We start from the raw sequence: 144,179 nt of genomic DNA on the forward strand, positions 1-144,179 counted from the left end.
CCAAAAGGTACAGTTTCTAGGCGCGTTGTTTTATGTGTTGGTATCCCCTGCAGACCTAATTATCAATTGTATATCTGAGAAACGTATTTTACTTTTATTCGAGAGCATATTTACCTTTTTACTTTTACTTCTTGTTTTCTTCGATGGTGTGTTTACTTGTCAAGTCATCATGGTATCACTGTATATTTTTATTTCTTCTGCTACTATCTGCGTACACCACTCTTGAATATAATAATAATTACTGAATTATGTATGCATTTACCATGTCTACTACTATATAGTTAGTATTCATTCTCTCTTTCACGCCCTACAAAAAAAAAGTTCCATAAATAACTCAATAGTACTAATTGAAATACTGTTATTCTATTTATAGATGGCAAAATCATTAAATCATTTAGAGTTAGGTTAGATTGTTTAAAAATAGCTTATATTGAAAACGCGAATATTCATATATAAATTACAAAATTGGAAAGAATTTTAAAAACAAAAACTATTAATTTACTTAAATAATGTTTTATTAAAAGGAACGAAAAAAGATGAAACTTGTTGAACGATTATACAAAACGGCACTGGGGGAAAAACAGATAAACTCATCTTGATGTCCATTATTAGATATCTCACTAGTTACAGTATTCTTAACAGATGGCTTCTCAGATCACGCTATATATCCAGTGGTATGATATAACACCTTCCTCATAAAGGAACGACCACAGTGATGGATGTAGTTGATGTCCTGATTGGACAGCTTATAGTTACATACAAAATTATGTCTCAGTATTGCCTGAACCGTGGTCCGCCCGATTCGCCTTTGGTGACCGTTCTTCCCTGAACTGCAAATTTCTGTTTAAATTCCAGTAGATTATGTTAATTTATACCAACCTCAGTCCACCTTTGTTGGCCTTATACCTTGTACTGTAATACTGTGTGCCTTATAAAATAATTAAACAAAAATACTGTTATCAAATATAGTTTTCTTTACTGTTTTAGTACATATAATGCATATATTATCGAAGGACTTAAATATGCAGTTATAATTGTTTGTAAGTTAGGGTTGTTTTTTAATATATTTACATTGAACTCTTATATATAACCTATTAGTTATCTAACCTATCTAATGCACTTAATTAATAGTTGTATATCTAAGTAATATATTTCGTGTTCCTTAGAGACCATATTTATTTCTTTACGTTTAGTTCTTTTTTCCTTAAGTACAGTGTTTTATTATAAAGTCATTTTGATGTCATTGTATATCTCTTTAGTTTGTTTTATTACTAACGGTATACTCTTCCATATAACCTATTAGTTATCTAACCTAATCCACTTAATTAATAGTTGTATATCTAAGTAATATATTTCGTGTTCCTTAGAGACAATATTTATTTCTTTACGTTTAGTTCTTTTTTCCTTAAGTACAGTGTTTCATTATAAAGTCATTTTGATATCACTGTATTTCTCTTTAGTTTGTTTTATTACTAACGGTATACTCTTCCATATAAACTATTAGTTATCTAACCTAATCCACTTAATTAATAGTTGTATATCTAAGTAGTATATTTCGTGTTCCTTAGAGACCATATTTATTTCTTTACGTTTAGTTCTTTTTTCCTTAAGTACAGTGTTTTATTATAAAGTCATTTTGATATCACTGTATATCTCTTTAGTTTGTTTTATTACTAACGGTATACTCTTCCATATAACCTATTAGTTATCTAACCTAATCCACTTAATTAATAGTTGTATATCTAAGTAGTATATTTCGTGTTCCTTAGAGACAATATTTATTTCTTTACGTTTAGTTCTTTTTTCCTTAAGTACAGTGTTTCATTATAAAGTCATTTTGATATCACTGTATTTCTCTTTAGTTTGTTTTATTACTAACGGTATACTCTTCCATATAAACTATTAGTTATCTAACCTAATCCACTTAATTAATAGTTGTATATATAAGTAGTATATTCGTGTTCCTTAGAGACCATATTTATTTCTTTACGTTTAGTTCTTTTTTCCTTAAGTACAGTGTTTCATTATAAAGTCATTTTGATATCACTGTATTTCTCTTTAGTTTGTTTTATTACTAACGGTATACTCTTCCATATAACCTATTAGTTATCTAACCTAATCCACTTAATTAATAGTTGTATATCTAAGTAGTATATTTCGTGTTCCTTAGAGACCATATTTATTTCTTTACGTTTAGTTCTTTTTTCCTTAAGTACAGTGTTTCATTATAAAGTCATTTTGATATCACTGTATTTCTCTTTAGTTTGTTTTATTACTAACGGTATACTCTTCCATATAAACTATTAGTTATCTAACCTAATCCACTTAATTAATAGTTGTATATCTAAGTAGTATATTTCGTGTTCCTTAGAGACCATATTTATTTCTTTACGTTTAGTTCTTTTTTCCTTAAGTACAGTGTTTCATTATAAAGTCATTTTGATATCACTGTATTTCTCTTTAGTTTGTTTTATTACTAACGGTATACTCTTCCATATAAACTATTAGTTATCTAACCTAATCCACTTAATTAATAGTTGTATATCTAAGTAGTATATTTCGTGTTCCTTAGAGACCATATTTATTTCTTTACGTTTAGTTCTTTTTTCCTTAAGTACAGTGTTTCATTATAAAGTCATTTTGATATCACTGTATTTCTCTTTAGTTTGTTTTATTACTAACGGTATACTCTTCCATATAACCTATTAGTTATCTAACCTAATCCACTTAATTAATAGTTGTATATCTAAGTAGTATATTTCGTGTTCCTTAGAGACAATATTTATTTCTTTACGTTTAGTTCTTTTTTCCTTAAGTACAGTGTTTCATTATAAAGTCATTTTGATATCACTGTATTTCTCTTTAGTTTGTTTTATTACTAACGGTATACTCTTCCATATAACCTATTAGTTATCTAACCTAATCCACTTAATTAATAGTTGTATATCTAAGTAGTATATTTCGTGTTCCTTAGAGACCATATTTATTTCTTTACGTTTAGTTCTTTTTTCCTTAAGTACAGTGTTTTATTATAAAGTTATTTTGATATCACTGTATTTCTCTTTAGTTTGTTTTATTACTAACGGTATACTCTTCCATATAACCTATTAGTTATCTAACCTAATCCACTTAATTAATAGTTGTATATCTAAGTAGTATATTTCGTGTTCCTTAGAGACCATATATATTTCTTTACGTTTAGTTCTTTTTTCCTTAAGTACAGTGTTTCATTATAAAGTCATTTGGATATCACTGTATTTCTCTTTAGTTTGTTTTATTACTAACGGTATACTCTTCCATATAACCTATTAGTTATCTAACCTAATCCACTTAATTAATAGTTGTATATCTAAGTAGTATATTTCGTGTTCCTTAGAGACCATATTTATTTCTTTACGTTTAGTTCTTTTTTCCTTAAGTACAGTGTTTTATTATAAAGTTATTTTGATATCACTGTATTTCTCTTTAGTTTGTTTTATTACTAACGGTATACTCTTCCATATAACCTATTAGTTATCTAACCTAATCCACTTAATTAATAGTTGTATATCTAAGTAGTATATTTCGTGTTCCTTAGAGACCATATTTATTTCTTTACGTTTAGTTCTTTTTTCCTTAAGTACAGTGTTTCATTATAAAGTCATTTTGATATCACTGTATTTCTCTTTAGTTTGTTTTATTACTAACGGTATACTCTTCCATATAACCTATTAGTTATCTAACCTAATCCACTTAATTAATAGTTGTATATCTAAGTAGTATATTTCGTGTTCCTTAGAGACCATATTTATTTCTTTACGTTTAGTTCTTTTTTCCTTAAGTACAGTGTTTCATTATAAAGTCATTTTGATATCACTGTATTTCTCTTTAGTTTGTTTTATTACTAACGGTATACTCTTCCATATAAACTATTAATTATCTAACCTAATCCACTTAATTAATAGTTGTATATCTAAGTAGTATATTTCGTGTTCCTTAGAGACCATATTTATTTCTTTACGTTTAGTTCTTTTTTCCTTAAGTACAGTGTTTCATTATAAAGTCATTTTGATATCACTGTATTTCTCTTTAGTTTGTTTTATTACTAACGGTATACTCTTCCATATAAACTATTAGTTATCTAACCTAATCCACTTAATTAATAGTTGTATATCTAAGTAGTATATTTCGTGTTCCTTAGAGACCATATTTATTTCTTTACGTTTAGTTCTTTTCTCCTTAAGTACAGTGTTTCACTATAAAGTCATTTTGATATCACTGTATTTCTCTTTAGTTTGTTTTATTACTAACGGTATACTCTTCCATATAACCTATTAGTTATCTAACCTAATCCACTTAATTAATAGTTGTATATCTAAGTAGTATATTTCGTGTTCCTTAGAGACCATATTTATTTCTTTACGTTTAGTTCTTTTTTCCTTAAGTACAGTGTTTTATTATAAAGTTATTTTGATATCACTGTATTTCTCTTTAGTTTGTTTTATTACTAACGGTATACTCTTCCATATAACCTATTAGTTATCTAACCTAATCCACTTAATTAATAGTTGTATATCTAAGTAGTATATTTCGTGTTCCTTAGAGACCATATTTATTTCTTTACGTTTAGTTCTTTTTTCCTTAAGTACAGTGTTTCATTATAAAGTCATTTTGATATCACTGTATTTCTCTTTAGTTTGTTTTATTACTAACGGTATACTCTTCCATATAACCTATTAGTTATCTAACCTAATCCACTTAATTAATAGTTGTATATCTAAGTAGTATATTTCGTGTTCCTTAGAGACCATATTTATTTCTTTACGTTTAGTTCTTTTTTCCTTAAGTACAGTGTTTCATTATAAAGTCATTTTGATATCACTGTATTTCTCTTTAGTTTGTTTTATTACTAACGGTATACTCTTCCATATAACCTATTAGTTATCTAACCTAATCCACTTAATTAATAGTTGTATATCTAAGTAGTATATTTCGTGTTCCTTAGAGACCATATTTATTTCTTTACGTTTAGTTCTTTTTTCCTTAAGTACAGTGTTTCATTATAAAGTCATTTTGATATCACTGTATTTCTCTTTAGTTTGTTTTATTACTAACGGTATACTCTTCCATATAACCTATTAGTTATCTAACCTAATCCACTTAATTAATAGTTGTATATCTAAGTAGTATATTTCGTGTTCCTTAGAGACCATATTTATTTCTTTACGTTTAGTTCTTTTTTCCTTAAGTACAGTGTTTCATTATAAAGTCATTTTGATATCACTGTATTTCTCTTTAGTTTGTTTTATTACTAACGGTATACTCTTCCATATAACCTATTAGTTATCTAACCTAATCCACTTAATTAATAGTTGTATATCTAAGTAGTATATTTCGTGTTCCTTAGAGACCATATTTATTTCTTTACGTTTAGTTCTTTTTTCCTTAAGTACAGTGTTTTATTATAAAGTTATTTTGATATCACTGTATTTCTCTTTAGTTTGTTTTATTACTAACGTTATACTCTTCCATATAACCTATTAGTTATCTAACCTAATCCACTTAATTAATAGTTGTATATCTAAGTAGTATATTTCGTGTTCCTTAGAGACCATATTTATTTCTTTACGTTTAGTTCTTTTTTCCTTAAGTACAGTGTTTTATTATAAAGTTATTTTGATATCACTGTATTTCTCTTTAGTTTGTTTTATTACTAACGGTATACTCTTCCATATAACCTATTAGTTATCTAACCTAATCCACTTAATTAATAGTTGTATATCTAAGTAGTATATTTCGTGTTCCTTAGAGACCATATTTATTTCTTTACGTTTAGTTCTTTTTTCCTTAAGTACAGTGTTTCATTATAAAGTCATTTTGATATCACTGTATTTCTCTTTAGTTTGTTTTATTACTAACGGTATACTCTTCCATATAACCTATTAGTTATCTAACCTAATCCACTTAATTAATAGTTGTATATCTAAGTAGTATATTTCGTGTTCCTTAGAGACCATATTTATTTCTTTACGTTTAGTTCTTTTTTCCTTAAGTACAGTGTTTTATTATAAAGTTATTTTGATATCACTGTATTTCTCTTTAGTTTGTTTTATTACTAACGGTATACTCTTCCATATAACCTATTAGTTATCTAACCTATTCCACTTAATTAATAGTTGTATATCTAAGTAGTATATTTCGTGTTCCTTAGAGACCATATTTATTTCTTTACGTTTAGTTCTTTTTTCCTTAAGTACAGTGTTTCATTATAAAGTCATTTTGATATCACTGTATTTCTCTTTAGTTTGTTTTATTACTAACGGTATACTCTTCCATATAACCTATTAGTTATCTAACCTAATCCACTTAATTAATAGTTGTATATCTAAGTAGTATATTTCGTGTTCCTTAGAGACCATATTTATTTCTTTACGTTTAGTTCTTTTTTCCTTAAGTACAGTGTTTTATTATAAAGTTATTTTGATATCACTGTATTTCTCTTTAGTTTGTTTTATTACTAACGGTATACTCTTCCATATAACCTATTAGTTATCTAACCTAATCCACTTAATTAATAGTTGTATATCTAAGTAGTATATTTCGTGTTCCTTAGAGACCATATTTATTTCTTTACGTTTAGTTCTTTTTTCCTTAAGTACAGTGTTTCATTATAAAGTCATTTTGATATCACTGTATTTCTCTTTAGTTTGTTTTATTACTAACGGTATACTCTTCCATATAACCTATTAGTTATCTAACCTAATCCACTTAATTAATAGTTGTATATCTAAGTGGTATATTTCGTGTTCCTTAGAGACCATATTTATTTCTTTACGTTTAGTTCTTTTTTCCTTAAGTACAGTGTTTTATTATAAAGTTATTTTGATATCACTGTATTTCTCTTTAGTTTGTTTTATTACTAACGGTATACTCTTCCATATAACCTATTAGTTATCTAACCTAATCCACTTAATTAATAGTTGTATATCTAAGTAGTATATTTCGTGTTCCTTAGAGACCATATTTATTTCTTTACGTTTAGTTCTTTTTTCCTTAAGTACAGTGTTTTATTATAAAGTTATTTTGATATCACTGTATTTCTCTTTAGTTTGTTTTATTACTAACGGTATACTCTTCCATATAACCTATTAGTTATCTAACCTAATCCACTTAATTAATAGTTGTATATCTAAGTAGTATATTTCGTGTTCCTTAGAGACCATATTTATTTCTTTACGTTTAGTTCTTTTTTCCTTAAGTACAGTGTTTTATTATAAAGTTATTTTGATATCACTGTATTTCTCTTTAGTTTGTTTTATTACTAACGGTATACTCTTCCATATAACCTATTAGTTATCTAACCTAATCCACTTAATTAATAGTTGTATATCTAAGTAGTATATTTCGTGTTCCTTAGAGACCATATTTATTTCTTTACGTTTAGTTCTTTTTTCCTTAAGTACAGTGTTTTATTATAAAGTTATTTTGATATCACTGTATTTCTCTTTAGTTTGTTTTATTACTAACGGTATACTCTTCCATATAACCTATTAGTTATCTAACCTAATCCACTTAATTAATAGTTGTATATCTAAGTAGTATATTTCGTGTTCCTTAGAGACCATATTTATTTCTTTACGTTTAGTTCTTTTTTCCTTAAGTACAGTGTTTTATTATAAAGTTATTTTGATATCACTGTATTTCTCTTTAGTTTGTTTTATTACTAACGGTATACTCTTCCATATAACCTATTAGTTATCTAACCTAATCCACTTAATTAATAGTTGTATATCTAAGTAGTATATTTCGTGTTCCTTAGAGACCATATTTATTTCTTTACGTTTAGTTCTTTTTTCCTTAAGTACAGTGTTTTATTATAAAGTTATTTTGATATCACTGTATTTCTCTTTAGTTTGTTTTATTACTAACGGTATACTCTTCCATATAACCTATTAGTTATCTAACCTAATCCACTTAATTAATAGTTGTATATCTAAGTAGTATATTTCGTGTTCCTTAGAGACCATATTTATTTCTTTACGTTTAGTTCTTTTTTCCTTAAGTACAGTGTTTTATTATAAAGTTATTTTGATATCACTGTATTTCTCTTTAGTTTGTTTTATTACTAACGGTATACTCTTCCATATAACCTATTAGTTATCTAACCTAATCCACTTAATTAATAGTTGTATATCTAAGTAGTATATTTCGTGTTCCTTAGAGACCATATTTATTTCTTTACGTTTAGTTCTTTTTTCCTTAATTACAGTGTTTCATTATAAAGTCATTTTGATATCACTGTATTTCTCTTTAGTTTGTTTTATTACTAACGGTATACTCTTCCATATAAACTATTAGTTATCTAACCTAATCCACTTAATTAATAGTTGTATATCTAAGTAGTATATTTCGTGTTCCTTAGAGACCATATTTATTTCTTTACGTTTAGTTCTTTTTTCCTTAAGTACAGTGTTTCATTATAAAGTCATTTTGATATCACTGTATTTCTCTTTAGTTTGTTTTATTACTAACGGTATACTCTTCCATATAAACTATTAGTTATCTAACCTAATCCACTTAATTAATAGTTGTATATCTAAGTAGTATATTTCGTGTTCCTTAGAGACCATATTTATTTCTTTACGTTTAGTTCTTTTTTCCTTAAGTACAGTGTTTCATTATAAAGTCATTTTGATATCACTGTATTTCTCTTTAGTTTGTTTTATTACTAACGGTATACTCTTCCATATAACCTATTAGTTATCTAACCTAATCCACTTAATTAATAGTTGTATATCTAAGTAGTATATTTCGTGTTCCTTAGAGACCATATTTATTTCTTTACGTTTAGTTCTTTTTTCCTTAAGTACAGTGTTTTATTATAAAGTTATTTTGATATCACTGTATTTCTCTTTAGATTGTTTTATTACTAACGGTATACTCTTCCATATAACCTATTAGTTATCTAACCTAATCCACTTAATTAATAGTTGTATATCTAAGTAGTATATTTCGTGTTCCTTAGAGACCATATTTATTTCTTTACGTTTAGTTCTTTTTTCCATAAGTACAGTGTTTCATTATAAAGTCATTTTGATATCACTGTATTTCTCTTTAGTTTGTTTTATTACTAATGGTATACTCTTCCATATAACCTATTAGTTATCTAACCTAATCCACTTAATTAATAGTTGTATATCTAAGTAGTATATTTCGTGTTCCTTAGAGACCATATTTATTTCTTTACGTTTAGTTCTTTTTTCCTTAAGTACAGTGTTTCATTATAAAGTCATTTTGATATCACTGTATTTCTCTTTAGTTTGTTTTATTACTAACGGTATACTCTTCCATATAACCTATTAGTTATCTAACCTAATCCACTTAATTAATAGTTGTATATCTAAGTAGTATATTTTGTGTTCCTTAGAGACCATATTTATTTCTTTACGTTTAGTTCTTTTTTCCTTAAGTACAGTGTTTCATTATAAAGTCATTTTGATATCACTGTATTTCTCTTTAGTTTGTTTTATTACTAACGGTATACTCTTCCATATAACCTATTAGTTATCTAACCTAATCCACTTAATTAATAGTTGTATATCTAAGTAGTATATTTCGTGTTCCTTAGAGACCATATTTATTTCTTTACGTTTAGTTCTTTTTTCCTTAAGTACAGTGTTTCATTATAAAGTCATTTTGATATCACTGTATTTCTCTTTAGTTTGTTTTATTACTAACGGTATACTCTTCCATATAACCTATTAGTTATCTAACCTAATCCACTTAATTAATAGTTGTATATCTAAGTAATATATTTCGTTTTCCTTAGAGACCATATTTATTTCTTTACGTTTAGTTCTTTTTTCCTTAAGTACAGTGTTTTATTATAAAGTCATTTTATATCACTGTATTTCTCTTTAGTTTGTTTTATTGCTAACGGTATACTCTTCCATATAACCTATTAGTTATTTAACCTAATCCACTTAATTAATAGTTGTATATCTAAGTAATATATTTCGTTTTCCTTAGAGACCATATTTATTTCTTTACGTTTAGTTCTTTTTTCCTTAAGTACAGTGTTTTATTATAAAGTCATTTTATATCACTGTATTTCTCTTTAGTTTGTTTTATTGCTAACGGTATACTCTTCCATATAACCTATTAGTTATCTAACCTAATCCACTTAATTAATAGTTGTATATCTAAGTAATATATTTCGTTTTCCTTAGAGACCATATTTATTTCTTTACGTTTAGTTCTTTTTTCCTTAAGTACAGTGTTTTATTATAAAGTCATTTTGATGTCATTGTATTTCTCTTTAGTTTGTTTTATTACTAACGGTATACTCTTCCATATAACCTATTAGTTATCTAACCTAATCCACTTAATTAATAGTTGTATATCTAAGTAATATATTTCGTTTTCCTTAGAGACCATATTTATTTCTTTACGTTTAGTTCTTTTTTCCTTAAGTACAGTGTTTTATTATAAAGTCATTTTATATCACTGTATTTCTCTTTAGTTTGTTTTATTGCTAACAGTATACTCTTCCATATAACCTATTAGTTATCTAACCTAATCCACTTAATTAATAGTTGTATATCTAAGTAATATATTTCGTTTTCCTTAGAGACCATATTTATTTCTTTACGTTTAGTTCTTTTTTCCTTAAGTACAGTGTTTCATTATAAAGTCATTTTGATATCACTGTATTTCTCTTTAGTTTATTCTATTACTAACGGTATACATCTTTCTTGAAAAAACTAGATTTAATAAATGTATTCTCCCTAATACATTTTTCATATCTGCAAAGGAGTAAATGGAAAAAATGTCTTGGAAGTTGTCGGTATTGAATCATAATCTAGTATTCAGAAAGTTTCATTCTTGTAAATAACTTAGCTGGTAATGTCCAATCTATGTATTGTTCACGATTGTTATTCCAACGTGCTTCCCATTTACGATAAGCTTTTGTTACTTTAACACTATATATATTATCATCTTGCCCTCAGTGATCATTGGGTATATTAGTCCGATTCTGAAATATCCATGTCTGACCTAACTACACAATTTGAAATAATAAGTCTTCCTCCATTTTATTAAGTGGTTCTAAAAATTGTATTAATTTAAAAGCAAAGCCTCAACGTTACATTAGACCATATCTAAACTATCCAGCAATGGATTTAATAATTTTATTGCACTATTAATTCATTAAGTTATTGTTGCAAAATTTACAACAACTTTTTCTAGAGTTACCCAGCTGAGCCTTTTTCGTGGTTCATTACGTCCATTCTTCCTCGCCGTCATCTTCACCGACTCTCGCGCTCTCTATCGTCCTCTCCGAGCCCTCGCAAATCTGCAATTCATTTGCAGCTCCTCTCAGACATACAGGGGGGCAATTTTTTACCGGATTCTCCGTCACGAATTTAAATAATTTAAACAGCAGTAAATTCGAGCCAATTTATCTGCGTAAAGCGCTCGTTTGCGCGCTAAATGATATACGGCATTGTTGAAGGTAATAATCCGAAAATTATTCCGTTTTGAATCAGCGATGTGTCACCCGGACTTTATATGAATTTCGAAATGGATGCAGAACAGGTTTTTCCAGAAATAATCGTCTAATTGGAGACCCGCAGGATATTTTGCCACCATTGGCATAAAACGGATGTTCAAAATGTAATATAGGACATAATAAAGAGAAGATATCTTTATTAATCCATAATTAATGATAACTTGTAACAAATATATCGATTCAAATGTTAGAAACTATAATTTTCAAGAGATTTTATTTAATACATTTTTACTAGTCTTTGACCACTAACAAACTCTCTTTATATTAACTTAAATATAGGTATTTATCTAGGAATCATCGGCCCTTTCTTAGTCTTTGGTGTAATAATATTTATTTTCTTTTAAGTGCACCTCACTACATTACACTCTACAAGATGAAATGGTTTGATTCCTTTAAATCACTGTCCTTTTATAGTACTTCGATTTAGACATGATGGAGTGTCACTTCGTGTCTCCTTGTGACACTCTTGATTTCTTTTTTGATTGACAATTGGCATCTGAAGATCTAGGTGTAACCTACAATATTTCTCAGAACTTTATTTTGGAAAACTTGTATTGTATTGTTTCCGTATGTCTGAATAGTTTTCAACGCCTACTTATATATTAGCAATTTATTATATAAAAGTAATTGTGATCTTCTCCAATTAAGCTCTACATTTTCCTATATATGTTCGTTCCTGCGAAGTTTTGCATCAAGTCTCATTCTGAAATAGTTCTTACAAATTTAGATAGAGCTTTGTTATATAGAATAATGGTATTATTTTTGTTATTGGTTCTTGTACGAACTAATTATGCATGAACTACGCATTCGTATAGTTACTTTTGTTAATTTTTATTTTCCACATTTGTGTCCATTTTCCTCATTTGAATTGAATCTATAGTAGCAAATTTAGCTATTGCGATGTTTTCCTTTTGTGTTATATCACATGAATAGAGTTGTTAGAGAATTTGCTCCGATAAAATTATTTGTGCTACCCCTGCTTTGGCTTCTTTTATTTTAGAGTAGGCTTCCTATTTTGGAATTTGGTTTTGGTAATAATAATATAATAATATTTTCTGGAACTTATGAAAAACGCCAGTATGGTATGGTATATTGGAGTCTATAATAAAAGAATATAATATATACTTTTACAAAGTATTTTTATTAGAGTGTGTATATTAAAAAATATTTCCTTATAGGTATATTGGCTTGGTTGGCGCAGTGGTAAAGGCGACAGGACCGTCCTCACACTGTTGCGATAGTCGCTTTTTCGGATCCTGCTGGGGCATGGTCGCAAAAGCTATGCTTGTAATTGCTTAAGTTTTGTGAATGTCCTTAGGCAAGAGTGCAAAATCCGACAAGAAAAATTATTCCAGTCACACCAGTATCCAGGCTGGGTAAGACCGGATGTCTCCTGTGATGATTTCTAAGGTGGTCTCTCGCCGGTCGGTAGGTTTAATGCCGAGGACCGTAGTTCGGAGCCCGCGATAAACAGTAGGTCCAATCCAGATAAGCCCTCATTGGTAAAAAGAAGCTTTAAAATATACAAAAAAATACAAGCAGGGTATAAGATATCATCATTTCTATAATTATATATAAGATTCTTGTATAAGTAAAAGTTTTAAGTAAAAAGTTACCTACATTATGATTATCATGACGGTATGTTGACTTTTTCAGAACGCGTAAGGGCAGATGATATCCAAACCGTTATGTTTTCCTTGAAAACTTCTTCCTGAATAATCTTCTTCAATATCTGTTTAATGGTGGTCAAGATTAAAAGGACTTGCCTATAAGTAAATATTCTTATATTGTCTTTGTGCATTCATAATATATCTTAGTAGGTCCATGTAGGTTTAAGTGTTTGCTTGTACAGTAGCAATTTATGTAAGGAACCTTTTCACAGGAGTTTTCAAATATCTTAGAAGTTGCATCGGAAAGAGTCGATAATATTTTTCATAGATAAACATCCGAGACATATTTAAGAAAAACATGACAAAGTAATGTTGTCACATGAGTTTAAAAGATTAAAAATTAACTTTAAGCCCTAATATAGGACATCCTAGCCCACCTTCGTATTCTAAGGATATTGCTCCTTCGGTATATCATTTAATTCCTTCCAATGCCCAGCGTGGTTGAAGAGCAGTTTTATTCTTTTGAGGGTATAAATTCGTTCGATTCTTGGATTGGCTTCAAAGAAGACAATGGACAATATCTCCTTGAATAAATTTTAGGGCTGTTTTTAATTATAGCTTTCGTAAAAATACTACATACCACCCACACAATAATAAAAACAGCTCATAAAATAACGTTTTTTTGAGAAACCTTAGTAATTATAACAACTATGTATTTGTACTCTATCATATAATACACACTAAACAGAAACAAAGTAATATTGTTGTAATATTTTTCAGCGTTTTTACCGCATTCATAGCACGTTTATTCGTTAGCATTCTCTGCAATGGTTGTATTAATATGCATATACATACTCTTTTTAAATTTTCTGGCGTAGCGTGTTTCGGTGGTAATGGAAACAATTCCCATCAAAGGGCTCCCCGAATATTTTCTAGCAGCCCTTTTACAGCCCTGGACAAATGTCGAACAATATTTTATATAATTTTTTTTAAAAACATGATGTCATTTTTATCATGTCATATATATTAATTGCAAATATTTGCAAATTATTGCTTTTTAATGTGTGTGGATGTGAGTTGCTAATACTGTTGCTTGTTTTAATTGTACTTCTATATAATAATATATAAAATATTTATCACAATTATTTTATTACCTAAGAAGTCGTCTCATTATTTACAGTCAACAAAATTGTTAGTATCCCCCATATTAAGGGGGAAAATCTATCATTTTGAGGTTTGTCTTTTTTTATATATTCCAAGCTTGGCCTTACGGGTGTTTATCTCTTGCTTCCTATGCATACATATGACATTATGGATCGAATATCTTAAAGCAAGTTCAGTTATATTCAACTATTTTGACATACATAACTAAATCAGAAAAAGGGCAAAACAAAAGAATAATCTATAGAGGCGCACGAGATCTATATGTAACTTTTTCTTTTAATGTGTCTTATTCCCAAGCAACTAAACTTTTACAGATAATTCATATTACATAAATACAAGTAAAGCAGGATCATATTTATACCCCTATTTTGAAGAATTATAAACAGAAAAGGATGAAACAAAAATAGCTGATTAATCTATTATGAATAGAGATTAGTCTGCACTTAATTTTAAAACTGAAAAAAGTTGGGAATACTCATCATTAAAAGAGTAGAGATGGAACTTTTTAAAAGCTTAGTTTCGCACAACATCCTTTCGAATATAGTTTATTAATTATTGGCCCCAGACAGTTTTAATAGCCATTTAATAAATAGCTAATAGCTCAGACTGATTAGTGTTTTTCTGAATGAATTTTTTAATGGCGCTCTCCGTTATCAATCTTGTTTTTTATTTAATGGAATAAAATATGGCTTTTTTATAACTTATCTTCAACTGGTAAATATAGCAACAAAAATATACTTCAAATAGTAAAATACTAAGGGTTTTATAATCTTTATTTTAAACTCTCTCTGAAAAATATTCCAAACAAAACTTTTCTCTCTCAGTGTTGTTTTTTTGTGTTCACAATGACATATGTGATTTTAAATCAGGTAAGTGAAGAGTATGCTTTCTCATTGTGATTATATCATTAGTTAATTCTTGATGAGTAGTCCTCTTAAATGGAAGATACTACAAATAAGTTTAAAAAATGAGATAGTTAACGTAGTAGGCAAGAAAATTATTCGGCGTCTTCTCATATAAATTAATTGCAGATAGAAGATTTTTAATCATATTATAGGTCAATTGAAAAGTCTCCAGCCCGACATATAGATGGTGCTATTAGAATTAAATCCATATGTTTTTTAGTTAGCTCTAACACTCAAAAGGCGCGTGCATAAATTTTACGGCGGTTGGATCATTAGTTTGCGAATTATGGTATTTTTAGTGTAGCAATTTTTGTTATTGTGAAAAAATGGATAAAAAGGAACCTTGCGTGTTAATAAAATATTGCTTTTTGAAGGGAAAAATACAGTTGAAGCAAAAACTTGGCTTGATGCCGAGTTTCCGCGCAATTCTCCAGTAAAATCAGCCATCAAGGATTGGTATCTTATGTTTAGATGTGGTGAAATGAGCACCGAAGACGGTGAACGCAGTGGACGTCCAAAAGAGGTTGTTACCGACGAAAATATTTAAAAATCGACAAAATGATTTTGAACGACTGTAAATTGAAATTGAATGAAATAGCAGACACTCTAAAGATATCAACTGAACGTGTACATCATATCATTCACGAATATTTGGGTATGAGAAAACTCTGTGCAAAGTGGGTGCCGCACGAGCTCACTTTTGACCAAAAACAACGACTGGTTGATGATTGGGAGCAGTGTTTGAAGATGGTGAAGCGTAATAAACCCGAGTTTTTGCGTCGATATGTGACAATGGATGAAACGTAGCTCCATCATTTCAGTCGGAAGCCCATTCAAGAGTCATCCCAGTGGACTGCACCCAATCAAGCCAAAGCCCGGAAAAGGAAACAGTCAACTGGCAAGCCAGCCGCCAGCGATTATCTCCTGTTCTAAGATATCAAAAGAATGCTCGCTGGGAAGAAATTTTCGTTGAATGAAGAGGTGAAAGGAGAAATCGTACTACAAAAATGGTATCGAAAAGTTGGAGTGTTGCTCTAATCCGTAATCCATGAAATGTTTAAATAAAATATTTTATTTTACTTATTAAAGAAGGTACGACTTTGACGTTGAACGGCAAGCACAAAATGACACTGGGGATCTAAAACTACTTTAATATAAACCAAACACCAAGTCTGGATGTTTTACTTATTGCACTATTAAGTGAAATATAAACACACACACTATTCATTGCCAGAGCCATAACAATCACCCGATATAACATACATAAGAATAAATATAAATAAGAAAAATATTTCGTCTACAATCCATTAAATAAAAATTTTAAACATAAATTTATTTTCTATGACACTACTTTTTTTTAATATATTTTAAAGTCTCCTTTTACCAACTATGGGTTTATCTGGACTGGGCCTAAACTTTAACGTGGTCCCCGAACCACGGTTCTCAGCATTAAGCCCACCGACTGGCGAGTGACCAACTTTAGAAATCATCCCAGAAGACATCCGGTCTGGTTGCTAGCGTGAAGCGTGAAGTCCAAAATTGATGTTCTTCTGAGGGTGTTAAAATATCTGATATTGTTTCACTTAATCTAAATTAAAATTAATTACTAAGAGGATCGTAAACCATATTAAACTCCAGACGCAGTAATTGTAGAAAATAAGATGAAGCAGTATTGTTCGTAATATTCCAAATATCCGTAAAGAGCCAGCCCAGCCCGTATGCCGTTGAAACGTTTTCGTCAACGAACTAATAGTAATAATTCTTTCGCCAACGTACCATCATTATTCGTTAACGTCTACTATATCACTAATTAGTTTTTAATCCGACAGAGCGTTGGGGCTTTATATCGCGCAACAAAACGCCGAATAAAGTTAATTTAGAAAATGAAATTACGTCTGTTGTTACGGGTTTTGGACGGGTAGAACTATTTAAAGACCAGTATCTCTGCTCTCGGTGTGATTTTACCGCTTCACTCGAATTATGTCACTTCATTTACAGGAGATTAACTGGGTGGAGATGGAATTATTTCGTTTTGACTGATGGTATCACAGAGTCGACGTTGATTCTCACACATCGTTCGTGAGTACGATTTTTTTATGGACTATTTGCTAATTTCATGAATTATTTTCTGTAAATTTCTGTAAAAAATATCTTTAACAACATGACGACACCGTGTCGAAATAACGATGGTAGTTTGGTAGCTATTCTACCATCGCATTGCATATCATACCATTTATAACCATACAATTCTTTTGTAAATCTTTTAATTTCTTGTTTTCGTAAAGCGTAAATTAAAGCAAATTTTTAACAACTTCCAACAAACAATTTGGTAACGCATATTAAGCAAACAGCTATTAATTACCGAGATTCCTAACTAATACGGTGAATAAAAGGGGGTTTATGAGTAGATCTGGGAAGCTCGGCTTATTGAGATGAATCTAATAGAAGCCCCTGAGAAGATAAACTTGAGGATTTGCGTGTAAATATGTTAAACATTACGGCGATGGCGACTACAAATAAACTTTTGGCCCCGAATGGGATACGGTGAAAAAAAAAATGAAAATACCTCTGTTGTTACGGGTTTTGGACGGGTAGAACTATTTAAAGACCACTATCTCTGCTCTCGGTGTGATTTTACCGTTTCACTCGAATTATGTCACTTCATTTACTGGAGATTAACTGGGTGGAGATGGAATTATTTCGTTTTGACTGATGGTATCACAGAGTCGACGTTGATTCTCAGACATCGTTCGTGAGTACGATTTTTTTATGAACTATTTGCTAATTTCATGAATTATTTTCTGTAAATTTCTGTAAAAAATATCTTTAACTACATGACGATACCGTATCGAAATAACGATGGTAGTTTGGTAGCTATTCTACCATCGCATTGCATATCATACCATTTATAACCATACAATTCTTTTGTAAATCTTTTAATTTCTTGTTTTCGTAAAGCGTAAATTAAAGCAAATTTTTAACAACTTCCAACAAACAATTTGGTAACGCATATTAAGCAAACAGCTATTAATTACCGAGATTCCTAACTAATACGGTGAATAAAAGGGGGCTTATGAGTAGATCTGGGAAGCACGGTTTATTGAGATGAATCTAATAGAAGCTCCTGAGAAGATAAACCTGAGGATTTGCGTGTAAATACGTTAAACATTACGGCGATGGCGACTACAAATAAACTTTTGGCCCCGAATGGGATACGGTGAAAAAAAAAATGAAATTACCTCTGTTGTTACGGGTTTTGGACGGGTAGAACTATTTAAAGACTACTATCTCTGCTCTTGGTGTGATTGTACCGCTTCACTCGAATTATGTCACTTCATTTACTGGAGATTAACTGGATGGAGATGGAATTATTTCGTTTTGACTGATGGTATCACAGAGTCGACGTTGATTCTCACACATCGTTCGTGACTACGATTTTTTCATGGACTATTTGCTAATTTAATGAATTATTTTCTGTAAATTTCTGTAAAAAATATCTTTAACAACATGACGACACCGTGTCGAAATAACGATGGTAGTTTGGTAGCTATTCTACCATTGCATAGCATATCAAACCATTTATAACCATACAATTCTTTTGTAAATCTTTTAATTTCTTGTTTTAGTAAAGGGTAAATTAAAGCAAATTTTTAACAACTTGCAACAAACAATTTGGTAACGCAATTAAGCAAACAGCTATTAATTACCGAGATTCCTAACTAATACGGTGAATAAAAGGGGGCTTATGAGTAGATCTGGGAAGCTCGGCTTATTGAGATGAATCTAATAGAAGCCCCTGAGAAGATAAACCTGAGGATTTGCGTGTAAATATGTTAAACATTACGGCGATGGCGACTACAAATAAACTTTTGGCCCCGAATGGGATACGGTGAAAAAAAAATGAAATTACCTCTGTTGTTACGGGTTTTGGACGGGTAGAACTATTTAAAGACCACTATCTCTGCTCTCGGTGTGATTGTACCGCTTCACTCGAATTATGTCACTTCATTTACTGAAGATTAACTGGATGGAGATGGAATTATTTCGTTTTGACTGATGGTATCACAGAGTCGATGTTGATTCTCACACATCGTTCGTGAGTACGATTTTTTCATGGACTATTTGCTAATTTAATGAATTATTTTCTGTAAATTTCTGTAAAAAATATCTTTAACTACATGACGATACCGTGTCGAAATAACGATGGTAGTTTGGTAGCTATTCTACCATCGCATTGCATATCATACCATTTATAACCATACAATTCTGTTGTAAATCTTTTAATTTCTTGTTTTCGTAAAGCGTAAATTAAAGCAAATTTTTAACAACTTGCAACAAACAATTTGGTAACGCATATTAAGCAAACAGCTATTAATTACCGAGATTCCTAACTAATACGGTGAATAAAAGGGGGTTTATGAGTAGATCTGGGAAGCTCGGCTTATTGAGATGAATCTAATAGAAGCCCCTGAGAAGATAAACCTGAGGATTTGCGTGTAAATATGTTAAACATTACGGCGATGGCGACTACAAATAAACTTTTGGCCCCGAATGGGATACGGTGCCTGAATAATTAACTAAGTTAATCTAAATGTGCAGAGCAGCAAATGTACAAATTATTTTGTCAAATATTTATTAATTTCGGTCTACTGAGGCCGCACCACATTATTCTGTTCCGGGGATGGTGATGAATTATATTGAATTATTAATATGTCAAATTATTTCTTGCCCCTGATTATATTTTGGTTCATTTAGTTTCGTTAATTATAACGTTTTAACATTTCAATTAAACATTCCATAAATATATAATAGACAACATTATTTCCGCTATTTTTTATATATTAGTGTTGTCTCTGTAGACGAAATTCGATTACATTGTTTTAAGTTAAACTTATTTTCACAATATATCTAATATCAGATCAAAAATGTATCTTATATATAACATTAATTAAAATAATATATGTCTGTATATTAAAGCATATTAGAATAACTGTCTCAGGGCCAACACTCATTAAGTTTCTTTTAAATGGCATTTACATATATATAATTTATATTAAGTTTCAATTGTCATCAACGTATTGATACAGACTGGGTAAGACTGGGATGATTTCCAGCTGGGGCCGTGGTTCGGAACCCACGTTGTGCTGTAGGTCTAGTCAAGATAAATCCTAGTTGATATAAAGGGGACTCTCGAATACAACAAAAGCTATAACAGAAAAGGAAGTGTAACTAATTAAAATAGCTATATGTAAAAATTATGAGAAGCATGGTTTATAGAAGGAAAGAAAGTGATGATATACGGATGCTTTCACGCTGTTGTATTGCCGTTTTCGCTGTTATTATTTTATTAAAGGTCAGTAATATTAGCTGAGCTTTAATTCAAAACATTAAGGGGAACCCCCGTAATAATATACGAATGCAATACAGAAAACACAATATTAACATTAAATGTACATAATTGTGAGAAAAAGTTACAGAATCTCGTTCGTAAGGAGACCTAGTGAATCCTCCGGAGCGAGAAACTTTTGCTTGTGTTGTTATCTTCGAATATATATGAAGTGACTTTTGTTCCGAGATATATATGAACCGTTTCGGAATAAATGTTGGTAAAACGTTTAAAAAAAACGCCGGGTCCTCGGAATGAGTGTCATTCCGACCGAAACAGAAAACTAACATTAAACAAACCGTAACCGTATATAGACTGCGGACCGTACTCCTTCCATAACTTTCGTTAAAGCCGTCCGAATTTCTCCTTTATAAATTAAAGTGGGACGTCTCGAAGATAAGAAACTGAGTTAACTAAAGCCGCATCCGCAAACTTCTGGCCGCGGAATCTCCGCTTAGCGACTGGGGGGCACGAAGTCGGGCCGCTCTCGCCGGCATCGCTGCTGTCAACCATCTCCCCCACCTCCCCCCCGAATGCATTTTGCACAAATTCGTTCTCGTCGTTCCGGGGCGTCGCGCATTGTCTTTTCGTCGTCTTAAACGCCTTGTTGCGAATTGTTTGCAGGGTTCCTTTTTGTTGTTCGTCTCACTTTTTTTGTTACGTAGGCTAAATAATGGATTGGGATGGAATTTTCTCGTTTAAAATAACTGCTAGTGCAGCGTTGGTGGCGCAAACTATATGTGATTCGGTAGCATAATTTGGTGGCAGTTTGATGAGTCAGTAATTTTGAATGAACGATATTTTATTCGATAAAAGATAAAAGGTTTAGTTTTTTTAGTAATTAGTCGTGGATATTTGTGACGTCCGAACATTACAATGTTGCCGTACCAAGTCTGAGTTTTAATTAATAAAAAATTATAATCTAAATAAAATAATTGAACAAAAGCGTTATCAAATATAATTTATTTTAACATTGTACTATATCTATGTATTATACAGCCACAATAATTTATAGGTAAGTTTTTTTTCTGGCCTAAAAGCCAGGCGGTGGAATGAATGACGCATACCTGGTCGCGGAGACTTGCCCTGGAGTGACAAGTTGGACCGGGTTATGTGGGACTGCCTCTGGGCTTACCAATATACAAAACCGAAACCGCCTCACAGTTGACCCCTGTGGATCACTACTGCTACTGCATTAAATTTGGGGATATGGCACCCGCTGATCGGGCAGCCGTTATTGGACACGAGAGCCCGGCGATTCTATTGATTCGCGAACCTGAGTTAACACACAACTGGGTACTGTTGTATGGGGGCAAAAGTTATGACTGTAGCGACGGATGAGGTCGTTTCAGCCTGGAAAAGGGGAGGAGCTTGGCGGTGACGCGGTGCTAAGCTCCCAGCATGTCGACTAGCTCGCGAACAAGCGCGTTTTCAGAAGAACTTGAGCTGAGTTGTTGTTTGTGAAATGATTGTGATATGAAGTGCTTGATTTCTGGAGTGTCAGTTTCCCTATGAATTTGATTATTTCTGACAAACCATGGAGCGTTTAATATTCTCCTGAGGGGCTTATTTTGGAAAACTTGAAGCCGTTTGACCTGGTTGGGTGTAACAAACTTGAAGTAGACATTAGATCCGTAGAGAAGAACGGACCGAATTAACATCTTGTAAAATAAGCATTTGATGGAGATGGGAAGTGCTAGAAGGGCAGATCAGAGAAGATAGCAGGTTTGCTATCCCCGAACTTTTTGGATTGCTTTCTGGATTTGGGAATGCCAACCGAACCGCCGGTCGAAGTGAAGACCTAGGTACGTGACGTTATCCAGCCATGGAATTATTGCGGTTGTCGGTTCGGTTGTCAGATGTACGACAAATTAATCAAAATATTAGTTATAATTATTACAAGCTATAAATCGGAAAAGATTATTTTAGCCCTTTATTTTGATACATTTTAACTCGCTCCATAATATTCTTTCTTCATATTATCATATTACTTTGTTTGAAAATGCTGAAAACAATAGATATTCAATATCATAAATTGATTATCGCGTTAATAGGTTAAAGGAACGAGATAACGGAGGCACTCTTGCAGGCGAATTCCGTTAGAGAGATAATTATTGATGATATTAAATAAGTCCCTACAATTTTATTGAAAATGTTTTTAGAGGGTTGCTGCCGTGATAAATATTATTGTGGGTACTGTAAATAACATCGCTTACAAAATGAAGAATAATACGTCCGATTCACCAAAAAAACCCATTTACATATAAAGTGGGTGACGAATATTGACCATCTTGATGTTGGCTCTATTCGAGACCAAATAGACGAAATGTATAAGAACAGTAAGTACACAACTATTTTATCGATATAAACATAATTTAATAAATTTATTTTAGAGAAAATTGTCTCTCCGGAAAGTATACATAAAATAATTAGGGACATGCAGCTTTTTTAGGGACGTAAGACATCCTTTCATACACTCTTACAGGGCATAGGATTTAAATGGTGTAAAGATAACCATCGGACAGGTTTAATGGGACTTCCAGACATTACCTTAAAAATATTTCAATTAAAGGCATAAAATAATATAAGAAACTTGAATATTTCAAAATGGTTCATTGTGGCGCTCTTGGCAAGACAGTAACAAAAAAAGTGTAAAGATAATAAAAATTGATGGAAAAAGGTGAAAGTTACAATAGCATTCAATTGGGTTTTGTTGGTCATTATATTTATTAATAGTTAATTGCAGATATATTGCTGGTTGAGAAGGATATTCTATCAAAAACTCTTTGGATGTGTGAAACGAAGCATTGTCAACCATAACACCTTCGGTTTGGGTGATCTCGATAAGACACACAGATGAAGTAATTGACAAATGGTGGACAATTATTTTATTTAGATTTCAATTTTCGTGTATGTGAAACCCAAACTGGACTAAAACTCAGAGTTGATGCGGCAACATTATAATATTTCGACGTCACAAACATCCACGACGCATTGCTAAAAAAACTTTGAATAGACTATATATCCCATTTTATCAAAGAAAGTCCTCGTAGAAATAAAAAGTTTGAAGATGCGAATCTTTAAGAGTTATTGGATGAGGACCCAAACCAAATTCAAAAACAAATGGCAAAAGCATTAAATGTGGCCCAACAAACGATTGACGAGCGATTAAAGGTAGTAGGATATATCTAAGAGATGGGAATATCTGTGCCACATCATTTGAATGACAGGCAAAGGTATTATCGGAAGTTATTTCTCCATCGAATAGTGACGTCTTATAAAACATAGCCAGTCAAGGAAGCGTTGAAAGCACTTGGATGGGACATATAATCGCAAACGCCGTACACTCCAGACCTTGCTCCATCAGACTATCAACTTTACGCATCAATTGGACACGCTATTACAGAGCAGTACTCCATCAATAAAGCCAAATTTATTAGGTGTAATTTGTTTTCTTTTAGCAAATATTCTTATTAAGAAAAACCCGGATTTTGAGAACAAGAAAGTGTTAAAAAACCAACGTAAAGTAATTTAAACCACATTTATCTAAATAGCTAAGATAGTTTCACTAGAACTGATTGAGAAAATGTTAGAAAATAATAAAATGAGTTAAAGCAATATTCGTTTAAAACCAACGTTGGTGATAATAACAACAGTATGTTACAAACTATGTTTCAGTTCTTTGACAGATGATTTTGTTAGCACTGTGTATGCTATATAAAACTTGTTTATATTCTTGTACTGTTAATATTTAGCGTATTAAAAATATGCATAAAAAGTAAACCAGACCAACCCTTAACCTTTTTTCGATGCGCTAACTAACATTAACAATATACGGATTATATAAGATATTCTACAATAAAGCGTCAAATTCAACTAATATTTAGACCTGCTACTTTATTCTTATCTATCTAAATCCTATTAAAATAGAGGAAGATGAAAATAACTGGGCTAGAAGCAATATAGAAAAGACCGACATCTTATCAAAGTATTTAAAAAATGCCTTTGAACCCTTCCTGCACCAAAATCTAGAAGGCGAAAATAAAATTACTAGTTTCCTAAATTCGGCATTTAAAATAGAGTTACGACATAAAAAATTACTATCAAAGAAGCTCAGCAAATAATAATCAGAGAAATTAATTGTAACATAGCACCTAGATATGATCTAATAACCGGAAAAATAATTTAGGAACTATCAGAGAAGGGGATCAAATTATTATTAATAATTACTTAATTACTAAGGTAATGTAATCTTTAAACTCTCCTTTTACCAACTGTGGGTTCATCTGGACTGGACTTACAGTTTAACGTGGGCTCCGAACCACGATCCTCGGCATTAAGCCTACCGCATAGCGAGTGACCAACTTAGAAATCAACCCAGAAGACATCCGGTCTTACCCAGCCTGGTTACTGGCGTAACTGCGATCATTTTTCTTGTCGAATTTTGCACTCTTTTCTGGAAAGTAGCTCAAGTGAGAGCACCAGAAGATGTGACCACCTACCGGCTTATAAATTTATTACCGATATCAGATCACTTTTAAAGAAACTGTATATAAAGAGGCTCAATTGTATAATAGAAAAAATAAAGATCATTCCAGAATACCAATTTAGGTTTCGCAATAAGCATGGAACAATGGAACAAGTGCATAGACTTGTTAATAGAATAAATATGGACTTAAATGCCGAAAGATATTGTTCAGCTACATTCCTAGAAATATCAAACGCCTTTGATAAAGTATGGCATACGGGATTGCAGGTTAAATAGAAACTTCCCTCTCATCAGAACTATGAGCTACTAAAATCTAACATTACAGATCATCATTTTACTGTAAAACAAAGCCATGAGCAACCAATTACATGCAATATATTTAGGAGTTTCGCAAGGTAGTGTACTGGGTCTAGTACTATATCTTCTGTTCACAACCGATCTACCTACAAGATATACTACCCACAACATATGCAGACGACACGGCAGCCCTAGTCTCTCATGAAGATCCAGCCATTGCCTCAATTAAACTACAAACCAGCATCGTAAATGAAATAATAATGCGGCTGACAAAGATGGCGCGTAAAAGCCAACAAAACAAAATCCAGTTATATAACTTTTACGGTCCTAAGAAGAATATGTCCACCGGTTTATATCAATAATTGTCAGCTCCCGCAAGCAGAGGATGCTGAATATCTTGGTATGCACTTGGATCGACGCCTAACTTGGAAGAAGCACATACTTGCCAAACGGAAACAATGTGGACTTAGTTAATCCAAATCCGCAAATCCATGTTGTCATTAGACAACAAGATATTATTGCATAAATCTATACTTAAGCCTATTTGGTCATATGAAATCCAACTATTGGGTACCACTATTACGTCTAATATATCCACCATAAAATGGTTCCAAATCAAAGTGTTGCGTGCCATTATGGATGCTATGTTTTAAAGGAAGTGTTCAATGCGATATTCCTCTAGAACCAATAATAGAACCAATAGTTCAACGTGTTTGTGAGAAGTAGTTCAAAAATGTGTCAGTTCATCTTAATGTACTCGCCAATCAGCTAAATATACGAAGCGACTGTGAAGTGCATACATTCAAGCGTATAACACCATCCGACCTGATTACTGGATATATAAACTCTAAAACAAGTTTTAAAATAAGACTAACTAATTAAAAAATATATCTAAATAATCGGGATAATGTATCAGGAAATGCTTGAGAACATTTTAAATACGTAAATAGAATTACCGATCTTAAATTAACGTTTGTGATTTTGAAGAAAAGGAGTTTTCGTACAAAAAATTAGTGTTGGGAACTATCGACTGATTAGTAATTAAGTACTTTTTACTACCGACTGTTTCTGTCGCTATGTTCTTGGTCGACTGATTTTGCTACTTCTTTCCAGTGACTGTTTTCAGTCGTTAGTTTCGGTCCGACTAATTTTGTTACTATTTATTATCGATTGTTTCAGTCGTACTTTCAGTTTCTATTTTTGGTTCTACTTGTTTCACAATCGACTAATTTTTAATGTTCTGGCTCTGTCGTCCTAGCCGCGATTTTGACAAAAGTGTACCCAATTTATGCTTACATAGATATATGTAATATATGTAGTTTGATGATTTTTGGTATGTTGCTTGTAAATTAATATTATAGCATTTTGGTACGATATTTTGCCAGATTATTAATGTAATAGGGTAAAAAGATTAAAATTGATAATGATAAGATCACATCATTTTTAATTATGTCATGGATCAGTTTATTTTCTATGATTGGGTATATGTATAATTTTTATCTAGTAGTGATTTAAGGTTATTGTACATCTTTATTTCTTAGATTTTGATTAAGTTCTATTGTATTGCCTCCTCCTGTATTATAGTATATTATTTAAAAATAGTATTTAAGACATTAAAATGCAATAAAACATTTGTGGGGTATTATTCCATAACATAAAAAAATCTATTCATTTTAACAAATCCACAGAACATTCAAATATAAAAGTAATTCTACTTCGTTTAAAATTAAGTTATAAATTGTATGTTATGTATTACTGTTATAATAGTAAACAGTAATAATTTTTTTCCTTTTCTTTTTTAAAGTTAGTTCGTGAAGGAATTTATACAACTCCCTCTCGCTTATACTATCTTTGGAAAATATAACCACATATCAAATTAACTGCCCCAAGCAATTATGTCTGTTCTTTCTTCCCTCACAATTTATACAAGAAAGGATTCGTACATCTTCGTTTGACATCACGAATTCAAAAAAAGCAGTCCCATCGTGCATTTGATTGAAAATAGTAATTACTATTTTCAGTCAAATAGTGTTTTCAGTCGATAACTGAAAAGGCCGAAAAAAAATCCTTCAATGAACGACTATTCCTAGAATAACCGAAAATTGTTGATCAGGGACAATAAAGTCCCGGTCGAACACCCGATCCCCCGAAGTGTTTTCTTCTAATCAAATGAGTTTTCTTTTTGTCCATTGTGCATCAGCAAAAACTTATCGATAACCCGATTCGGCAGCCGAGAGAAAAACGGATTCGTTTTAGATCTCGGCTCCATCGGAATGACGTATATAAATTAGGTTTTATCAGTCCGCAGGAACACATTGTAACTGGTCCGGAATATATTCGGCTCGGGGAACATCGCACAAGATCCCGAAGCCAGATTGCACGACGATTGTACTCGAATGTTTGCATTAACGAAATAATATTTGAACGGCAAAGTCGTACGTTTTGTTTGCTCCGCAATGAATGTGTGCTTTGTGTTATGTTTTGGGACGTAACGATTAATCGCGCAGCGTATAGAAATCATCCCTTTAATTACAAAGGTCTATAAATATAACTCGCTATGATATATTGTTTTCGTTCAATGTTTTATCTGGGTGGCCTGATTGTCGCTCGTGATTCCTCGTATTCTTACTTGAGCTTTTCGTTTAATTTGTGAAGTTTTTTTTTTATATTCAACTATAGTCCGTTCAATAAAATTCTCATCATGTAAATTGATTACCTCAAAACATCCCAATGTTGTCGTATGAATTCCGAGCTTTAGCTTATTTTGGCTGTGACTGACAAAATTCTAATCCAAATAAAATAATGATACAAATATATTATTAAATATTATTTTTTTAGGGCGAATGTGAGTGTGAGTGTTTTTCTGGCTCGGAGAATGGAGGTGAGAAGAAATGAAACAGTGGTGTTTACATTATGTGACCGTTTATTGAAGTTTATTGAAGTTGAAAATATGTGAAACTACAAGTAAATAAAAGGAATGAGGAATGGCAGAGGTATTGCCTCAAAAGAAGGTTAGGGCCGTCGATGGTGGCATGTCTGAACTGAAATGTGGCGAGTGACTGAATGAGTAAAAGTACCCTTCAATAATCTCCCAGATAACGTCTCGGGATTGCCAGATAAATTCGTGTATTAGTTGCTGCCGACTAACTCATAATTTGCCTTTACATTAAGTTAAATCTAGGTATATATTTAGGAGGACTCATCGCCCTCTCTTGGTCTCTAACGTAATGATGTTAATGTATTAACATCGCTGTTTTTCTATTGAATGCGTCTCTGTCTCTCTCTGTCCTGTTCTAGTGTTATACAAGAGTTGTAGTACTGACGATATTAACATCAGAATGGAGTATCTCCACATGTCTCCTTGGTATTCTCTTGTTTTCCTGAGCGACAGTGGGTATCTCGAGGTCTCTGTGTAAGTAATGAGTTCTGTAGTAACTGGGTACTACAGAACCTACCTATATCGATCATCCTACGATATATCTCAGGACTTTGGAAGACTTATATTGTTTTTATATTACTTTTCGCGGGACATCAACAGAATTAATTCTGCATCTACATATAGCAATTTATTACTGATAATTTTGATATTCTTTCAATTAGTTAATACAATTTTCTATACTTGAGCTATATTTTTTCCCTGTCTTTATTGACATATTCCTTCCAGCCAAGTTTTGCCTCAGGATTCATTGCTAGATATTTTGCGTTGTTGCTATATGGGATGATAATATTATTTGTTGTTGTTGGTGCATGTTCTTTTTTATATGTGTTCCGAAATGGCCGCAAATTAAAATTGAGTAAAATAGCAGACGCTCTACAGATCATTTTTGACCAAAAACAACGATGAGTTTATGATTTGGAGCAATATTTGAAGATAATCAAGAGTAATAAACTGGAGTTTTTGTCGATATGTAACAATGGATGAAACATGGCCCCATCATTTCATTCCGAAGTCCAAGCGACAGTCATCCGAGTGGACTGCAAACGATGAACCCTCTCCAAAACGTGGGAAACGCAATAGTCGGCTGGCAAGGTTATGGCGTCTGTATTATGGGGTGAGCATGGAAAACTTTTCATTGACTACCTTGACAAAGGAAGGACCATCAACATGTGTTTTACTATGGTAGGGGACTTTTCAATTGTCCTGTTACTAATATGAATAAAGTAATAACAATAAATAAAGTGATCACAAAAATAACGTTATAAAATATAAATTATTTAGCATTATTATAGATCAACTGCATATATTTTGGAAGGTCTTAAACTACAGTTGATTAAATAGGCCAAATAATTTATAGATTAGAGTTGTTTTATTATATTTATATTGAACTCTTTTCCACGTCACCTATGTAGTAGAGTTCTGTGTGATTGACCTTTGTATATTCAAGTAATGTATTTTACTTTAATTATAGAGCATACTTACATTTTTGTGTTTAGTTTTTGTTTATTTCGTTCCTGCCTTTCCTTGTTAACTCATTCTAATATCTCTGAATTTCCCACGGGTGTCTTCTATTACTGCAGCCATTTCGCAAGTTCGGAAGCAGTAAATATTTGCAGGCGGCTAAATCTTGAAAATATACTGGATAGGGTAATCTGTAACCTACCTATCCTCATCCGGTCAGCATCAAAGTTATTAATGTAAATGTTGATGTGATGAATAATTGAATTTGAGCAGTGCCTCAAAAGTATTTATCAGACATTTCCTTGGTTTTGGTGATGTTTTTATTTAACGAAAAAATGCCAAAAATAGGCGTACATAACTTTACCAAACTTTTTTTAAATACAAGAAACTGTTTGCTGTTAAGCACAAACTAAATGGTGTACATCTCAGTAGTGGTAGTATACCAGGTGTATCGGAAAGTCATTACCGGTTTTTCAACAGATGCACTGGGCTTAAATATACAATATCAATATTTGACACATTTTATTCTTCTGACATCAAGCTTAAAGTTCTACATGGTTTTGCGAATGTGACTTCGTCATAGACTTATAAATCTTCGAAAATGTCAAGTCTCATGCCTGAAAACGTGCATTTGCGGCACACATTACTTTTCTAATTTAATCAAAAGAAAAAAGCCACTGAAAATCAAAGTTTGTTGGTAGAAACTAACGGTGGCCATATACTAATCTTTAAAACATGAAATGCGTGGTTTAAAACGTTCAAAAATGGTTATTTCGATGTACAAATCAAAGGACGCTCGTAGAAGAAAAATTAGCAGAAGCACTAAAATTGGCTCTAGCAATGATTGTCATATTATTGTGGGACAGACATCCCATTTGGATGGGACATATTATCGCATACACTGTATTCTACAGATCTTGCCCAATCCGACTGTCTCCAACACTTTGTCAATCTCGAAGATGTCATAAAACGGCTCGATAAATGATTTTTCTCAAAGAATAAGCAGTTTTTTTTGGAATGGTATCCATAAATTGTTTGAAAAGTGGGCAAGATGTAAAAAGGCCAATATTTTGAATAAATACATTTGCATTTTAGTGAAAATTATGTAGTTTTTTTTGCATAAAACCTGGTAATAACTCTCCGGTACACCCCGTATTTAAAGGTATTATAAATAGTAAATAAAACAAACTGCCAAATCTCCCAAGGATTTGGTACAAGGTCCGGTATTCAGGCTTCCGTGTTGTAGGTTTTTTCTTCGAGCTTTATTTTTTGCTAACTCAAAGGTAAACAACTAACACCGAAAGAAAAATAACAACTAAACTTTCAATATTTCAGTTGAAAGTTGTGAATTTGAGAATAAAATCGTTGAAATTAATTCACACCGTTTATATTTATAAGAATTTGTATTCCACGGACGAAGAACGTCTCCTAATAATAAGCCATTGTATCGAAATTATTTTATTTTTCATTTACTTCCCAATAACCCTCATATATCCCCGGATGGTTACGATGATGTTGTTTCCTTCCATCCTTCCGTTTTTCTTCCTTTTCTTCTTGTTCAAAAATGGTTATTTCGATGTACGAATCAAAGGACGGTTGCAGAAGAAAAATTGGCAGAAGCACTAAAATTGACTCTAGCAATGATTGACATATTATTGTGGGACAGATATTTGGATGGGACATATTATCGCACACGCTGTATTCTACAGATCTTGCCCACTCCGACTATCTCCAACACTTCGTCAATCTCGAAGATGTCATAAAATGGCTCGATGAAGGTCCGGTATTCAGGCTTCCGAGTTGTAGGTTTTTTCTTCGAGCTTTATTTTTTGCTAACTCAAAGGTAAACAACTAACACCGAAAGAAAAATAACAACTAAACTTTCAATATTTCAGTTGAAAGTTGTGAATTTGAGAATAAAATCGTTGAAATTAATTCACACCGTTTATATTTAAAAGAATTTGTATTCCACGGACGAAGAACGTCTCCTAATAATAAGCCATTGCATCGAAATTATTTTATTTTTCATTTACTTCCCAATAACCCTCATATATCCCCGGATGGTTACGATGATGTTGTTTCCTTCCATCCTTCCGTTTTTCTTCCTTTTCTTCTTGTTCAAAAATGGTTATTTCGATGTACGAATCAAAGGACGGTTGCAGAAGAAAAATTGGCAGAAGCACTAAAATTGGCTCTAGCAATGATTGACATATTATTGTGGGACAGATATTTGGATGGGACATATTATCGCACACGCTGTATTCTACAGATCTTGCCCACTCCGACTATCTCCAACACTTCGTCAATCTCGAAGATGTCATAAAATGGCTCGATGAAGGTCCGGTATTCAGGCTTCCGAGTTGTAGGTTTTTTCTTCGAGCTTTATTTTTTGCTGACTCAAAGGTAAACAACTAACACCGAAAGAAAAATAACAACTAAACTTTCAATATTTCAGTTGAAAGTTGTGAATTTGAGAATAAAATCGTTGAAATTAATTCACACCGTTTATATTTAAAAGAATTTGTATTCCACGGACGAAGAACGTCTCCTAATAATAAGCCATTGCATCGAAATTATTTTATTTTTCATTTACTTCCCAATAACCCTCATATATCCCCGGATGGTTACGATGATGTTGTTTCCTTCCATCCTTCCGTTTTTCTTCCTTTTCTTCTTGTTCAAAAATGGTTATTTCGATGTACGAATCAAAGGACGGTTGCAGAAGAAAAATTGGCAGAAGCACTAAAATTGGCTCTAGCAATGATTGACATATTATTGTGGGACAGATATTTGGATGGGACATATTATCGCACACGCTGTATTCTACAGATCTTGCCCACTCCGACTATCTCCAACACTTCGTCAATCTCGAAGATGTCATAAAATGGCTCGATGAAGGTCCGGTATTCAGGCTTCCGAGTTGTAGGTTTTTTCTTCGAGCTTTATTTTTTGCTGACTCAAAGGTAAACAACTAACACCGAAAGAAAAATAACAACTAAACTTTCAATATTTCAGTTGAAAGTTGTGAATTTGAGAATAAAATCGTTGAAATTAATTCACACCGTTTATATTTAAAAGAATTTGTATTCCACGGACGAAGAACGTCTCCTAATAATAAGCCATTGCATCGAAATTATTTTATTTTTCATTTACTTCCCAATAACCCTCATATATCCCCGGATGGTTACGATGATGTTGTTTCCTTCCATCCTTCCGTTTTTCTTCCTTTTCTTCTTGTTCAAAAATGGTTATTTCGATGTACGAATCAAAGGACGGTTGCAGAAGAAAAATTGGCAGAAGCACTAAAATTGGCTCTAGCAATGATTGACATATTATTGTGGGACAGATATTTGGATGGGACATATTATCGCACACGCTGTATTCTACAGATCTTGCCCACTTCGACTATCTCCAACACTTCGTCAATCTCGAAGATGTCATAAAATGGCTCGATGAAGGTCCGGTATTCAGGCTTCCGAGTTGTAGGTTTTTTCTTCGAGCTTTATTTTTTGCTGACTCAAAGGTAAACAACTAACACCGAAAGAAAAATAACAACTAAACTTTCAATATTTCAGTTGAAAGTTGTGAATTTGAGAATAAAATCGTTGAAATTAATTCACACCGTTTATATTTAAAAGAATTTGTATTCCACGGACGAAGAACGTCTCCTAATAATAAGCCATTGCATCGAAATTATTTTATTTTTCATTTACTTCCCAATAACCCTCATATATCCCCGGATGGTTACGATGATGTTGTTTCCTTCCATCCTTCCGTTTTTCTTCCTTTTCTTCTTGTTCAAAAATGGTTATTTCGATGTACGAATCAAAGGACGGTTGCAGAAGAAAAATTGGCAGAAGCACTAAAATTGGCTCTAGCAATGATTGACATATTATAGTGGGACAGATATTTGGATGGGACATATTATCGCACACGCTGTATTCTACAGATCTTGCCCACTCCGACTATCTCCAACACTTCGTCAATCTCGAAGATGTCATAAAATGGCTCGATGAAGGTCCGGTATTCAGGCTTCCGAGTTGTAGGTTTTTTCTTCGAGCTTTATTTTTTGCTGACTCAAAGGTAAACAACTAACACCGAAAGAAAAATAACAACTAAACTTTCAATATTTCAGTTGAAAGTTGTGAATTTGAGAATAAAATCGTTGAAATTAATTCACACCGTTTATATTTAAAAGAATTTGTATTCCACGGACGAAGAACGTCTCCTAATAATAAGCCATTGCATCGAAATTATTTTATTTTTCATTTACTTCCCAATAACCCTCATATATCCCCGGATGGTTACGATGATGTTGTTTCCTTCCATCCTTCCGTTTTTCTTCCTTTTCTTCTTGTTCAAAAATGGTTATTTCGATGTACGAATCAAAGGACGGTTGCAGAAGAAAAATTGGCAGAAGCACTAAAATTGGCTCTAGCAATGATTGACATATTATTGTGGGACAGATATTTGGATGGGACATATTATCGCACACGCTGTATTCTACAGATCTTGCCCACTCCGACTATCTCCAACACTTCGTCAATCTCGAAGATGTCATAAAATGGCTCGATGAAGGTCCGGTATTCAGGCTTCCGAGTTGTAGGTTTTTTCTTCGAGCTTTATTTTTTGCTGACTCAAAGGTAAACAACTAACACCGAAAGAAAAATAACAACTAAACTTTCAATATTTCAGTTGAAAGTTGTGAATTTGAGAATAAAATCGTTGAAATTAATTCACACCGTTTATATTTAAAAGAATTTGTATTCCACGGACGAAGAACGTCTCCTAATAATAAGCCATTGCATCGAAATTATTTTATTTTTCATTTACTTCCCAATAACCCTCATATATCCCCGGATGGTTACGATGATGTTGTTTCCTTCCATCCTTCCGTTTTTCTTCCTTTTCTTCTTGTTCAAAAATGGTTATTTCGATGTACGAATCAAAGGACGGTTGCAGAAGAAAAATTGGCAGAAGCACTAAAATTGGCTCTAGCAATGATTGACATATTATTGTGGGACAGATATTTGGATGGGACATATTATCGCACACGCTGTATTCTACAGATCTTGCCCACTCCGACTATCTCCAACACTTCGTCAATCTCGAAGATGTCATAAAATGGCTCGATGAAGGTCCGGTATTCAGGCTTCCGAGTTGTAGGTTTTTTCTTCGAGCTTTATTTTTTGCTAACTCAAAGGTAAACAACTAACACCGAAAGAAAAATAACAACTAAACTTTCAATATTTCAGTTGAAAGTTGTGAATTTGAGAATAAAATCGTTGAAATTAATTCACACCGTTTATATTTAAAAGAATTTGTATTCCACGGACGAAGAACGTCTCCTAATAATAAGCCATTGCATCGAAATTATTTTATTTTTCACTAGCTGACCCGACAGACTTCGTCCTGTCAAAAAGATTTGTAATGTGGCAGTTTTTGTGCCTACGTATTTTAAAAAATTCTCCTGAACAGAACCATCACCCTGGTGATAGGGCGTTGTGAATAAAAAATAATTAAATAAAACATATATAAGGATTGAAAAGTAAGTAATCGCTTTATTGTTAATCATGTGAATCATAATTATTATTATTATTATCATTATATTGCTTTGTGGTATACGATGTTTTTTGTTTGATTACCTGGCGCATAGATAAACAAATCTGATGGTTTTCCAACACGGGAACAGGCAACATACAATTGACCATGTGAGAAACATGGGTTTTCTAGATTAATACCACAAACACTTAATGATTGCCCCTGGGACTTGTTTATAGTCATAGCAAAAGCAAGCCGTCAACATGTCTATAGGAAATTTGCCATTACCAATGTCAATGAGTTGTTTAGAGAATATGTTTCCAGATTGGTCATTTTGCAACTCGACACGCATATTCTTGCTTAAATGAAGTACTTTAACATGTTTCCACAAATTGGAGGACTTTAGACATGCATTGAGTTCATCAGCTGGCGTTGATCGTGGAATCACTGGCAATGTTTGACGAAAATCTCCTGCTAATAAAATCATTGCACCACCAAATCGGTTATTATTGCTACGTAGATCTTTTAAGGTTCTGTCTAAAGCCTCCAAAGATTTTTTATGTGCCATCGTGCATTCATCCCAAACAATCAATTTACATTGCTGCAAAACCTTTGCCATTGCAGAGTTCTTCGAAACGTTGCAGGTTGGAGTTTCATTGCTTTGCATATTTAATGGCAATTTTAGTGCTGAATGGGCTGTTCGACCACCTTCAAGCAAAGTTGCTGCGATTCCCGACGAAGCGAGTGCAAGTGCAATTTTATTTTGTGAGCGAATTGTTGCTAATATTAATGAAATAAAAAAAGTTTTTCCTGTACCACCAGGTGCATCTAAGAAATAAATCCCTCCAGTTTCATCATTTGTTACTTTCATAAGAGTTTCAAATACATACTTCTGTTGTTCATTTAACAGTGGAAGATTTGTTTGAATTTATTCTTTCAAAGCGTTGAGATCATACAGTCTTTCTCGATGCAACTCTTGGTTAAAAGCGTCATGCATTGGACGATTGGGCGCGGTCAGGCCTAATTGAATTAATAGTTTGTTTGACATTATCAAGCACATGTCCTCAATTGAAATCAATGCTTCATTGTAAATTTCTTCACTGATTTGTATATTTGGATTTCCCATTCTATTCCGTATTTGATACAAAATATCATCACACATATAATCTTTGTACTTGATCCACAAATCAATTGGGTTTGATGGGAAGCATGTAGATATGATTATAGAAAACAATGTTCGTATTTGATGAGTGTGTGATGATATTACAGCATCATTGAGAGTTTGATCCCAATGAGCGTCATTTTCAAGCAATTGCAAACGTTGACAGGCTTCTCTGTAGGATCCACACAATTCACCATCAACAGTTCGTAACTATTAGAATGATGTTGGGCCACGTACATTGACTAATAGCAGTCGTAAATAAAAACATTCATCATTGCTTGGATGTACTGAATAAATCCGGCCAATCGCATCGGTGGAATATACATCTGTATATCCTGGAACTGGTTTTCCTTGTTTCCGTCGTATAAATCTCCTTGAGGATTGATTCCAGGTATAATATTTTGGCATTTCAGAATATAGCAATGTTTGTGCGAAATCATCGTTTTGGCATGTCTCAAAAAAACTGGTTAATGTAGTAGATGGTGGCTGAGCAGCTCTTTGTACTGCGTTCTGTGCTGTAAAATACACTCTTTGTCCATTTTCTAAATGCACAGCTAAGTGAACAACAGAAGGGTGTCTCTCATGAATAGGAAAAGAAAATATTCGCCAAACTGCTTCATTACTACTGACATAGCGACCCATTTGGTATTGGGTAACTTCATCATTAGAATTCTCTGCACCAATTCCAATCACAGCCATATCACTCCCTTTGCTTACATATTTGCAAATGTATTTAATCGATTTCACTGAATGGCAAGATTCAACGTTGATGTGTGCTTTGAATGTCTTTGATAAAATGGGTGAATATGGAACAATCCAACGATTATCTATTTCAATATCTTGTTGATTTAATTTGACAATTGTTGATTTTCCATTGTCTGCTGTCGATCTGCGACGATACAATGGATAACCGTCATTACCAGTAATTGTTTCCGATATTAATGTCCGTGGATATCGTTTTGAGCATTTACCATCCATCATACACGGTGAATTTTGATTAAGAGTTCCACAGGGACCATGTATCATGTTTTTGATAACTACCTCATGCAATCCAGGATCTACTTGTACATTAGGGATTTCAGCTGATATCACTGCATCAACTTCATTTGGCCTTATCTTTTCAACCAACCAAATCAAAATGTGTGCATGTGGCAATCCTCGTTTCTGCCACTCCACAGAATACATCCAGCAGCGTGTCTCACCAAACACATTATGTTTTACGATGAAATTCATTAAAGATTTCAACTTTTGTCTAAAGACTCTGGCTGTAATATCATGACGATCAATGGATGATTTCCCAGGTAATAACTCCTGCTTAATTTCTATCCATTGCGGATTGCATGTAGATGTGATGAACAAATCTGCTGTACCATAATGACGAACATACGACATGGCATCTTGAGCATATTCGTGCATATGCCGAGGGCTTCCGATGTATGTTGCTGGAAGAATAGTCATCCGACCGACATTCTGTGCATTTCCATCAGTATTAATCGCATCTCGAAGGTGAATATACTCTTCAGATCGGAGTTTGGTTTGATTCAACCTGATGAATGTTAATCTCTCCGTTTCAATTTTAACATACATGTCATCAACATATTTGTGATATAATCGCCGACATTTCAATATGCGATTATCTGCATTTTCCCGAATCATTAGGCGGTATGAATAATAGTTCATTGAACTGACTTTTTTGTTGGTTTCAGAACCTGTAAACAGATTTTGTTTTAATAACATTCAAATATAAAATTAAAATACATAATATAGTGACTGAGATATTATCGCCATAGCTAAACTAATATTTTAGTTACCTGTAATGGGATTTATCATTTTTATTGATAAATCGTAGCCATCTTCACCTTGCCAAAATATAATGGGATATTGCAGTGCATCATATGAGCGGTGTGTTTCCTTTATAGGTTGTAATTGAAAATTCCGACGATGTAAAACAATATCACGGGATTCCAAGTTTTCTCCAACTACAACGATAGCAACTTCATCAATAGTTGGTGCATTAAAACGTCTTGTTTGTTGACCTGCAGGTGTTTTATCAGCTCTGATTACAATTTTGTGATTATCGGATGGCATCAGATCCAGGGCAGTTTTAAACAATATAATCAATTGATTGTGTTGATGAAATAAAGTTTGTAATTGTTCTACAATAGACCTTTTTACTAAATTGTTATGTGCACAACGCAGATCAATTTCTTGTGGTGAATTGCCCATAAAATAAATTTGCAGGAATTTGTTGTCGCTATCTGACACTGGTAACAGTGAACCTGCTCTGTGATATATTTGCCCTTGTATCTGTAAATAAAAAAAATATTATGGTGTGGTATAAATTAATGGATTGTCAATGATCAAACTTAAATAATATTTGATCTTAAAAAGTATATATTTAGTTTTAACTAATATCTATCAAATATAAAATATAATAAAAGTGTCACTGAAACTGAATCACCATATAATATGATGACTAAGTGATATATTTCGTAATGATTAAGAAATTGAAGATTAGTAACACATCTTAACTTTGGTGACAGAAAATTTTGTTCGCTAAAATAATTATGAGTAACTGCTATAATACATACCTTGAAAGTTGGCATAAAATTTTCCCGAACTGCATTTGTTGCCCCAAATGAAGTCATTTGAAAGCAATTGTTATATTGTTGAATATGTGTCAAAAAGTGTATAGAATCTGTTCCTATTCCTGAAACCAATGAGTACAATGGTTCTGGTGGTGGATCCAATTGTATCAATTTCACTTTACCATTTGCGCAACACAATCCATTGGCTTCGTTTTTGTATTTTAATGCCTTAGAGTGTGAGCAAACCAAGTTCATAGAACCAATAACAACACATTGGTAGTTACTGTAGTCAATTGACACATCGTAACTGAAAGCAGCTGGATTCAAACTTGCGCGATTATTAGTTGAATGTCGCGCTCGCGCTTCACGCGAATCAAATATAAATTATTTTTTCACTAATCACGAACTAAACAAACACTAACTAACTAAACACTCTGCACAAAACACGATATACGAATTTGTTTCGTGTATCACTTGACAATTCATCTGTCATCTGTCAAAAGTCATCTGTAACAGACAACTTTTTTTTTTAAATTTGATATGACTTGAACTCAAATCCTTTTAAGCCGTACAAATTGTTTTATTTATTTAAAATTTGAATTAAATTTTAAACAAATAAAAAATTTTAAATAAATAAAACAATTCGTACGGATTAAAAGGATTTGAGTTCAAGTCATATCAAATTTAAAAAAAAAAAGTTGTCTGTTACAGATGACTTTTGACAGATGACAGATGAATTGTCAACTGATACACGAAACAAATTCAAACAAAAAGGGCTATTTTTAGGGTTTTTCCAGCAATAATTCTTTTTCTCGCCGTAAAAACCATCCCTGAACTTCAACGAACATTTTAAAAAAAGATTTGGCCAAATTGGTCCAGGCGTTGTTGAGTTATGCGCTTAGGAACATATTTTGCGATTCATTTTTATATATAAGATTTACTTCCCAATAACCCTCATATATCCCCGGATGGTTACGATGATGTTGTTTCCTTCCATCCTTCCGTTTTTCTTCCTTTTCTTCTTGTTCAAAAATGGTTATTTCGATGTACGAATCAAAGGACGGTTGCAGAAGAAAAATTGGCAGAAGCACTAAAATTGGCTCTAGCAATGATTGACATATTATTGTGGGACAGATATTTGGATGGGACATATTATCGCACACGCTGTATTCTACAGATCTTGCCCACTCCGACTATCTCCAACACTTCGTCAATCTCGAAGATGTCATAAAATGGCTCGATGAAGGTCCGGTATTCAGGCTTCCGAGTTGTAGGTTTTTTCTTCGAGCTTTATTTTTTGCTGACTCAAAGGTAAACAACTAACACCGAAAGAAAAATAACAACTAAACTTTCAATATTTCAGTTGAAAGTTGTGAATTTGAGAATAAAATCGTTGAAATTAATTCACACCGTTTATATTTAAAAGAATTTGTATTCCACGGACGAAGAACGTCTCCTAATAATAAGCCATTGCATCGAAATTATTTTATTTTTCATTTACTTCCCAATAACCCTCATATATCCCCGGATGGTTACGATGATGTTGTTTCCTTCCATCCTTCCGTTTTTCTTCCTTTTCTTCTTGTTCAAAAATGGTTATTTCGATGTACGAATCAAAGGACGGTTGCAGAAGAAAAATTGGCAGAAGCACTAAAATTGGCTCTAGCAATGATTGACATATTATTGTGGGACAGATATTTGGATGGGACATATTATCGCACACGCTGTATTCTACAGATCTTGCCCACTCCGACTATCTCCAACACTTCGTCAATCTCGAAGATGTCATAAAATGGCTCGATGAAGGTCCGATATTCAGGCTTCCAAGTTGTAGGTTTTTTCTTCGAGCTTTATTTTTTGCTAATTCAAAGGTAAACAACTAACACCGAAAGAAAAATAACAACTAAACTTTCAATATTTCAGTTGAAAGTTGTGAATTTGGGAATAAAATCGTTGAAATTAATTCACACCGTTTATATTTAAAAGAATTTGTATTCCACGGACGAAGAACGTCTCCTAATAATAAGCCATTGCATCGAAATTATTTTATTTTTCATTTACTTCCCAATAACCCTCATATATCCCCGGATGGTTACGATGATGTTGTTTCCTTCCATCCTTCCGTTTTTCTTCCTTTTCTTCTTCTTCAAAAATGGTTATTTCGATGTACGAATCAAAGGACGGTTGCAGAAGAAAAATTAGCAGAAGCACTAAAATTGGCGCTAGCAATGATTGACATATTATTGTGGGACAGACATCCCATTTGGATGGGATATATTATCGCACACGCTGTATTCTACAGATCTTGCCCAATCCGACTATCTCCAACACTTAGTCAATCTCGAAGATGTCATAAAATGGCTCGATGAATGGTTTTTCTCAAAGAATAAGCAGTTTTTTTTGGAATGGTATCCATAAATTTCTTGAAAAGTGGGCAAGATATATGGAGTCAAAAGGTCAATATTTTGTAATAACTCTCCGGTATATCTCGAATTTAAAGATATTATAAGTAGTAAATAAAACAAACTGCCAAATCTCCCAAGGATTTAGTATAAGGTCCGGTAGTCAGGTTTCCGTGTTGTAGGTTTTTCCTTCTAGCTTTATTTTTTGCTGACTCAAAGGTAAAAAACTAACACCGAAAGAAAAATAACAACTAAACTTTCAATATTTCAGTTGAAAGTTGTGAATTTGGGAATAAAATCGTTGAAATTAATTCACACCGTTTATATTTATAAGAATTTGTATTCCACGGACGAAGAACGTCTCCTAATAATAAGCCATTGCATCGAAATTATTTTATTTTTCATTTACTTCCCAATAACCCTCATATATCCCCGGATGGTTACGATGATGTTGTTTCCTTCCATCCTTCCGTTTTTCTTCCTTTTCTTCTTGTTCAAAAATGGTTATTTCGATGTACGAATCAAAGGACGGTTGCAGAAGAAAAATTAGCAGAAGCACTAAAATTGGCGCTAGCAATGATTGACATATTATTGTGGGACAGACATCCCATTTGGATGGGATATATTATCGCACACGCTGTATTCTACAGATCTTGCCCAATCCGACTGTCTCCAACACTTCGTCAATCTCGAAGATGTCATAAAATGGCTCGATGAGTGGTTTTTCTCAAAGAATAAGCATTTTTTTTGGAATGGTATCCATAAATTGTTTGAAAAGCGGGCAAGATGTATGGAGTCAAAAGGTCAATACTTTGTAATAACTCTCCGGTATACCTCGAATTTAAAGATATTATAAGTAGTAAATAAAACAAACTGCCAAATCTCCAAAGGATTTAGTATAAGGTCCGGTAGTCAGGTTTCCGTGTTGTAGGTTTTTCCTTGTAGCTTTATTTTTTTGCTGACTCAAAGGTAAACAACTAACACCGAAAGAAAAATAACAACTAAACTTTCAATATTTCAGTTGAAAGTTGTGAATTTGAGAATAAAATCGTTGAAATTAATTCACACCGTTTATATTTAAAAGAATTTGTATTTCACGGATGAAGAACGTCTCCTAATAATAAGCCATTGCATCGAAATTATTTTATTTTTCATTTACTTCCCAATAACCCTCATATATCCCCGGATGGTTACGATGATGTTGTTTCCTTCCATCCTTCCGTTTTTCTTCCTTTTCTTCTTGTTCAAAAATGGTTATTTCGATGTACGAATCAAAGGACGGTTGCAGAAGAAAAATTAGCAGAAGCACTAAAATTGGCGCTAGCAATGATTGACATATTATTGTGGGACAGACATCCCATTTGGATGGGATATATTATCGCACACGCTGTATTCTACAGATCTTGTCCAATCCGACTGTCTCCAACACTTCGTCAATCTCGAAGATGTCATAAAATGGCTCGATGAGTGGTTTTTCTCAAAGAATAAGCATTTTTTTTGGAATGGTATCCATAAATTGTTTGAAAAGCGGGCAAGATATATGGAGTCAAAAGGTCAATATTTTGTAATAACTCTCCGGTATATCTCGAATTTAAAGATATTATAAGTAGTAAATAAAACAAACTGCCAAATCTCCAAAGGATTTAGTATAAGGTCCGGTAGTCAGGTTTCCGTGTTGTAGGTTTTTCCTTGTAGCTTTATTTTTTTGCTGACTCAAAGGTAAACAACTAACACAGAAAGAAAAAATAACGACTAAAGATTTAATATTTCAATTGAAATTGGCGAATTTGAGAATAAAATAGTTGAAATTAATTCACACCGTTTATATTTATAAGAATTTGTATTCCACGGACGAAGAACGTCTCCTAATAATAAGCCATTGTATCGAAATTATTTTATTTTTCATTTGCTCCCCAATAACCCTCATATATCCCCGGATGGTTCCGCCATATGTTGTTTCCTTCTATCTTTTCGTTTTTCTTCCTCTTCTTCTCCTTTTTTTTCATCAAAACGACAAAGCCGATCGTATAATTCCTACGCAACGGAAACGAAGTAAAAGTTTGATATAATTTAGGTCAGCGCGATGGTCAGTGACTCTGCTTTTTACTGGCGCCATCTGCAGCCCCGGTCCGCTCATCGGATTAACTTTATAGAAAGCGATAAAAGTAGAAAAAGTATCGTTTCGGATTTTATTAAAAGTTTTTCGGCGGCGAATCCGACGGCGTAAATTTTTGCACGAGCACGTGCTGACGCCGACGACTCTGCGCGGTGTTGTTGAATTAATGGAGAGTTTCGTCGTTTTTATGTCGGCACTAGAATTTCCGTTCGACTTTTGTCGCCGCCATAGTTTAAACCTCGTTCGGATTGAGACGAGGTAATCCCGGCGATTCTAGTTAAATAACCGGGACAGATCTTTCTCAAAATTTACAATTGGAACTTCTTGAAATATCTTTATTTTGATCAAATGTATCCACATAAATTTAATAAATTGGATGGAAGAGGCGTAAATTGAGAAACACCTTCGTCCGCCAAATTGTCTTTGAACATTTTCAAAATGACGCCCTTACTATCCAAGTTTCCATGATATCCCTCTATGACGTGGTTATTCAAGTATTGATGACTCCAGATTCCAATAGTCTATTGCTGAGAAAGTGGTCTGCTATAATACGAATTTGGTAGCCGTTAACTATGACCTGTAAGCTTGCGTCCTAATTCTTGCCGACTATGTTAGTTCACAGCAACTTCATTCCGCCTTTGCTGACATTATAATCTAACACTGTGAAATGTCGCTTAAATAGAATATTTTATAGCTAAGGGTCGTTGAGAAAATTCAATCCACCATCTGTGATCATAGAGCTTCAGCTGCAATAGTTTTGCCCAAACTCCACTAAATTACACCAAAACATACTTCGTGTAACTGCAGACCTATGGCCAAACCAACGTCAACCTGTTTTATTTCCTTGGTAATTAATTTGGTTCCGGATAATTATATTATTTCAAAAAAGGATAGCCCTATAATCTCGTCCGAATCATACGGATTGCGTCAGTTATAAAAAGAGAAAGGGTTCTAAATACATAAACTATTAGGTGTCGTCATAGACGTTTGTTGCAGTCATAATTTCAACCTCGTTCGAATTGAGAAGAAGTAATACCAGCGATTCTAGCTAAATAACCGGAACAGATCTTTCTCAAAATTTACAATTGGAACTTCTTGAAATATCTTTATTTTGATCAAAAGTATCCACATAAATTTAGTAAATTTGATGGAAGAGGCGTAAATTGAGAAACACCTTCGTCCGCCAGTTTGTCTTTGAACATCTTCAAAATGACGCCCTTACTATCCCAGTTTCCATGATATCCCTCTATGACTTGGTTGTTCAAGTATTCATGACTCCAGATTCCAATATTCTATGGCTGAGAAACGGAGCTGTTATAATTCGAATTTGGTAGCCGTTAACTATGACCTGCGAGCTTGCGTTCTAATTCTTGCCGACCATGTTAGTTCACAGCAACTTCATTCCGCCTCTGGTGACATTATAATCTGGCACTGTGAAATGTCGCTTAAATAGAATATTTTATGGCTAAGGGTCATTGACAAAATTCAATCCACCATCTGTGATCTTAGAGCTTCAGCTGCGATAGTTTTGCCCAAACTCCACTAAATTACACCAAAACATACTTCGTGTAACTGCAGACCTATGGCCAAACCAACGTCAACCTGTTTTATTTCCTTGGTAATTAATTTGGTTCCAGATAATTATATTATTTCAAAAAAGGACAGTCCTATAGTCTCGTCCGAATCATACGAATTGCGTCAGTTATAAAAAGAGAAAGGGTTCTAAATACATAAACTATTAGGTGTCGTCATAGACGTTTGTTGCAGTCATAATTTCAACCTCGTTCGAATTGAGAAGAAGTAATACCAGCGATTCTAGCTAAATAACCGGAACAGATCTTTCTCAAAATTTACAATTAGAACTTCTTGAAATATCTTTATTTTGATCAAAAGTATTCACATAAATTTAGTAAATTTGATGGAAGAGGCGTAAATTGAGAAACACCTTCGTCCGCCAGTTTGTGTTTGGACATCTTCAAAATGACGCTCTTACTATCCAAGTTTCCATGATTTCCCTCTATAACATGGTTATTCAAGTATTGATGACTCCAGATTCCAATAGTCTATGGCTGAGAAAGTGGTCTGCCATAATTCGAATTTGGTAGCCGTTAACTATGACCTGTAAGCTTGCGTTCTAATTCTTGCCGACCATGTTAGTTCACAGCAACTTCATTCCTCCGGTGACATTATAATCTGACACTGTGAAATGTCCCTTAAATAGAATATTTTATGGCTAAGGGTCATTGAGAACATTCAATCCACCTTCTGTGATCTTAGAGCTTCAGCTGCGATAGTTTTGCCCAAACTCCACTAATTTACACCAAAACATACTTCGTGTAACTGCAGACCTATGGCCAAACCAACGTTAACCTGTTTTATTTCCTTGGTAATTAATTTGGTTCCGGATAATTATATTATTTCAAAAAAGGACAGCCCTATAATCTCCTCCGAATCATACGGATTGCGTCAGTTATAAAAAGAGAAAGGATTCTAAATACATAAACTATTAGGTGTCGTCATAGACGTTTGTTGCAGTCATAATTTCAACCTCGTTCGAATTGAGAAGAAGTAATACCAGCGATTCTAGCTAAATAACCGGAACAGATCTTTCTCAAAATTTACAATTGGAACTTCTTGAAAAATCTTTATTTTGATCAAATGTATCCACATAAATTTAGTAAATTGGATGGAAGAGGTGTAAATTGAGAAACACCTTCGTCCGCCAGTTTGTGTTTGGACATCTTCAAAATGACGCTCTTACTATCCAAGTTTCCATGATATCCCTCTATGACATGGTTATTCAAGTATTGATGACTCCAGATTCCAATAGTCTATGGCTGAGAAACGGGGCTGCTATAATTCGGATTTGGTAGCCGTTAACTATGACCTGCGAGCTTGCGTTCTAATTCTTGCCGACCATGTTAGTTCACAGCAACTTCATTCCGCCTCTGGTGACATTATAATCTGACACTGTGAAATGTCGCTTAAATAGAATATTTTATGGCTAAGGGTCATTGAGAAAATTCAATCCACCTTCTGTGATCTTAGAGCTTCAGCTGCGGTAGTTTTGCCCAAACTCCGCTAAATTACACCAAAACATACTTCGTGTAACTGCAGACTTATGGCCAAACCAACGTCAACCTGTTTTATTTCCTTAGTAATCAATTTGGTTCCAGATAATTATATTATTTCAAAAAAGGATAGCCTTGTGGTCTCGTCGGAATCATACGGATTGCTTCAGTTACAAAAAGAGAAAGGGTTCTGAACACAAAAACTATTAACTGTCGTCATAGACTTCCGCCTCTGTCATAGTTTAAACCCCGTTGGAATTGAGATGAAGTAATCCCAGCGATTATACTTAAATAACTGAGACAGATCTTTCTCTAAAATTACACTTAGGGCTCATAAAAATTATTACCAAGATTAGCATTGGTCGATTAAGAAATCTCTCTATTTCGATCAGTACCAATAATAATTTAGTAAATTTAAATAAAGTGTGATAAGCCATAAAAAAATTAAATTAAAGTAACGTCTATATTTTCGCCTGCCGGTTCAATTCAAAATACTATTGTTTGTACCAAAATATCCATGGCATCCCTCTATAACATGCTTATCCAAGTACTGGTGGTTGCAGATTCCAAAAGTATAGAGCTGAGAAACTGGGCTACTACAATTCGTATTTGGTGGCCGTTCACCGTGACCTGTAAGCTTCCGTACAAATTCCAGTAGACCGTGTTAGTTCAAAGCAACTTCAGTCTTGGTGACGTTAAACACCGGCATTGTGAAATATTTCTTAATTGGAATAGTCTATGGCTAAGAGTCTTTGAGCAAATTCAATCCACCTTTTGTAGCCTTACAGTCTCTGCTGCGATACTTTTACCCGAAATCCACTTAGCTTCAGCAAAATAAGCTTCGAGTAACTGCATACCGATTGCCAAACCAACTTCAACCTGTTTTTTTTCCTTTAATTAAGTTTATTCTGGATAATTACATTATTTCAAATTAGAACAGTTTTATGATTTCGTCGGAGACCTACGGACTGCGTCAGTTATAAAAAGAGAAAGGGTTCTAAACACAAAAACTATTAAATGTTACCATAGACTTTTGTCGCTGGCATTATTTGAGCCTCGTTCGAATTGAGAAGAAGTAATCGCAGTGATTCTGCTTAAATAGTGGGATCGATCTATCTCTAAAATTATGATTGGGACTCATAAAAATTACTACAAAGCTTCACTATGGAATATCTTTTTTTGATCAAGAGTCTCCACATAAATTTATTAAATCGGAAGAAAGAGAACATCTTCAAAATGGCACTGTTACTATCCAAATTTCCATGGTATCCCTCTATGACATGGTTATCCAAGTGCTGGTGACTGCAGCTTCCAATAGCTTTCAGCTGAGAAACTAAGTTACTACAATTCGCATTTCCTGGCCGTTAATTCTGACTCGTTTTTCTCCTTCGTTTGTACCGTTAATACCTGTATACATCTTTCTTAATAAATCTAGATTCATCACTGTACTCTCCATAATGCCTTGGAATCTTGCAAAACAGTTACTATTCTTTCTATCATGACACATTTTAACCAAATGCTCAAATATGTTCTGAACAATTCCACACATCTGTGTATATAAATCTTTTACACTCTACAATAAGATTTTCTAGAGTTAATTTATATTAATTATATAATCATCATTACTTGTTTCCATTTTCATCACCCTGTCTTAGGAATCGGTAGCATTGAATCATATTATAATCATATAATAGATATAATGACCAACAAAACCTAATCGAATGCTATGGTAAATTTTATTTTTCCATCAATTTTTGCTGTCCTTACACTATTTTTGTTACTGTCTTGCCAAGAGTGCCACAATAAACCATTTTGAATATTCAAGTTTCATCAAGATACAGAAATTTAAATAGTTTATCTTCCTTGGTCTTATTTTATGCCTTTAAAAAGTGAATTCTTTATGAGACAGTGTCTGGAAGTTCCATTGAACCTCTCCGAGGGTTATCTTTACACCATTTAAATCCTATGCCCTGTGAGAGTGTATGAAAGGATGTCTTACATTCCTTAAAAAGCATGTCCCTAATTCTTTTACGTATATTTTCCAAACAGACAACTTTCTCTAAAAACATTTTATTAAATTATGTTTATATCGATAAAATAGTTTGTGTGTTTACTGTTCTTATACATTTCATATATTTGGTCTCGAATTGAGCCAATATCAAGAAGGTTAAGATTCGTCCCCCACTTTGTATATAGACGGGGTTTCTTGGGTGAATCTAACGTGTTATTATTTATTTTGTAAGTGATGTTAGTCACAGTACCCACATTAATATTTAGAGCGGCAACAACTCGCTAAAAACATTATCAATAAAATAGTAGGGACTTATATTATTTAGTATCATCAATTCTCTCTAACGGAAATGATAGGAAAAAGGGGGCCTCCATTATCTCGTTTCTTTTCGTAACCTGTTAAAGCCGCAGTCAATTTGTTATCCTGGCTATCTATTGTTTTTTAGCGGAATGATTTAAAATTTATCAAAACAATTAAAGCGCTAAAATAACGTTTGTCGGTTTTTAATATGTTATAATAATAACTATTATTTTGAATAATTTTGTGTATGTCAGACAACCAGCCGCCGTCCGCATGTCAGACGTGTGCAAAATTCTTGAAAGCAATAGTGATAAAAGGTGAGAGAGATAAAACTCTTACCTATAAATTATTGTGACTCTATAATTAACTGTAGTTTTCAGACATACTATTATGTTAAAATAAATTATATTTGACAACATTTTTGTTCATTTATTTTATTTAGATTAGAATCTTCTTTTATGTTAAAGCCAAACTGAACTAAAACTCAGAGTTGATACGGCAACATTGCAATATGTCGACGTCACAAATATCCATGACGCATTATTAAAAAAACCTTGAATAGACTATATACAACAAACCTAACCTGATGATTATATTCAATCATTTCGATTTTTCGACGATAAGAAATCTTTAAAACCAATTTAATTTTAGGTCCAAAGAATAAAGTTTTCATAAATAAAAGCATTAAAAACCTTTACTAAGTGTAATTTTTCGTCTAATTTTAGGTATAACATCGAGGAAGGCTTTTAATTACTTCATAAGCGTACGAAAACAATATAGGATAGAAACGCGATAAAAACAATAATCCGCCGGATTTATTTTCGAAGTCGGTGAAGTGTAAGAAAACTCGAGCCAAGTTTCCCAACCGCCCTGTTTGTCTTTTTACTCGGCGCTAGTTCGTCCCGAACATCAGAAAAGTTGGTCGATCTTTATTAGTTTTGTTCGACGAAGAAAAAAAAACGAAAACTAGTCGAATACAAAAACGAAAATTTATTGAAAATCGGAGAAATCTCAAGGCTGTTCCCAGTAGTCCGCACTTAAATTGCTTTTCTTCTGTTTGTCTGTTTGTTTTGTTGGCGTCTTAACGTGTGGGCATTATGTTTATGCTGGAAAATCCGAAATACCGAACTGTTGGAATTGCTTGCGTTTTATAATATACAGAATTGATATGGTTTGGTTCGTAATGCTTTTGTTTTATTCATGAGCACCCAAAGTTTGATACTTTTATCTCGAACTTGTATCTGTTGAAATAAGGGCGATTCAGATTTTCCAGTTTAAATAACTAATCATTTTATCCTACTTTAAATAAGACATATTTTTTTATTAATCTCTTGGAACTGCAACAATCTGGCTGTGGGTTATAAGTATTTTTATATGATTTCCGTTATATAATATAACTATCCTGACATGTAGAATATCGCTTCAGTAAGTGATCTGCTGTACAACTTATAATCTAAAACCTCACTCTATGTGTATATTAATCAATTCGTATGGTAGTGTGCGTTTGAGTCTATACACTACACTATCATCGCGCAATTTTAACTGATTGGCGAGTGCATTGGGATGCACTAATAGTCTTTCAGAGTACTTCGCACTAACACTCCAAATCACATTCGCTATGGGTTCTAAGGGGATATCATGCTGAATCAGTTTGTTGGAGACGCTATGGGGGGCATCGACTATGACTCGCAACACTTTAATCTGGAACCTGTGGAGGATGGCTATGGTAAATTTGCTAGTAGTACCCCACAGTTCAATACCATATAGATAGGTTCAATACCAATAGGTCGAAATGGGCCTAAGTATAGACTTATACAACAAAACCTTGATAACTAATGATAATTTATATTTACGCCCTATTAGCCAATACATTTGGTTTATTTTAAGGTTTTGTTACAATACATTTCTTCCATGTCGACCGTCGATCAAAACGCATTCCTAGATATTTAACGTTGCCTGCTTGCTAAGTTCATGATTACTCAATTTTACTGAGAGACATGTTCTTCCACAAAGTGTGAATGTCACATGGGTAGATTTTGTTTTGATACGCCACTTTTTAAACCACAATTCGACTTTGTTAAGATGAAGTTGGAGGTTTCTTGTGGTTGATGTTGGCTCCTTGTGTGATGATAAAACTGCTATATAGTCAGCATATGTTTCAACAGTGGTGTTTCTTGAGGTCGGTGGGTCAGCTCTATACAATAGATACAACAATGGGCCAACAACACTTCCCTGCGAAACACGCGAATATGTTGGGTGTAGGTCAGTGTATTCGTCACCGTGTTTACCAATATTATGTCTGTCTGTGAGGTATTATTTCAGCAATTGAAAGTGCGTAATTCAATTTCAATTTAACATACAGTCCAGTGTGGTACACCTTGTTGTAGTTTTTGTTGTATTTTAGCTGCTATTTCTGTATATCTTTCTGTTTTTAGAGGTAAATTTAGGGATATTAAACTGTCTAGTTTCTCTCGAAATAATCGCCTGTTAGTTTTGGCGTTATGCAAAGGAGGTGGTTTTGTTTTGTTGATAATATTTGAGTTGCCTGTTATAATAACTAGTGAGCCATCAGATGATGGATCACAGCTTGATACAGATTTGCACGTTTTGGTGTCAAAAATGAGACATATAGATAATAATTTGATACATTTCTATAAGTTCATGGCATCGTGAAATATCAAATGTTGAAATTTGTTATGCCGTAGGTAAAAATGGACAATACAATATTTTAATAACTATATAATATATAAAAAAATTGTACTAGTGTCCATGATAAAGTTTTAAGACCTCCAAGAATATCGTAAAATTATATTGGAAGTCAATAATATGTAACAAACGTTTTTCTTTCTATATTGTGGATACGAATACCTCTAGAGAATAATCACATCAGCTTTTGCACTTGAGATTGCTTTTCTAGATCCATTTTCCACAATTAGTGATGACAATTTATACTGGCCATTTAATTTATACCACTCATATATAATTATATACTCACCCTTAGTTGTTTCCACCCTCATCACCCTGTCTTTAGTATTGTCAGAATTGAATCAAAATCATACCAGAAGTTTCATTCACTCACTTTTACATGTCAAGATTCATTTATTAAATTCAATAACTAGGCTGCTAATTTCCAATATACCACTAGTTCACAATTCCACCATTTGTCATTTTCTTATTCTGTGTGTCTGATGGAATTCATCCAAACCGAATGGTCTTATTGCAGATTATCGTTTTTAGATATACAAACGGCTCTTGCCTGTACATCTTTGTCGACCAGCTAATTTACTGTACTAATTTTTTGCTACATCCCAAAGCAATTTTATTTGATTGAATATGCAGTGATAGGCAGATGTATTATCCTTTCCAGATATCCAAACAGTTCTTACCCGTACATCTTTCTCGACCTAGTATCTACTTAGTAATTATTTGCCACATACCATAACAATTCTATTTGATTGAATATGCAGTGATAGAGAGGAAGACGTTACATTTTGTGACCATATTATACAGCCATCTGATTTTTAATAAAGTAAATTACATAAAACACAATTAAACGTTTCATTTGTATTTACCAAGTAACAATTCGAAATACTTCACTTTTTAACATGGTATCTTCGATACTTAATTTATGTTTTATGAATACAAGGCATTCCTACAAAAATATGTGCGATAAAATCAAAGTAGGTTTTGAATAGGTTTTGACACATGTCCCTAATTTATTCACTAACGAACAAATAGGGTATTGTAGCAACCTGACTGATAACCAAGTAATTAGCCCCTGGAGCCGTTTTGAAAAGACTTTTTGATAAAATGTCTAATTATCGGCCAATCGACCGAAATGGAATTAACGATCAGCAATCGATAACGACCGTGTTGCATTCGAGCACTTGCACCGCTGCGTCGTTGTTTTTTTATTTGTTGTTATGCATGCAGCAGGATCGATAATTAATCTCGTTATGTTGTTACTGCCAGATAATCGAGCCTTTATAACGGGAAAATGAAATTGCTGATTATGCAGTAGGTTACAATACTTCACGGCTTGAAAATTAACCGACAATTTTATTAAAATACTGAAACTTTATCCAATCTTGTTGCTCTATCCTGTTAATCGATTTTATCTTATTTATTCCATCCTAGAATGCACTATTCTTCGTGTAATTGAACATGTTATCCTGTATATTGTACCAAATAATACATGGGCTGAAAGGTCCCGGGTGTAATAAAGAAAACGCGTATTTTTTCTTAAAAATTGGCTTTACTCAACAACGTATTCTCGATCAAGAGTCACACAATCATTCTGGGGCTGCTATAATATTTCATTACCATTTTGTAGAACGCGTTATATGTCAAAAAATATAGATATTTTTTTTCACCGATATATCGATATATATCGAACTTTATATTTAAAATTAAGTACCAAAATAACACCAATCGTTTAAAATTAAGTAGCGATTTAAAAGATTTATTAAAAATAATTAAATGGTTGTTTATAATGTTTAAGGAATATTTTTTATTTTTATCTTTAAACTATGATATAACCCTAATATGACTGTTAGTTGTTGTCGATATGAAAATGAAACGAATTACAAGGAGCTAAAAATAATAGGGCATTGTTACATGAGAGATGAGTGGGTAGTCGATGGTAGCATATGAAATTCAGTGAAGATTAGAATGGAACCAACTGGAAAATATCATTACAAGCAATTCCTTTTTGTTACTAAAATTTAATTTATTTTACTACAGGATTGTTATTGTTTACTTGTTTGTGCCTTTTCTCATTGTTTCAATTCTTGTAATTTGTATGTATGTTTTCAAGAATATAATATCCTACATTATTTTTCTTGAATTCACAGATTAAGCTAAAATTTCATATCAATATATTGAACTATACGCTATACATAAGTTCGACAAATTTTTTAAGTTAAGAGTCTTCTTGCCTAAAATATTCTTCCCATATATGGAATCAATTAGAATGCTCAGTTTTATACAATATATTATATAAGTATAAGTTAATAAATTTAAGATAATTTGCAACGTTTAGTAAGTAGACCAATTCATTAACTTCGGGGATCTCTAAACTAAATATTGGGATATCATGTAGCTGATTATATTACAAACCTGTATCTTAAGAGAAAAAAATAATCAAAATTGACAATCCAAATTAATATGATTCCAAAAAAATTTTCATTATTTACTGCAAATTATAACTCGTCCAATAAAACAACCAATGTGTCCTTTTAATTTTATACTATTTGAAAAAAGATATAATGCCATTTGATCTGTCGAAATATTTAACCGAATCTGTCCTTAAAATTCGATTTGGGTTGGTATTAGTGTGCCATGTTGCCAAATATCTGCAAAATTATTTAAGAAATTAGTGATTATAATGATATACATACCTTTTGATGATATACATTGGCTATTTTATTTCACGGACCCTAGTATGCAGTACCACAATGATGTCTTAATTTAAAGCAAACAATCCTGAACCTTAGTTAAGTTTCTGTTCCATAAAAAACATAACACAACATATTAACTATTAATCAGGTGTATGTTATTTAGAAAAAAAGCTCGTAAAATACATGTACAACGAAGATCACAACCGAACAACGTCGTTTGATGTTCGAAAATCCACGACGTCGGGATATTTATTATCCCGCGTCTCGGGCGGCATCAACTTCGTTAAAAAACGAAGCATTGTAGAGCCAATAAAAAGGGTCATTTGTATTTCGACAAACAGATGTTCTTTCGACGCTCTAACAAGTACGTCGGCATTTTTCGATCCATTTGTGTCGGAAAAAAGGCGAGACGGTTTATTTTCGATAGTCAGGTGACCGTGTGGATTTGTGTGTATTAACGTGGCCTTTGAAATCTGATATAGACATAATTATATCCTTTTCCGAGATGCCGTCTAGATAGCTTTATTAATTAGTTCGTGGAAAGCCGAGAATATATTCTAATTAGTTAGTATAGCCATAGGGAAAATAGAAATTCGGCTGTATAGGTGTGCTGTGATTGGCTAGTTAAAATTGTTAGAACAAAACCGCTTTATTGGTACATTTACATTGAGCGACGTTTTGTTCTAAGTATTTGGAGCCATTTTGGACACCATAAAATGGAAAATGTGGACTGTCAAGCCAAGAGGGAGATTAAACTACATTGCGATGGTCCATACTATGAAATAAAAGCAATTTTAACTATTAGTTCACACTGCCTCTTGATGAGAAAAAATAACGTTCAAGCAAAGCAATAGAAAAAATAAATAAATATTGAGAACGATATATCGATATTTTTTAAAATATTGGTATATCGAAATATCGAAAAAAAATTTGCTGGTCGACATCGCTAGGCTGACTAAGTTTAGCTTAATCTGGCAATAAATTAAAATTACTTAACATTAACGGCAATTAACGGGTCTAATCATACTCAAAATATTTTGTAGGTCGAACTGTTTAGGAGGTGTTTAACTACATATATTAAGAAGAATTATATAAAAAAATTAACAATAAAAATGAAAAACCTTAATTTTGATACTTCATTTTAAGCGGTCTTGTGTAGCGACCTTGAGGCATGTCGAATTTTACATCGTGGAATAACGGTCTACAAAATACCCAGAAATATAATCCCAGATCTTGAACACGGGCGGGGTGCCAGCAGCGACAACTAGAACCCGATAACGAATAACTGGCGGAAACCCCGAGACGTTTATCTGGGATGTTATTGAAGGGTATTTCGAGTTATTTCAGTGCTCGACCATCGTTTGGTTTAGACGTGCCACCATCGACTGCCCAAGCCTCTTCACCAGGTAACACCGCTGCCATCCGTCTTATATAATTGGTCTAACGGTCACATAATGTAAACACCACTGTTTCATTTCGTTTTACCTTCATTCACCGAGCCACATCATTTACCCCAAACTAGTATAGGAATGTTCGTCGGGTCGGTCAGTCGGTCGAAATGTGTGGCTGCATCTGCGATTATTTGTCAGAACACTCACTACTATTTTTGGAAGGAATTTGCACGAGAACTGCAAACACTGGTTGAAGAAACACTGTTTATTTTTAATATTAAATTATACATGTAGTCGACGGGAGAATTGAAAGGATATTAGGTTAGGTAGAGGAAGTATGGTAGCGCTGTGGAAGTGGTACTATTACAAGGGGATGGAGAAAAGAAAAGAGAACGAGACGTCGTCGTGATGGCCTTTTATAGCCTGGAACTGCATGGTATCAATCCACCGGCGTTGCCAACCTTTGTACTTGCTGATGAATTTGTGGTGGCCTAAAGGGTCATGGCGGTCGCCACACTAGTTTATTTTGTTACTTAATTGTAGGGATTTGTTGAAAATATTAATACATATTGCAAAAAAGTTGATTTCGATTTTTCTCCGGTATGTCGACATATCGAAATTCTTTCAAAAATATCCATATTTCAAATAAAATTTTTGGTGGTATGGAATTCCGTATATTGTTTCTTTGCTAACACCACTTTTATCAATCTCCAACTCGTAATGCCGATCAGCGACCGAATTGGCGGATGACAACTTGATGCAAGTCGAAATTCCGCTTGGTTTTATTATCGACGGCAGCGACGCCCACCTCCGTAATTGGATTTTGAATTTTACTGCATCCAGCGCAAGGAATGTTACGATTTGTGCGCTATGTTGAACCAATTATTGTTCCTACTATATTTTCACCTCGGCTCCAGTTTCGGCTATCGACTCAAATACTGGATAATGGGTCGGTATTGTTAGCCTGAAAATACCATTACGTAATGCCGTCGTACATTGCGTTCGAGGGTATGGACTCGTATATAACTTCGCGTGCACTTTCTGGAATTTTGTTCCTGTCAAACTCGTATTATTCCATAACGGGATTATGGGAAATTCTTGGGATAGTTATTGAAAAGGCGGTGAAATAACTATTAGTCAATTTAACTGAGTTACGTAATTAAAAGCCATATAGTGTTAAGGCAGTAGCATATCAAAACCTTAGTACACTACACATTTTTCATTATATCGCTTAATAAAATTGTAGGTTATGTAACTGAAGATGATTAGTCGCGGTATTCACGTAAAATAAATTCATTTGCCCAGTAACCGACTAATATAGTCTATCCAAAATAGCTGTGAACTCACATGAATTTCAAATTATGATGTAAAAACGTAGCAATGGTGCCACATTTTACGTGAACTTTTAAATTATTTTGGCCTTGATATATAGAAACATTTTCATGTAAATAAAAAAATAAAGTAAAAATATTTATAAGGAAGTAAACTGTAGTCACAATAGTTTGTAAGTTAGAGTTAGTTTATCATATTTAAATTGTAATCTATTCTAAACCACCTATCGTATCCCCAGGAAGCCTAGTCCACCAAATTAAGAATTTCATACCCAAGTAATTTATGTTATTTTTATTAAAGAGCATATTTACCTTTTTATATTTAGTTCGTCTTTTTTATCGTTGCAGTGTTTTCTTGTCAACTTACTCTGATATCACTGTATTTCTTCTTAGTTTCCTAATCTATGTACATTTCTTTTTTGATTAAATTATATTTAGTCACTGCATTTTCCCAAATGCATTTGCCATATCTGCAAAAGAGTTAGTTTCACTCTCACCTCATACATTTTAACCAATACTATTCCGCTGTCATCGTCTTGTCTTAGTATTGTAACCATTAAATCATAATCCCACATCCAAAAATTCCATTCAGTCACTGTCACATTTGAACCTACTATTTAAGTCAATAACTAAACTGTCTCCAATCGAACACTAATTCAAAATTCGACCTTTTCTTTACTTTGTCTTCTCTGTGCCTGATATAGTTGATCCAAACGGTAGGGAGTCATTATAGACAATCCTTTCCACATATTCAAACAATTCCTTGTAGATTGTATATATTTCTCAAACTGTTTGTTTATTGTAGTAATTATTTGCCACATCTAGAATAAGACTTCATTAAATATACAGTACACTGTTACATACACTTTTATTGTCTCAACTACTTTAATTATCTTTTTTCAGACCTATGTTTATATATATAAATTGCATAAAACACAACTAAATATATCAAATATACATAAGAAGCAACAATTTGAATTACTTACACTTATTATGTCTTCAAAACTTAATAACAAACTTAGTTAATATATTATAAGCCATTCCTTAAGTACAACTTTTGATAACCTATTGTATTGGTTTTTTTGGTTCGATACCTCTTTCTTATATAAAGAACAATATATTTGCAATTAGTTATTAAAAAATATTAAGATTTGCAAAACCTAATGAAATATTGATCTAACATTAGCTTACTTCATCAACTTTTATTGCCTTTACACTATTTTCATTAGTGTCTTGTCAATGGTGACCTAATATTTCATTTTGAAATATCTATGTCTGGATACAAATAGACATACCAAGTCTCCCTTAAATTTATTATATGCTTTTTAAAATTGCATTCTTCTAAAAACAATGTTTGGAATGTGGATTACCTTTACATTATTTAAATCCAATGTTTCATAGTGGTGTTTGAAGAAATGAAGTCTTCTATGGATACTTTCCATACTAATAGTTATCTCTGAAATAATTGTTATAAATTATGTTTATATTGAAGAAACTTCTCAGCGTTTTTAAATATTTCATAAATTTAAGCTCCAATAGAACTAATTTCAAGGTGTATAGACACAATCTTTTCGTTTAATCCAAAATTATATAATTTTTCTTTTTTTGAATGATTTTCTAGCATAGTCTTCGTACCAACATTCAATGCACCTGCAACGCAATAAAATAAATTTAAAAAACCACAGTAGCTTTATGTACAATAGTATCAATACTTACTTTTATAAGGTATTTTGCTAGTAAGCATGGGCACCCATTCCCCCGTTCCTGTTTAAAGTTTTTGATTAGAATTGTAATCTGTTTCGAGCTGATTATTGATTTGGTCTCGACATTTTCAGTCAGAGTAACCACAAATAATAAGCAGCGTTTTGAAATTTATCAAAACAAGCAATGCGCCAAGACAACGTTTGTTATTATAATTTCTAATATTCTTAAGAATTTTGCATACACTTGACAACCGAGCGACTCTTTCAGACTGACTCGGCAACATGTTGGAGCGTACCAGATAGTATTGTGTCTCTTTTTAACTAGATTAAATCAAGAACGAATATATTTTCTGATTCTAAAGGGAATTTACGTACTGCTGCAGGCAATTCAATAAACATATAGATGACAAATGTACAGAACTGCTTTGGATAAACTATAATATACTTTTTAGATTGATTATTGAATATTCAGAGTTCAGTGCCATTTATTAAAAAGAAAACCACATTAATTTTATTCTTGATGATGTGTGTTCACGGTTATTTTGAACAGATTATATAATTATGTTGTTATTAAATATGTTATGTGTTAAATTGTTTTGCCAAATACCATTAGAAATGTTTGTAAATATACATATGTACTAGTAATAATCCTTGTACTAGATCTGTTACTTTGACATCTTAAGATAAGAGGTTACAAGTTAATGCAGAACCTAAAACTATATATTCGCGCCTGGTTCTTAATTAAATCATTTGAAATTAAAATTCCGAACCCATAAGCATCGAAACTGGTGAATCAAAATACCCGTGTCCCGTGAAGAAGCCGCCTTTCAAGCTCACCCTTCAGAGCTGGACTTGATTATCAAGAAAAAAAATACGACTACCAGTGTCAGTCCGATGTAATTCTCTTTTGCAGACGTCAATTTCGGTACGCAGAAGAGCAAAAAGGAAATCGACGTTGCCAAAAGCCCGACAAAAACTGCAGGACGGGCCTCAGATCAGCTTTGCCGCAGAGGCATTTCGTTCGTTATTAATCATGGCGACGTGGCGGAGCGACCGTGAGACGTGGGGGTGGGGGTTAGGCGCTCATGCCCGAGCAGTGATACGTGGGGGGCGGCAGTTCGGGGATCGGGACCGACGCCACCGCCACCTCCAGTCAGTTTTCTCGATTTATTGGGATTTTTTCGTGTACGTTTCCTTATGAATTTTGGACCACGAATTAATTTTGTTTGCGCTCCAGATATTTATTAACTGAAGAGAAATCCATTTAATGGTATAGAAGGTTTTCTCAGGATATTATTGAAGAAAGATAAACGGACCGTATCGATTGGTGTTGAAAATTAAAAAATAATATTTAACTATAATCGAAAATGGACAATATTTCATCTCGCTATATCGCTACGGAAGTTAATATTGCCTATAGAACAGTTTTGAATCATTTATATAAGACCGCTTACATATTAATTAATAGTGAACGGTTAACTAATTAATAGTTCTGCTGGCTTGTAAATTGTAGTTGGAAAATACATTTACTATTAACACCCTTATAAATACCTTTCAAATTCTTCAAATGCGGCCGTTTTTCGGCGATTTCGCCCTTCAAACGGTCCAATAATGTTATGTAATAGACGATGTTGATGGTTCTTCTAAGGTAGGTCCTTTTTCAAGGTAGACAATGAAAATTATTCCATGCAGATCCCAAAATACAGACGCCATAACCTTGCCAGCCGACTGTTGCGTTTTCCCACGCTTTGGAGCGGGTTCATCGTGTGTAGTCCACTCGGATGACTGTCGATTGGACTTCGGAGTGAAATGATGGAGCCATGTTTCATCCATTCTCACATATCGATGCAAAAACTTGGGTTTATTACGCTTGATCATCTTGAAACACTGCTCCGAATCATCAATTCGTCGTTGTTTTTGGTCAAAAGTGAGCTCGCGCGGCACCTACTTTGCACAGAGCTTTCTCATACCCAAATATTCGTGAATGATGTGATATACACGTTCAGTTGATATCTTTATAGTGTCTTCTATTTCATTCAATTTCAATTTACGGCCAGTCAAAATAATTTTGTGGATTTTTTAAATGTTTTCCTACGTAATAACCTCTTTTGGGCGCCCACTGCGTTCACCGTATTCGGTGCTCACTTCACCACGTCTAAACTTCGGCATCACGTCAAGTTTTTGTTTCAACTGTAATTTTTCCCTTCAAAAAGCAATATTTGATCAACACGCGAAATTGCTTTTTATCCATTTTATTCACGATAAGAAGTTGCTTCACTCAAAATGCTATAATTCACAAATTAATGATCCGACAACTGTCAAATTTATACACGCATGTTTTGAGGGTTAGGACTAACTAAAAAACATATGGATTTAATTCTAGAGGCGGGGTGAGGCTGTGGAATTTTCAATTGACCTGTTATTTGGTCGAAGCGTGATTCATATTTCTTATTTTCATTGATTTGAAAATGTCGTTTCTTAACTTCTCGTTTCTTTAACACTCTGTAACGTATTAGTCTCGCGGTAGGTATAATCCGAAGGGATGTAAGTGGTTGTTATACTATCTGGACAGCTTATAGCTGTACTAAAATTATTTGTGGGTATCACCTGAACTTTCGTCCGCAAGTTTACCTTCAAAGATCATCTGAATATCACCCAAGATTTATCCAAGTTTCCATGATGTATGGAATAATATCCCAAGTTTTGGCGACTCCAAAATTATCCTGCGAAAAACTGAGCTAATGCCATTCTTTGGTTACCTTACACTCTACACTGCAAGTTTCTGTTCAAAGTCCAGTAAACTATATTAGTTCACATTAACTTCCGTCGTCCTTTAATGGCCCTATACCACGAACTGCTATGTTTGTGTCGGGATTCCAGTAGTTAGGATTGTTTTTTCAAAGCTGGAGTGTTTCCTAAATGGAATAGTTTATGGACTTACGGCTAGGAGTCTTTGGGCCCGTACCATCCACTTATTCTGACATTACAATTTCAGCTGCGATACTTTTGCCTGAACCCTGCGATGAACCTGTCGATTCGATACCGATTAACTGAATGAATACAAGAAAGAACAGTGTTATGATCTCCCCGGAATACTACCGACTGTGCTAATTAGATTAAGTATTTGAAATAACAGAAATGTTCATTTTACTTCAGTAACTATTTTATTTCCCAGAGAGAAACGATGCTGAGAGTTTAAATCTATTCTAACATACACCAAAGCCATTATGACTAGATATCTTGCACATCACAACATTTAGTCATAACAAACATGCACTCTCATTATTTTGATAAAAAAGCCATATTGAGCTCGTGATATAACATATATAGTTGTATAGCCTGATCAGAGCTATGCACTATGGTATAATAGCTTTTCTAACAGGAAGTCTGTTTTTTCTGCAAACTAGAGAGTGAACAAGGTGTGCAGTCTTGTCATATTAAATTTTATTTCTATATTTTAAATTGGTATCGAGGTGAGAGAAGGTCAATGAAATTTGCAACACAAAAAATGTGGTGAGAACCAAAAGATCACATTGTGAATCCGAGTAAAAGGCGTAGAGGTAAAAATGCAAAACCTATCGTATATGCTTATCTGAAATCCTCTTCTGCTCCAGTCGCACATGATCTGACACGACCAGTACCTGAGCCACCGAAAAAATTATCGCGGAAAAACAGCTGATCTCTTAGTTCTTATAAATATAATTCCAATAAGGAATTTATACCTACACCAGAAAAACCATTACCATCAAGAAGGGTTGACGAAACAATTTGTTAAAAAACTGGATCAAGCCTCAGAAGCGTTTGAATACTTGAGGAATTTTTTTCCGAAATTATCAGAAGCAAAGGTTAAGGCTGGGGTTTTTGTTGGCCCGAAATCAGACAGATTCTCGCCGATGAAAAATTTCCAACGCTGCTGGATTTTTAGGAAATAAAGCGGAAAACTACAAAAAGCTAGTTGAAAATATGGGCTGTAAGATGTCATTAAAAGTTCATATGTTGCATGCCCATTTAGATGCACTCAAAAACAACATGTGAGTGTATTTAGAACAGCTTTCAAAGCCAATACAATGAAAACATGATGGGATACTATATTTGGGGTTTATTAAGAGATAGTATCTATGAAAATAAAGAAAAAGTAAAAGGGTGCACTTTATAGAGAGCTTGCAATGAAGTTCAGCTCAATTATAATTATGTGGAGGGCTAAAATAATTTACAGGGAATGACTGAACACCATAAGAACTCGATATTTAAGTTGCATATGAATTGAGAGTGAAAAATTTAATAAATTTTGTTTTTATTTACATCCCCTATCCTTTTGACCTAAAAATAGAAAACTGACTACAAAAGATACTTGTAAGAACCACGTGTCAATTTTTCTCCAATATAACTCAGATGTTCTACAGTGAAGGAATTATAGATTTACAAGAAAATTGGCAAAATATTTATTAGGATCTAATCTATATAGCCTGCAATGAAGTTCAGCTCAATTAGAATTATGTGGAAGGCTAAAATAATTTACAGGGAATGACTGAACACCATAAGAAACTCGATATTTAAGTTGCACATGAATTGAGAGTGAAATATTAAATAAATTTTGTTTGTATTTAGATCCCCTATCCTTTTAACCTAAAAATAGAAAACTGACTACAAAAGATACTTGTAAGAACCACATGTCAATTTTTCTCCGATATAACCCAAATGTTATGGAATTTAAATCAGAAAATTGGATCAGAAATCAAAATATTTATTAGGGATCGGAATTTATATTAACAAGTTCAACTTGAATAACATGAAAAGGAACAAATTAAAAAAAAAGTCTTATTGAGGCTGTCGATATTTATAGATTATATCATTTTAAGTAGTGGCACAAATGTATTTGAATTTAAATATTTATGTTGTCGAAGATACATCATAAATCCATGGTACCTTATGATCTGTAGACCTGACACGTCTGACTTAAGTTAATCGCCTTAGTGTGATTACCAATCAGTGCCTTGTCTAAAACAGTATTTTCACTATAAACAGTGACCATGTTTGACGATAAACTGAACAGATCTCTTGTGGAACCATTTTTGGTCCCAAATTTAACACAAACAAATAAATGTTAATACCATGTAGATTGCTACAGATCCTAGGCCAATTAAAAATTACTCACGCGTACGTATAATAATTTCAAACCGATTGATGAAATATTTTGAAGTTTCTTTTACGAGTGTTCGTGGAGACGATTTCGATTTTGTTTCGGCATAACAATGGTGCCCCGCAGCTAAATAATTGGTAATAAAGATACTCTTTATATCTGGCGTTGTGTGTTGTTTGGGTATGCCGTCTTGATCTTTTGTATTAACAAAACCGTTGTTTATCAATCTTTGTTACGTCGATGTTCTTATTTTGTTTATAATTTGAAGAATGCTGCGGGTTTTTTAGTTATGGCGGTGCTTACCTGTAGCTTTACTTTAAATGAATTTTCCAAAGAAACTGAAAATAATTAATTAAATTTAAGACGTAGTATTCTAAATAATATCAATAAGTCCTCTAAATTTAATTACCCTCTAGGAATGGTAAATTAGTTTTCCTAGATTTTTTTTAACTTCAACAAAATATAATATAATTCTAATATTTTTTTACAGTCAATAATGCCCTCAGATAATTGTATTGTGGTGTTTCATGTAAGTTTTAGAGTGTTTTCACTCCGCGATAGTCTTTTAGGAACCTTATTTTGGAATCTGGCACTTTAGAAGACAAATTAGAGACCATAGAAATGGCATTTTCTTGTCTGAAATACTTGTATTTGATAGAGCAATATTAATATTTCTTTACTACAGACTCAAAAACAGCAGGAAAGGTACGATTGATTATTTTTTTATTAATCTCCTAGAACGTCAAAAATCTGCCCGTGGGCAATAAGTATTATTATATGATTTCCGTTCTATAATATAACCATCCTGACATGTAGAAGTAAAACTCAAACTGTTGTACAACTTATAATCTAAATCTTATTCTAGATACTATTCTAACTTATTCTAGAGATTATTAAATCTCACTCTATGTGTCTATTAATCAATTCGTATGGTAGTTTGCGTTTGAGCGTATGCACTATAATGTTATCGCGTACATTTAACTGATATCTAGTTGTTAGCAGAACTTTGTTACCTAATGATAATTTAGATTTACGCCCTATCAGCCTCTATATATGGTTTAATATAAGCCCAAGGTATTTGCGTTTTGTCACTATATGTTTTTCCATATCAAATGTCGATCAAAATTCATTTGTGATGATTCAATTTTACTGAGGGATATGCTCTTTTAAAAAGGGTGAATGTCACATGGGTGGATTTGGTTTCATTTACTTTGATACGCCATTTTTACAACCACAATTCGACTTAGTTTTGGAGGAGGTTTCTTGCGGCTTTTAGTGGTTCGTCAGCATATGTTGCAACAGTGATGTTTCCTGAGGTCGGTAGGTCTGCTGTATATAATAGATATAACAGTGGGACAAGAACACTGCCCTGCGGAACACCCGAATATATAGAGTGTAGTACAGTTTATTCGTCACCCTGTTTGACAATAAAATGTCTGTCTGTGAGGTGCGATTTCATCAGTTGAAAATGCGTATAGGGCAAAAGCTTTTTCAATTTAACATGCAGTCCATTGTACCACACCTTGTCGAAGGCCTGAGAAATATCGAGAAATACAACGGAGCAATATTTTTATCGTTTAAGATTGATTAAAATAAGGGGGAAATACGTAAGATACACCCACTAGGAAAATTAATTTGTGGTATATTGAAGAAAAAGTTTTTGGATTAAAGGCGAAGTATTATTAGAGAGAACGTATTTTATTTAACTAAACTCACTTGCCTAGTTAAACGGATACATCATATTCTATCTTCTATGCTCCTTCCATATCCGCCATGTTCTTATATAGTAAGTTGGTTTAACCATTTTTCTAATAGCCTAATCATTTCTGGATAGAAGATATCTATCGTAAGTATTCTAAAATATTCTATATTAAGGTATTCTATATATATATATATATATATATATATATATATATATATATATATATATATATATATATATATATATATATATATATATATAGATATATACATGTATAAAAGTTTATAGAATTAGTTTACTAGATAATTAATATGACTATATAACAGACTATCTATTTTAATATATTATAGTTAATATTATGTAATAATTCGTACGGTATAGTTATTACAAGTTACAATTTCAGGGCTTTATTATTACAACACTGCAGACAGTAATGTGATAAATCTTGTAAGAGTCGCAATGAACTATCACGTACACAGCACAGTCTAGACGGTTTCTTTGTTCGGCTACTACTGCACTTTTTTCGCAGCCGACTTCCTACAAGTCCCCTTATTTTTCCATCCATCCGTTGTTTGCTGAATCCACTGGGACTACTTATACAAAAGGACATTAAATCTTAACTTTCTATCGCGATGTGAAATTTATTACGTCCACGAAAAGATTAAATGTGAGATTTTTAGCCACCAGTCCTTGTTAATATATTCAAAAATATGAGATTATCTTAAAAAATAACTCAAAAAATGTTAAAAAATAACTCAAAAAAGGGTCAATATCTTATGGTGGGAGTAAAATAAATTAGACCTATTTGTAATAGTTAAGTGACTGATATATAATACCTTTTAATACATTAGTGGTTGTCGTTGTGTTGTCGCATCAACTGTGAATGAAACAAAAATTATGTTATCTAGCTAATGTAATTAATTCTAACTGTGTAGTACATAAAATGTATATATTATCGACGGATTTAAAGTACTGTTAATTATAGAGTCACAATAATTTTCTATATCACCTATGAGGAAGAATTCCTGTTGCGTTTTTTTTTAAGTCCTCGAGGGCTAATCAATCCAAAACGAAGGTGTTATTGCAGACAGTGCTTTTTTGCACAAGTCCAAACAGTTTTTTATTATATATCACTATTGATCAGCATGTACATTACAACAATTCCTTGCTACCCCCCTTATCAGTTAAATAGGATTAATCATGGAGTTGTAGGGAGGAAGACGTAACCTTCGGTAACTACATTCTTCTACCATAATGATCAACCAAAATTGAATCTTTTTCTTAGAATTTAAAAACAAAATGAGAGGAAATAAATATGCCTGGTGTTTAAACGAATGTACAAATTGCAGTTGGCAAGAAATTCAAGGGCCAGATGACATGAGATTACTGCTATTTTTGATGAATTATATTAAAGTTATTTTCTACAGATTGATTCTGTTGTAGGTCTAGATAAATTTTTTACTTACTCGGCAATACAATTTGCCTGTTTGATATGAGTTATATATTAGTTTTAATAATATAATTATAATAAATATTTATATATGGAGCTCATGAAATATACTGGTACTTCTCTAAGCATAAATCCAAATATCCGTCGATAATCACTTGTCCGACTATGGATATAAAAAGTGAAAAGGCCCGAACAGCTTAATCCACAACAGCCAACATAACAACGTCCTCTCAAATGGGATTCAACGAAAAAACTTCTGGATCGAAGCAGTAAAAGAGCCTAAATGCCGCTACTTTAGCTTGTCACGTGGAAAATTGTAGGACTTTATATAGAATATTCGGGAAAAGAAACCCATAACTATTCTACTTGAAAATTATACTTTTTTGAATATTTGTAAAATACAGAAATATATGGGAACAAAAATATTTAAAGTGTATGTCAAAGAAATTAATTTTCAAATAAAACCATTCTTTAACATGATTTCCTTGAAACTTATTTTAGGCACTTTAAGCCATTCCTTAATTGCAGCCTTTGTTGATGAACTTGTGAGGATTTTCTCCACCAGTGTACTATACATATAATATAGTAGATATGGTGCATTGTACATAACAACAATTGATGGTTCCTCCAAGTTCTTTGAAAGCTGATTTTTCAAACTACTGCAAAGACAAGTTATCAAGGTTCATTTCTTCATGGTAGTTACCCTTGGACTTAGAGAAACACTCATTCTGCACCAGGAATAAAATCGTTCCTGTTTCCAGCATGAAGAACTATATGTCTACAATGAATACATGTTATGACTAACAAAACCTAATTGATAGTTATTCCAACATTGACCTTTTTCCATCAACTTTTGTTGCCTTTACACTATATTTATTATCATCTTGCCATGAGAAATACAATGTACCACTCTGAAATATTCATGTCTCATTTAAATATATTGATTTAAAATCAATCTGTGGAAGTTCCGTTAAAATCCCTTCGTGTGTTATCTTTACACCACTTAAATCCTATATTATCCAACAATATATGAACAGATGTTCTACATCTGTCAAATAGCTGTATATCTTTTGGATTTTTATGGATTATGGCTACTTTCCAGATTAACAATTTTCTCTGAAATAATTGCATTAAATTATGTTGCGATTGAAAAAACTACTTACTGTTTTATACATTTCGTATATTTGGTCTCTGAAACATCAAGCTGATCTTGATTCGTCACCTGTTTCGCATGAACACGGTTTCTTTTTGGCGAAATTAAGGTTATATTGTTTATAATTTCTTGAGATATATTAGTAACCGTGTCCGTACTAACATAAAGTGAAGCTGCAATGCGCAAAAATTATTTTCAATAAAAACCGCGGCGATTTCAAATTTATTAAAACAAATCCTTAAAACAACGTTTTGCGGTTTATAACCCGTAATTATAATATTTTGAAGAATTTGCAGAAGTTTGACAAACGGACAACATCTGCCAAGACTCGTCAAGGTGCGAAGGCTCATTCCGTTACATGTACGAACTTCTCTAACAGCTTTCTATCTTTCTTTAAATAGAATAAAATGACAGGGATAATATTGTCTGATTGCAAAACGAATTTACAACTTTAGACAGACATATATTGACACTCGTGTCACTGTTATTTTGAAGATCCTCAAATATAATTGTGGTTGTAACGTACAGCTTAAAAGCTTGAAAATTATCCATGATAGTTTTACGTTACAGCGTAAAGACAAAAACTTATAAAAAATTATTCAAGGGTGCCCAGTTCTATGTTATGATACGTACAGACCCGGCCAACGACAACGAATGAGATTCGGCATTGGATACCGAACATTCGTTGCCCTTCGATGAAACCTACATATTGGATTTGCTATGACGAACAAACGCTCGTTGCGCGTGAATTCGTAATTTTCAACGGCGGTAGCGACTATAATGTATATATATATATATATATATATATATATATATATATATATATATATATATATATATATATATATATATGATGATATATATATATATTTTAGGGTAAAAATGATGTGGCTCGGTGAATGGAGGTAAAACGAAATAAAACAGTGGTGTTTACATAATGTGACCGTTATTTATTGGCAATATAAAAAATGTTTTTTATACAAAGATAAAAAGGATGGCAGCGGAGTTACCTGAAGACGAGGCTTGGGCAGTCGATGGTGGCACGTCTTAACCAAACGAGGGTTGAGCACTGAATGACCGAAATACCCTTCAATAATATCCCAGATATACGTCTCGGGGTTGCCGCCAGCTATTCGTTGTCGGGTTCCAGTTGGCACCCCGCCCGTGTTCAACATCTGGGATTATATTTCTGGGTATGTTGTAGACCGTTATTCCACGATGTAAAATTCGACATGCTAAGATCGCTACAATATATATTGATGATACTGACACTCTATACTGATGTGTCAGTCCATAGTCCAATTTTAATCACTATTACATAACACCTCTCTCTTAAAGAAAAGACCATAGAGATATATGACGTCTTTATTCCATTTGGAAAGGTTATAGTTGTTATAAAATTGTTTTTGAGTATCGACTATCGTCTGCCAGTATCTCTTTGACGATTTTCGAAGGTTCTACGGTATCCCCTTATGGAAGGGTTTCCCCAGTTTTTATGGCTCCAGATACCATTAGTTTACTGCCTTTAATGTCCTTACACCCCGAACTGTGATGCACGTCGGGAATCTGTTACTAAGGGTGATTGTTAAAATTTAATATTTCTTACCTGTTATGGTTAATAACTACGACCTTTGAGCACCTTTAAACTACATTTTGAACTTCATTTAACTACATCAAGAAATGCTTCGAGTAACTGCGAAACGATTTCCAATCCAACGTCAACCTGTCTTGTTTTCTTAATAATTAGTTTGATTCTGATTAATTGAATGAATTAAAAAGAGAATAGAGTCTTAAGATCTCGGAATCCTACTAACTGTGGTAGTTGTAAAATATGAAAGGGTGGTAAACACGTCAAATCCATTAATTGACTTGATCTATTAAAAACGGATTTATACAATGATTATGTCATAGCTTAAGATTCCATGGAGTTTTCGATCAGTTTTTCATTAAACCGTCCACTGAAATAATCCCTAGAGTAAATTACAGATTCCATACAGAATGTTGTTTTAATAATTCGCTTTATATTAGATCCATTTAATCGGAGCCGGTTCATTCACGTTTGCGGAACATATTACGCAAACAAGCGAAACCAAAATGTAAAATGATCGGTTACTCCTCGTTCAAGTACATTCGTCAGCCCAACTAGACGGTGCTACACAGAGAGAGCGGTCCGAGCGAGCCAAAGTTAATTTCGAAAGTTTTTAGTGAAAACGGCCAGGACTCTAAAGTTATTATCGCGTATTATAGTTGCACATGGGTTAGAAATCTAACCGCGCGTTGAAACTTTTAATTAAATTTTCAACGGAAGAAAATGTCGCAGTTTTGCCTTATTCCACATCCGACCATGATGAATTTTAATGGTTATTTCAACTTTATCGGACGGTTCTTTTAAGTATTTTTTCTATCAACTAATTATGCATAATCTCTCTTGTTTTTCTATCAACTAATTATGCATAATCTCTCTTGTCGGAATAATAAAGGTAATTGGGTTGGTTTCGTGCTTTCAAGAAAATAACTTATATTAGTTCTCAAATAATGTCGACTAAATGTATTATAATCTATTCTTTTGACAAGTCATTGCATGTATTCTGATCAGCATATGTATATAAAACCATTTTCCATTGTTTTCTTTAATTTGTTCCTACTTTTTTGGCAATATGATGATACCGTGTATAAAGAACGGTGTTGGTTTGGCAGCTATCGTAACATCGAACTCATTGAGTTGTTAAGGAGAGAAAACTATGTTGAACTAAAATACAATTTAATTTCACCCTTCCTTGCCTAAATTAACACATTTAACATTACGAGTTTGTATATTTAAATATAAAAAATACAAAAAAAATAAAAGATGTAAAATCTCTACGTAATGGTGAAAAGAATTTTTTTTCTACAGTTCTTTACAACTAATTATTCTGTTTTTGTTCTTCGATTAATGTTGTTTCTTTCTCTCTTCTTCATTACCAATCTTGTTTCAATTCTCACTCTCGACACTTGACTGTTCTTTTGCCAATTCTTGTTCAATTCTTAGTTCATTTCATTCTAAAATTTTTGCTGATTATGTTATTATGATTCTCATTCTCGTGTTTTGTCGCGGTAGCTCCTCCTTCGTATTCTTGGTGGTGACTGAGAAGGATGGTTGAAGAGACCCCTTTCTGTATACCGATTAGTTCGATGTTTCGGGGAGGGAAAGTCTCTTCTAGCTAGGAAAATACCAATAGAGCAAGTACGTTAGGGGTTCGCTCGAATATTTAACGATCTCGGACCCTCTTGATATTTACTTTATAGCCACTAGAAGGTGTCGCTGACATGGTCCTTTTAGTATAAACTTTGACATTTCGAGCTTGAGTTTGGGTTTATTTTGACAGGTCTACTTCTTTTCGCCAAACCGATAACTGGAATATGACCCAGCTGCTCTAACATAGTTTTCCAAAAGTATTTGATAAGCTTCGGTAGCAGATTTTCTTAAATAAATCTACTGTTTTTATTTCCACTGAATAGCTCAATAATACTAAATTGTATTTATTTGTAGAGCAATAGATTGACATCGAATAGCTAATCATTGCAATAATTTTTCGATAGTGACCTGTAATTTTACAAATCCCAACACTCATCTCTATATTTTACTATGCTTTTGTAATTATTGTTCTCATCCAATTTACATAGTATAAATCGAAATATCGATTAAATCTTTAGTAAGGTTAGAAGCATGATGTATGTGTAGAAACAGACATTATGTGCAATATCTTAACCAAATACGTAATTAATTTTTCCTGTCATTTTTAATCCGTCTTTGTCGATCATACATGTTATAATATGCTATAACATATATTCTTTAAGAATTATAAATCAATTTTCTTAAAGTAACTTTTCTCTATCAAGAACTATCAAATACTTACGCACACTTGAAAGTAAATATAATGTGATAGGAATGTTATGCCACATTTTATCAAATATCCATTTATATATTTTCTTTACGTTTGTTTGTGTCAAATATTGGCGATGAGGTTTTATTAATTTGCTACAGTATAAAGATTGCCAGTATTATTTTAATGTCAAACTACGAGTTCACAGATCAACATTTGCTGCAAGTTTTACCGCTTGTAAAATATATTTATTCATTTATCCTTTATTACCCAGTTATCCAGTGGAATTTTGATTTATATCCTCAATTCATGTATATTTGTAGCTGAAGTTTATCGATATCAAAGAGTAAAGTAGGTTTCTAAACACCACTTAAGTGTTTCTTTCGACCACATTGTTCTTTTCGATTTATACAAGAAGATATAAGAAAAATTTTATATTAGAAACTGTGATCATTTTGAACTAAAAGTTGTGTTAAAAAAATGTATGTCAATACTTAACGAAACTTTGTTTTTATATGTATTTGTATATTGGTATAATTATAAAATATAAAAGTGTGCTTTAATATAAACTGACAGATTATAGCCAAATATAGTTAATTTCCTCTTCTGATAACCTACTGGTTCGTATCTCGTTTTTGTAGTCGCAACATATTGCGAGTTCAGCATTTGAAAGTACGTATGGGGCAAAAGCTTTTTCAGTTTAACATGCAGTCTAGTGTGCCACACCTTGTCGAATAATTACTATATATGTCATATAATTAGATTATATTCGCATAGAAATAAATAGCTGAATATTTGTCTTTGTGTAATCGCACCTGAACCTGAGAAATTCTTGTTGAACTCACTAGTTTTTTATAGTTCTTCAATTAAAATAGCTTCTAATCGTTTGAATATTGCCGTTTCCGTTTTATTTTCGCAAATCTATGAAGCAACGTGGTACAAGAAAAATTAAGCTGATTTGTGAATATTCCCAAAATAAATCTCATTGAAAGATGAGAATATAGTAATGATTAGCTCTAGAGGATACTTTGAGAAAATTAAATTTTAAAGAAAATCTCCCAAGATTCATTAAAAATTCTTTATAATAAAAATTTTTGCCCGATACAGGGGCGGTAAACCTGAGCTTTCATGTCGGGCGGTAGTTTAGCCGTCAGGAATGATTTATGATTATATTATACCGACGAATTCCTGGCCGGTGTACTACAAGAAATTGTTGCAAGCTCATGTACTAACTCCACTGTTCGGAGTGTAATTTAACAAAACGCCGTACATACGTGTTTCGTATAGAAATAGTGCAACTTCAAAATGTTTATATTCGTCCATTACCGTTTATGAGGCCCGCGAGTGAAATCGAGCCTTTCCCGTCCGTTTCAACGTTAAATTCCACAATAGAAAATTCTAGGAATACTTGATGTTTGCTAGATGAGACGAATAAATTTCTTAATATTTTATTTTAATCCTTTGTTTATATGTAATATTTATTTCTCCAGCTTCAAAATCGATTCTTCTTTAAACAATGTGGTGAAATTAAAAGGTAATATGATAAATTTTGAACTCTTACAGTACTTTTCAGTATAAATCAATACACTGTGAGAGTATTGGGAAAATAATAAAGGCCAAAAATTAAACTTTAATGTTATTTAATCCAAGACTTGCTTAATGTGCTGACTCAGAAAAAAGTTCAAACAAAATGTTGAATGAAAGCGCTTAAATATCACTAGTCACGGACGGTACAACTCGAGAAAATTCTTGAAAAATATCTAGTCCGTAGGTTTCTGGCCCAATATTGAAGTTCAAGGTGCCAAGGGGGCCACCAAGGGTGGACGGAACTGAACTAACAGAATCTACTGGGTAGAATTTGGGGTAGACACTTACAGTTCAGGATGTAAGATCAGTAAAAGCAGATTATAGTTGCTCAGTCGTAGATACTGATTGGACAACGACCACGTACATAGTTTGGTAAACTATTTAAGAAAGAGATATTTTATCGAGCGAGAGATATTATCTTAGTATTTCAAAGTAGTTCGTTCATTATGCGGCGATTTGAGCAGGGTTATTACATTTTTTTTTTGCATATACGTTGATGAACATTGTAGCTTACTAGGAGATGCTTTGGTTTTACAGTAATATACCTCCTTCGTTCGAAGAATTGGTACGTATTTTCGATTGGTTCAATTTACTGAAGCTCTAAGTTCATTTAAACAAGGAAGGCTTTACAATTAGGCGAATTGTGAGCACCATTGGATCTCCATTGAAATATGTGGACAGATTTCTAACAAAATAGCTGCGTCTTTATGCCGAATTAAGACTTCATCTCTCATTCACTTACTTACTTAGTTCACAGCTAAGAAGAATACTTCTAGAATCTTGTAGGTTATGTTTTGGTATATATTGTATTCATATTTTTGCAAGATTTTTTCATATTCCAAGTTGATAACGGTCACTGAAATATCTTTAAAAGTGACTAATATAAACTTGGATTCACCGAAAAGCAACCGTCCTCATATAAATGTGACAAATCAAGATAAGTTTGATGTTAGCTCTATCTATATAGTTATCTATCAGATATTTTAAAAGACTACTCTTTATAAAATCAAATAATAATATAAAGGAAGACATATTACTTCAATTTGTGTATTTACACTATACATGAAAAGAATATTTCAGAATAGGATCAATACACCCAATGGTCACTGATGGCAAGATGATAATCAAAATAGGTTTAAGACAATAAAATTTGTTTGATAAAGGGAAACGGTTAAATAACAATTCATTATGTTTTATTTGTAATTAACTTTTGCTAATAATTTATTGCAGGTATATTGTTCATGTTGGAAACAAGAACGGTTAATAAGACCCTCGCTTTGTATGAAGTCGATTAGATACACTGAAAAATAAATTGATACATGATGGAATTGTGAATAAATGTTAGACAAATTGGACATTGAACATTAGTTATCCACTTGAACGACACTTTTTGAATATGGGATTATGATATAATGCTGACGATTTCCAAGACTGGGTGATGAGACTGGAAACAACTAAAGGTGTATACATAATTAATATACGATAATTGTAGGGAATTAAATTCTAAAGTGTGAAAGATTTGTGTGCACAGATATATGTGTAACTATTAAGAATATACAGGAGCACTTGGTTAAAATGTGTAATTAGAAAAATAATACATGACAAGTGCATTGGGGAGAATGCAGTTACTAAATCTAGTTTTATATTATCAAAACAAGTACAGAAAAAATTACAAGGAAACAAGATCTAAGCGTAATATATGAATATGCATTCTAATTAAACTAAAATGTATTACTTGGATATTAAATTGTTAATTAGGTTGATTAGGCCTCCAAGGGATACCACTCGCTAAAAATGAGCTTAGAACTCTACCTCATAGGTGGTGTGAAAAGAGATTAATGTAAATATAATAACAACCCTAATCTACAAAACTACTATAACCGTATAATTAATTGCAGTTTTAAATACTTCAATAATATACAATAATATATAAAATAAATTATATTTGATAGTGTTTTTGTTTAATTATTTTATATAGATTATAATTTGTTCGTGTGTCAAATCCAAAACAAACTAAAACTTCTAGTTGATGCGGCAACATTGCAGTCAGTCGCTCAATTCCGATGACGTGAGTTCACTGTTTTATTAATTGTACTATACATATGTATTCATCAAGTTGATGTATTGGCCCAGGTGGAAAATAAACAAAAACAACCAATCGTTGGGGCGTAGGAATAACTCCACGCGGTCTCTGTCTCATTTCCGCGGTTTTTAGAAACGATAAGCTTTAAAATTAATTTCAAAAGTCGTCCCGTCGGCGCCGACAAATCGCGGGGTAATTCTTTCGCCGCGGGGCAAAAATAAGATTAGCGGCCCGCCATCCGGCCACTTTTAATTATTCAGGGCTGCGCGAGGCACTGTCCCGTCCCGACGGACGAATAATTTCCGATGCCGTTTTCATTTTTGATTTTAACGATCGTCCGTCGCTGAATTTTTCAGCCTCCGCCCGGACGGAAACCTCTCCCGCTTATTTATCAGGTCTTACTTCGTTAGAGTTCTGCTAAATTAACATTTATAACCGTCATTTATTCAACATACAGTAACATTCACCAGTTCCCCTTACCAGCGTTATCGCTATGGTATTAAGAAACAGACAAGATGAATATGTTTACACACTGTAACTTTTAACAGGTCAGTTGACAAGTCCCTGGCCTGACACATAGACGTTACTAGAATTAAATCCATATATTTTTTAGTTAGCGCTAACCCTCGAAAGATGCGTATAAATTTGACAACTGTCAGATCATTAATTTATGAATTATATCATTTTGAGTGAAGCGACGTTTGTTAATGTGAAAAAAATGGATAAAAAGGAATTTCGCGTATTGATAAAATATTGCTTATTGAAGGGAAAACATACAGTTGAAGCAAAAACTTGGCTTGATGCCGAGTTTCCGGACACTGCCCCAGGAAAATCAACCAACAGGGATTGGTATGCTAAGTTTAGACGTGGTAAAATGCGCGAAAGAAGACGAAGACCATAGACGGTGAATGCATTGGACGCCCAAAAGGAGTGTTACCGACGAGAACATTTAAAAAAACCTCAAAATGATTTTGAGTGACGGTAAATTGAAACTGAATGAAATAGCAGCCACTCTAAAGATATCAACTGAACCTTTACATTATATCATTCAGAAATATTCAGGTATGAGAAAGCTCTGTGCAAAATGGGTGTGGTGCGAGCTCATTTTTTGACCAAAAACAACGACGAGTTGATAATTCGGAGCGGTGTTTAAAGATGATCAAGCGTAATAAACCCGAGTTTTTGCATCGGTATGTGATAATGGATGAAACATAGCTCCATCATTTCACTCCGAACTCCAATCGACAGTCATCCGAGTGGACTGCACACGATGAACCCGCTCCAAAGCGTGGGAAAACGCAACAGTCGCCTGGCAAGGTTATGGCGTTTGTATTTTGGTATGCGCATGAAATAATTTTCATTGACTTCCTTGAAGAAAAGGAAAGACCATCAACAGATACTACTACATAGCGTTATTAAATCATTTGAACGACGAAATCACCGAAAAACGGCCGCATTTGATGAAAAAGAATGGTATCGAAATGTTGGAGGGTCGCTATAATCAGTGTATCACCCTTGAAGGGAATTATGTTGAAATGAAAAAAATGTGTTTTACTATCTTAGGCCCGGGACTCTTTATTTGACCTGTTATATTAATATCAGTCCACTGGAAATTATGTAAATTTAAATATATTTTTCATTTTTAGCCGTACCCTACTCGGCAGTCTTTTTCACATATAGCACTTGCCGAAACTACGTCATATTGGTCAGGGTTGTCATATTATTTAAAATAAATAAACCTCCAAAATTAGTGCTAATTAATTACAAAATGTTTCCTATCATTCATACTTTACACGTGTATTGTTTGCTGGTAATTTTCTCTGTTAAATAAAGAAAAATTATATAAACTAATCCAGGAATGATGTAAACATAAAATTAACAAAAAATACCACCCAACTCCTACTCTAATGATGAACATGAATACAAGAAATATGGAAATATTTGAGAATATTACTGTATGCTCATTAATCCATACATTATGAATAACTGGTTTGGTTTTTAACTTCGTTTAATTTCGGTTCATCTATCGCTCTCTGCAGGACGCGAAAGAGGTAGTGTAATAAAAAAATTCAACTAAACGAAGACAACCAGTGCTACAACTATAGCTGAAAGTCCTACTGATGATATGATATTAACAAGGGTTCCAAGATCCAATCAGTAATATCAAATCTAAATTGTTAATAACATAGAGATGGTGCTTATAAATTATACAGTTATAATAAGATAGTGCTTATTATTCCTATGGTTTATGTGTATGTGTCTAAATGTGTATTGCTTAGGTTACATTTTCTTTCTATATTTTATTCCATTTATTGCAATAAAATGTGTTTACCGAAAGAAAAAATAAATCACATAGTTTCAAATCCTATGTTATCAGTTTATTCCAACGACTTCCTATTAAGCACACCTTATATTTACACTATGCTGAAAATTCATGACACTTCGTTTAAAAATTTAGCTTAGTTGAGTAAAATCAGAAAAATATAATAACATATTGGCAGAAAAGGTATACAAAAATATCCGTATTTCATTCTTACTTTTACTACAATCTTCAAATAAATTCTGTTTCCATATTATTTAATATAAAAATATATCCTTTGTACTATAACAATCTACAAAATTAGTGTTATAAAATGATATTTTACTAATAATTCATACCTTATACTTTTTTCGCATTATATGGTACTAATTTTGCCCATGAAATAATTATATTAACTCAACAAAATGTAAATACAAAATTAACCTAGACTTCTAACCACAACTGTGGTAAACAGGAAGGCATAATTAGAAAAAACGGGTAATTATGAAAACTCTCAGGTTAGATTAGAACAAATGCGCATGCGCATGTATAGGCATGGATGTATAGGTTTTTTACTGTCGTCTGATCCACACTATAGTTGTCTGAAGGGGACTGTTGAACTTTGGTTTCAGGATTACTCAAGGACATTTCGTGAATCGTTATGGGTTAGCCTTTCTTTGGAATATTCTATTACAATGTAGGATAAAAAAAAATCGCAACGATTTCACCAGTCAATATTGAAGCCTCTTCAGGTAGCTTGATACAGAATGCTCGGTTGTCCATTAGCAATGCTTTTCCAAGGTCACTGCAAGATTTAGAGCCATCGGCATATATGTGCTAGCGGTCAGAGTAAGAAAGTAAGAAGAGCAAGAATGTCGGAGTAGAGAAATATGAAGTACGGACAATATTATCACTTTTCAAATTGATACATGTTAAGTATGTGTTTATGAAGTGAAAATTGGAGTAGTATATAGGAACGGAATTAATATAGTTCTTTGAAAAATTAAAAAATTATGTGAACGATAATTGTTACATGCAAAGAAATTGGGTTTCAAATGGAACTAGAAAACCAAGAAAATAACCCCTAATTGAACAACGATTGTTTACAGTTCCATTAACCGCCTATGGTGTATTCCCTCCAAAGGTTTTAAGAAAGGTTTTTGTAAATATTTATTTCAAAAAATGTGCTAAATCAAAGATATATTTTTAACACATACTTGGTGAAATGTACTTGATTTGTTTTTTGATAATATAAATCAATATTAAGCTTCTATACTCTTATTCCAACAATCCTCTTCCTGCTGATTCTTCAACAGAGTTTACTGAAGTATAAAACCGTAACATCTCGTAATTTTTGCACTTTTTTACAAATTCTTCTGTTTCTTCAAAATACTGATGATAACGCTTTTCTGCAATACACCGAGTGTTTCTTTTGTATCCAATATAGAAGAAAGTTTCGATCGATCTGCTTTATATATATATATATTACATAATTATTATATATTATATAATTACATACAATATATATATATATATATATATATATATATATATATATATTGTATGTAATTGCCTTAATATTTCCCAAAGTTTCCCATCAATTGACGTCTGGTTTAACATATTAATTGACTTGGTAATAGTGGGAGTCAACAAGACACCATTAAACCGAACGAACAAGTTAAGTTCTTAACTCACCAGCTATTAGTGTCAAACAATTGTGTCAAAGTCTTCAGACCTTAACCCGTTAAATTTCCCACTTTAGGGCCACATAAAGCAGCTGGGGGAGGCCTATTATGCATAACCATGGCCGAACTGAATCGGGCAATAATGGAACTCTCATTAGGAATTCAAAATTGCCGAAACTTTCCAAGAATTTACAAGTCCCTTATTTTTCGAGGGTCCGATTTTGCTTACTGTCGCCGTCGGGCTGTTTGATCGACTCGCTATTTCTCCTCGGTTTCGAAATTTATTCGAATTAATAATGAACACACTGTGGAGAGCGGGAATACTCACTATAACCATTAAAAAAGCTCCTTCGGTGTGTTTTTTACAATTTGATAAAATCAGGGGGGTCTTTGTTTTTTTTATATATATTTTAAAGTCTCCTTTTACCAACTATGGGTTTATGGACCGGGCCTAAAGTTTAACGTGAGCTCCAACCACGGTCCTCAGCATTAAGCCTACCGACTGGCGAGTGACCAACTTTAGAAATCATCCCAGAAGACATCCGGTCTTACCCAGCCTGGTTACTGGCGTGACTGGGATCATTTTCCTTGTCGGATTTTACACTTTTGCCTAGAACATTAACAAATTTCAAACAATCACAAACATAAATTTATGACCATGCCCCAGTAGGATTTGAACCCGCGGCTATCGCCACAGTAGGAGGACCATCCCATCGTCTTTACAACTGCGCCACCAAGCCGGCGGTAGTTTATGTTGGTTGGTTTGGTGCCGTTTGGGCGTTAAAATAATTTATTTGTGAAAAAATATGCAACATTTAGAAGAAATTACCATTTTTAATATGTCTTTCCAAATATATATCCCTTCATAATATTTCAATTAAGGTATTGAATTAAGTATTTTTTAAATATGTATTGATTTAATCTGTATATTATATAATCTGTAGCGTTGGGGACTATCGACTGGAAACAGTCGAAACAGTTGAGAGTCAAGAAACAAGGGACTGAAAATAGCAATTACTGTTTTCAGTCAAATGCACGGTTCGACAGTTTTTTTCAGTTCGTAATGTCAGACGAAGATGTACGAACCCTTCCCTGTATAAATTGCGAGAGAGGAAAGGACGGAGATAATTGGTCGGAGCAGTTAATTTTATATGTGCTTATATTTTCCAACGGTAGTATAAGCGAGATGGAGATGTACATATTTCTTCACGTACTAACTTCAAAAAAAGAAAGGAAAAACATTACTGAATACAATTAATATGCAATTAATAATTTCATTTTAAACGAAGCAGAAATACTTTTATATTTGAATGTTCTGTGGACCTGTAAAAAGGAATTGAATTTTTCTATGGAATGGAACAATACCCCACAAATGTTTTATCGTATTTTAATATGTTTATTGCTATTTTTATAAAATATACTATAATAAATATAGATAATACAGTAGAACTAAAACAAAACCTAAAAATAAAGATGTACAATAACCATAAATACTAAATAAAAATTAAACATATACCTAATCATAGAGAAAAATCTAATTCATGACATAATTAGAAATGACAGCACAATATCTACTAGAGCTCTTTTAAATAAAGCACATGTTTTATTTATTATTGAACGGAAATAGTTTTGAACAAAAATCGAGGGAGTAATCGAAAGATTACCTATTTTTGCCATAAAAGCAGTCAAAAGTATATTACTATTTATCATTCACAATTTAAACCTTTTTACCCCATTACATTAACAATCTTGAAAAATATCGTTCCAAAATGCTGCTATATTTATATACAATATATTGTTATTTACTAGAAAACTATAAAGAAAATCATGAAACTAGATATATTACAGATAGATATATGTAAGCATAAATTGGGTACATTTTTAACAAGGTCGCGGGTAGGACGACAGATCCAGAACGTTAAAAATCAGTCGAATGAAACTAGTAGATCCAAAAATAGTAACTAAAAGTTCACGATTGAAAACAATCGACTGAAATAGTCACTGGTAAAAACTAGTCACATCGGTCAAACCAAAAATAGCGACTGAAACAGTCGATAGTAAAAAGTAGTCAATTACTAAACAGTCGATAGTCGATTTCAGTCGATAGTTTCCAACACTAAAAATTTATATTGTTTAATCTGTATATACTTTTCTAAGATAATATTAACCGACTTCAAACTGAACAGTTGGTAGTAGTTAAAATAATATTGTCAATAGATGAATAGGTTTAGGTAGGTATTAACCTAAATTGTGTGTTTATATGAGAGTATAAAATACGTGTAGTTGGTAGGTTAAATAAGTTTTTTGTTTAATTTTATTTAGTTATTCCAACGATTATTTTGTGCATATTTTATTTTAAAAGGTTTCTTTTATGTTAAAAATCTAAGTTTGATTATTTTTTCTTTTTAGTAAGTTCGTTATTTATTTTTTGAAGTCGGTTAAATTTTTTTCTTACAGATATTATATTTTTCTCTTTTTGGTGTTAAATATTTACTCAATAAATTACGTAGTTATTTTATTAAGTATTACAGTGGATAGCCCAAGTGAAAGTACAGCCCATATGAGGAAATATAGCAATAAAGAAACAATGCTTGAAAATAAGGAACGTTTCAATCCCTGGGGTCCGCTATCTAGTCTAGGTGATTTGACAAATATTCCAATAAAACTAGATCTAAAAAAGTTGCTAGCCTTTTGGGAATCGAATCCGCGAACTCCCCATATAAAGTTAACGTTCTATCCATTCACAATAGATTTGATATGTTGGTTAAAAATAAAACTGAATGGCTTTTACATTGTACTATTTCCGATTAACATAAAAAAAAATATACAGCCGAATATAGAACCTCCTCCTTTTTCGAAATCGGCTAAAAATAGGACATCCATCTGCATAACTGTTAGAATAAACGGCGAAATTCTTTCGTTCAGCCATTATCATCCGTCAGAATCCCGGAGAAAGGCCGGGAATAGTCGTTCCTATTAAGCATAAGGTGGTTCTGGCGGCGTATTTAATAAAATACATATTCATGAGAACGATTAAATATTCAGTTAAGAGTTTTAGGGGTTTACTCAGCCCGTTTTGGCCGGAAATTATCGCTTTGCCTGCAAGTTTGATTAACAAATAGTTCTAACTGTTGACAACGTATTGCGTAGATTTAATTAACTACACTCGTATTATTTAACGATGTTAACGGGAACCCGACGTAAAACGGTTTAAGCGACAATGTTGGAACGAAAAACCAATAATCCAAATATCACGCAGAGCATATATTCGTTTTGGTGCTTATTCGTTACATAATACCTAGTATATTGTCCTCAAATATATAACTTTTACGGGAAAAGTACTTACATTTATTTGAAATATAAATAGAGGTAAACTATTGAACGGTTAGTACAGCGAAAGTATATCAAATGTTATAAACATATTTAGTCATAAAATATATTTTTGAAAGAACTAATAAATATTTCAAAGAGCATGTATAAAGGGTTTAGTTAGATAGGCGAAACCGAGGAAATGTTTTGCGTGGTTCAACTAATGCTAGTTCTGGGTCCACTTTTTTCACTTGTTTATTCGAATTTCTCTACAAAGGCATTTAATTAACTAATTTCTTTAATCCGATTGTTTGTTTCTATGGTTTGTTTATGACGCCATTTTTGTGGGTCTGACAGTGAGTACGATCAGCATTTTTGTGGCTTAATAATAAACACAATTAAATGATTTAAATATATCCTCTTTCTCAAAAGTATTGTAACCTAGCTAGTCTGGTTAAGGATATGTTTGTGACTTCGCATTGCTTTTACTTGGTACGTATATGAATAATTATATATATATATATATATATATATATGTATATATATATATATATGTTGTATTAGAAATCATGAAAATATTGAAAAAATTAGTTCAAATTGGGCTATATCAAAATTATATTGAAGGCCATTTAAACAGTTGTTTGTAAAGTGCCATCAATTAAATCTTAGTTATTTTGAAGGGGTTCGTTTTCTTGAATCAAATGTGTAATTGGTTAAGATACTTATAATTAATATTGTTGGCTTAAAGCTCCTTAAACAAAATAGGTTCGATTTTTGGTTCGATTTTTCAACAAGGATGTTAAAAAATAAAATAATGCAATTTGTAGACCAACAAGATGGGCCTGCTTTTATGTCATGATTGTTTTAATATATTGTTCAAATATCCTTAAACTATCTCTTTAACTCTTCGAACATATTTCGATATGTAAACAGGCAAACTTTCAGCTATGCTGCTCTGTTTTCTGTATGAGGAAACAAAATTATAAAAACCGTAATACATCTTATTTCAATTGATAGCACTAACGAGATATGAAAAAGGGAAATAGCGCTATAGACATTTTTTATTATTTTTACCAGCAAATATGTTGTGTTTATTCAATCAATTAGATTGCAGCCTATATATATATATATATATATATATATATATATATATATATATATATATATATATATATATTAGGTGCTTGTTAGACTTGTACGGTCTGATTGTAGGTGAACTGCACATGCATATTTCTTTCGTTTATTTTTATTTTCTAAGCTTCTGTCCAATTATTTATATTATCACTTGCCTATAATAATTTTCGTGTGGCTTCTTCACTATTGTCTCCGACAGCTATTTCGCAGTATCATCAGCAAATATAGCCATCGTAATATCCTCCATTTGTGGTATATCATAGGTGTAGAGTTGATAAAGCATTGGCCCCAGTACGTTCCCTAGTGGTACGCCTGCTTTAGTAGTTGTTTTGGTTTTTTCACTTTTTTGCTGTGGACCTGGTCATTACATACAATAGCTTGTTAATAAATCCCAACTGGTGTGTTGGTATTAGGTTTTTTCTCTCTATTATCCGCAAAATATGGTCACTTTTCTATCTTATCTTTACTATTATCTCCAAAACAGATCATGTTTTCGAGTTATAAAATACAATGTAAATCGACAGTAATGGTATCTGGGCTCTTTTGAACTCCTTCCCTGCGATCCTACTATATCTTTCAATTAAAAATGAAACGGCAACGCCTCAAAGGTACATTCCCTCTCCCGGGTATCGATGTCGAATATTTCACGTACCTCGCCCGATGGCTTTGATCTCCGATACGCGTGACCCGAAAGATAAAAACGGCGAGCGGCCCCTTAACGGTAACCTGAAAATTGCCGCATTTGTTACGGGCGGCGGTCGGTTCGCCGTTACGGATTGCACTTAAATCTGGCTTAATTCTCGATCTACATGAGATATTCCCGACGTAATTGTTTTAGGGTGGTAAGACAATGGACTGGAAACCGTCCTTTTTTATATTTGTCCCGGTGGTCGATCCCTAGGTCCCGATAGGAATTTACATCTTAGAATGACTTAATAGGGGAACGACTAATTGGACATTATATATAATTAAATAGTTACGAGAGAAGTATTTCCGTAGCATCGATTTTATTACTCTTGTTAAGATAATCTCGTCCTATTTTACTCTATGATAGCTAAGGAGTGAAGGTTCAATAAGAGGATTTACTGAAATTATACATCAATAAATAATATATTAATTAGTATATAAGTATTGTTCAATATAGTAGGCATAATTTTAGAGTAAAAGCATAAAAAATACAAATATTTTATCCCTTCCGGCTTTATACACTTTTTAAAGTTTTTGGACCTCTCAGCACTTATAGCCCAAATGTTATGACATCAGTGGCCCAAACTACAATTTTGCTATCTGTTTAAGCCTTTCGAAGAAAAATATTGAAAAAAGTAAATTGAAAGATCCCCGGCCTAACACATAGATGGCGCCACTAGAATTAAATATGTTTATGTTTTTTAGTTAACAGTTAGCCTCAGAAGATGCGTGTATAAATTTAACAGCTGTCGGATCATTAGTTTATGAATTATAGCATTTTGAGCGAAGCAACTTTTGTTATTTAAAAAAAAATGGATAAAAAGAATTTCGCGTGGTGATAAAATATTTCTTTTTGAAGGAACAAAAATACAGTTAAAGTTTCCGGTTTCCGTACGAGTTTCCGGACACTGCTCCATCAAAATCAACCATGAAGGATTGGTATGCTAAGTTTGCAGTGGACGCCCAAAAGAGGTTGTTACCGACGAAAACATTTAAAAAAATCAAAAAAATGATATTGAATGACCGTAAATTGAAATTAAATGAAACAGCAGACACTCTAAATATATCAACTGAACATGTACATCATATCATTCAGTAATATTTGGGTATGATAATGTTCTGTGCAAAGTGGGTGCCGCGCGAGCTCACTTTTGACCAAAAACAACGACTAGTTGATGATTCTGAGCAGTATTTGGAAATGATCAGGCGTAATGAACCCGAGTTTTTGAGTCCATATAGGTCCAATAGATGAAACATATCTCCATAATTTCACTCTGAAGTCCAATCGACAGTCATGCGAGTGGAATGCACACGATGAACCCGCTCCAAAGCGTGGGAAAACGCAACAGTCGGCTGTCAAGGTTATGGTGTCTCTTTTGGGATGCACACGGAATAATTTTCATTACCTTGAATATCAACAGCCGGAAAACGGTCGCATTTGAAGAAATAAGTGCTGCTTCACCAAGACAATGCACCGTGTCACAAGTCAGTAAAAACGATGGCAAATATCCATGAATTGTGCTTCGAATTGCTTCCTCATCTACCGCATTCTCCAGATCAGGCCACACGTAGGAGCGACTATTTCCTGTTATTAGATCTCAAAAGAATACTCGCTGGAAAGACATTTTCGTCGAATGAAGAGGTGATCTCCGGAACCGAGGCCTATTTAGAAGCAATCAAAAAGGACAAATCTTACTACAAAAATGGTATCGAAAAGTTGGAGTGTCGCTATAATCATTGTATCACCCTTGAAGGCATTTATTTTGAATTAAACAAACTAATTTTGCCAAAAAAAATGTGTTTTACTATGATAGTCCGGGGACTTTTCAATTGATCTGTTATAGTCTTTTTAAGCATTTTTTCAATATTTTTTTACACAATAATGCATATATTAGCGATGGACTTAAACTATACTTAATGATGCAGTCAGTACAGTTCCTAACAATAAGTTAGGGTTGTGTTTTATTACATTTATATTAAATTGCTTCACACCACTAATAAGGTAGGGGTTCTTAGATATTTAGTTCGATGAAAAGAAAATAGTCAGGTAGGATATCAGATTTACAAGATACTCACGCGGACAGACCTTCCTTCGTTATATCTTCAGGATATATTACTGCATCACCTTGAAATCTTGGTATTTTTTAACAAACCATTTAATTTCTTCTCTAGCTAGATCATTGTGAATAACCTGATTTTTTAATCGATCATTGGGTGCTATCAATGCTGCGAAGAATATTGTTTTGATATATTTTGATCACATGGAATTCATTTTGAAACCCGATAAGAACACACTGGCTTCACGATTTAAATTGTTATAATTGTGCATTTAGTTTAATGTAAGATTTTAAGTATAATGAGGATGTATTGATACCCAAAGAGCATGTATATGTTTAATTATGCATTTAGTTTATTTTTATACATGTATATATCAATATATATATAGCGTATGAACATCTAATAAGATATGCAATTACACCTATCTCTCATTGTGCACACAGCCAAAGTAAGCTTAAAGCAGATGGAAGAAAGATATCGCGACGGATTAAAAAAGAAATCTCATTCTAACGCCTTTCTAATGCAACTCTTTGTTTGAAATGACGTGGTCATTATAGGAATGACATATTCCTTTTTCTCCGTCGGCTTCAGCTCATTCCGAACAATTTCAATTTGTTGGGATTTTGCCGTGCGGTTTAGACCGACAAAAACGTTGAATCGTTTTAAACGGTGTCAGATTTAATTATAGTATCGATTGTGCATCGGAGCTTGCGGATGATTGATTGTTATTCGACATTAATTGATTTATTTCCGAAGCCTTTTCCATCTGGTGTTATGATTTTTTTATTAATTATTTAGTTTTTTGAGCTTTCAATAATTTATAACCATTCGCTATAACAAAGTTAAATTACTAGAGGAAAAAATATATAACACGAAAAAATGTATGATGAGGTATAATGAGGATGATAAATAGGATACCCAAAGAGCCTGTATGTGTAGACAAACTAATGGAGTCATATAAATAAGCTGAGTGAAACTTAACTCTCGTATCTATAAAAAAACTAAAAATAGGAAGGATCCGTAATGGGCATATTGTGACCAGTAATATTAATTTATGATGGCAACATAGAGTAGAGAGATTATAAAAAAGTTAAAAAGATAACTACTGAGTAAAAATGAAAGCACAAAATGTAAAAATTCGCCATTTTCAGTCAAACATTAATCAGAAACTTTAGGAAGCACTGACGTCACTTAAAGTTTTCATCCGCATTCTATAATTGCGATTTCACGAATTTTTTGAGGCGCTTCAATTTAATTTGGACTGTTTTTCCAGTATTTCAGTATAAATAAATGAACGAGCATGTGGAACTGGAATTCATTAATATAGATAACCAAAATTGTTTCAGTGTCGACCGTTCGATAGTGACTGTATACTTTGTATACTGAATAAAGAAAAAAAACATGTTCAACCAAACATGTATCGGTTACTTATGGCGTTGTGAATTATAATTCGTTGGACTTTCAGCTGAGTTCATCTAGTGTAACGAGGAATAGAGGATAGAAAAGGAAGACCTGAAGATTGTAAACAGAATTTGACCTAAAGGTGGTAGAAAATCTATAGGCTATATAATACTCATATGTCACTTCTCTACTCAGGCTTCTTGCTTTAGACAGGGGTTTTGTCTCTCTTCTGAAGTATTTTTCTGATACATTCCTTCCTAGGTTGCTTAGGTCATTGTTTCTTATGTATCTTTATGTGTCTTATATTATAAATGCGTTGTGTGCCCACCAACTGAATTGCCTTCTTTCTATGTACTCCTCTAGTGATTCATTATTCGGGTCTTTCCTTATTTCTTTACTTCTCGTCCTGTCCATCTTTACTGTGCTCCTGACTGTCCTGAGATATTTCTTTTATGTTTCTGGTATCTTACTTATATTAGGATTGGTCTTTAAATTATTGTACCCTTCCATAGCCTTGATTGATATTTCCTTTTTAGTAATAAATTTGTTATTTATAACGAAATACAAATTAGTGGTTTGTGCAAGTCTGGAGTTAATTTCCATCCTTTGGTTTGCATTCATTTCGATGCCTATACCAAGACACTGTAATGAATACACTCGTTTCATTTTTACATTCTCAATTGGGATATTTATTACATTTGACTTCCGTGCTTCCTTAGTATCAAACTCCAGCATGTTAATCTAGAGGTATTTTGGTCTATTAAATGGGAATAATTTTTATGTCACTGTCTTTAATATGCACTGAACTATATCAAGTGGTTTTGAGCCACTTTAATTTTTGGACTAAGCCATCATTATCTGGAAATTGGAGAAGTGAGCATTGTGTGCTGATATATAACGTTGTCGATAATTTCTACCTTCAGGTCCTTATGCAGATTGTCGATATGGACGTACCATAAAGCATCAACAATATCTCGCAACATTTAATTTTGTAATCTTTGTGTAATATTTCTATTGCTTTGTCTTTTACCAACACAGAGTTAAACAGCGGAAGTCCATATTGGTTTTAAAACTTGTAGGAAAAGCTAATTATAAGGATAAGACTGAAAATATACTCAATAATCAGTACATTTGTTTTATGCTTCAGCTTAACATGCGAGTTTCACCATTTAAGAGTTTAAATTTAACGGTCGTACCAGTATATTTTGCTGTATTTCCTTACGGGATTACTTGTTTATTTATATATGGCTTGTGCTTGAATCTATTGTTGATTAAACCAATGGGCATTAATTGGTTTATATTCATTTTGATGTGTCTATTCAGTCTACTTTTTTATAGTCTATTCAAAACAGTAGTGACACGGGTGACCTGTCAAAACGTCGCAATGTTGCCGCAGCAACTTTGAGGTTTAGTATATTTCGGCTCTGATATACAACAAAATTCTAATATAAATATAATTCACACAAGCCGAAGGTGTTTTCTCGAAAATGCCTCTTTCCATGAATGTTTGAATATCCTTCTCGACCTGAATGTCTATTGCAATACCCCATATCAACTCAATTGGATTATATATGCATTACTTGGAAGGGAGACATATTACTCTGGGGCCATAACGTTCAATAATCTGATCTACCATGTATCTTTGCTCAGGCTTTTGTAAAAAAGTAAATTACATAAAGTACAATGAAATATTTCATATATTTTTACCGAGTAACAATTTGAAATAGTTCATTCTTTAACATGATTTCTTCGAAACTTATTGTATGTACTTTAAGCCATTCCTTAATTGCAGTCTTTGTTGATACACCTGTTGAGATTTTCCCCACCAGTGTACTATACATATGGTAGATATGGTGCATTGTACATAACAATAACTGATGGTTCATCTAAGTTATTTAAAAGCTTATTTTCAAACTACTGCAAAAACAAGTTATGACTCATTTCTTCACGGTAGTCACCTTCGGAGGAAAATACTAATTCTTCACCAGGAATAAAAGCATACCTGTTTTCAACTTCAAGAACTGTATATGTCTGCAATGAATTATTAATAAATGTCATAACTAACAAAACCTATTCGATAGTTGTTGCAACGTTTATCTTTTTCCATCAACTTATGTTACCTTTACACATTATATTTACAGTTTCTTTATATCATCTTGCCATGAGCGACCCAATGTACCATTCTGAAATATTTATGTCTCGTTTAAATATATAAATTGATATAGTAATTCTTCCTTGAATTTGTTATGTTTTTTAAAATTGTATTCTTTTAAAATTAATCTCTGGAAGTTCCATTAAAATCCCTTGTGGGTTATATTTACACCACTTAAAAGTTATATTACCCAATAGTGTATGAACGGATGTTCTACATCCCTCTACTAGCAGTATATGTTTTGGCTGTTTATGGCTACTTTTCAAACTACCAATTTCCTCCGAAATAATTGTATTAAATTATGTTCCGATTGAAAAAACTACTTACTATTTTTTATATTTCGTATATTTGATCTCTATGCAGATAACAACAATATGATCTTGATTCGTCATCTATTTCACATAAACACGGTTTCTTTTTGGTGAATATAAGGTTATATATTTTATTTTTGAGACATTTTAGTGACCGCACCCGTTCTAATACTCAGTGCAGCTGCAATGCGCAAAAAATATTTTCAATAAAAACCTCGGCGATTTGAAATTTATTAAAACAAAGCGTTAAAACAAAGTTTGCGTGTTTATAACCCGTAATTGTAACATTTTGAAGAATTTTGCAGACGTTTGAGCAACGGACAACTTTTGCAGGCTTTTTCGGTTACATGATCGAACATCTCTAACAGCATTCTATCTCTATCTTCTATCTATGGAATAAAATGAAAGGGATAATACTGTCTGACTGTAAAACGAATTTACAACCTTAGACAGGCACATATTGACAGACGTTTCACTAATATTTTGAATTGAATATACCTTCATATTTCTTGAATTATTCAATTTATATAAAAATACAAACTGTTGCGAAAAAGCTGTTGCTGCTTTTCGTACAATATTCACCAAATTTCTTCGAGTATGGGAAAAAAGATAAAAATTAACACATTCGACGTAGTTTAGCGGACATAAAAATCACGTTGGATATTATCGGAGGTGATTCCAAACGACGCCGAATAAACGGCATTCATTAATTCCCATCCAATTGCAACGAAAAAACTTTCCGCTATGATTCCCGTCGAAGTATATCGGCAATTTTGTCGACTTGACGCTAACGCCCAACCACCACCGCCAGCCAGCTCGTGCCCTGAATTTTTCCGGGATTTCGCGTCGGGAAAGGAAGAAGCTCGAGTAAAAATCGGCCGATGTCTTAATTAAATAGCGGCGTCGAGATAAGCCGGTATTATCTGAAGTTCGTATTAGTTTTCGAGACTTTCTAAGATCATTTTTGCCCTATAGATTATGAGATATAATTATTCTATTACCTATAATTAAGATTTCGTATTTAATTACTTAATAGGGGTTAAGTTTGAAGGATTTGTTAAAATACTTCGGATTATTTTGACTGATTACTTAGGCAAAAGAATGGTGGCGGGTTTCTAAACATCTATTTTACTTACGTTTTAATTAACCTAATGTGACACGTTCTTTCCGAAGCAGTTGTTGTCTCGAATTTGTGTTGTTTGATCCATTTTAATCTCCCCAATTGACTCATGATGAGGTTTTAGAAGTAATTTTTTTAATCCAAATAAAATAAGAGTCTGACGGAGCTAATTTAGGTAAATAAAAGGATACTGAATAGTTTGAGTTGAACTTGTGGCGAAAAATTCACGATAAATCAATTTTCTGTAAAAAACTGTTTAACCAAGACAAAAGGCGACGAATGAAGATAAATTCATAGAGCAATAGTTTTAGAAGGGTACCTAATAACTGTTTTTATGATATGTAGGATATAAGTTATAATTTATGAAAGGATAATTCAGCAAAACAGAACTATTATTTTACTTAAAAATGTCTTTTATTTCAAGGAAAAATGACGTGAAAGAAAAATCAGGAATATTCAGGGACGTTTTAGATAACACAAAATATTCGAACATTGTCAACAAAAGGTCCATTTTACCCCTCGACAAATTGGTTTTCCATATTTGGCGACTCCATATTCTAATAGTCTACGGCGAACTCTATAAGAAATTGAGTTGCTGCAATCCACCTATGGTGGCCGTTCTCCATGACCTAATTTTTGAAGCAAGCTACTGACCAAATTTTTGTATACTATGTTAATTCACAACAATTTTAGTCTTGTGAGGCCTAACACTTTGAACTGTGATGCATGTCCTGGAAATACATGGACTTGGACTTTTCTTTCTTGAAATTGTTTATAGCTAGGGGTCGTCGTGTAACTTCAATCCACCTTTTGTGTCCTTCCAGCTTCAGCCGCGATACTTTAGCGCTACTACACCTAGAAATGCTTTGAGTAACTGCGGAAAAATTGCCAATCTTTCAGTCTAGCCGCCTGACCTGAATTCGGACTGCTCCAGGTATACTTTCTCAAAAGGTATTAAAGGAAAAAACATATTATTTTACTTAAGAAATTGTTTAATTTAACGGGAAGAAGAGAGAAGAAGAAAGAAGAAGAAAGAAGAATAACTTAACAAAGAATGTAATTATAAAATCCAGACTAAGACAGATTATTTATGATTTAATAGACTCAAATCCTAATCAAACCTTAGACTGACTTTTAGTTAAAGCTGGCTAAGTATATTAAATATAAATAAAAAGGGTACAAGAACTCAAAGTAATTTTATGAAAATAAAGAGGGGCTTCTTAAGAAGGGACACAAAACAATAATGAAAGTTTTAATTCATTCTAGGATATATTAACTTATATAATCAGCCCACAGTCTTGTTCCTTCGAGATCCTTGTAGCCAAAGTCGTGTCAGTCGCTCCATGTAACACCTTAATTTTAAAGAAACGACCAAAAGCATATAAGTGGTCTTTATCCCGGCTGGCCAGCTTATAGTTGTAGTAAAATTAGTACCTTTATCTGCCATTTTGTCTTTCATTATATTCTGAATAGCACTATTTTACCCAAATTTTCATAACGTACCCTCTATGGTATGGCTTTAAAGCTTTGGTGACTCGAAATTGCAATAGTCTTTGGTTAGAAACAGAATTGCAAGCTTCTGACCGGTATTCTAGTAGACTATCTTAATTCACAGCAACCTCAGCCAGCCTTTGGTAGCCTCACACCTTGAACTATAATGAATGAGCCAGAAATCTATTAACTAAGGGGGTTTTCAGAGCTTCGGGCCTGTTTCAGCCTCTTCAATTTACATTTCATGACATGACGGCTTCATCTGCAATACTTATGCTTGAACTCTAGATTCACACTAAATGAACTACACCAACAAATGCCTCGGGTAATTGTGGAACGATTACCAACCCAACTTCAACCTGACTTCTTCTTCTTCTTCTTTAATTGGTGATTAACTTGATTCTGTTTAATTGAATGAATTCAAAAAGGAACAATATTATTGTCTGTCTAGAATGGACTGACTGATTGAATGGATGAAATATGAAGTCAGCATTGAGTCTTATCATACACCGTAGCCTTTGTAACCAGTGTCTCATAAATGTTAAATTATGAATTCCTATTAATGCTTATATATCTAAATAGAAAGTATAACATTTAATGTAATATAATGACATCCAAAATCATTTATATCAATAAATTCTTGGAAAGAAAGTTATATTTCTGAAAAATCGTCTCTAAATGATCAATAAAATCATCGAATCATTCGGTTTATCGTTGCAATTCTCCGAAAGAAACCATCCATTTTATCGGAGGAGAGACGAGTAATGGCCGCCTATTAATCCTAGCGAAACTGCAATGCAAAAAGAGTTCCGACATAATTTCTCAAAGGTATATTGGCAATTTTGCCGAGTTCGCGCTAGCAGCAGCGCAGCCGTCTTGCAACCGGTTTCGTGTTTGGAATTTTTCTCCGCTCTTCCACTACAGGTGAAGGACAGGCCGATGGGTCGGAATTAAAATCAGAACGTGCGAAACTTGATGAAATATCTTTAAAGTTCGATAAACTTCGATAAGGGGTTTAGTCGTTTCGGAGCTGTTAGAGCGGACGATGTATTTTCAACTTTCTTTTTGATTTTATATTATTTTCTAGTTCTTTAAAATTTATTACAAGTTCTGTAGCTACAAGTTTTCTATACATTTTACGTGCAATTTATTTAGATTTTTAGAAACAAGCGATTGCCCAGATGTTGAATTGTATTTGATAATAAATAAATGTCCGTATATTAAAACATATTAAAATAACTATTTCAAGAACCAACACACGCAAATCATTTTTAAATGGCACGTAATTAAATCTAATTTTCATTTGTTATCAACATTAAATAGGGTAATGGTAAGTCTACACTACTGAATATTATAGCAAAGTATCATAAACAAGATTATTTTCACAACTGTAACGGAACTGTAAAGTTAAAAGCATCAAATATATATATATATATATATATATATATATATATATATATATATATATATATATATATATATATATATATATATATATATATATATATATATATATATATTTATATATACATACATATATATATATATATATATATATATATATATATATATATATATCCACAATACTGCCAAATAAATAATTTTTGATAACAAGGTTTATTACCAAAATTTTAATACCAGCTTTCTAATGCCATCACGAATGAATGAATTATGTTTATATGTAATTACAAGCAATCCAAAAGTTTGTCAAATATTTTTGAATTCTTTCGATTCTTCTGTAATTGCGAGCTTTTACATGTCTTATGCTCAACTAAGCTTCATTTAGTCTTCATCCAATCCAAACTTTTAATTCCTAACGCTTTATTAATTAGTCGCCCAAACAGCAAAAAGATCAAAACCCTTAGGACATATTTAACCAAACGCCTAATTACATTAATATTACTAGTTTTATACCGTCAAAACTATTAGCTATACGCATATTAGTTTTGAAACATATAGAGTTACAAAAAAAACATATTTAACTTAACCTATCTTTTAACAAAAAAAAATTATATTTTTAACAACTAGGGTTTATTTGAACCTACAGTTCCTACGGACTACAGTTTAACCTACAGTTTAACCTACAGTTTAACGTCGGCTCCGAACCACGATCTTTAGCATTAAACCTACCGAGTGGCGAGTAACCAACTTAGAAATCATCCTAGAAAACATAAGTCTTACCCAGCCTGGTTACTGGCGTAACTGGGATCATTTCCCTTTCCATTGTCAGATTTTACACTCTTGTCTAGGACAATCACAAATATTAAACAATCAGAAATATAAATTTACGGCTATACCCTAGCAGGATTCAAATCCGCTACTATCGCAACAGTAGGAGTACCGTCCTATCGCTTTTACCATCGCGCCAACCAAGTCGGTAAAATGGCGATTTGTTCAAAACTCCTATAATGTAAAAACTATGAAATTCTTCATATAAAACTTCAACATTAAGAAGAAATAGTTCTTAAAATATCCAGTACTTTATTGTTAACACTATATAGCACACGTTACTTGATTATCAGAAAACATTTTAGAAATTTTTGAATCAGAAATTACCTGTTCGAAGAATGTCAAGAAACATACAAAACGATGTAAATATTCCTAAGCTAACAGCATCTTGGATCTTGTAATTATATCAATCAATATCATTCATTTCACAATTCTGAGATTTACGAAATACCAGATGAACTTTAATCCACTTAAATTGGTGAGAACTTATAAAAATAGGACCTGAAAATTTGTATTTAAATGAGCCTAGAACACATAAGCTAGTATCATAAATCATTAGCACAATATTCAATATTTCTTAATCTAATTAAGAAATAATACTATAATTTTTTTTGTTAATTGGACACTTATAGCATACAGTATCATCAATGGTTGTAAGACACTATTTAAAATTGCGTACTTGTTAAAAAGAGTTAGTTTTTGTACTTTTTGTGATGATGGTTTTAGTCTAGGTCTTTCAGTTTTTTTTATAAATAATAAAAAAGTAGAAATTGTATCGTTGAGACCACTGCAGCTTATAAACTATTAGTTGAAATTATCTATATTATTAACATCGACAGACTATATACACAGTATATCAATGGTGCTATCTAAGTATAAACCATTTCCGTCTACTCTTCAATTCAATACAAACAACTATCGAGTTGCGTCCCCTTTCCGAAACTTTTTCAACTAATTCTTTCTTGACGCCGAGGAAACTTCGTTTTTGGTTCCTGTATCCTCTTTAAATGGGAGGGGTGTCTCCGACCGAAACTGCAATTTACACGGCGAAGAGATAATAAAGCTGAAAGCAAGGTAATTTGGCTCCTCGGAGTAGGGTAATGCAATTTAAAACACTCTTAATGCCGAAGATAGAGGCGCCAAGATTAGAAAGCAAGGAGGGTCAAGCGAAACCATGCTATTCCTCGGACGGTTAGAAATAACATTTAAGTTCGCCAAGATATTCTCTATTTCATATTTTTCCACGTACATTAGATGTGGTACATGGTTAAATTCTAAATTCTTAAATTTTAAAGTACTGTGGCTCTGTATAAAAAAATAATTGAAATAATTGCTAGCAGAAACAACAAAATATTGAGAAGTTTATATTTTAAAATTTTAAAAACTTTTTGGGTCGTATCATTTAACGTAATTTGGTTAAATATCACAATAAACCTAGATTAAAATATTGAGAAACTTGTGATTGATTGTGGTAAAAAAATAAACAATTATTAGAAATAATGACAGAAAATCATATTCATATTTATACAACGTATTAAAATACATAAATATTTAAATATTCTTTGTTAAAGGTTACCGTTTCGACACCAGGAAGTGCAATTGTTTTAAATAAATACAATTTTAGAAAATATATTTATATTAATGAATTTTTTTTAAATAAAACTGCTGGATATCTCTATAAAAATGCGTCCGTTTTATTTTAATCAATCCAATAAAAAATATTCGTCAATTAAAGCACTGTCCAAATATTTTAACGAACGAAAAAATTTTTAAATTGCTTTAGTTTCGTTGTGGCATGATTTTCAAAAAAATCAATATAGTTGATGAAATATTATTTATTATAACTCACATCTGTATCGATGATTTTAAATCACAGAAGTATGGTTAGGCGAAACTTAATAAAAGGGGCTATGAAAAATAAATTAAAATAATCTGAATGTTCCAGAAGGTGTGTTATTGAGTTTCTACATTAATTAAAATATATCTGTCTTAAACATTTTTCAGTTTCGGGAATAAACATAGATGATGAATAACTTAATAAATGTAATTACTGGCATTATATATTATATCCACAAGAATTATATCAAATAAAATGGTAAAGAAATGAACTCTACATTCGCAGATCACAAATTCATAATGACAATATAGAGAGTACTGTAAATTTATAGACCTTCTCTATATAATGATGTTGTGGGTTCATATATCTCTTAAACTAGTAACATTTTCTAAAGTTCCAAAACTAGTAGCTGTTTTTTTTTACTTTATTAGTTTAAAAGTTAGTTTACATAATTTATTGAATAGTATAATTACATTTTAAGAATTAGAAAGTGTTTAAGAGACAGTGAAAGCAGATTTCGTCAGATATCAGAAAACAAGACAAGTAAGGAACGTCGAAAATGCAATTTTGGGTCTCATGATTAAGATCTGTATATATTGATACTGAATAACTCAATAACTATAATTTTTATGGCGAATTGTCAAAATCATCGAATATAATAATAAGATTAGATTGTTTATCACTTACACAAAACATAAATAAGAAGAGTTGGAGACATATTGAAAAGGCAAAAAGAAGAAAACAAAGCAGAATAAGTAGAAGTTAAACTGGAATAATGCTACTAGGATATGGAGACAGAGATATAGAAATTATAGATTAAATATAAACAGAGCACCTAGTGAAAGTAAAAAATTATTGAAAAGTAAACAGGTATCAATATAAAAGACTAAAATAGTGATATATAAAAGTAAGACATGGTGGTACAATTGTGTACTAGTAGACATACTTTATAAGTATATTGTGTCTACTTATATTAATGTACTTTTATATAAAGAAGTCTGTATTTATTTGATAAAGTCTTTGTTTACCATTAAAGAATTGAAATTCCTTCATTGAAAGACGATGAACGTTGGAATCAAAATTATTTTAATTTCTTTAAAAGCAAGTACTGAACCCTGTATGGACATATGGAATTTAAGAAAAGTAAATATAAATACAATAAAAGTTTTCCAGAAAAAAGCCCTGAGAAGACCTCATTCTCATGCCCCTGTCGAAGTAATAAACTCCGTAGCATACTTACGGGATTGTCTAACAGATGTCGCTAGACTAAAGTATACAATGTGATGATTTGACACATACGTCATTTTATTCTACTGATATCAAGCTTCAAAACCATACATGTTATATCTTGCGAAAATAATACAGTTTTAGATGTATACCTCTTTGAATTTGTGAAGTTTTGTACTTTTATTATTTAACCAAAACAAAAAGGCTCCAGAAAGTTATCATTTTCCGGCTACGAGCAATGGGGAAAATCCAAAGGATGGGAAGAGAGATGGATAGGAATGCATCAATTGAATGAAAGGTAAATGGAAAATCGAAAAATTGCCTGTGAAATGCTGCTTCAAATTTATAATCCAAATGACTCCTTCATCGAATAGTGAAATGAAAAGTGGATTTATCTTGAAACCTTTACTAGTAAAAATCATGATTACCACCTGGTGAATCGCCGTCCAATCGACACCAAAGCCAAATCGTTTTGGTCACAAGACAGTACTCTGTGTTTTTTAAGACCAGAATGGTTTATTACGAACTGTTGAAACCTGGTGAAATACTGGTGGATCACTACTGATAACGAGTGTAGTAGTAACTCAGTAGGTAAGGAGTAGTAACGGTGTCATAAATAAATAAATATAAAAATAAATAAAATTAATATCCGTTCTATTTTTTCCGTAGTTCATCTTGGCAATTTATCAATAAAATAATAAATAAATAACAAGTAGAATTTTGTGTTTACGAAATTCATTCATAAGTCAATTTTATTGTGTCATATCGCGGCGTATATCACGGAAAGGAAAACAGTAAAATCCAACCGTGCGCCCGAATAAGTACCATAAATTATCCCCAATAAATTCTACCAACACATGCAAGCCTATATATTTCTTACGGACCCCCCATAAATATGCAATCCCGCAGTACGTAATGGAAACGCATCCCTCCCAATTACCCTCTTTCGTTAGATGTTTGTCAACAGCATCCATCCAATTTCGCTCATAAATAATTTACGGTCTCGGCCCGAGCCGTTGCAACAAATCGGCTCCAGACGTGCAAATCTTGACGTTTTGCGAAATTATTTCCCACGAAGGCCCGATGATAAAATCGAATTTATCTCGGCCGCGTCTAAACAGAAACACTCTGGCGTTTCGTGAATAATTGACAACTTTTTCGGATTGAACCTTTAATGTTGGGGGAGCTGGTTCTCCAAGAAATGCGAAAAACGCGGAAGCGAAGCGGAAGGAAGTTGTTTGTTTATATCGTTGGAACTTGCGGGTCTTGGTTTGAAATAGTTTCCTCACACCATTCTACCAATTCAAGATATTTTAATTTACCCACAAATGTTTTTCTAATTGTTAGGGTAGCATCTTATAATTCATCGACATTAGGTTAAAATTCTATGTATAGTCAATTCAAAGTTTATTTGTATATTTGTCATCAACATGTTTAATGTATTACCCGCGGCAATTTGTAAATTCGTTTTAGAATAAGACAATATTTTCCTTCTCATTTTATTCTAGTTAAAAAGAGACACCAACCTGTCAAAGTCGTCCGATTGTCAAACGTACCAAAATTATTCAAAATATTATACCATAGAAAAAATAGAAATCTCACGGTATAGGCGACCTTGGGGAAATGTTTTGTTTAGTTCAATCAACGGTAGCGCTTCGATCGAAAATTGTGATTGGCTAGTTTATATTCCTAGATCCTGTTACCTGGATAAACCACAATTCAAATATATCAACGTCATGGTGTCTGTCACGGACATTTTAGTGAAAAATTTAGAATTGCCCTTTCTTCATGAACAGGTATTTTATATCCAACATTATTTTTATCAGGTACATATAAAATTATCTATCTACTACATATCTGTTTATATATAGTGTTGTACAGAAAATCAAAACCTACTTATGAAGATGTTAGTAGTATTAAAATTCAATTAATCTACCAAGTTGTTCGTATGCTGTCAGAGTGATGTCTCTACATAAAGAAGTCTTACAAGAAGGTAATAATTAAGATAACTACTGATAATGATAAGGATAATTAGTAGTAATAAATACTACCTTTAATTGTAAAATATCCCTAAAATATTTGTAATACTTTAACTTTTTAGAACAATCAGTGTTCAATAATTTTATAGTAGAGGTATTGTATATTTAAATTTGATTGCCTTGTTAAGAAAATATTTGTTACGGTGCCATTAATTAAAAATTTAATTGCTACTTTTAGGGGATTTATTACCATAAAGAAATCTATTTTGTCTAAATTTACAAATAACTACATTTGTTTAAGAAATCTTAACCAAGACTGCTTAAAGAATTTTGTTGGATCTATTAGAGGTCATGGAGGTAGAAACAGCATCCTTCACCTAGTATGTTCGAGAAATCTTTAAAAGGGCACATCATTAGAAAATTGTGGAGATGAAAATGTTAGACAACTTATATTCTTTTTTAACGGGAGATCTAGTATCACTTGAGGTTGTTAGATCACCAGTTGAGTCTATATTTTCAGCTCCAGAGAACTTTGCTCTAAGAAAAGCAAGAGTCTAATATTGTATTTTAGTCTTATTTCAGGTTATTTAACAAAACTGAAAAAGGGACGACATGCAATATTTGTCTACATTCCATATTAAGTAGTTCCATAGATTAAATACTCTAAAATCTAAATATGTTTAAAAAACACATACATTTTTAGTGTCTCAACTGGCCAATTCATAATGATTTTCAAGACCAAATTTTAAGTTATTATGAGGTGTGATTGTATTTTTGGTTTAATGAAGTTAATTCAATATCAACAGAGAAGGATTTAAAGTTTACCTTCAATATATCAAGATAAGTTAGAACTCTAATAGATTCCACAAAATTGATGGCACTAAACAAATATGGGAAGGCGTTATAGAAGAATTATAGATATTTTAATTTGCCTAGAATAGAGTTCATAATTGTTTGTTTTTCTTTTTGTTTATATATATTTATATTATTTACACTTAAGTATATTTGTATAGGATTTTATTTTAATAAATTAATTTTAAAAATTAAATTTGATTTTCATTTTTATACTATTGGCCAATAAACGTGAGGTTTCTACATAACTATTTGAAACTAACCAATCAAATTCACATTGTCAGCGTCGCCAATGATTGAACTAAGCAAAACTTTGCCCCACTACTTACCATTGGAGTTGCACACCCCTGATATTATACTTACGGGTTATAAATTGATAAACGTTGTTTTAAGGTTTTGTTTTAATACATTTCAAGTCGCTACGGTTTTTATTGAATATAATTTTAGCGTGTTGCAGCTGCACTGAATATTGTACAAGCACAGTCCTCAAACTATCTTAAAAAATTAAAAACATTATAACCTTAAATTAAAGTAGTTTTTTCGACCGAAACATAATTGATTACAATAATTTCAGAGAAAATTGTTAGTCTAGAAACTACTCATAAGAAGTCGAAAGATATGTAGCTATGTGAGAGATGTTGAACATCCCTTCATACACTGTTGGGTAATATAGGTTTCTTTGGAACTTCCAGAGGTTGTTTTAAAAATAATACAATTTTTAAAAATATACAACAAAATCAAGGAGGAATTGTTATATCAACGTGTATATTTAAATGAGACATGGATATAATATAGCCCAAAGAACAAAAATTGATAGAAAAAGGTAAACGTGGGAATAACTATGGATTAGGTTTTTTTCGTGATAACATTTATTAATAATTCATAGCAGACAAAACTATACGTCATAAAGAGCTACTTCATGCTGGAAACAGGCATGTAAATGAAATATTTTTATTCATGGTGCAGAATTAGTATTTTCCTAAGTCCAACGGTAACTATCATAGAGAATTGTACCATAAATTGTTTTTAAGAATTTGGAAAAACCATCAGTTATTGTTATGGACAATTCACCATATCTTAATACACTGGTGGAGAAGATCCCAACAAGGTAAACATAAATGATATGTTTCATTTTCAAACGTTTTTGTAACTTACTTTTTTTTAAATAAGCCCGAAAAAATATATCAGATGGTTGTATATTACTATCACTATATATTCAATCCAATCGAGCCGATTGAGAAGGATATTCCATCAATAATTGTTTGGATATAAGAAAGGAAGCATGGACGCATTGTCAACAATAATACCTTTGGTTCGACGAACTCAATAAGACATACAGATGAAGTAATTGGTGGAATCGTGAACAGGTTTTGGACAGATTGGAAATTAACAGTTAGTGATTGAATTGGACATTGGTGACTCGGAAAGTGAAATGACTAAAAAAAACTTTCAGGATATACGATAATGCTGGAAATTCCTGAGATAAAGTGATAAGAGTGGAAACAACTAAAGGTATGCACATAATTAATAGAATATGACTCTAGAAAATGGTATTGTAGAGCGTGAAAGATTTGTACGCACATATATTGTAATTGTTCAAAATTAAACATGAGCATTATGTTAGAACGTATGAGCAGAGAACTGTTTTGTAGATATAGTAAAAATTATGTTTTTAAAAATGATGTCTAGAAGTTCTGTTATAGATCTTAGGTTATATTTACACAATTTAAATTATATGTTTCCTAATATGAATATGAAAGGATGACTGACATACTTGAAAAAATTTTCCTTAAGTTTTCTATGGATGACTATAACTGATATATAATGCTTGCTCCTTGTCCAAAATAGTGGTCTGAACAGATTTATGTATATGTGGACTTAGACATTGCTAATATTCTTTAACGTTGAAAGGTTGAAGCTTAATTCTGAGCCGAGAGAGAGAGAAGGAAATTAAATTTACAATGAGAATGTAAAAAAAAACAAATACAAACAATAACTAATTAAGTACAAAGATAGGATTGCTATATTTAAAAGCTAGTAAAGGTAGTAATAGACCTCTGACGATGTTAGGAGTAGAGAAAATCTTAAATAAAGGGAAAAGCAGCTGAGATGAAGAAAAAGATAAATCAACTCCAAAAAGAGTTATATAAAAAAATTAATATTGATTCTTGTTAAAGAAACAAAACGCTCCGGCTGAATATAAGCTCATCCGCTTTCTTAGTGTTATTTCGAAGCTTGCCGAGGGAGCAATACTTTACGCTATCCACTCTTTCAGTAAGGAAAGCAACATCAGGCCACCCGTCTGGCCGCACACATTCATCACGCTCTTGACCAACGTGAAAAGCTTGGAGCAGTTCATCTGAACCTCACTAAAGGACAGATCTTTCCAAGTCAAATAAAACACTTTCCAGTAGAAAACAAATCGATGCGGGCATAGCTCAAGGTCTCTTGATCTGCCGAGAAAGGGGTACATTAACGTCGCCATTTACTCTGAGGACACTGTTTTCTTCACGGTCTTCAGGCCCGAGGTTATCATTCAACAACGTTTAGAGAAGCAGCTCGATCATGCGGTCAAGTGATTCAAATTCTGGTGGTTACAAATCAACTTCCTGAAAACTCTTCCATAAGAATCGTTACGCACTGCGCAACTCCCAACTTAAGATCGAAACCGGAATAATTCCATGGTTGGATGCCTAGTACTTTTGACCGACGTTTCAGTTCGCATTCCCAAATCCAGAAAGCGTTCCAGAAAGGTCCAGTGACAGCAAATCTACTATTATCTCTGATCTGCCCTTCTAACAGACTTCCCATCTTCATCGAATGCTTATTTTATAAGATGTTAATTCTGTTCGTACTCCTCTATGGATATAATATCTACTTCAAGTTTGTTAAACCCAGAAAGGTGAAACGGTTCAGGTATTCCAAAATAAGCTTCTTAAGAGAATCTTAAACGCTCCATGGTTTGTCAGAAATAATCAAATTCACACAGAAACTGACACTATAGAAATCTAGAACTTCATATCTTAATCCTTCCACAAACAACAACTCAGCTCAAGTTCTTCTTGTTCTTCAAACGTGCTTGTTCACGAGCTGGTCGTCATGCTGGCATCTATCACGGCGTCACTACTAACCTCCCCTTTTCCAGGCTGAAACAACCTCATCGGTCGTTTCGGTTTAGTGTGTTGGTAAACCTAGAGGCAGTCCCACAACACCCAGTCCAATTTATCCCTCCAGGGCAAGTATCAGCGATATCAGATATACGTCATACATTCCACCGCCTGAACCAAATGCATTAGGAATTTAATAGAATCACATCACTATTGAAGTGATGAAAAAGGGGGCAAAAATTGTTATAAAAAAATTGTAACAATGGAGAAGAGGTATGAAAGAATATCGATGAAAATATTCTTTCAGTTCTATGAATTTTTGGCATCTTTATATACAGCAGTTACCTTAATTCGTAAGAAGCTCAAAATTGATCAATTAATGTTGGATATAATTAATTTTAATTTAAAGTTTGGTAGGGGTACCTGTATTACAAGAAGATCTCTGAAGTTACTAATATATCAATCGGTCGGGTTACCTTTGCAGCTTCTTTGCCATAATATTTTTCATTTATTACTTTATTAAATCCCAATCAAATCTAGTTGATAGTTATTGCAATTTTCTGATTATGAATAAAATTAAAAAGCGCATATAACAATTTGAAACGAAAGGATTCCTTAAATAACGTATTATTTGTTAAATATATTTATTAAACCAAAAGTTAAAACATATTAATATAAAATGATATATTTCTTGCAAGAGATACGCCAGTTCTATTTAAATTCAACGTTCGGCTCTTCTATGATAACAAGGTCTAGTTGACTCTAGGACGTTGGAAATAATGCTATATCAATAAAGTAACAAATCTACGCTCGGGGGGCTGATAGAACGTGATCTATTATCCGAAATCTTTCTTTTGTCACTCCATCGCTCTGGGGCGTTTAGCAATAAAAGCAAAAGGCACGCAGACATATGTAAGATCCTGCCAACATACGGTCTTATGTTATTATTGATTATTTTGACTTATTTAAAAACAGCTTTTATATATATATATATATATGTATATATATACATATATGTGTGTAAATACTGATTCCTTGAATTAATATTAATCAGTAAAATGTATTAAAAAATCGAGACTATTCTGGGGAATATTTGCACTCAGCATTTTGATATTATCTGATTTCCAGGGATTTATATTGTTATACTCATAAATTGAAGCGAATAATAATGATTTCTCACATAAGCATGTGTTGCATAATGAATTATCATATTTGTTACGGTGGTTTTGTCGGTGTAAGTTTGCGCTACTAAATTTCGAGTTTTTTTTTCAGTTTTTGAACTGTGCAGGTTGTACCCAATTTTCATTATATTTGCTGGATGGACGAAACGCTTTCCTCATCAAACATGAATACCCAATTATATTTACAGTTTGAGCAGGGCTGTCCAATAAAACAGCTAATTCACGTCATCAACCTAAAAATTCATTCCATAAGCATATAGGTCCCATCAGCTTCCACTTTCGGTTTACAAGTTTTGCCAGTTTACAAATTCTATATAGCTAATAAAGAATTTTGCAGACATTTGGGGATAAGACAAAATGGGATAGGAAAAGACACTTTACATTTTTACGAATTATAATTGGAAATATATTCGTCTATGATACTTAAAAATCACGTTTTATCAACCAAACTGTGGCAGCAGGAATCTTATGTTGTATATGAGTGTATTAGATACTGAGTTAGTATTTCTTAATTTTATTTTCATTTTACGGTTGCTTTTCATACATTTGGTTTTATTTCCTTTTCTGTTCTGCTGTTTAAATTTATTTTCAATTTATTTTCCTTTGCCAGCAATTTTATTTGGTGTGATAAAAATTTATATATTTCTTTCACATTATATACTGAATAATAATATTATGTATATTACATTTTCAGCAGAAATATTGATGCTTGTGGACCAAGCTGGTAATTTGCAAGACTGTTCTAAATATGAAGGTGCAAATACGTATTCTGTCCTTTTCAGATTATCATTTAATTTACGTATTTGTTATATATTATTACCTTTTTGTTGGTAAAAATGCAAAGGTTTAATATACCTAACTGTAACTTCGACGGTCTTAACATTTCTCTATATGAAATGATAGTTTTTCTGTTCATTTTTTTATGAATAAATTTCTCAGAGTAGATAATCATTTTCGATATTCGTTAATTTTTCTGTTTAATTTGCAGAAATCTGCTTCCGAAGCTATAAGACACTTATAGAAACTTATGGTGCGCAATTATATTTCGTTAAATGTCAGTTTTAATTTGCAAGTGGTGATTTTGATGTCAATGACAGGGAATGGGCATGGAGTATAAAATTTTCTAATAGCTCTCGAACATCTTAGCACGTGATGATCAAACCGCTAATATAGGACGAAAAATATCCAGAAGAAAAAATTGCATATTATACATGGTTTTATCGAAATAGCTTCATTGCTTGACATACAAAAAGACGACGAGAAATTAGTTGAGGTATATTCACACCAACAACAGCGTATCCACTAGTTATGGAGATCTCCATTGAGAGAAGCATTGGTTCAAATAAATTCGGATTGGTCCATTCTTGGATTTTAAATGAAGTGTAATATTGAATCAATGATTATTTAGTTGCCAAACCAATATCAGGTAGCCATAAGAGGTCTGAACTTAATGGAATTAGGGGAAACTTAAACTTAAACTTAATGTGGGATTGTCCTTAGGCAAGAGTGCAAAATATGACAAGGAAAATGATCCCAGTCGTGCCAGTAACCAGGCTGGGTAAGACAGGATGTCTTCTGGGATGATTTCTATGTTGGTTACTCGCCAGTCGGTAGAGTTAATTCTGAGGACCGTGGTTCGGAGCCCACGTTAAACTGTAGGTCCCGTCCAGATAAATCTACGTTGGTGAAAAGAGACTTTAAAATATACAAAAAAATAAAAATAAAATTAGTAACACAAACAGGGAGGGGAGCTAAAATTATAAATAGTGTTTATAAAATTTAAAAATAGCCACAAATACAAAACTACAAACACAACCATAAGTAGAGGCTCTATTCATATCGAGAAAATCGTTTTCTCGTATCCGAAGAGTCTGTCTGTATTTTATTCTGTTAAGGAATTTCTAAAATTCTATAGCTTACATAGCTCTAATATGGGTGAGCCGTGGACAGTCGTTCAGTATCTGGTATGGCAATATGACAAATCTCACAGTGAGCAGGCGGGCTCGAAGTCATCAAGTCACCATGCGAGAAATGGCAGTGACCCAATCTCACACAATTCCGAGTTACGGAATGGTGATAAAAGGACGTACACGAATAGAGGAGATAAAATCAGTTTTAAGCTCAAAGAGCCTGTTGTGGTTGGCATCCTGTGTCCAACGACGTTTACCTCGTTCTTGGTAAAACACGAAACGAATGGGATAAGTTTAGTATGGTTACAAATATTTGTTATGGAGATGTTAGTAATATTTTTTATCAATCTCCTAGAACGTTAACAATCTGCCCGTGGACAATAAGTATTATTATATGATTTCAGTTACATAATATAACTATCCTGGCATGTAGTACATCGAATATATTGGGTGTAGGTCAGCGTATTCGTCACCTTGTTGGATAATAAAATGTCTCTTTGTAACGTACGATTTCAGCAACTGAAAGTGCGTATGGGGCAAAAGCTGTTTCGATTAACATGCAGTCCAGTCTGCCACATCTTGTCGAAGGCCTGAGAAATATCGGTAAATGCAGCGGAGCAATATTTTTTATCGTTTAAATTTTTGTTATTTGGTTGACTAATCTATGTATTTCTTCTATTGTTGCGTGTTTATTACGGAAACCAAATTGATGGTCTGGAACAATAATTCTCTCCTCTAATCTCTAAGTCTCTTAATGTATAATATTTCGAATAATTTACAGATCACATTTTTTCCCAGGTTTAAGAATCTTAATGATTTCAGCCACTTTCCAAGTGCTATGAAAGTAATTAGGTCTTAGCATGGCATTAAATATCAATGTTAAATTAATAACATGCACTTTGCTGGCAGCTCTTTTAAGATTCTTCCAGTTATTATTTATTACATATACTCTTGATTTCTATATGTATTGTTTGTTTTACTTGTTTAACAGTAAATTTCTCGTGTGGTAGATCCATTTGAAACGGAGTGCTAAGAAAGTCAATTATGTTATTTTCTTCTGTTGTGGATATTTTAGACGATTATGGATTAAATACTGTCTTAAAATATTTAGAGAAAACTTCCGCTTTATCTTTATCATTCCTAGCTCAGGTATTACTGTTTGTCTTAATATGTGGATTGTGTGGTGGAGGTTTTTTAATTTTTGTTTTGTTATTTTCCAGAGAGGATATTCCGTTGCATCAGTTGCCGTGAAGTTTCCTAAATAGTTTTGAATTCCTTGATTTTCTTCCTGATTTATTAGCTTTTTCAGCACTTTTGTGGCCTTGTTGAATTTTGTCTTCTTTTATTCTCTTCTGATTTGTTCCCAGGTTTCTCGTGGTTTTCTCTTTTTTATTTAATTATAGATGAAATATAATGAATTCATGAAGTAAATTACTTTCATTAAAATGAAAAGGGCAGTGCAATATATATTTCAAAAATAAATCTCAACTGTGGCTCGCTAAATATTAAAATAAGTTCGGAGCTTAAGTATAAAGAGCTAATTATATGAGTTATGTTTAGAACAAAACGGGACAACAACCACGTGCATCCATTAGTTCCGTTTCGCGTCCTGGAATCCTTTTATCCCATTTCCCGATACACGTTCGCCTAACTGAAGTTCAATTTCATTAACGACGGACCGGCCATTTATTCCGTCGATAATATTCTAATTAATGAAGTACATTCCGATTGTAAATAATTTCGAAACAAACGCTGTTGGAAACGACGAAGCTCGGCTAATTACTGCAAAACATTTAAGCAAATCATAAAGCTGTAACGGAGAACGTATGAAATGTTAAAACTGCTTTTATGGGGGAGTTCTATTTGTATTCGGCAGGTCTCTCCGAATTTACATTGTTCTAAAATCGAATTAACTTTAGATCGATTACTGATTGGGTGTAACTAATACGCTAAATTTGTTGTATGTCTATTAATAATATTTATCAGGCTTATAAATTAATGTTAAATGATTTAAAATAGATTAGCTACTGTATACTAAATCGCAACTGCAAGAATGTTGTTCTTCAATATGATAACTCTCGACCATTTGTTGCAAAGATGGTGAAAATATACTTGGAAAGCTTAGAACGGGAAGTACTACTCCATCTGCCTTATTCTCCAGATTTTTCTTCTTCTCATTACTGCTTCTTTCGAAATGCGCGTCCTGTGACCTGTTTGAGTAGCGCTTCACTTATGAAGATACTTTTCTTATTTAGACTCCGAAGATACATCGTTCTTTCGGGATGAAATTTATAAATTGCTTGATAGGTAGAAAAATGTAGCATCTATGGATCAACTATATTCAGAATAAAACAAGAATAGAGCATCAAATTTTAAAACAACCTCTGAGACTAATTTATAGATCAATATGTTATTCCTGCTGCTCAACAAACTTTTACTTCCCTAAGTTTTCTTAGCATTTCGGCAAGCTGAAATGTTGTGCTTTTGGTGGTTCTACACAATATAAGAAAATATATATTAGATTACACTGGCCAGACAAATTTAATCGAATATTTGTTTTGCAGTCTGAGTTAATTCCTAGTAAATTCCTACTAAAATTTTTATGATAAAAATAGATGAATATTGTTAGTTTTAAAGGAAATGTTAAACACTTATTATATATACTATCAATTACATGGCTTGCGTTGCAATGTATTTAAAAAAGTTGCTATCTTCATAAAGTTGCAAAAGTTCTTCTTCTCATTACTGCTTCTTTTGAAATGCGCGTCCTGTGACCTGTTTGAGTAGCGTTTCACTTATGAAGATACCTTTCTTATTTAGACTCCGAAGATACATAGTTCTTTCGGGATGAAATGTATTAATTGCTTGATAGTCAGAAAAATGTAGCATCTATGGATCAACTATATTCTGAATAAAATAAGAATAGAGCATAAAATTTTAAAACAACCTCTGAGAGTAATTTATAGATGAATATGTTATTCCTGCTGCTCAACAAACTTTTACTTCTCTTAGTTTTCTTAGCATTTCGTCACGCTGAAATGTTGTGCTTTTGGTGGTTCTACACAATATAAGAAAATATATTTTAGATTGCACTGGCCAGACAAATTTAATTGAATATTTGTTTTGCAGTCTGAGTTAATTCCTAGTAAATTCCTACTAAATTTTTTATGATAAAAATAGATCAATATTGTTAGTTTTAAAGGAAATGTTAAACACTTATTATATATGCTATCAATTACATGGCTTGCGTTGCAATGCACTGAACAAAGTTGCTATCTTCATAAAGTTGCAAAAGTTCTTCTTCTCATTACTGCTTCTTTCGAAATGCGCGTCCTGTGACCTGTTTGAGTAGCCTTTCACTTATGAAGGTACCTTTCTTATTTAGACTCCGAAGATACATAGTTCTTTCGGGATGAAATGTATTAATTGCTTGATAGGTAGAAAAATGTAGCATCTATGGATCAACTATATTCTGAATAAAATAAGAATAGAGCATAAAATTTTAAAACAACCTCTGAGAGTAATTTATAGATGAATATGTTATTCCTGCTGCTCAACAAACTTTTACTTCTCTTAGTTTTCTTAGCATTTCGTCACGCTGAAATGTTGTGCTTTTGGTGGTTCTACACAATATAAGAAAATATATTTTAGATTGCACTGGCCAGACAAATTTAATCGAATATTTGTTTTGCAGTCTGAGTTAATTCCTAGTAAATTCCTACTAAAATTTTTATGATAAAAATAGATGAATATTGTTAGTTTTAAAGGAAATGTTAAACACTTATTATATATGCTATCAATTGCATGGCTGGCGTTGCAATGTACTGAAAAAAGTTGCTATTAATAGTTGAAATTGTGAAAAAATTAAATGCTTTTGTCTTCTTCACTACTTTGAAAAATGGCGAATCAAATTAAATCAAGCAAAATCTACACGATTTAAATTCACAAACAAGATCACTCTAGAACGTGATTTTATTAACGGCATTAAAATTTTATATGCCAACATACCGAAGTTCATCGGCATGACTCTAGATGTTAACCATAGATGGAAGGAGTATATATAAATGAAACGATATAAATGCAACAAGTTCAGGAAAATAAATTGGTTATTTGTGCGAAACTCCCAGCTATCAACTTACAAGAAACTTATTTATATCAGCTGATACTGAAACCAGTTTGGAGATAAGAAATTCAGCTGTGGGGTTACACCAGTGACTTCAATATTGAACGGATTCAGAGGTTCCAAAATAAGTTGCTGAAGTGTTTTATAAATGCGCTCTGATATGTACGCGTTTATGACTTTTGTCGTGACCTAGAAATTGATATAACTGCGGACTATCAGAAGTTTTGCCCATTCCCTTCAAAGAAGACTCCAGAAGTACGTCAATATGGAAGCGTCTAGACATATATATATATATATATATATATATATATATATATATATATATATATATATATATATATATATATATATATATATATATGTATAATGTCATTAGATCACTCAGCTGAAAAAAAAAGTTCTGATCTTGCATATGTTTGAACACTAAGTGATTCGTCAAAAATATCTTAGTTGTAGGTATTTGATAGTAGTCAGAGTAAAAAAGAGTTACATATATAGATCTGAAATGAACTTGTATTGACTCAGAATTAGCGGTTATCATTTTTTATATAAAATTAAGCTAGAAGATTAATGAAGGACTCTCAATATTTCCCACTTCCAACCAATACATATACCAACCCTTTGAATAAAGATTTGGTAGGTTTTACTCGCCATTTTGCTTCTAAAAATGAAGTCGACTAAATGAAACAAACAAATTGCAAGCTCTCATCAAGCAATAGACACAATAAATGGCATTATCTCTTTTAAGTATTCCCGTAATATAACTGAACATGAGTTAGCATATATGTCACCGTAAAGGTAACTAAAATTGTTGACCGAATTTAGACATTATCGTGTGATGTTTACGGATCAAATTCTAAAATATTTACTACAATACTCAAATAACAAACAACAAATAATATCATCATTGCCATCAATAAATGGTATAGAGATTTCAACCTGCCCTAAAAGTTTGTTTATTTATATTTACGTCCTCAGAATCATCTAAAGGGTTGATATAGCTATGGAAGGAGTTGCCAGCGAAATCAGGCTAGATAAATGTGTTTTAAACCATTATAATTTATGTCTTTCGATTTTAGATCTTTAACGTTGCAAGTTGAGTATTTGCCCCACAAAATTATTGAAGAGATCGTCAAATGAAAAAGAATATTTTAATCTAAAAGGAAGAAAAAATATGATCAACTGTAGTATTAAAATCATAAGTTATTGAGTTGTATTCATTGAATATATATGTGCTATTATATATGACACCTTTTGAGAAATATACTGCGGTTAACCAATTTTCTTTGAAGAAACTGTTACTTCTTCTAATCGTTAGATCAAAAGAATATATCCAAAGTATTATTTCTTGTCAAACTGACAATTTAATGTACAAAGCGCACTTTAGCACTGTACCCGAAAATGTTTTTCTAAAAATTCCAACGTAACTGCTTAGCATTTATATTGCTCCCGTGCACTGCAGGAACAGAATTAGTTAAAATAACATGGTAAATCACGTCAGCCTTGAAACTGTTGTTGCTTGCAGTAAAAGCTTTTAGATCCAGGACGAGCTCTAAAGCAACAGCGGACGTAAATAATTAATAATAAGGAATACGGCAACAGTAGGTTGTTATTGAAGTTAATACAGTTCGATTATCTAATTATAGATTTAGTTCAATTAGATATATATGTATGCATATATACATATATAATAGGAAACTTCAATTATCCGTACCTAATAAATTGCTATTTTACATGCAAATATTAAAACCTAATACCTATAACATTACATATTAACAATATATAGAAAAAATATTTTTGTTTAACTTTACATTTATTTAATAGAAAAAGGCTGCAGTGTTAGGTTCTATGTAGTTTTTCTATAAATAATGACATATTAATCTATTTTCTACATTGAATAAAAATATTATTATTACTGATAAGTTTGTAGGAATGTTCGTTCGGTCGGAATGTGTGGCCGTCGATGCGATTGTTTGTCCGAACACTCACTACAGTTTTTAGAAGGAATTTTCACGAGAACTAAAAACACTGGTTGAGGAATTACTTCATTATTTCGATTTAACTTTATGCCTGTGGTCGACGGGGGAATGGGGAGGATATTAGGTTAAGGTAAAGGAAATTCGGTAGCGCTGTGGAAGTGTACAGTTACAAGGGGGTAGAGAAAGGAAAAGATGGCGAAACGTCATCGTGGTGGTCTTTTATACCCGGAAACCGCATGGTTACGTACTAATCCACCGGCGTTGCCAACCTTTGAACTGGCTCTAGGTGAATGCGTGGTGGCCTAAAGGGTCGTAGCGGTCGCTATATCACTCCCGTACTAGTGGAACTGCCGAGGAACGTACCTCTATGTGGTGCAGGTTCCGAAGTGCACCCGCAATTACGTAATGAATCGCCTAGGGACTGCTTATGAGATAGGGATCCCAACCTGAGCGAGAAGTTATACGGGATCAGCCACCATCGAAGTTCTAGCAGGACGTCGTTCGTCTTGGGACGTTCCGATTTGTTTGAGGGTACCTATAAGTGTGGTGCCTTACCAGTCTCGCTTGATGATGCAAGAGTGTTCATGTGTTGATGTTGTGCATGGTGGGCTTCTGTGGTTTTCGTCCATCACGCCAGTCTCGTAGGATAACGTCGACCATGTGAAGTTGGTGGGTTCCGTTCCTCGTTCTATCCTTCCATACACGTATTGAGCACCTGCCGAGTGATTTGTGTTGAGCTGGTTTATCTGTTAAGCACTTCGATCACGTCGGGGTTACCAATTGAACACTCACTACTATTTTTGGAAGGAATTTTCACGAGAACTAAAAACACCGGTTGAATAAATACTTGTTTATTTCAATTTACCTTGATACATATGGTCGACGGGAGAATGGACAGGTTACAATATTAGGTTAAGGTAAAGGAAGTACGGTAGCGCTCTGGAAGTGGTACTGCTACAAGAGAGCGAGACGTCGTCATGGTGGTCTTTTATAGCCGGAAACCGCATGGTACCAATCCACCCCGGCGTTGCCAACCTTTGAACTTGCTCCAGGTGAATGCGTGGTGGCCTAAAGTATAGTAGCGGTCGCTACAAGTAATAAAGAATATAAGAAATAATTCAGCTCCACATTTTTTCCAATAATTTTTGTGACAATTGAGATTGCTTTCAAGATCATAACTCACCAATACATATATATTATAGATTATTTGCCACTATTGCTTCAATTAATTATATACCTTTTAATATCTTTATTGTAGTATTTCCCAGTGAAACATTTATTATCCAACGTATTAAAGAAACCGAGGAAATATTCTGCATTTTGGTTATGTTTAAGCGGACAACAAACAGCAGACATTATTAAGAAGTAAATAATAGTTAGAATATAATATATTTCAGTCCCTAGAATCTATTATAATTATTAAATAGCTATTGTGGGAATGTTTTAGTTATACTTCTACAAAGTTATTATATGTTTCTTTCGTAATGATGTGACAGAACATTATATGAAACTCTCCTAAAACTATGCCTGGAAAAAATAACAATAATAATAATATAATTACTTAACATAAATAAAAACAAATTAAATTTTCTGAACTACAATTAATTGAATTTATATAAATTTATGAAAATTATCCTCGTTAATATATAAATTTATGTGGCTTACCTATTCGATGTAAATTAATAAACTTCCGTTAAATCTAGAACCCCATTTCCAAATACTACAAAAGCTGCGGCTTTTTGTGTTAATTTTCTATGATACTACGTCCTATATCTGCTATGTTTAGTGCCTGATATTACGAATATACTCACCTATAGTCGTTTTTGTTGATAAATAAGTTAGGTCGGATATTATGTGTTGGAAATAACTTGGATAAGATGGTTAAAATAATTATTTCGGGTTATACCACGTTGCTTATTTGTAGAATGAGTATAATTGAATAAATTATTCACACATTCAATTATAGTTTATAAATAACTGATATCTAGTGAGATGCTCTTTGAGGATATTCAGTTATTAACGATCAATATGAAACTAACGCTTATTATGTTTTAGAATAACTTTTTCTCGGAAAACCACAAACGATGTTCTCTTTGCGTTTGTTCCAAAAACTTTGTTTTTAAGAAGCTAATATTAGGGGATTTTTGACGTATAGAAGCGCTTATTGCAACAAAGGGTGGGTCTCTATATATTAAAATTAGTTTTATTATTATTGTAATATCGCTAAACTTACTAAAATGAAGTTTATAAAACTGTTTTGTATATTTTTTTGTAGTTCTTATAATCCCTGAAGATAACAGATAGAAGCAAATTATATAAAAGGGACCCCCCAACTAGTCATTTGTTACAGAAATCCAATTAAACTAGAAAATTAAATAGTCTCAATATTTGACCATTAGTAATTTGACCACCCACTGTAATGATAAATCAACACTATTTAATATGTCGCCTCTTAAAGGATATATTAAAAATCATCGTGGTCCGGCAGATTGACTATACAACGCCGGCGCGCGCGTCCCAGTGTTAGAAATATTTGAATTATCTCGGTATTGCTTGGGACGTCACGAGTAGGGCTGTGTCTTATTTTTACGCAAACTTTTGATATCGGCATAGTGTTAGTCTTCGAGGCGTAAAATATACTCTGTATTATTTATTAAAATAACGGATAATATTCATAAGTTTTATATTAAGATATATATAATATACATATGTACATGTAGTAAAAATGACCTGAAAGGACATTTTTTTATAATATCTTTATTAGATACGTTCAGTACAATCTTAATGTACAATTAATTTATTACTACTTTTCCTATGTACTTGGATTAATTAACAAGCAAGACGAGTGCGAGAAAATACATCAGTATGTATTCCTTAATTATAAAATTATAATTATTTATTAATAATTAACCTATAGCTATAGTTTACACTAAATGTATACACTTTATTTAAGTTCGTATGGTTTTGTTCGTTCCAATTCCTTGACATCCTGCGCGCTGTCCAGCAGTTGTATTGCTTCCACGTTAGTATGATTTAGCAATCTTCTTTTGTGTTTCAAGGCGAAATCTTGCAGTTCTTAATTAGTTACATAGCGATAGGCATTGGTAATCAATCGAAGAATCTTGTTTTGACAGCGTTGTATTACTAGTTTATTTAAATTTTTAGTGCAACCCCATATTTGCACCTCATAGGTCCAAATTAGCTTTATAATTGTATTATAGATCAACCTCTTTGATTTTAGATCAAGTTGAGAGTATTTACTGTTCTGGCTGACCAGTATAGTTGTTTTATTTTGGTTCTAATATGTTTTGCTTTTTGTCTAACGTGATGCCTGAAAGAACATGACATTAATTTACGAAACATTTTAGAGGAGCTAAAAAGAAAAATACAGCATGATACTATATTTTTATATTATATTAATTTATATATTTTAAAATTTAATATTAATTTTAATTTATAAATTAGATATAAAACAATGAACCTTAACTATGCCATAAGCTATTTACTAAATTACCACATATTTGAATATGCAATACTACAAATGTATTATATATAAGTAAAATTTTATAACAACTTTATTGTAGATACAGTCCTTTATATTTCTCACACTAATTACTAATTAATTACAATGCAATAAAAGTTGCAATAGAAAATTTTTCCAAATAAAGGCAAGTTTAATATATTTCATGGAAAAAGGGCTTACCCACTAAAAAAACACCACCATATTTAATGAAATCAAGGACTCAAGTGCCTAAAAACTCAATGACGTTAATATTTTGTGTTTTTTTTTTTAGTACATAAGCTTTCAAGTATTTTCTTTTATTTCTACTCTGGCCTACTTTTCCCTTCTTTAATATTTTGGCAGATTACTCTTCCTTATGAACAAATTATGCTATGGCAAGAACAAGCCTTTCCTAAATAGCTGCCGTTTCAGTTAAATTCTATTGAAATATATTTTCTGAACTGAAGAAGTGTTCTTCCATAGTAATGTCGAATCGTTCACTAATCTTATAATTCAGCTCGTGAGTACTAAAAGCATAAAAATGGAGTGTGATTTCTTGACAGATGACATGAAAAAGAAAGAAATATATTTATTGATCAATTTCTGTTGTAGTTATTACATTTGTTAAACTATTATGTCGTTTTCCATCGAGAGCTACACGCTGCCAAAACTCGAGCTAAACAAATAATAAGTCGAAATAGAATAAGACGACCAGAAATAAAAAATTTAGCTTAGTAAAACGTCTCCGCCATTCATTCCCACTCCCGCGGCCCCCACGGGAGGGGGGACACGTACCTCGCCGGGCCTCAAAGGCAATTTCTCTTTTCTCGACGCGTCTTTTCGCTATCAGACCATTCCCCTTACGCATCCTAATGCGCCTTAGGGCCTCCGCTCCCTCCCTGATCTGATGCCTGTCCTGCCCTCTTCTCCGCGTCTTACTCCAACGGACGCCCTCCTCCTCCCCGCCCCCGTCGTTCTGGACGTGACCGTGGCAAATTGGTCTTGAAAATTTGACTACTTAATTTTGTTTTGATTGTGAGACAACGATGCCTTTTTAATTAGTTCGGAACGGTTTTTTTTTTTCGGTGGTGGCTCGAGGGGGGGTGAGGGGGACAGCTGCCGTGGTGGTAAACCTCCTCCGGTCGTAGCAGGTCCGAGTGCCGTCGCTTTGGCACCATTTCTGGGTCGTTGTAATTTTTAATTTGGCAGGATTAAAAAGAAAGCGCGTTATTTAGTGACAGGGATTTGTCCGGGACATTTCGTGTTTTAACTGTGCTTTTTGCCCGCCTTCTAGAAATTAAATCGGGAGCCAAGCCTGTTTTTTTGAATTATTATTTTAAAGGGACGCCGTTTTTACCCTCCGGAGGGGTTACACCTAGTCAGCAGACCAGAATAAGAATGATATTAGGGGTTTATTTCGTGTCTTCAATCATCCGGGGCAAAAAGCTCTTTGGTTGCTTGACGTTAAAGATATTCAGAAAAAAAAGTTGAATAAACGTGAAATTTTTCTTTGAGGATTTCAAATTTTGTGACAGTTCAGTTTGTTATAAATTGTAGTAGTGTACAATTTATTGAGTTTGTAATGTTTCTGTCAAAATATTGTAAAGGAAGTAATTTAAAAATATGTTATTTTCGATATAAAATCAGAAATATATGACAATATTTTAAATATATCATTTTTAAAGATATTTTAGTCTCCTTTTACCACTTGTCGGTTTTTTCACTGTTACTTATAAGGACATTTGCATTTACAATAATATAAAGTACATACATGCCACATGTCCCAGTAGGATGTGAACCCGCGACTATCGTAATTGTAAGAGGATCGCTCCATCACCTTGACCACTGTGCCAACCAAGCCCACCATAAAAGATATATTTAAGTGCCCAAATACCCCTAATTACAAGCTATCAAAATTAGAATGCTGTTCAGAAGATCCTCAAGAATAAACTATTTTACGAAGGAAATTAACTACAACAGTAAGCTGTCAGACTAATCAACTATTACGTACCTCCATTTTGTCGTTTCTTCATAGGGAGGTGTTTTATAAAGCCCCTGATATGGCAATGTAAAGTAAGGTGTAGCGACCGCTACAACCCTTTAGGCCACCACACATTCACCTACATCAAAGTCAAAGGTTGGCAATGCTGGTGGATTGGTACCACTCGGTTCCCGGCTATAAAAGAATACCAAGACGACGTCTTACTCTCTTTTCTTTTCTCTATCTCCTTGTAACAATACCATTTCCACAGTGCTACCGTACTTCCTTTACCTAACCTAATATCCTGTCCAAACCCCATCGACGACATGTATCATTTAATATCGCAATAATCAACTTTTTATTCAACCAGTGTTTTCAGTTCTCGTGCAAACTTCTTCCACAAAATAATAGTCAGTGTTCGGACAATCAATCGCATCGACAGCCACACATTCCGACCGACCAGACGAACATTCCTACAAAAGTAAAAGATAGCTTACGTGTGGTAAATTTTTAAGTAAAAGTTCTTTTTATTTCTATGCCCTACACATTTTATAACTTATATTAAAGCTTCAAAATATTATTTAAGTCCATTGAGTAGTTTTTCAGAAATAAAATCAGAATTAGGGTTTACTTTTAAGAGAGTTAATAGATATAATATAATATAATATAAATAAGCCTTTAATTGACATATATTTTTGTTAGCATTTTATCCAGGAAGCTATATATATAAGTCTATAATAGTGATTTGTCTTAAGGCCGCTCTATTATATCTGTTAATATTACTAAAAAACATTAGATACAATTTAAACTATATATATTTTACAATAATTATTATGTTAAGTAATGTCGTTATAATTATATACAAAACTAGATACAAAACTGTAGATCTTATAATGTAAAAGATATATCATGAAATAAAAGCTCTACATATTCAATTTTCATATGCCATAACAACGAATAAATATACAGTATGGAACAAAATTACTAAGAATTTCTTAGAATTTTTTCTTGTATAAATTAAAATATTTGTTACTTGGTAATATATTCACAGCTTAATAGTATTTAATTAATATATATTTAAACTAAAGGGTTATAGACATCCTAAGAAGTTTACCACAATTTAATCTGATGGCATTCCTTGTGGTGCCAGTAAGCGATTAATGTCAATATATAGCTTTGGATGTCAATCTGACCCTGAAAATTTAAGATTCTCTTGTTAGTTTACAAGTACACATTTCTTAATAATATAAAAAGTCACAATTTCTTAGGTTTTTTTACTTAGAAATATCAGCTACTGAGGCTGCATAATTAGCAAATATCCTGATGTAATCTTTTGGGTCATCATCCAAAAAACTCGAGGGTGCTATATCATTAATAAGAAGCGATATCATAATATAATTAAAACAATTTTAAATATCGGTAGGGACAAAAATATTCAATGGAAAACCATTGAATTATAAACTAAAAAAGGTAACCAATAAAATATTCCTTCAAGCTCCTAATAGCACTCGATGTGGTAAGTTAATGTCAACAATGATAAGCTAGTCACCTTCTGAAACCCAATTCTCATTGACATCACAATAATCTTATTCAGTAACGTTTTCTATAGACAAAATAATTGAAAATGCTTCCTAATCAGAGATGAACTAATTTTTTTTAGGAAAATTGGTATAAATAGTATCTAGTAACAGATAATTATTTAAATAATAATAATAAAGTTATAAACCGTGAGTTTAATTAAAAAATAACTTGAAATTAAATCCCACTTCTTACGTATTATGGAGACAATATTTGACATCAACTAGAGCAGATAATAATATTTTTATTGGTCTGCTTGTGCAGCAGAAATCCCCAGAATCCTCTTTGCCGACGTAGCTGGCACGATAATATTCCCATGCTGAAGCTTAAGCCTAAAATATTAAACTGTTCTCGGTGGAAGCCGCAAGATATTCCTCATACTCTCGTCTAGTTGGTGGTCAAGGCCCCAGACGTATTTTCATGAAACTTTGTGTAATTATCTACAAGTGGTTGCAATATATCAAGCTGGCAGCCGTTCAGTTCGACCACAATGTGGTGTCTTAAGCTCTTTGTTGTACAGGACCGGCTCTACTGTTTCCGGAATGTATGCACGTCGTAGAGTTAATAACTGAGTCCGTACGAAGCATTAATTTAACTGATTTTATATAGAGATAAATAAGTTAACATATTATCTAAGAACGTACAAGTTTTTTTTATGTGAAAATATTAATATATGCGATAAACATTTTTACATACTATTAAATTATAAATGAAAATCAGCTATCAGTACGAGGTATATTCTGTGTTAGACTTTATATTCTGTGTTAGACTGTTATATTCATTTAGATTAAAAATATGAACTTTACTTAACCACTGTTCTACTAGAATAAGCTATTCTTGTAAAGTATAAATGTTGCGGAAACGTTTAGAATATTAGGATTTAATTATTATTTTTTTACCTGTTAAATGTAAAGCATGTATTTGTTCAAAATACACCCTCATGATTTATGAATCCATCAATTTATAAACTGAGAAGCATCATATTACAAATTCAAAAATTCACTTATCAATAACTTAGTACAGCAGCAGCAGCAAAGGCTCATTATCCCACAAATTTAACAAAAATCGAAGCATTTCAGATATCTGTTAAATGCTACTGGTGACCACTATGTCTATCTTGTAAATTAATTTTCTCTTGATCAAAATATTACAATTAACAAAACATTACTATTATTTGGATTCATTCTCAACTTATTTCACTATTATGCAGCTTCAAGCACTTTAATTTTAAATATAATGTTTTAATTTGTATTTTCTTTAACTTAATCACCATTAATTACATTAAATAATAATAAGTTCGCCTTATTTAAGTGATACTGCAATGCGAAAAGTAGTTGACTTTATTAGCGTCATATCGGCGTGGAAAATACGACCCTGTGCAAGTGTTTCTCCCACACAAATGAACCTAAATGTAGTCTAATTGCAACCATTTACCGAGAATTGGTCTTTCGTGTTGGTCTGCTGGATAAAAACCGTGCATAAAATTTACAATTTATTTCTTGCTCAGAGGAAAATGACTTCGAGGAAATAGTTTATAAAAAATAGAAACAAAAAACTAAATAGAATTAGATTTCTTGATACTTGTATGATTTCTTGTCAGTACTAATCATAAAGCGAAAAAGTTAGTTTTATTTAATGTTGGTTAGCATGGACTTAGTAGTTAGATTCGATTTAGTAGTTGACTCTTTTTTTGTCACTTCAGGTTTGTTTCATTCGTTACTATTTTAAATCACGACTACATCATTCGAATATTCTATTCGCTGATAATATTACACTTAATAGTTTTGTCGTCCTCATATATCCACCTTGTTCTACGACCTAGATACGTTCCACGATACTTGGCTGCAAAGCGAAAAGCCGTGTAGTATATCAATTATTCTAATATAAATTCATACAAATTCAATGGGATCAGGTCCAAAATTTGTGAAATATGAAATATGGTTATCATTCAAAATGCATTTAATCTTTTGATTTCATCGACACGTACACGACTCGTCGAGATCACTCTCGTCATCATTTTTCGCTGGTAAGGATGGGCCTGTCTTGCCTTCTTGTCTATTTTGTTCTTCAGTGAATTCATCGAGAAATTTTAGCGCTAAGTTCGACGTCACGATTGTGTTCACCGAGGATGTTTAACACTTGTTCAGGTTTATAACAACCTCGTTAAATAATTCCCTTTAAAATGTTGGGATAATGCTTAAATGTGGCCTCATCGGCGTATCTGTTGCACCTTTCATTTTCATGTTATGTAAATTAAATCTATTTTTAAATTTTTCAAACCATTCTCGGCTTGCTTGGAATGTGACATCTTCAGCAGATTCATCGATATCTCCATTTTTCAAATTACTTGGATAGTCATTTGGTCACTGGCGTTCGCCGTGTATAATTGTGCTCAATAAATATAATCAAGAGTTTTTCCATTGTTTGCGAAAATCAGTTTCTTTGGCGTGTTAATATCGAGACATTTAGAGGTGCTGCAGATTGCAAATATGTTTTAATGTCTTCTTATTAATCGCGAATAGCTTGATGGTAGATTTCGCAGATCCTATTTCCTTGCAAATTTGAACAATCAACACCAGATCATTCTGTATTTATTTGGATGTACCTTTAAATATTGAAGCATTATTTAGGTGCTCACTTAGTTCTAGCACCTTCGAGTTGCACCTAGTTCAGCCGAAAGATTTCCTAAATACCCCCGGATTCTGGGAAGTATCGCTCTCATTATGTGCACATAAGAGCCAATTCAAATACTTCACAAAATTTAACGCAATTTATAATTGTTAATAGAACATACCTATTCCTTGACATATTTTTATTATGTTTCTGTATATTTATCCAATACGCAGAATCAAGATGGGCCATAATATTAGTTGACGTTAGTAAAGCAAATTCCATACACTTATGAAGATGGATATTAAAGTTTTCATGTCCTTTTGTTTTCTAATTTAAGTGATCTAGGTCGGCGACCCCTATTTCCTTTCAAGCTTTATCGCTACCAAAAAGTAATCAGAGAAAACAGTACAACTAATTTTTTTTGTTACATCCATAAATCCTTTCATTTTAAATAAATGTCACTATTAACTTTACGGGAGTAACTTTTCTGGTAATGGTCTACCGTTTCCTAAACTTCCAACTTTTCGTCGTCAGAATATTAAACAATATCTTCACAATAATTAAATTAAAGATCACTTCCATTGTCACAGTTATTAATATTGTTATTATTAATTGGCCGAAAAACGCGTAAAATTCCAGTACAGATAACTAATATCACATATAGGCCATACGGCGTTGAATTAAATGTAGCGAAATCTCCACTTAAACAATATCCTTAATTCGATAGACACAGGGGTAGCGGAGTACCGCGCTAGTGTTTGAAGAAGCTTGCAGAGCACGATAATGTAGCCCAGACAAATAATAGCGATAGTGCGAGTCGGTAGCCTATCGATGGTAGGTTATTCCACTGTTACATGTTTATTCCGTGACTCGCATTTCCATTGCAGTTTTTCTATCATTTATTACAAGAAGAATTCACTAAGTGGAATTTGATTTTTGGTACTTTTACATGGCGGTAGAGAAAAGAAACGAGAGCAAGACGTCGTCGTGGTGGTCTTTTATAGCCGGGAACCGCATAGTATCAATCTACCAACCTTGCCAAGCTTTGACTTTGATGTAAGTGAATGCGTGGTGGCCTAAAGGGTTGTAGCGATCGCTACAAATTTAAACTCGTACCGCCATCTGTACGCGTACGGCGATACTAGCAATTCTCAAAATACCGTTTGTTTTTCGCGCAGCGTCAATTTGATTAGTCAGCCCGCTACCGTTTCCATTTTACGGTATCCCTTCCCGCGAATACGCGAGAGAGAAAAAAAAACGGAAAAACAATCCGTCAATGATATCGAAAATCCACACGCACGCTGGAAATTCGCCGACGCTTAAAATTTAAAGACGGCACCAACCCCCCACCTCCCAATCCACCGAAAAGCCCATAAAACCGAAAATCTGATAAATCCGAATGAATACTAAAAGCGAAATATTTCTCTTCGGCGATTTTTATATATATTTTTTTATTCGCCAGCGCGAGCGGTGGAAGCGGGGCGGCGAAGGGGGGTGGAAGAACGACAGCGCCATATATCACCACTCATTTAAAGCTGGAGGTCGGTTTATGTATAAAAAATATGGCGGAATGTCGGCGGAACGAGTGTCGTGCTCGATCAACGTCATCTGTTCCCCTACCCGCTTCCAAGAAGAAGGATAAATGCGATCCAAACATAATAATAAGCATGATAAAAAGGTCTTATTCAGTCTCGCGAATACTCGCCCGTTCTTGGGGTTTTTATTGTTGCCGGTTTTATGGGCGCGATTTCGTTCGATCGGGAACTTATTGAGATGATCTACGATTTGCCTTTTTTGATTTTTTAGATTTTGGTGTTTTATGTTATATATTTTAGTTTTAGTTTTATGTTAATCATTGCATTCTCCTTAATGCATTTGCCTTACCTGAAAAACAGTTAGTGTTATTTCTCTCCTCATACATGTTAACCAAACGTTCATGTATATTCTGAACAACAACACAGATGCTCATAAATCTTCCATACTCAATAGTACCATTCCCTACAACTAAAGTATATTAATTGTATACTAACTTTTAGTGGTTTCCTCTTTCATCACCCTGTCTTGGTAATCGTCAGCATTGATTTAAACCCACATTCATAAGGTTATACTTTCATTATCACCTTCACTTTCGGAAACTCTAATCAAGTGAATAACTAAGCTGTTTATATCCAATCTATCAAAAACATGTTCAAGATTCTACCATTTGTCAATTTCTTCTTCAATAGGTCTGACGTATTACTATGTGGCCATAACATTCAGAAATCTAATTTACTATGTATCTTTTCTCAGGCTCAATTCTAAAAAAGTAAATTACATTAAATGCAATTAAATATTTGATTTATATTTACCAAATAACAGCATGAAGAACTATAGGTCTGCAATGAATAAATGTAACAAAACCTAATCGATAGTTATTCCAACATTTACCTTTTCCAATCAGCTTTTTTTTGTCTTTAAAATATTTATTATCATCTTGTCATGATTGAGCAACCCAATGTACCATTCTGAAATATTCATGTCTCATTTAAATATAAAAATTGATATATTTCGTCCTTGATTTTGTTATATGTTTTTAAAAATTGTATTCTTTTAAAAGCAGTCTCTGGAAATTTTACTAAACCACTTCGTGGGTTATCTTTGCACCACTCCTATATTATCCAATATAAATCCTATATTATCCAACAATGTATGAGCGGATGATCTACATCTCTCAAATAGATGTATATCTTTTAGATCCTTATGGATACTTTACAGACTAACAATTTTCTCTGAAATAATTGTATTAGATTATATTTCAACAAAAAAAATCTACTTACTGTTTTATGCATTTCTTAAATTTGATCTCTGAACAATCAAGGTTGATTTTGATTCGTTACCTGTTTCGCATAAACACGGTTCCTTTTTGGCGAATTTAGGGTTATATTGTTTTTTATTTTTTGAGATATTTTAGTGACCGTGTCCGTACTAATATACGGTGCAACTGCAAGAGAGAAATTTATTAAAACAAAGCGTTAAAACAACGTTTGCCGGTTTATAACCTGTAATTATAATATTTTGAAGACTTTTTAGACGTTTGGCAAACGGACAACTTCTCTAATAGCATTCTATCCTTTTTTAAGTAGAATAAAATGACAAGGATAATATTGCCTGTAAAACGAATTTACAACTTCAGAAAGACACATATTTACGCTAGTCATATTTTGAATTAACTATATATATACTTTGCTCTATGCACCTTTTTTCCATATAAAGTCTAACTATGGCAAACCTCACACACCTTTACGAGCGCTACATTCTCAAGAAAGTTTTGGCTTATTAAGTGTACTAATATAAAGAAGATTAACGGATAAATTTACCATTTGTAAATATTAAGATATCTTTATTGGTATATTAACAAAATTCGACAAGAAAGAATTAATAGCAATTCCATTTTAAATGGAATTTACTTCAGTTTTCTTGTGGCTAGCCATTCAATTTCGGCTCCTGACTGTGTTCCCACACCTTCAGAACAATACTCCATTGTCCGAATCAATATTAGGATATTTCGGTCCCGACGGGACAGCCTCACTCAGTGTGTTGACATTTTCGCCGGTTTTTCCCCCTAATTTGACACATTTAAATTCTGCCGCTGTATTCCAAAAGGGCTAAATACAGAAGGGGAGTTAAATATATGGAAATGTGGGTGATGGGGGACCCACCAGACCGGAAGATTAGCTTAAGGCCCATCTGCGTTTTGTCACCGATTATCGTCGACAGTGAAGAGTCAAGTGAAAAAATAACTGGCCGAAATATGGATCGATTAACAGGTGGGTTTTACTGGATAACATCTTAATGTTTTTGTAGTTTAAACTAAACTGGATATTCCTATATTATTTTTTTGGGGTTTTGATTTTATCAACTATCGTTTAACTGCATCGTCTTCTTAAAATATTGACCTGCGTCAGTGAAAGCCTATGTATTTTTGGGGATACTATTGTTGTAGTGATGGGCTTACTAAAGATTTAAAGGCGCTTTTCTCGAAATTATGTTCTCGAAACGGTTGATAGTGTACTGAACAGATTTTCTGTTTGACTTCTATGATATCTCAATTGTTACTATATTTAAAACATTAACAAACAACAAGAAAATGGAAAAACTTCTTATGTGAAGAGTCGTAATTTGTTAAAAACATTTTTGTTTAAATTATTTTTACTGCACTCAATTTTGCTAGTTCAATTCAAGTCAGTTCAAAAGTACTTTCTACAACGAATAATAATACCCAAAAAAGAACTTGTCTTAAAGTATAGTCATCAATTCTATTATTCTAGTCTTCTGTCAGGAATATGTCATTGTTGACCATTTTTTTCAAAACCGAAGTGGCGAATAAATTTTTCCAAAAAGCTCAGATAAGTGTCATCAAAACTGCAAATAACAATTTCAAATAGTTAATATTCTGATTGAATTTCTGCTTAAGGACTCAACAGATATTATTGAGCAACCGCCGTATTTATGTATTATGGCTTCAGTCGACTTCTTTCTTCTTCCATAACTCGAAAATGTATTTAAACGAAATCTGTGTAATTAATAAACATTTATCTATTATTAGCTTATTTATCGACTTATTTATCGACTTAAAAACGATTAAATTTCTTATACATACATACTTTTCCATCTTTAGTGAAGTCTCATTACTCTGCCCTAATGATTTTTTTTGGTAAAAGTATAATAATCAAATTTCAAAAGTCATTAAAGAAATATGTTAGTAAATATAATACACATAAATCACATACCTTTCATTCAATAGTAATGAAAATAATACATCTTCCACAATAATATTTCGAAATACCTCTAAACTCTATTGAAATAGAGTTAGAGGTTCTTATTCACCAATAGACCTAATTATTATTTTTCATTTTCATTACAATGTATTTTTGGAGATATTCTAAACGATTAATTACTTGTCATTACTTTAATTCTACTTTTAATATATACTACTACAGTACTACTACTTTAGTAATATATATACTATACTACTTTAGTACTATTATACTACTTACTAGCGACCCGCCCCGGCTTCGCACGGGTGCAATGCTGATACTAAATTAAATACACTACAGAAAAAATATGAACGTTGTATATAAAAACATAGCGGCCCGCTCCGACTTTGCACGGGCATAAAATATATATGCCTATGTCACTCAATGAAAACATTATTAAAATCGATCCAGTATTTTTGGTTCATTCATTACTGCCCTTGGCCTGCACGCATTAAATTTGGAGTAAAACAATTCCTCTTCCCCTATACTTACTATGAAGATTTCCTGCTATCTTTGGAATATCTAAATTCATACAATTTTTATTACATTACACATTTTTAAACGCAAATTTTAAATTTGTAATATTTCCGAAAATATTTCTTTAATTTACATGCTGTAAGGGACCATATTGATCTATATTAATTGCACACTATATTTAAGGTACTTAATTCGATAAGGATTAATGCCGTACTGCTTAAAATAGCTTCGTAAATAAGCCATTTTCTCACGTAAAAAGTAAACAATAAAAATGGTTAATGTGGGTTATCCCTAAAAGATAAACATATACCATCGCGGACTTTTTTGTAGACCTTTTTATGGTGTACAATACTGTAGTACATTAATTTGATCTAACTCGTAGGGTTACGCAGCGTTTTTGCTAATTGCTAAATAAGCCTAAAAAAATAGGTTAATTTACGACATCATGTTAGAAACCTCTAAAATTAGCAATGTTGCCTTAGTATATTATGCATGTATTATGCATATAAACCTTCCTCTTGAATCACTCTATCTATTGAAAAAAACCGCATCAAAATCCGTTGCGTAGTTTTAAAGATTTAAGCGCACATAGGGATATAGGGACAGAAAAGGCGACTTCGTTTTATACTATGTAGTGATAATCCCTACCGATCTAGCGTATTAACAATAGTAGAATAGCAAGAATACATACATGTAAATAATATTAAAATGTAATAACTCTCGTATAAACTTAATGAATGTATAAATATAAGGTGCGGCAAAAGCCCCGCTACCATTTTAACCATTGTGTTGTGTTGATGTAGTTGAAACATACGCCACAAGAACTTATATATATTTATATATAAGAGATACATATTTATATATATAAGATATTTATTTAAAATAATCGTTCCATTAATGCCACTTAGCGGAAATTGCGTCAACGGTAGCGAAACTTTTGCTCCACGTTGTATATGGAACCATTCCTGCCTGTAATATTATCATATATACATTAACTTGCTGGATATTTGGTATTTACTACTTGGCTAATCTCCGTTTGAAGTTGAATTCACAGATTCGCCTATTTCAAAAGAAAACAGAGGAATGTTGAATTTTCTGTCTTCAAGCACCATAGTTTACTTTCTATAACTATGATTGCACATACTTCTAATTAGCTTCGGAGGTTATCATGAGGATTGAATAACATCTGCTGATTCCAACACTAAACTTGTGATCAAAATTTTCTATTCAATGGGTTTTTAACCTGGTATCTGTAAACAAACCCATATTATGTAAAATATTTATTATTTAAATTATGTACATCCGCCATAATGAAAATTTTTTTTAATTACACTTAGGAATTGAATACTGATTAAGCCAGTTCCACTAAGAAAAAACCTTCTAGATCTTATATACGGTCTAATAAGATATTCCTTTAAGTTTGCCATTGTTTACTTTTAAAAATCACTTTTGCACTACAGCAGGAACTTTTAGAAAATTAAGTACATTTTCTCAATTCTAGACATCCTGTAACATAATACTTGCTTGTTTTTTAGATCAAAACAAATATTTTACTGTAAAGCAGAATAATTGAAAAGTCCCCGGCCTGATATATAGATGGCGCTACTAGAATTAAATCCATGTTTTTAAGGTTAGCTCTAAGCCTCGAAAGATGCGTGTATAAATTTAAAAGTTGCCAGATCATTACTTTGTGAATTGTAGCATGTTTAGTGAAGCAACTCTTGTTATTTTGAAAAAAAATTTATAAAAAGGCATTTCGCGTGTTGATAAAATATTGCTTTCTAAAGGGAAAAATACAGTTGAAGCACAAACTTGGGTTGACGCCAAGTTTCCGGACACTGCTCCAGCAAAATCAACCATCAAGAATTTGTATGCTAAGTTTAGACGTGGGAAAATGAGCACCGAAGACGGTGAACGCAGTGGACGCCCAAAAGAGGTTGTTACCGACGAAAACATTAAAAAAATCTACAAAATAATTTTGAATGATCGTAAATTGAAACTGAATGAAATAGCATGCACTATAAAGATATCAAATGAACGTGTACGTCATATAATTCATGCATATTTGGGTATGAGAAAGCTCTGTGCAAAGTGGGTGCCCCGCAAGCTCACTTTTGACCAAAACCAACGACGAGTTGATGATTCCGAGCAGTGTTTGAAGATGATCAAGCATAATAAACCCGTGTTTTTGCGTCAATATGTGACAATGGATGAAACAAGGCTCCATCATTTCACTCCGAAGTCCAAGTGACAGTCATCCGAGTGGACTGTACACGATGAACCCGCTCCAAAGCGTGGAAAATGCAACAGTCGGCTGGCAAGGTTATGGCGCCTGTATTTTGGTATGCGCCTGGAATAATTTTCATTGACTACCTTAAAAAAGGAAGGATTATCAACAGCGACTATTACATGGGGTTATTGGACCGTTTGAAGGACGAAATCGCTGAAAAACAGCCGAATTTGAAGAAAAAGAAAGTGCTGCTTCACCAAGACAATGCACCGTGTCAAAAATCCATGAATTCGGCTTCAAATTGCTTCCTCATCCACAGTATTCTGCAGGTCTGGCCCCTACCGACTATTTTCTGTTCTCGGATCTTAAAAGAATGCTCACTGGGAAGAATTTTTCGTCGAATGAAGAGGTGATCGCAGAAACTGATTCTGAACGCTTATTTTGAAGCAAAGGACAAATGGTATAACAAAAATGGTATCTAAATGTTGGAGGGTCGCTATAATCCCTTGAAAGGAATTATGTTGATTAAAAAAAACTAATTTTGCCAAAAATTGTGTTCTACTATGGTAGGCCGCCGACCTTTCAATTGACTTGTTATACTAAAACAATTACAAATTTCATTACTATTATAGTCAAAAAAAAAAAATAAAAGTGTTGTCTAATATACGGTCAAGTTCTGTGATAGGAATAATTTTTGTGGATTCAGGAATAGTTTTAAAAAATAAATAACGATATACATTATCAACTACGAAATAGCGTTCTTAAGAACGTGGATATCCTTTTTTATACGCCCAATATGTGAAATTATATGTGACAAAAGGGTCTAGAATAAAAAATTCAGCCCCACACAAACGTCGCGTAATTCCCTACACATTTTCGTATCCCGAATAAAACATTACGGTCCGCTTTTGCATAATTTCTTCGATTTTTATGCGCGAGCCCTAAATAGAACTATAATTTAGTCAGCGACTTCATAAAAGGCGGGCGCTAGTAGGCGTATCTTCAGACATTCACTTATGAAGCAGAATATATTCTTGTTAAGGGAAATGAAGAGTTAGCAGGGCCGTTAAATTAATTGGATTTTCAGCGGGAACATAAATTTGATTTTTCATTTTAATAACCCTTACATGTGCCCCGAGTTTGACTGCGGAAAGTTATAATATGAGAACGTGTAAGGTAATAAGAAAAACACACTCAGAAGTTACGTGAATAGAATATGATTTTTAACACACACATAATTCTTAATTATTTTTTTTCACTTTGATTAATGTTATGTTTTCGTTTAATGCTAATCATATTAGTTACCATAGCAATAATTATATATATATATATATATATATATATATATATATATATATATATATATATATATATATATATATATTTAAATAATGGTTGTTTTAAGTTCTTCAATAATATAGGCATTAGATGTACTATAGTGTTAAAAAAAATTATAATACATAATATTTTTGTTGGATTATGTTATTTAGATTATCATTTTGTTATATGTCAGAGCCAAAATATTCTAACATTCAGATTTGCTGGGGCCACATTGCAACGTTTTTACAGGTCACCCGTGTCACTACTGTTTTGAATAGACTATATATATATATATATATATATATATATATATATATATATATATATATTCTTTCTCTCTGCATGGATTTTTGTAATTATTTTGTAGGTTATTTTTTTCCAACAGAAGTTGAGGAGTTTGTAACATACCTAAACATTATGAACCATATATATATATATATATATATATATATATATATATATATATATATATATATAATATATATATATATATATATATATATATATATATATATATATATATATATATATACAACATATACATATATAATGTGGAAATATTGCAAACAAGAGTTGTTATATGTATAATTTCGTGATTCTGCTAATATGTTATATTATCTAAATTTTATCTAATAACAATACTAGAAATTTATTTTAATCCGTTTGTGTGAAGCGAATATTTAAATAATATATTTTATTAAAATTTCATTTTCATTTTACATTAATTTATACCCTCTGGTATTTTAGACATACGAAACTTGTTTACCACTTTATAAATAAGAGGTCGCATTCTGTATAATTATTAAGCAATTATTTAAGCAATTTAAAGTTTTTGGCTATATAAAAATGATATAGAATTACATTAAAATGGTTCAATCGCAATATTTCAGCTATATTTTTTTGGGAAAAACATTTCTAATAGTTGTGTTCTAACAGTTGTTAAGTTGTGTTTATAGGACGTATAATTATAAAAATGTTTAATTATTTTATTTCGATAAATCCTTAAATTCTGACCCTTTCAACAACTTTTTATAATGGATATCTAGTTTCTGTTCAATTTTTAATACAAAGTTTCTATACAAAGCAAGCATACTTTTTCCATAAACTATAATAGTTTCTCAAGAGACGGATCGAGACTTTGCGAAATCTTGGATCTGCTATCTAATCATATACAAAGCTATCGAGATAAAAGAGTTACCGATAGTAACGAAGACGAAGCCGCTACGTGAACGCAAAAAGCACCAACTTCTTAATATGGCGCATGACACTGTATATATAAAGTTTATCTACAACTTTTCGCCGCTTTATCTCTTTAAATTAACGTGTTACCGAGTCCCCCCAGTCGACTAATAGAGCTGGAGTGCGGTGAAGTTTACTTTTCGATCTACGTCTGACGACGGCTCTATGAATATGTTATTGAGTCGAAGCCGAACGTTGGTACTTGATGAGGGGAACATTATTTATTAGTCGGTTTCGTACGCTCAGTTGTATTTATGAAATGCCGGCAACTTTACTTAATTAGGAAGCGTATAGGGTAAACATACATTGCGACAATATTGCTTTAAACTATCTTAAAAGCAACAACATGAAGTGTACTATTTGAAATAACATTAGAATATACGGTATCGGTTATGAACTGATACGTTTTCAAATAACATAAATTTGTATTATCAATAATCATAAATCAAATGGATCTATGAAGTTATCCAAGATTTTGTTTTCAAATGATACGAAAATCAAATGAATTAAACAACAGCAATGTAAAATTAACCCACACGAAATTGTATTGTATAACGTGGGGCAAAAGTACCGCTAACATTGATGCAATTGGCAATAATGGAACGATTATTTTCAATAAATATTGTCAGTGTTTCTGTTCGTTCTTATGGCGTATATTTATCCATAATTAAATTTCTGATCTACACAATACAATGGTTAATATGAAACTGAGCTAAACGTCAACAAGGTAGCGGGACTTTTATCCCACCTTATATATTACTCCCAAATTTAGCTTAAATAATCTATATAACTTTTACAATTAACATTAATTTATTAATTAGAAAACAAAATAACAAAACTGAGCCATTTTCTGTTATATCATGATCATTTAATGAACATAACATGTCAGCTGAAAAGTCTCCGACCTGACATATAGATGGCGCTACTAGTATAAATCCATTTTTAGACAGCCCTAACCCTCAGAAGATGCGTGTATAAATTTGATAGCTATCGGATCTTTAGTTTCTGAATTATAGCATTTTGAGTGAAGCAACTTTTGTTATTGTGAAAAAAAGGAATTTCCCGTTTTTATAACATATTGATTTTTGAAGGGAAAAAACACAGTTGAGGCAAAAACTTCCCTTGATGCCGAGTCTCTGGAAACGAACGAATTCAAGACGAAATCAACCATCAAGGATTGGTATGCTAAGTTTGGACGCAGTGGACGCCCAAAAGAGGTTGTTACTGACGAAAACATTTAAAAAATGCACAAAATGCTCTTGAATTACAACTGAATAAAAAAGCAGACAATCTAAAGTTGTCAACTGAACATGTACGTCATATTATTCACGAATATTTGGATATGAGAAAGCTCTGTGCAAAGTGGGTGCCGCGCGAGTGCACTTTTGACCAAAAACAACGACGAGTTGATGATTTCGAGCAGTTTTTGAAGATGATTAAGCATAATGAACACGAGTTTTAGCATCGATATGTGACAATGGATGAAACAAGGCTGCATAATTTCACTCCGAAATCCAATCCACAGTCATCCGAGTGGACTGCACACGATGAACCCGCTCCAAAGCGTGGGAAAACGCAACAGTAGGCTGAAAAGGTTATGGCGTCTGTATTTTGGGATTCGCATGGAACAATTTTCATTGACTACCTATAACAGCGTCTATTACATAGCGTTATTGAGCCGTTTAAAGGAGAAAATAACCGACAAACGGCCGCATTTAAAGAAAAAGAAAGTGCTGTTTCACCAAGACAATGCACAGTGTCAAAAATCCATGAATTGTGCTTTGAATTGCTTCCTCATCTACTGTATTCTCCAAATCTTGCCCCTAGTGACTATTTCCCGTTGTCAGATCTCAAAAGAATTCTTGCTCGGAAGAAATTTTCGTCGAATGAAGAAGTGATCGCCGAAACTGGGGCCTATTTTGAAGCAAAGGACAAATCGTTCTACAAAAATGGTATCTAAAAGTTGGAGATATTGTATGCGTTGTGTTTAGTATTAATTTTTCATTAGTCTTGGCTATAAAGATATGGTCATATTGATTGAATCATATAGTTGCCATTGAAACACTTGGTAACCGCTCTAATATGCGCAAAGTTTTGTCAGGACTTTTTTACAATTTTTTGGCCGATTGAGTTACCTAATCAGACGCTTCAGACACTATTTTGTCTCTTTTTATTCAAGAGACAGTAAGAAGAAAAAATCCGCAATTAATTTGTACCTAAATTTATATTAGTATAGTCTGCAATTGACAATACATTCGAGCTTATGTGTAACATGTATTGGCTTTTTAGTGGACATATTTATTGATATTGTTAAAAAAATTACTTTTGAATTTTATACTTTTAATTATATTCTCTATTTGAGTAACAAGAATAAATTAATATATTGTAATACATGAAACGCTTGGTTGTGCGTCAATAAATAATGTTTAATGTTTAACCACTTTAAATAATATATGATTGTTATTCGCGTCTGTATATTGTAATTATTTATTAACCTTACGGTGTACTAATTGTAATGTTAGTGTCTAAATAAAAATCAATCTATGCTTATGTAAAATTTACGCAATATCAGGTCTAAGCATTTACATTGGCGCAACGTTTATGTGAACCTCCTAAAACTCGCTTCAGCTTACCCCCTGGAGAATTATGAAAATATAGTTTAGTAACTCCCGCGTTTTCGTTCACTGCAGTCGTTTTCGTCATTCTTAAACGTACACAGCGAAGTATTAAAATGATTATACAAAGCTCGTATACCGCTTAATAGTGGAAAGTGCAGCAAACTCGCTGAACTTTAAATTTGGGTATCATACAGCTGGATATTATGCAAGTTAGGAAGAGAGCGTTCGAATTTTCGATAAACACGTCTCTTATGGTAGCACAAACGAAAAACACGCAGCTCTAGTGAATGAAGTGAAGTGTAAGTATATATATATATATATATATATATATATATATATATATATATATATATATATATATATATATATATATATTATCTTCTTACATCTTCTGTTATATATATATTATCTTTTTGGAATAACACCACATTATAGAATTGTATGGAACATGTCATACAATGTTATACTCGCATGAGGTTACTGACGTTTTGACTTGCGAGTGACACTTATATTACTTAAAAATATTCGTCGATATCTAAATTATTGGCTTCTGGATTGGAGCCTTGTTTATTAACCACAAATAGCCGACGTCGCTTATTCGTGACAGATTACATCTTCGTGGTTCTTATTCATCTCTTAGAACTTCAACAATCTGCCCCTGGGTAATAACTAATATTATATGATTTCCGTTATATAATATAGCCATCCTGATATGCAACAAGTCAATTGAAAAGTCCCCGGCCTACCATAGTAAAACAGATTTTTTTTTATTCAACATAATTCCCTTCAAGGGTGATACACTGATTATAGCGAGCCCCCAATTTTTCGATACCATTTTTGTAATACGATTTGTCCTTTGCTTCATAGGCCTCAGAATAGGCCCCCAACTCTTCATTCGACGAGAATTTCTTCCCAGCGAGCACTCTTTTGAGATCTGAGAGCAGGAAATAATCGCTGGGGTCAGATCTGGAGAATACGGTGGATCGGGAGGTAATTCGAAGCTCAATTCTTGGATTTTTGTCATTGTTTTCACTAACTTGAGACACTTTCCATTGTCTTGGCGAAGCATCACTTTCTTTTTCTTCAAATGCGGCCGTTTTTGAGCGATTTTGTCCTTCAAATAGTCCAATAAAGCTCTGTTACAGTCACTGTTAATTGTCCACCTTTTTTCAAGGTAGTCAATGAAAATTATTCCATGCGCATCCAAAAATACAGACGCCATAACCTTGTCAGCAGACTGTTGCGTTTTCCCACGCTTTGGAGCGGGTTCATCATGTGCAGTCCACTCGGATCTACTACGTTATGTTACTGATTATTTTATCCTGAACTAATGGTAGCCGACAATTCTGTTAATATGCATTAAATTATATACCTAAGAAGTTATATTAACAGAAATAAAAATAGTCAACCGAATTTTTTAATTGAAATAAATATGCTTTTATTTTAATATTATAATAACCTAACAATTCCTTGTCTAGAATATTTTTGAGATATCTCCGGTGTAAGACCAAATTTATTTTAGTGATTAATATGGTTTTGTCACTATAGATGAGATTGGGGTTTATCAGTATAATTCTGAATAATAACCTTGGGATAAATTTTAACATCCAATTACATATAAATTTAATAATTGTATTATATTATAGTATTGTATTTATTATAAGTTTATGGTGAAAAAATCATTCACTATTTTCAAATATTTTATATATTTGATCTATGATAGAGTTAACGTCAAGCTCTCCTTGAGGACGGTTTTTTGGAGAATACAAGATTATTATTTTAATTTATTGGGATATTTCAGTAACCGTGTCCCTACTAATTAATATTCACTGCAGCTTTATTCACTAACACTTTAACTTATTTCACAGTAAAAATGCTTACCTCTCTAACGAATATTACTGGCAAGAAGGAGCCATTACATCAGTCTTGTTCCAAGTAACTGATTAGACATGCAATCTGTTCTGTCTGGCCTCGGCATTTTCAATCAGTATTATAATAAGCAGCAGTTCGGAATTTACAAAAACAAGCAAACAAGTGTTTAAGATAACCGGACGACTTTTGCAGCCAGCTTCAGTCACATCTTCGAACTTATTAGATAACATTGTGTCCCTACTTAATTAGAATAAAATGGGAAATAAAATATTATCTGATTCCAAAACATATTTACAAATTGCGATAGGCAATACATTAAATATCTTGACGTGAGTTCACATTTACTTTTAATAGTCTAAACATCTCTAAATTTATGTTCAAAAATAAATGCGAATCATATATAAGGAAATTGTGAACAAAACCAGACACGGTTGCAATACATTGAAAGACGTATCGATGCATTATTCAACTAAAGTTTTCAAGTAAACCGCCGTGATTATTTTATCAGTCGTTTCATTGCCCGGACACCAGCGAAACATAATATGAGCTATTTATTTCCGGCGGAAATAATGCGAGCGAACCGGGGAGAGACAAAATGGAATCGTAAGTGAAATATAAACGGGACCCAATATGAAGCTGAAAAGGCGCATTTGTTACAGAGATCAGCCATCGGGCCAGCGGCCAGATATGAGCCATGACGTGGCTTGAACGTCATCGAGAGAGGAAAACGACCGCAGATGGCGCACAAAAGAATAGAACTTGGTCAAGAGGACGTCGTGTCGTGTTCAATTGTCCTGCTTTCTGTGGCGCGTTATGAATTTTAATTAAAATTGGACGCAAATATGGCTTATTACTTAATACTTCATTTGTCTGCTCATATTTTAATTACGTTATACATATCCCCAGTGGATATTATAATATTTGATATAAAACAGCTTTGTTTTGTTATAATTTGTAAAAAAACTGATTCTTTTGTTGGTGATGTAAATACGTTAAATATAATAAAATAATAAAACAAAAATATTTAAAAATATATTTATGATATCTGTATATACATTCTTTGTTAGAGACTAATACAATTACAATCACAATCATAAAGTACTGTATTTATGTATTTCTTCTTTATAGTTTTCGTCAGAGTTAATGTATTTATTTTTTATTATTTTTTCTTAATTTTTTTTGAACTGGTTTATAATTTTTGTTTATTATGATTAATTGTTTTTTCAATTATAATTCAAACAAAAAGGGATCATTTATTTGTAGTGTTGGTAATGAGGCTAGACAATGAAGCAGAAATAATTAGTAAATATAGCGATTTATACCTAAAATATACAGTAGCCCAATTTTTAAAATTTGTTATAGTTCCCGAAATATTCAGTATCTGAATTATTTTACTATTTTTAAACATTAAGAGCCATCTATCGAATTAAAAGAATATATCAGAGGTTCAGCAGAGTTTGCTAAATTGCCTGCGATCTGTTTCGCGCGTTACAGTCCAATAGTAACCGTTCATCACCTTGGTATCGTCTTACGATTTTCGCTATAGGTATAGTCGCTCTTCTGGCTCTTCGCCTGTTTACCCAAGTTTTACTCAAGGTATATTTTCAGATACATTTGTGTTTCAGCCAAGTCACAACTTGGCAACAAATTTTCTACTGCAACCTGGAAACTTGTGGTTATAGAAAAAGTTGTGGACAAACTGGCAATTGTTTGCTGTCCATATTCAATATATACTGTTAGTTGTTATAGTTATAGTGCTAGTTTTGTGAGAAAAAGTAGCAAACACTATGAATTCTCACACGATTATTCTGTTCTTTCCAGAAAATTGGCGCATAAAATAAAAAGTACACCTTTTAGCCAACTGATTACTTGTACAGCATTACTATGCTACTGTGCACGCGTTACAACAGAATTACAATACCAACATAAAACTTGAAAACTAGAAGCAAAAGAAAATCTGTCCAAAATTTAACACCATGGCAGTCCAAATAAAAAACAAGGACGATAAAACAAAAGTAAAGAATGTGGAGGAACCAACTGATCTGAAAATTAAACCTAAATCTAAATTTAAGTATACAGGAAAAGGATAGGCAGAGTAGAACAAACGATATAAGAGACAAAATAAAACATGAATACAATTCGGAGAAAGAATCGAAACAAACAGTAAACAAGAGTTATTTTGGTTTACAAAATTAAAAACCTGCAGAATAAAATCACATAAAAGATCAAAATGGATATATAATAACTGAAGATGAAGAGTAAATAAGGAGATGGCAGGAATACTTTTAGGAATTCTTGTATCAGCAGGAAGCGACATGCGAAAAATTATACCAATCGACAAGAGCGAAAATGAGACAAGAAGAAAATCCTACACGATTGAAGAATAGTAGTTATTGTTCAGGTACACAAGAGAGGTGTTAAAATGGAATCTAACTATTATAAATGGACTACTCTAATCCTAAACCCAGCATATATTTAATATAAATCAAATAGTACAAAAAAAAACAGCCCCCGAAAAAAACAGATGTGTATAACATTTAATGAATTGGAAAAAGTATTTGATAGAGTAAGAAAAGAAACACTCTGGGTATAGTATATAATTTATGTTTTATAGAAGAGAAAAAATTAGCGTTGGGAATTAGCGACCTAGAAAAAAGTAAAAACAGAAGCAGAATTAATTTGCTTACATTTTCCATTAATTTCTTATACTTATATTTCAGCAACTTCTGTTTTCAAAGCAAGTCAAAGCCTTTAAAAGTGTTTCATTAATAATGTATTTTTACTACTGTTATTCAGGAACATTTTATTGTAACCCATTGTAACGAAACAATGAGCTGTTTTTGTTTTTCCGCCGTCGAATTTCGAAACCGAGAAAGAGTTAAAAAATTAATTTTTCATAAAGCTCTCCATTATTTTCTCGCGTTTTCATTTAATTTGAGATTTAAATTACTGTTTAGAATATTAAGGAAACGAAAATCCTCCCATTGTGTCGCGGAAGAATTAAGTTTCGAGTGGTTTTTATTGTAGGCAACTTTCCGAAGCTTTCGCACACACAGCCTGTGCCAGAGAAATGTTACTTAGAAATTATTTAGGTTTATTTTTGCAGCAGTGCTAGTTGCAGGTTAATTATTATCAGGCTAATTAATTGAAATTGTCAAAAAAATTAGAAATTTGGTTTCCTTTTATATTTCGGGTCTTATATTATAGTTATGTATGCACAGTTACAAATAAATTTTTATTATTTATTATAGAAATCTCGCAAATTCACACTTTTTATCTATTATATCTTTTAATATTTCTTTTTATCCTAATTTGATACGGTCAAAAATTAAGTTTTTAATGTCTTTTGACTAAGCCATTATTATCTAGAGACTGAAAAACCTCAACGCTGGGGTACTTATGGAGCTTTTGTTCATGCCTTTGGCCATATTTATTGATAATGTTATCGACAGTTTCTACCTTCACCTCTGTATGCAGATTGTTGATACGAATGTAGCATGTATCAATAAAACCACAAAGTGCTTTGTTTCCGAAACTTTGTATGATATTTCTTTTGTTTTTGAAACTTTATATGATGTTTCTGTTGTTTTGGCTGGTACTCCAGCGTTTAACCACAATCATTTCAAGGCTTGTTGGTAAAGCAAAAGCTTATTATATATTGATATGCCTGAATATTTACCCAATAACCAGTACGTACGATTTTTTTTACGTCAACTTGGGCTTTTTAATTTTTTTTTATAGATGTGACTTCCATTTTTTTTTGATGAAATCAATTTGTACTGTTTTTTTAAATTAATTTTGAAACCTCAGTTTTCTATCCAGTAAAGTATTTCGTCAATAGTTGTTTGTAACTTTTTGGTTGATTTATTGTTGCTATCTCAATCTCAATCTCAAATGGCTAGGATTGCAATGCCATATGCAAATGTAGCAACATTTTCCAGTATGTAGGCAAGAAATTAGTGTACAGCGGATAAAGGACTAGTCTCAATAGAGTTCCCTAAAGCATACTCCCTAGTATTTTCTTCAAGTCACATATATCACTTATGTTTGAACCCTCGTACCAAACTTGAGAAAAAGAAAAAATAAAAAACTAGAGAAACATCTAAACATATTGCAGAATAAACTCTAAATTTCTTTTAGATATTTTGCTATGGCACTGGTTATTTTCTGGACCTGATGTGAAATGTGGAACCAATCGTGGAATATTGATATGTAATAAGATAAATTTCTATAGAATTATGCAAATAATTTGGACATTGCTGGCAACAGCGATATTGGCCGGTATGACGCTGTTTAATGATATAGATTTCATGGTTTAAGAATGATAATTACCTCAGCCATCATCCACAGTACACATTTTATTCTGAATGAAATATATATTTATTAGGTTGACGATCTTAGTCAGTGCTTTTCATGGAATCAGTGAAAAGTACTTTAATATTTTCCCGGTAATAAGGTCAAAACCAGGAGCCAACCAAGCCAGGATAAATAATATAAACACAATGCAATATATTATGCCTGTGTGACACAAATGACAGCCGAAATCAACAACCACTTGGGTAATATAGTTTCGAAAGAAAACAGTAAGAGTAAAGTAGGAGCTCCACAAAGCTAACATTTCCCGAAGGGCCACGATTACTAAACCTTTATAATGGATACCAAGGCTAGGTTGTCAAAGAAGTAGTGCAACGATCACTAAATCTGGAAATTTGGATAACAATCTGGACGAGTTGATTGGAAGAATGTGGTATGGTTCGATGAATTATTATTTATATTGTTTTCTTTAGTTGTTCTCTTTTATTAAGAACCAAGTTTATATATGCAGTCTGCAGTTAAGCATGAGAGAGTTTCCATTATGGTTTGGGTGGTAATATCATGGTACTTAGGTGGTTCTCTTCTTTATATCACTGGACAAATTACTGAGAGTGAATATCTTGATATCCCCAATGATAAGTTCTTACAATTTCCGCCAAATATTGTCGCGTTTTAAAAGTTTGAGTAACATCAGAATATCATCAAACATCTTCGAAGTGGCAATTTATTGGATATTATCCCCAATCTATTCTGCGGTGAATTGCAGCTATTTTAAAAGTAAATATTGACCCAAAACATTATTAATAAATGAATACTGTACTGTATCCATCCCCTGTATATTTTTCTTTATTAACTTCTTATCTCTTTTATTTAACTTTTTATTTAACTAGCTATGCATCATTCATTCCCTCATAGCGCAAAAGAAATAGCGTTTTATTTCATACATCAATTACCGTATATTAACCATCAATTCTAATCAAAGACAAAACCTCACATAATAAGACCATCACCATAAACTCCTCGCCCCGAGATGAAACACAGAGATCGTCATTAAATGTCGCTTAAAGTTCGCTATTAATCATATTTAGTCAATTAGAAAAGTAATTATCCTGAAGGACACGATCTATTGGCAATGTTTCATTATCTCGAAAGATACATTTTAGCGAAACAGCGACGAGATACGGACCGAAATTCGAACGCGCCTCCTTTCCATAATTTATATTCCGTCTTTTCCTCCCGTTTCCCGTTATTCTTTCGTCGTGGAGAAAAATTCATTATGACGCGCTTAATTATCGGGCTTAATTTCGAGGTACTTAAGTTCCTTGGCGGCTATATTAGACTTGTGAGATACAAAAACGGATAATTAATGGTAATGCAGCTGGCAATGTTATATGATCATTGGCGTCGTTAGCTATTCCTATTTAAGAAGCTCCTATTACTGTGTAAATGGGCTGGCATAATGGATATAACCTATACGAAGGTTCCATAATAAATTCTCCATTAGATCTAATAAGACACATTAGTCAAGTTGCACATACATTAGATCCAAGACATTTTGAACGGATTTATTCGTATTATACTATTGTGATGATATCAACTTATTATGTTTCAGTCAATTTTAATTTCGAATTTTTGAGGTTTATTAATTTTAATTTTTGGGAACATCTTCAAAATATTCTTCGACTAATTTGTAAACTTTTCAATCAACTTCAAACAATATCCACGCAACACTTTTTGAGTAGCAAAAAACTGACGTATTTAAATTTGACAAATAAGT

At 32.7% G+C, this 144,179-nt stretch overlaps 1 protein-coding gene across 2 annotated transcripts; it reads right to left on the bottom strand.

Moving 5' to 3' along the window:
• Positions 1 to 35,341: 35,341 nt before the first annotated feature.
• LOC143195328 (uncharacterized) lies at positions 35,342 to 38,851 on the bottom strand. Of its 2 annotated transcripts, XM_076402372.1 has the most exons (3): positions 38,538 to 38,851; positions 38,313 to 38,480; positions 35,342 to 38,210 (listed from the first exon to the last, which is right to left on the bottom strand). In XM_076402372.1, the coding sequence occupies exons 1-3, from the start codon at positions 38,725 to 38,727 to the stop codon at positions 36,715 to 36,717; spliced, it is 1,854 nt and encodes a 617-aa protein (XP_076258487.1). In that variant the 5' UTR covers positions 38,728 to 38,851; the 3' UTR covers positions 35,342 to 36,714. The 2 variants fall into 2 exon arrangements, with proteins under 2 accessions (XP_076258487.1, XP_076258486.1); XM_076402371.1 differs by having other exon boundaries at positions 38,313 to 38,851.
• Between the last annotated feature and the right edge of the window lie 105,328 nt (positions 38,852 to 144,179).

The sequence above is a fragment of the Rhynchophorus ferrugineus genome, unplaced genomic scaffold (assembly GCF_030347505.1).
Source record: "Rhynchophorus ferrugineus isolate W39M unplaced genomic scaffold, kcgeb_rfMv2 rfM4, whole genome shotgun sequence".
Lineage (NCBI taxonomy): Eukaryota > Metazoa > Arthropoda > Insecta > Coleoptera > Curculionidae > Rhynchophorus > Rhynchophorus ferrugineus.

Excerpts from the sequence above, each read along its gene's own strand:
- LOC143195328 (XM_076402371.1), bottom strand. The coding sequence starts at position 38,727 with ATGGGCAATTCACCACAAGAAATTGATCTGCGTTGTGCACATAACAAT. Across the intron at positions 38,211-38,312 it reads AATGATAAATCCCATTACAG|GTTCTGAAACCAACAAAAAA; the intron begins GTAACTAAAATA and ends ATCTGTTTACAG.